Source organism: Cricetulus griseus, chromosome 5, assembly GCF_003668045.3.
Source record: "Cricetulus griseus strain 17A/GY chromosome 5, alternate assembly CriGri-PICRH-1.0, whole genome shotgun sequence".
Taxonomy (NCBI): Eukaryota; Metazoa; Chordata; class Mammalia; order Rodentia; family Cricetidae; genus Cricetulus; species Cricetulus griseus.
The window spans coordinates 14,408,235-14,515,396 of record NC_048598.1 but is presented as its reverse complement, the minus strand read 5'-3'; the positions used below and the strand labels follow the sequence as shown (position 1 = coordinate 14,515,396).

The following is a 107,162-nucleotide window of genomic DNA, read 5'->3' as shown; positions in this document are numbered from 1 at the left end:
AAATGCTAAGGAGAACATTTCCTCTCCTAATAATTACATGACATACATATACTCAAAGACTGGGGATGACAGCTGGGTAGTTGTGGCTCATGCTTTTAATCCCAGCACTCAGGAGCAGAGGCAGGCACATCTGAGTTCAAGGCCAGCCTGGTCTACAGATTAAGTTCCAGGACAGCCAAGGCTACCAAAGAAACCCTGTCTTGAAAAACCAAAAAAAAAAAAAAAAAAAAAAAAAAAAACCAACTAGGATATCTGTGAATTCAAGACTAGCCTAGTCTACAGAGTAAGTTCCAGGATAGCCAGGGCTACATAATTAGACCCTGTCTCAAGAAGAAGAAAAAAAAAAAAGATGCATTTAAACACATGTACACGCCGGCGTTGGTGGTGCACGCCTTTAATCCCAGCACTTGGGAGGCAGAGTCAAGTGGATCTCTGTGAGTTCGGGGCCAGCCTGGTCTCCAGAGCGAGTGCCAGGATAGGCTCCAAAGCTACACAGAGAAACCCTGTTGCGGAAAAACCAAAGTAAATAAATAAATAAATAAATAAAAATACATGTGCACATTATAGAATAAACAAAAGTAATAGCGTCCATCACCTCAGACTTACAATTTGTCATGAGAAGTCACTGTTAACTGGTCAGTTAGCCTGAGACAGAGCACACAGACTTACTCTTTGTAATATGTACCATTGATGAAGGACTACTTTTCCAGTTCACCACCACCTCAAGCTCCTGGCAGATACCATCCCACAGTCAGTTCTGTCAGGTATTTTTTGTAGATAAGAGATTATATAATAATTCTTTCTATATATTTTGATTATTCATTTACCACAATGTCCTCTAGGCTTATCTGTGTTGTCACAAATGAGAGTTTCCTGCTTTTAAAGAAAATGTGTATTTGTTCTTTGAACTTTCATTCATGTACATAACACTCTGGCTTCTCTCACACACCCCCATTCATCCCCTTTTAACCTGTCAACCCTACCAGTGGCTTCCCCACATTCACACCTTTTTTGTTCTGTAACCCACTGAGTTTAACCACCATGGCCTTCTGGGTACCCATGGTTTTGGAGCTATCCATTGGAGCCCAGTGGGTTTATCAGGGAGTACACAACTGAAGACAGTGACTGGGCTCCAGTTCTGTCAGTAGTCAGTAGTTCGGCAGGGAGTGGCAGGGGGGCCTAACAAGCCCCTACCCAATCTGTGATTGATAGCTGACAGGCCCAGTGCAGGCAGCCACACCTATTGTGGTCATGGTTGCAATGTCATTTGCATAAAGGTGTAAATATGAATATTTAGAAAGTAGTTCTTAAGTTGGAGGAGCACTCATATATATATATGCACCATATTTAAAAGTCTGGCCATGCATTGATGGACACTTGAGCCCTATCTCAGCTTGAGAATAATGCTGCAGTGAACATGGAGTGTGGCTAGCTTTCAACATGCTGATTTCAGTTATGTTGAGTATATAATGGGATTGCTTGATCTGTTTTTTTGAGGAACCTTCATGGAAGTACTGCATACATTAAGTGATAAAATTATTGTGAGAATTGAGTTAAGTTAACAAATGTTTAGAATTATGATTAGAGTCTGGCACCTGGTGTGTGTGCTAAGGCTCACTATTATTTTTTAAACTTTTTAAAAATATGTTCATTGTTTTTTTTTGCCTGCATATATATCTGTTAGATAGAGCCGCTATTTCAGACAGAGTTACAGATCCTTGAGTTACAGACAGTTGTGAGCTGCCATGTAGGTGCTGAGAATTGAACCTAGGTCTTTTGGAAGAGCAACCAGTGTTCTAAACCTCTGAGCCACCTCTCCAGCCCCAAGGTTCACTATTCTTGTTATTAGGTTTCCCTGGCCCGGAAAGGTTTCCTTGTAGACCCTTCCTAGAGTTCTCAGTGTCTCTCCATCTCTTAGGACTCACTAGCCACCCGTGGAATCAATGTCCCCTGCAGGATGAGCTGTCTACCGAAAGGAGTTTGCTAACAGTTAACTCTGCACCACGGGGATGCTATAGCACGGCACTGCTGCTGCTGAGCCAATTGAATGTATTTCAAATAAACACAGGCGTAGAAAACAAGTGGAGGCAGCTTGTGGATGGGTGAACTTGTTCAGAGCAGAGTACAGAATAAGAACTGTGAACTAACCATTGTCTATTTCTGACAACAAAAACAAAACTAATCAAATGGGCTTTATTTAAAGTGTGGAATGGAAAAGCCAGGGATGTCAGCTCCCATCTACAATAATAGTACTGGTATATGAAACAAAGGACCAGGGCAGCCTGGGTTAAGAGTGAGACCCTGTCTCAAAAAAAAAAGGGGGGGGCATGCTGGAGAAATGGCTTAGTGCTTAAAAGCATGTACTGGTCTCACAGAAGACCCAAGATCAGTGCCCAGCACCCAAAGTAGAGCTGACAGTAATTCTAGCTCCAGATGATCAACTCCCTTTTCTAGCCTAAAAAAGTACCACGCATGTGTATAGACATACATAGACACACATAATAAAATCTTTAAAAGAAAAAAAATGAACTATTTTTCAGGAAAGCACTGATGGTAAATGCTTACTGAGCATGCTGTCTGTCAGGAGGTTGGTAATCATCAACCATCCCAGATAACTGATGAGGAGAGAGAGGCTTAGGGAGAGTGAGTAAGTCACCCCATGTTGTACACAGTATATAAGTATGTATGGATTTAACCAGGATTGAACTGTGGGCAATCAAATCCAGAACTCCAGGTTCTGAACATTTACCACAGACATCTCTTCCCCCACCATCTGTATATATGTTTATTTTTATAGGATTTTTAAATCCAGTTAAGGGCCAGTGTGGTGGTACAGGTCTGTGATCCCCATATTGGGACTGGGGATACAGAGGCCAGATAAGGCCAATCTGGTTCCCATAGTAAGTCCTTATCAGAAAAAAGGCAAGTAGAGATGTCTTACCTAAAACAGGTAGATACCATTACATGAGTCAATGATGCTCATTAACTCAGTATGTTTGCAGTTTTTAGTTTGCTCATCCTCACTGTTGGATATGCAGTAGATACTCCTTCTTCTTCTTCACTATGAAAGCAACGTCATTTTTCAGCTTCTGTAAGCTGGATTCAAGCAGGTCCTCCAAATCCCTTAGCATCTGTGACTGTTGGTGCACAAATGGTCGAAGCATTTGATCGTCTTCCTAAAAAATAAATGAAAGAGAAAATTGACGACAGTAGACTTCATAGGACTAGAGTAAAATGCTTAGTGCGTGGGAATGACGTGTCCAGTAAGTGCTCCCATGTGGCTGCAGAGCCGCACGGGATCATTTTGAGCAGTCAGTGGGGACCTAGAGCAGGGACTTCAGGAAGGCCGTTTGAATCTACCAAGAGTAGATGAAATAGATAGTTCACAATTTCACATTGGAATGCTGTGTTGTTTCAGTACTATAGACATTCTGAAAGTCCCAGATGTAGGCATTTGCTGATGTCTCCCCTGCCCTGTGGAAGCAAGTACCCCTGAGGTTTCCCAGAGTCCAGGGAGCATCAGCAGTGGGGAGGGTGGGGCAGACGGGTGACGTAGCACTGGGCTCCAGTTTGTTTCCTGGATTGTCAATAGATTCCTGCCCCTTTGGATCCTTTGGCCATTATTTCCCCAATGGTTTTTTCATGTTTGTTCTTCCTGTTTCAAAGCTTATCATTTATATATTCCGAACATTAATACTTGATGATATTTATGGGTTAGCAGTCAAGAAGTTTCAGATTTTAGAGCATTTTGGTTTTTTTGAGTGAGAGATGTTCATCCAGTTAAAGTACATGAAAATATCCCCAAATCAAAACAAACCCTGAAACATTTTATATCAGGGTAATTGACCTAGGATACAAATTGGTTTGTACTTATTTTTGTATGGAGAGTAAGAAGGAGGGTGTGCATGCAGGAGCCTGGGGTCAGTCTCGGTTGTTCATAAGGAACAGTCCTCCTTGGCTTTTTGAGGTGGATCTGTTGTGAAGCCCACTGAACAGGCTAGGCTGACTGGCCAGTGAGCTCCAAGGATCCTCCACCTGTCTCTTCCCTGGGACTGGAATTTTACACACTCACTGCCATGTGTGGCTTTTTATATGTGGTTCTTGGGTTAAACACAGGTCCTGATGCTCATGCTGTAGGCATTCTACCAGCTAAGCCACCTTCCCAGCCCCCCCCCATGCTTATTCTCAGCTTTATTTATGGGGCCTGTCTGAGTTAGGATTTCTATTGCTTTCCCCATCAAAATCCAAACAATTCTCAAGAGACCTTGAAAGAACAATACTCAGGCTTCATATAGGAAAATAAAAAAAAACACAGTATAGCTAAAACAATCCTGTACTATAAAGGAACTTCCAGAGGTATCACCATCCCTCACTTCAAGCTCTACTATAGATCTATAGTAATAAAAACAACTTGGTATTGGCACAAAAACAGATACATGGATCAGTGGAATTGAATTGAATACCCTGACATAAATCCACACACCTATGAGCACCTGGTCTTTGACAAAGAAGCCAAAATTACACAATGGAAAACAGAAAGCATCTTCAACAAACCGTGTTGGCATAACTGGATGTCAACATGTAGAAGAATGCAAATAGATCCATATTTATCACCCTGCACAAAACTCAAGTCCAAGTGGATCAAAGACCTCAACATAAATCCAGTTACACTGAACCTGATAGAAGAGAAAATGGGAAGTAGTCTTGAACACATTGGCACAGGAGACCACTTCCTGGCTTAGGAGACCACTTCCTGAATATAACACCAGTAGCACAGACACTGAGCTCAACAATAAATGGGACCTCCTGAAACTGAGAAGCTTCTGCAAAGCAAAGGACACAGTAAGACAAAATGGCAGCCTACAGAAAGGGAAAAAGATCTTCAACCCCACATCTGACAGAGGACTGATCTCCAAAATATATAAAGAACTCAAGAACTAGACATCAAAATGCCAAATAATCCAATAAAAAGTGGGGTACCGATCCAAACAGAATTCTCAACAGAAGAATCTCAAATGGCCAAAAGACACTTAAGGAATTGCCCAGCATCCTTAGTCATCAGAGAAATACAAATCAAAATGACTCAGATACCATCTTACACCTGTCATAATGGCTAAAATCAAAAACACTGATGATCGCTTATGCTGGAGAGGATGTGAAGTAAAAGGAGCACTCCTCCACTGCTGGTGGGAGTGCAAACCTGTCCAGCCACTCTGGAAATCAGAATGGCAGTTTCTCAGAAAATTGGGAATCAATCTACCTCAAGAACCAGTTATACCAACCTTGGGCATATACCTAAAGGATGCTCAATCATACCACAAGGACATTCGCTCAACTATGTTCATAGCATCATCATTCATAATAGCCAGAAACAACCTAGAAACAACCTAGATGCCCCTCAACCAAAGAATGATAAGGAAAATGTGGTACATTTACACACACACACACATAAAAAAAAAACAAAACAATGACCTCATGAAATTTGCAGGCAAATGGATGTAACTAGAAAAAATTATTGTGAGTGAGGTAACCCAGACCCAGAAATACAAATATGGTATGTACTCACTCATACCTGGAATTAGCTGTAAAGTATAATCAGCCTAGCTAGATAACAAGGAGGGCCCAAAGAGGGCAGCATGGATTTCGCTGGGAGGGGGAAAGTGGGGGCAGGGGAGAGAAGATAGAGGAATGGGAACTTGAGGTTACAGGTTGGGTGGGCTGGGTGCAGGAGGTGGGCTGGAGGCAGGACTGAGGGGGAGAGTAACAAAAGAGATGTTTTGATGGGGAGAAACCTGGCACCAGGGAAACTTCCAGGAATCTACAAGAATAACCCCAGCTAAGCTTCCTAGTGATAGTGGGGAGGGTGCCTGAACTGGCCATCTCCTGTAATCAGATTTGTGACTACCCCTGTTTGTCTTCAGAGATACCCTATTCCAGTAACTGATGGAAGCAGATGCAGAGATCCACAGCCAACTATCAGGCTGAGCTCCAGGAGTCTTGCTGAAGAAAGGGAGGAGGGATTATATGAGCCGGGAGGTCATGATGGGGAACCCCCCCTCCCCTTCCCCCCCCCCCCCCGCCCCGAGATAGCAGACTTGACTTGAGCTCATGGTTGCTCATGGATTCTGGACCTACAGTTAGGGAGCCACCATGGGACTGACCTAGGCCCTCTGCATGTATGTAAAAGTTGTGTAGCTTGGTCTCTTTGTAAGGCTCCTAGCAGTGAGATCAGGACCTGTCCCTGGTGATTGGCTGGCTTTTGGGAGCCGGTTCCCCATGCTGGATTACCTCACCCAGCCTTGATGCAGGGGAAGGAGCTCAGTCTTGCCTCAACTTGATGTGCCATGTTTCTTTCTATGTTCAAGCCCATGGGAGACCTGCCCCTTTCTGAATGGAGGCGGAGGAGTGGAAGGGGACAGAGATTGACGGGAAATGAGGGGGAAGAGGGTGACTGGGAAGAGAGGGAGAAGGGGAAATTACAGTGTGTAAAATAAATGAAAAAAAAGTTATTTAAATAAATTAAAAGAGTATTCTCAGTGCTGAGCAAGCTAGCCTGCTCTCAGCTGGCCTCTGATGACAAGAACTTATGTTTACCAAGGTCTTCCTGCATGCTGAAGAAAAAATAAAATGTTAAAACCTGAAAGTGCAGGAGTGGATTAGCCAGAACCCTAGGCTTTTCCTTGTTTGAAAGGAATGCTGTCAATTGTTAGTCACGGGGCCCTCCATCTGCCTAATATTTCCCTGATGAGAATGAGGACTTTCCATTTGATTTCTAGTTCACCAAGAATTTCGTTGTTGTGTTTTGAGACAGGGTTTCCCTGTATAGCCGTGGCTGACCTGGAACTCACTCTATAGACCAGGCTGGCCTCAAACTCAAAGATCCGCCTGCCTCTGCCTCCACTTGCTGGGATTAAAGGCATGAGCCACCACCGCCGCCCAGCTAGAACCCACACTTTTAAGGCACCAGTGTGCTCATCCGCTCACACACACACCTCCCTCCACTGTGCAGTCACATCTGTAGGTTTAAGGGAGTGCTCTTTGAGTGCTGCAGTGCTGCAGGGGCCTGGGTACTCACAGGAGGTCTGCACTGCCTCAGTCTGAGGAGCTGTCCTCTGGCCATGCTCATGCCTCGGTAGAACACCTTCAGAGCTCTGGCCAGCTGTGCATCGCAGCTGGCTTGCTGAGCACACATTTGCTTAGCCTCAACTCTCTCTGGATTATCTGGCCTCCAGGCTAGGGCACAAAAAAAAAGTATTTTTCATCTGTATTCAAGTATTTCTGTGCCTATTTTTGCTTTGCCTTTTTTTTTTTTTTTTTTGAGACATGTCTTCTCTGTGTGGCTCTAGCTGTCCTGACACTCACTCTGCACACCATATTGGCATCATACTTAGAGATCCACCTGCCTCTGCCTCCTGTGTGCTAGGATTAAAGGTGTATGTCACCATGCCCAGTTTTGGTGACATTTTATGTCTTATCAGAATATTTCTTTGACCCACTCAAATCTTAAGGGCAACAGAAAAAGGGTTCTGGTCTTTTGTTTATGGTCTAAGATATAAATTATTAACTCATTAAGATTTCCTATTCTTCTGGAGCTGGAGGCATGGCTCAACAGATAAGAGCACTGGCTGCTCTTCCAGAGGACCTAGGTTCAATTCCAAGTGCCCACACGGTGGCTCACAACCATCTGTAGCTCCAGTCCTATGGGATTCATCTGACAACCTCTGCTGGCTTCTGTGGACACACAAGTTTTTTTTAAACTAATTCCTATTCTAGACAAATGGCACATCCCAAACATGGGAGTAGGGAATGAGATGAACCACTCAAGTGGTACCGTTTCTCACCAGGTTGAGCAGAACCAGTTTTTTCCAGTGAGGCCTTGAGAAACACGTTTTCTTCTCTGAGGGATCGGTTAACATCTCTGAGCAGCTCTGTCTCCTGCTCTAACTTCAGCAGCTTCTGATAAATTTCTGGCACCTGGTTTGACATGACCTACAGAAGATAGGTCAGCTCAGCTTCTGTGGAGTTACCTGCATAGCCTTCCAGGCTAGTGCTTCATAAACAAGGATGGGATGGAGAGGCAGGGAGAGGTTCCAATCCCTCAGTACACACAAAGGCACAAAACCCACTTTCATTGAAGGGATGACTCTTCAGAGGCTATCACCAAGCTTGTTCAGCCCCTTGTGATCTGACATGTGTACACACCTGGTTCGCAGTCTTCACACTGGAAAATTTCTTGGTATCTACCATGATGTGGCCCTCGCCTGGGAGCAGGCTGTCCAGCTGAGAGAAGCCTAGCTCGGCACAGCCTTCTGCAGTGTGGGAGATAAACTAGAAAGAGTCTGAGCTGCCGAGACCCCAGTGAGCTGAGGTGAACATCTAAGATGGCACCCACTGCTCCACAGACACCCCTCCCCCAGCATCGATCTGGTTGAACAGCACACTGCAGGAAAGAATGAGTAAAAAGGTACCTTGGAGGCCCCACAAATCAACAATAAGGGCATTTGTCAGTAAGTAATCCAGAAACTCTCGAGATGCACTCAAGGCTACAACATGGAGAGTCTCTTCAGTTTGGGGGTTCACACTTTTCCACACGGGCTTGGTGTACACAGCATTTGGGAGATCATAAATTTTGTACCTGAGGCAAGAATATAAAACATAATTGAATACCAGAAGGGGCCTATCTGTGAAGAAAACAGTCAGATGAGCCAGCTAGATGAGAAGCTGCCCTGTGTGCAGTCTTGTGGTTTCTGCCTCCAACCCTGTTACTCAGCATGAGTATCATTTCCATAGAGCTGGTAAGTCCAACAGGGAGGAAGGGTTTAATCAATGTTTAGATTTGATGTGGATGCTCTACCGTGCCAAGTATCCTTGGGAGGTGTTCTGATGGGATGTACTTCTGTGTATGTTCATCTTATTGATTGTTGAATAAAATACTGTTTGGCCAATGAGGCAGCAAGTTAGGTGGGACTAGGAGTCAAAGAGGATTCCGGGAAATGTAGTGAAGAAGTGGTGATCCAGGCAGGAAGTGGCATAGCAGGGAGACTCATACATAAACAAGGGAAGAAGGAAGTGGCCCTTCTCTCTTCCTCCAGAGTCACCATGTGATCCACCGGCAAGAGAGGGTGCCAGCGGAAGGCGTCCAATAAGTCTTATAAAATATATAGATTTATGATAATTAAGATTGAGCTAACAGATGAGAAATCCTAGTCATTGGCCAAGCAGCATTTGTAGCTAATAGAAGTCTCTGTGTATTATTTGGGGCTCTAACTCAGCAGGCAGAACTCGGACGGCTGGCAGAGACTGACCACATGGTGGTAGAGCTCTGGCGGCTTTTGGCGGAAAGATTTATCGTAACAGTGTTCAGTTTTTTACTTTTACTTGTTTGAGACAGGGGTTCTCTCTATAGCCCTTGCTGTCCAGAAACTCACTCTTTAGACCAGGCTGGCCTCGAACTCAGAGATCCGCCTGCCTCTGCCTCCCAAGTGCTGGGATTAAGAGCATGTACCACCAACTCCTGGCATTTTTCACTTAAGGAACCTTTTCTTTACCTTTCAATATCCTTTGAACCTAATGAATTTAACCCTTCCTGGTTGTGTCTGTACCATTATAATGCATTTTACTTAAACAACATAGCTTGGTGGATTTTTCTCTGTGACAATTAAAATGTCTGACCCTGCTGCTTGACTCACGGAAGAGACTCAGGAGCTCACTAGTAATGTGGAGAGCCATGTGGCTTCTCTACCTGATGAAGAAAGCAGCTGTTCTGCAGTTGCGCAAACAGAAAAACTGAAAAGAAATAAGGCTCCTCCCACCAGGAGCCACACAGGTGGTGTGTGCAGGTGATGTACCCCATCTGAATGCCCCGGGTTGCATCTTCCTTTAGCCACTTGACACCAAGGCACCCAACAATGTGAATCTGGAAGTCAATCCTCTTGCCCAGAAGCTCCAGAGGGTCAATGACCATGTCTTCCTCACCTCGCGCCCTACAGGCAAGAGTTGAACATCAGTCTCTGGATTAGGCTGAACCCAGGCTAGTTAGCACTCAAATGTGTCAGCAGTGAAAGAGTCCTTAAGAGACAGAGACAGACGACTGCCCTGAAGAAGGGTTGGGTGGTAGTGTCTGGAAAAGATATCGTCTCCAACAGCTCACAGCCCAGAGAAGAGTCCAAACATCATGCAACGAATATGTTTGGAGATGGGGCTAAACCCACACTGAAGACTGAGGTTGGTCCCACTGGGGAGGAGGAAAGGCCAGCGGCCTGCTCCCATACTGCAGCCTAATTTGTCATCTACCTTGGTAAGTGATCCCTAGTCCAGAGTCCACATCAACCTTCTATCCTCAGAAACCGATTGGGACAGCTTTCTAACTGAGGACCTCTCTTCTGTCAACCATGCTCAGAAAGTCTAAAACTTACACAGAAGAATGTCATGTTGTTCATTTTCAAGTGACCACTGGGCAGCTGAGGTAGCTAGTGTAGACAGGAGACTAGCCCATGACCTGAAGTCCGTGTAGACACTGAGGTCTTGGTCAGCTTAGCCTTTTGGACCCAGGACCCTGAGGCTCTCCTACTCCCTTCTCAAGTGGATTTCCTCAAGTCACACTGGATGTTTGTACCCAGCCCAGGACTCCTGCCATCTCTGTGCTTAGGATTGCTAAAATACTTTTTTATATAAACATTCTATGACATAAAACAAAAATAAATAGCCAGGCGTTGGTGGCGCATGCCTTTAATCCCAGCACTTGGGAGGCAGAGGCAGGCGGATTTATGTGAGTTTGAGGCCAGCCTGGTCTCCAGAGCGAGTACCAGGATAGGCTCCAAAGCTACACAGAGAAACCCTGTCTCAAAAAACCAAAATAAATAAATAAATAAATAAATAAATAAATAAATAAATAATAAAACAGGAGTTCAGGGGTAGCACAGACAGAGTCCAGACCCCTAACACTCCCCTCAAGCCAAGGAGCAAAGTTCTGGCCTCTGCCAAGAATGGAGATGGGACATCAAAAACCAACTTTCTGTTTCTGGCTCTGATGCCTGCCAAGTGTGCCAAGCATCCTGTGGAGTGGATGCCAGACTTCCAACATCCCAGAAGCAGGCTATGGGTAAGCATGTCCATAACGTAGGCTTCTTTCCCAGTGTCCCCTCATGGAAACCAAGCCATGGCTTTGGGTTCAGTGTTCCTCACTCCACCTTTGCTTTGTGTGATGTCCTCCTCATCCCTTGGTTCCCCAGAGCAGTGCTGAGCTGTCTCTGATGCTGAACATTCAGCAAGAATCCAATTCAATAAGGCCAAGTCATAAATGAGCTATCCACTTGTCTCATCAGTAACCCCTTAAGGGACCAAGTTGACTTCCCGCCCCTTCATGAGAACTCTGGCTCTTTCCGGACTTTCTGAGAGGAAGCGAGACTCACCATCCCTCGGGGGAGCAGGGGGTGATTCTGATGTGCAGCACCGCCTCGGCCAGTCCATCACAGTTGAGAAACTCCACCTGCTCCTCCAGCACCATGCAGTGAGCCAGCGACTGCAGCCAGACGTGTGCTGAGCCCAAGTGGACAACCTCTACAGGGTCCCAGAAAGGGTCGTCTTCCTGAGCCACCTGGCTGTCGTCACTCTCTAGGAAGCGCTGGTAAAGTTCCTCCATCAGGAATTTCCTATTGATAAACTTGGCTTTTGACCAAATCCATACCTAGGGATGCAAAGGGGGTCACCCAGCATCTTAGTTACTTTTCTATAAACTTGGCTTTTGTCCAAATCCATACCAGGGAATGCAGAAGGGTCACCCAGTGTCTTAATTACTTTCCTATTTCTGTGAAGAGACACTACAATCAAGGCAACTTGTAAAAAAACATACTCATCTGGGGGCTTGAGTTTTAGAGGGTTAGTCCATGATCGTCACAGAAGCTAGGATGGTGGCAGGTAGGTAGGCCTGGCCCTGGACCAGTAGCTGGACGCTTTACATCCTGATCTGGATACAGACAGAGACAGACTGGGCCTTCCATGAACTTCTAGTGACCTACCTCCTGGAATCTAAACATTCAAATGTAAAAGTCTATGGGTTCCATTATTATTCAAGTCACCAGGCCACACATTGTTTCATTTGCTGCTTAAACAACCCATCTCTCTTTTTTCCAATCTGCTGCTCCTAATGTGTGGAGTTTTGGGAAGACCACATACTGCTCTCATCAAGCAGCTTTTTGAGGCCCTTCCAGAATACCATATTTAATGTGATGGAAATGGAGCCAGAGAGATAATGTATGGCTCATTAAAGATAGAGAGGCCATGAGCCAAGGTGTATTGGTGGTATCTAGAAGTTGGAAAAAGCAAGGAAATAGATTTAACCACAGGTTTTCCCCAGAATAACATGACTCAGTAAGACCTGCATTGGACTGTCAGCCCACAGAGATAGAAGGTTATAACCTTGAGCCATTAGTGAGTGACAGTTTGTTGTAGACACTAGATGATATAAGTACAGAACAACTGGTTTACAGAAAAGCCAAGTGGCTCAATGGCAGATGTACAGCCCTGTGCTGGGGGGTGGGGAACAACCCCTTCTGCCTTCCTTGTAGCTAAGCACACAGGTACTTTAGTTCCTTCTCTCAGACGCCCACAAAGGGGTTCCATTCTTGTTCAGGAGTTCACCAGTGAGCAACAAGTCTAGGACAGGAGTTCCTGTCCTCTCACTGGGCAAGCATAAGGCCTCTGTGGATACCTGCTATGAAGAGAAACTCACGCTGCAATATACGGAAATCCAGTTGGAAATTTTCTTTACTGAAAATGTCCCATCAGAAGTAGTATGAGGTAAAACCAACAAGCCCTTCTCTGGGCAACTAGAATAAAAACAAAAGCCAATGGATAAGGCCTTGTCTCCATGAATGTCCCCCTCATTGGGACAGTTGCATGATAAAAACAGATTTTTCTGTCTCTCTGGCCTCCAGGAAGCACCATACAGAGAGTATGTTTCTGTCTCATGCACACAGAGGGACACGGTCATCTTTACCATCTGGTAAATTTCCGGGCCTTTTTTATCTTCCCAGACAAGGTCTCTCTCTCTCTGTATATTCCTGACTGTTCTGGAACTCACTATGTACACCAGGCTAGCCTCTGAGACCCACTTGCCTCTGCCTCCTGAGTACTGGGATTAAAGGTGTGCACCACCACCTTGGGTCTCTGAGTTAGAGGCCAGCCTGGTCTATAGGCAGAGATGTACAGATAAACCCTGCTTCAAAAAAAAAAAAAGAAAGAAAGAAAGAAAGGAAGGAAGGAAGAAAGAAAAAGAAGCGGGCTGTAGGCAGATCTGTAGAGCATTTCTTAATTTCTTAATTGATACAGGAGGACTGAGCACATGGTTCAGACCACCATGGGCTGGTGGTCCTGGGTTCTACAAGGAAGCAGACTGAGGAGCAAGCCAGCAAGCAGCACTCCTCCATGGCCTCCAGGTTCCTGCCCTGCTTGAGTTCCTGCCCTCACTTCTTTCAGTGACTGTTACATGGGAGTGTGAGTGGAATTAACCCTTTTCTCCCCAAGTTGCCTTTGGTTATGGTGTTTCATCACAGCAGTAGTAACCCCAACTAAGTACAATGTCACTAGAAAAGATCCTAGGAACTGGCACTATGAGAGAAGAACTAGGACACATGGCAAAGGGTCCCCAGACTCAGTTCCTACTCAAAGAACATCTGGGGTTTTGTCTAAGTCTCCAGGATGCAGCTGACAAAAAATCCCCTGTGTACTTTGGAAGCCTCCTGAGGAGATGCATGCCTCCCCACTGATGGGGTCCTACCTCGTGAGTCCTTGGTTTGGTCACCTTCACCATGACCTCTTTCTGGAGGTCGTAGCCCCTGGAATCTGACGACGCTAAATTCTTCACCTTCAATTCCATTTTCAGGCCCTGGTCAAGAGACATCTCACTAAACAACCCCCATTCATATTCCTTTTCAGCCTCTTCCGCATTCTTCTCAGCCCTGGGTTTGCTAAAGAACATGGCCTGGCTCTTGGAGTTCCTGCCTACCAAACAGCAGAGCATCAACATTTCCCAGTGGTGGCCGGGTGGTGGTGGCACATGCCTTTAATCCCAGCACTCGGGAGGCAGAAGCAGGCGGATCTCTGAGAGTTCGAGGCCAGCCTGGTCTCCAGAGCGAGTGCCAGGATAGGCTCCAAAGCCACAGAGAAACCCTGTTGCGAAAAACAAAAACAAAACGAAACAAAATTCCCAATGGTACCCTGGAACTAACATCTTGCTTCCCGGTTGGTTAATTCCCTCCCAAAGTTCTTGTGACAGGTGTCACATGTCACCAGGTCCCCTCTGTGGTGAATCAGCCATTGAGGTGCTAGAGAGGCACTGGGGATATTGGAGGCGTCCGCAGTAAATGTTGCTCTGGAATGCTGGTGGCTTTGATAAGTAGGGCAGGTGCTCAGCTGGCTGAGAAGGCCTGAGGGTTAGTCTTTTTCTGTCACTAGCTCTGAGTGCCATCTCGGAAAAGCTTCACCCTTCCCTAAGCCTTTTGGGACCTGATGTTGTGCCATCATCGGGGTGAAAGGTCACCTTCTCTAGCTCCTCACTCATCTGATTTGCTTCCACCACCATCGGCATGAGTTTGATGTAGTCCTGGAACACAGCCAAGACGCTGGGGTCAGCTCGGCCATCTCCGGGACTCATGGTATCTAGCAAGAGTCATGGAGAAAGCAAGTCTTTGTTGCTTGTTGTAGGATACGTTTCAGCTGTCACAAAGCACACACTCAGCTGTTATAGTTGTTCATTACTACCTAGCCATGAAATCCTAGCCATCCTTGTCTTTGATTTCAAGGCCCTCAGTCCAGTGGAGTTCTGGACTATCCAGGAAGGAGGGTTAAAGTAAGTAGAAGGCAGAGGGGCTCAATCCTTGGTAGCCCAACGAGTACTCTGTTCTTACTCCAGTAGTGTCTGGGTGCTATGGAGGAAGGGTCATGTGACTATGGGAGGCCCTGATACCCTTCCCAGACTTGGAGGAGTACTGCCTCGTGTTAGGACCTGTCTTCTCTTTAGAGACTCCCTGACCATGGGTCACATGGCATCAATGCCTCACAACTTCCCACTTGGCGCCTTGAGAGCCCTCCATCAAATGCTTCAACCCAGGGCCTGAGGTTTGATGAACTTCCTTGTCACCACCGTCCCCATTCTGGGAAGGCATTCTATACAGTTATGAAGAACTCAATGAAAAGGTGGGTTATTTGTGGGTAGTCTTGCTTGTGATTGGGTGTGCATGCATGTGTGTGTGTACAGGTGTGCATGCATGTATGTGTGTACAGGTGTGCATGCATGTGTGTGTACAGGTGTGCATGCAGAGAGCAAAGAAGGGTGTCAAGCATCCTGCATCACTTTCTACCTTATTTCCCTGAGACATGGTCATTTCTCCATGAACCTAGACAAGAAGCCACCAAGCCACATGGGCACCCCTCTTGTCTCTGTCCCGCATCAGACTACACCCAGCTCTTTACATGGATGACAGTATAAATGCATGACCTCATAGCTAGGAAGGTAGCATTCTCAGCCACTGAGCCGTCTTGCTAACCCTGGCCTTGGATTTATATGGAGAACTTCAGCAGAGTGTGGATGTGGTAACATACATCTGTAATCCCAATCCCCCCGCAGGCTGAGGCACGTTAACAAGTTGAATCAGCTTGGGCTACATAATGCGTTTCGAGTTAGCCTTGGGTACCTAGTGAGAGCTAGGTATGGGTGCTCATACCTGTAATTCCCACACCTCACTATCCCTCACCCGTGGCTTTATTAAGGCAAACAGTGTAGATGCCATCCCCAGAAACCGCCATGTCACAAAGACCTCAGGGGGGTCCAGTCAACCCTGTGCCTGTGACTTGAGGCCGGGGGAGGGGATGTGGGAAGGCATTAGGAGTCCCCACCTGAGGTGGACAGTCCCCACCTGAGGTGGACAGGCACAGGGTGGAGCTCTAGGACCCAGTGAGGAATCCTAGATAGTGCAGGGGTGGCGGGTAGGTGGAGGGGCAAAGGAGTATCTTCTACTCAGAAATCTAAAGCTGCAACTTCTTCCAGAGCAAGGCCTGAACCTTGCCCCTCACCATCTCTCCAGCCCAGAGCAGGCACAGCGCGCACGCTGTTCAGCCCTGCATTGCCTCAAGGCCTGCATCTAACCCACTCATCTCATCTCAGCATTCTTGCTGCATGTAACACTCGCCCATACCAAGCTTCACCCTCATCCCTAGGGAAGGCTTAGTGAGTCCAACACATCTTTGACAGGTATTCAGTTTTCTGTTTCTATGAAGACCAATTTTGGGGCTGAGGATGGGGCTCAGTGGAGTACCTGTCTAGCACACAAGAACACAGAGCCTTGGGTTTCATTGCCAGCATGCACAGAGGGGGATGGAGAGGAGAAGGGAGAAAGGAAGAGAGAGAGGGAGTGGCGGGCTCACATTCCAACTTCCTACATACTGTACTCTGACTCCATCTCCATGAATTCACAGGGAGGTGCCCAAAGGCGGCTCCAGGACCCTTACCAAGCATGTCCACACTCACGCCCTCAGCAGCTGCCCGTTCCAGCTGGAAAAAGTCATAGTCGAATCTGCTCAAATCTTCACCACCTCGCTCTGAGGGAAACCCGATGTAGAGGAAGGCACTGTTGGATCCCAAGATGATGCGGTCCTGGGGTGGGGAGAGCTTGGGAGGAAAGGCCTGGCCTGCTCTGGGGAGACCCAGACTTAGCCCTCTTCCGGGACGAGATCAGAGCCTCAGAAGAAAGCATAGGTCTGGAGTGCACTGGGTCCGACTCAGACTAGGACTACAGAAGACCCCTGAGAGGGCAGAAGATTTCAATGCAGACGTTATGTGGGGGCTTTTTGGTGAGGTAGACCACACTGCTGCTGGTCCACTAAAGAGAAGTCCTTGGGATGGGGCATGTGCTGGACAGTGAAGCTAGGAGGGCTCACCCAGTGCTTCTAAAAGGGTTGTGGCTGAACTACCTGCCCGTCTTAGACCCTTGCACCTTCTGTATATAGTGACTGGTGAAGGGAGAAGGCTTCGTGGCAGCCAGTACACCCACTGCGGTGATGGAGACTACAAGGAGGGTGGCAGAGCAAATCGGAACAAAGGCAATGATATAAGCAAGTAACTCATCACTCCCCAGCAGGCTCTTTTAAGCCTCAGATATCATCAATGTGAGCACTGAGAAGGGTCTTGAAAATATCCATTTCCACCCTCCTTGTGTTCCCAAGACACAGTGAGTTGGAAGGAGGTCTGTCACTCAGCCTATGCAGGCTGGCAGATGTAGGAAGCCCCAGGCCTGGCCAGTCCCTCTCAGTGTGACAGGAGACATTTCACAAGAGAGTCATGTCCCAGCCCCCCTCCCACCTCTGCCACCATCTTGAGGGTAGCACTGAGGTACGTTGTGGCTGGGCAAGCAACATACCAAATGCTGCAGCTTTGTCCTGTTGGTGACAGGTATCCCATTAACAACCACCTTGCTCTTGCTGTGTGGCGTGATTGTCACTTTACCATCCAAATTCATGAAGGAAGCATGTTTATCTGAAATTCTAAGCATACGAGAGTTTGTCTGGGTCATCCGGTAGGTTATGATTTCATGGCTGGCCCAGTTGCACAGTGTGATCAGTAGGAATCTCCCACTGTCCCTCACCCCACAGTGCTATGGTTCATGGGCTGTTGGAAGACAAGGAAAATACTATTCTATTCACAGAACAAACACTAGCTGAGGATCCACAGCTGCCAGGAACCAACAGCTACTGAGCCCATTGCAAGTCCTTGAAAGCTACGCGCTAGCAATGGAGAAATGAAAACAGGTTTCAGTAGCCAAGATATAGAATAAACCCATGTCCACCAAAAGGTAGTAAAGAGATGCACTGTATGTACACCAGGGGGAAACTATTGGGCCAGAAAGGAAGAAAGGATTCCCATGATGTCAGCAACATGGATGCAACTGGAGGGCATTGTGAAAGCCAAAAGGTACAGAGGACAGATAATCACATGTTCTCACCCACACGAGGAGGTCAGAACACTGGCATCAAAGAGATAAAGAACAGAGTGGTTACCATAGCCGGGGTGGGGAGGTAGAGAGTGAAGTGGGGGCAGGGAATTGCTAATGGCCACAGGGTGGAGCTTGACAGGAAGAGAGCATCTGGTGTTCTACAGTATAAGCTTAGGGTGCTCTAAGTCATTAGTTGAATGTTTCAAAGTCCCTAGACCATCTGATCACTACCATTGCATGTGTGGTCTGAAAATCACATTACAGAGAACAAATACATCTAACTATGGTGCCAATTAAAACATACACATGTAGTTTTAAAATTAATTAGAAAAGCTGCTTCAGTCAGGGCTTCAAACAGCTGAGGATACAGCCACCTGAAGGTACAGTCATGAAAGACATTCCACAATGTGCTTGGCCTTTTGTCTCCCCTAGTTTTTTGCAAGGTCTCCTTTCTTCTGCTTGTGGGATTTCTGTCTTACAGGCTTTAGCCTTTTCTCCCAAGATGAGCAGAAGGAAACAGGAGGCGTGCACCACACACTGGACTTCAGCAGGCACTCTTCATGAGCATAGGAGGAGTTGCTGAGGGAGAACTGGGAACTTTTATTGCCCTTCCAGCAGGACTTAACAGCTTGGCTTACCTATGACTTACCGGATGACCTTCCAGAATCTTCTCCAGTGAAGCATGTTACATACAAGCCTGACAGTCTCGTACTCAGAGAAGGTGGCAAGAGGAAAACCTGACAGCCCAGTACTTAGAGGAGGCGGCAGAGGGATTCCGTGTTTGAGGCCAACCTGGACTACACAGTGAGATCCTGTCTCAAAACATCTATAACATAACAAGACAGATCTCTGGTCTGGGACCAGTGCTGTTCTTACCCCAGGCCTTGAAGACAGATAGTATTTGTAGCAGCTCGACCAACGTCACAGGAGCCTGGAAAGAGTTGGGAAAGTTTATCTTCAAATCGTCAGCATTTGACCTTGATGAAGTAATGTGTTTGATAATTTGAAAGTGGCATTTTTTTTCCTTGAAGGTAAGAGTATGCTAAGAGGCTTTGTTTCGTTTTTTTCCAATTGGAGCTGCCAATCATAACATCACCTGGGCATGAGCTTGCTTTATGGATAATTGTTTTACTTTCTGCTCTCCTTGTCTTGGAATCCCCAACTTGGTGAAAATGCCACTTTCTTCATGGGCCTTAGTTCTCCGTGACCCACTGCTGCTGGCAGCAAAGGCTCTTAGAAGCTCTGTTTCTGGTGGCTGGCCCCTCGGGAGCACTGTATCCCGAGCTCCTGGCTGTCCTCCTGCCACCATCCTGCACATGGCTTGCCACTAGGCAAATGTGATGTGGTCACACGTGGGTAATGGATAAAAACCATGCAGCATAGGTATCTGATAGGGACCATTTACTTTAGCAAGGAAAGAAATGCCAAACCATGCTACACCTTGAATGAGCTAATGATACTCAGTGAAATGAGACAGACAAAGACAAGGGTAGTGTGAGCCTGGTGCTATGAGGCTATGAGGCATGCAGAAATCCAGATACAAAAAGGAGAATGGCGTCGCCCCAGGCTCCGGGAGGGGAGTGGGGAGGTGGCTTGTAATGGGTACAGAGTTTCAGTTTGAGGGCAGGTGGAGAGTTCTGGAAATAGATGTGGTGATGGTTTAGAGAATCTGCACTGTGCTCAACAGTGGTTGAAGAGGGGAGCTTCATGTTATAGGGTTTTAATGCAAAATTTAAAATATCACAAAAAAGAAAGGAAGAGGGAAGGAGGAAGGGAGGGGGAGTGGAAGGGGAGAGGGAGAAGGGGAGGAAGAGAGGGAGGAAGAGAGGGAGGAAGAGAGGGAGGAAGAGAGGGAGGAAGAGAGGGAGGAAGGAAAGGGAATTGGAGCTGGCCTGGGGGTCGGTAAGGGAAGCAGCAGGATCCAGTACCATTGTGAATGAAATACTTGAGGACCCCTGTGAGCTGCGGGTCCTCATTGACATTGAGAAGGTATGGGACAACCTTCACCATCTGCTGCTCCTGAAAAGACAGAAGAAGCCTGTAAATGCCCGAGCCTGCCCCAGGGACCTGAGGAGGGGAGCTGTCCGGGCAGGCCTTTCCAAGGCCCGGGGCCTCCCCTCCTTTCTTCTCCCCAGCCATCTTCTATTGCCCCTCCCCCCTTCATTCTGCCTCACAGGTTTTCTTCAGGCCCCTGGCATCCTCCAGCCCCCTGCTCCCCACTCCCTCCTCACCCCCATGGCCTCCTGCCTGGGTCTCTTAACTTGCTGCTAGCTGACTAAGTAATGGCACACTGCCTTCTCCCCCAGTGATGCCCAAGTGCGTTCCCGTCTTCCGCACAGGGTAGGACCCTATTGTGCTCATGGAGGATAGACAAACAGAACTCGAGCAAACACCTTGGCTTAGGGCGATTTTTAAATCCTGGAGTTCCTTCTGATTAAGAGTAGAGAATATGAAAGTCCTGGCGATGGTTGTTCCCTGCGATAGTTTTGTAGACCTGTATCCTGAATCCCACTTAGACCCAGAGTCACACAGCCTCCCCCGCCCCTCCCCCACAGGATGCTGTTTAATGGGACTTTATTGGCACCAAGTTTTGCCTAGATATCATAATCTTCATAATCCTTGACCTCTAACTTGATCTGGCTGTTGACACCACAGACCACACCCTTCTCTACTTCCACCACCTGGAATTCATTCCGAGCTTCATGAGCCTTCCTGAATTCAAGTTGGGTTCTCCCCTCTCTCCCAGGAGTTCCAGGTCTGGTCCAAGACTCGGGTGAGGCAGGGAGGGAATGCGTCCTCCTCACCCATGGATGACATTCAAGGCCTGGCTCAGAAGCTGGGGTGTGACTCAGTGCTGCACAGAGGCCTGCCTAGTATTCGAAAAGCCCTGAATTTCACCCAGCACCCAAAATAATAATGATTTTTGAGCTCACAACATGGCCTGTTAGGATCTGCCAGTAAAGTGAATGCTAGCCAGGAGGGATGCAATAGCTCAGGCCAATCTATACTGTCCCCAGAGGACGGACACGCACACACCAACAGCCCCAACATCTGTCTTCACTCATCAGTATGACATGATCTTGATCCCTTCAGGCCCTAACTCTGTCCTCACCACAGTCTGGAGCCTGACTGCAGAACATGCTGTCAGCTGTGTGGAGGGAAGCGTGGACAGCATGAGCCTCACCTTCGAAAGAGCTGCATACTGTTCCTCCCACTCCTTCTGTGCCTCAGCCAGCAGGTGGGCCCAGGTCCCCCTAGTCCCCAGCTGCCATTCTGCCAGGAAACAAGCTGAGTGCTCTAGAGGGAAGGAGGGCCTTTATGTGGCATCAAAAGTGAGATGTAGGGTGAACAGCAGTGGGGAACGAGCTGCTTCTGTGTGAAGACTCATGGGCTCATTTGCTCCAAGTAGTACCCTGGGGTAACTCAGGCAACAAAACACAAAGGATGGTTTGCTGGGAAGCATGGAGCTCACAGGTCCCCTTTCTCCTTTTCATGTGTGCAGGCATGTGACCATTTCTTCAGGGAATTCCCATCCGACCAGAGGTTCAGAGAGAATGACAGATTTGTCATTTTTTTGTTTTTTTCATGTTTCATGTCTGGGTTTATAAATAGTGGGAATTAGATGCTTCATGTGTGTGGACACCCAGAACCACGTGACCAGTAGAGCCAGGTGTGAACCACCTTATGTGTCTGTTCTAACTGAGGCAGCGGCTTTGTTACAGTGGATGCCTGACTTCAGCAGGCCAGCATACAAAGCCTGGACATGTATCCTCGTAGGTGTGCCTGCCCTGTGTGTGAGCAGTGTGGGAAAGCACAAGGCTGTTGTTTCATGTCAATGGTAAATGAGACCACACTGGGCCAGGCATTGGTGGCGCACACCTTTAATCCCAGCTCTCGGGAGGAAGAAGCAGGCAGATCTCTGTGAGTTTAAGGCCAGCCTTAAACTCTGGTCTCCAGAGCGAGTGCCAGAATAGGCTCCAAAGCTACACAGAGAAACCCTGTCTAAAAAAAAAAAAAAAAAAAAAGACCACACTGATGTCAAAGCTGGAATGTTTCAAGGTTGAACCAGAAGATCCTTAACAGAGTGTGTGCCCTCCCTCCCCCGCCCAGCTGCTGAGCAGACCACCCTCAGTCCTTCCAATTGGCCTCTGGGTGTCAGGTGTGGCTGAGCATAGCCTGCTAACTTGATTTACCTGCCTCTCCGGTGCCCCCGAATCCGAGCAGCAGCTTGTTCTCGGCCCTGGCCGCTCTCACCAGTGTGCAGGTGTTGATTGTAGCTCTGTTCTGAACCTTTTTAGCCCTGTCATGCAATGACAAACACTGTCTCGGGCCCCTTTGCAGTCAGGCCTGTACCACCAGCCCTGGGGTAGCAAGGGACAAGCTCAGATCCCAGGCAGAACCATGTTGGTTTTCACTACCAGGAGGGTCCAACCTTTTTCCCTGTGTCATCTTCAGGTTTCTTGGGCCACATTCATAGCTAGTATAGGATGTGTTGTAGGCCCATGGGCCACAGGCTAGACATGTCTGCAGCCATTAGGAACAAAACTGATCTAAGTAACCTACATGGTTCATACAAACTCCCAAAGCTCAGCTGAGTCCCATGCTAGGTCTCTGAATGTCCTGGGTCCTGACCACACTTGGCTAAACAAAGAATGTGGTTCATCAACAATCAAAACCCTGGAAAAGGCTGCTGCCCAGCTCCCAAGTAAATACACAGAGGCTTCTTACTCAGGAACACCAGCTTTAGTTTGTCTTGTTTCTTGCCCGCTTTTCTTAACTTAATTATCCCATTTATCTTTTGCCTCTGGGCTTTTACCTGTCTCTATTTCTGTATACCTTTCTTTACTTCTTTCTCTATGGCTGCCTGATGGCTTCTTCTCCTTTTCTTGCTCTTTGATCTTCTCGTCCCAGATTTCTCCTATTTATTCTCTCTGCCTGCCAGCCCTGCCTACCCTTTCTCTTGCCTTGCTATTGGCCGTTCAGCTCTTTATTAGATCAATCAGGTATTTTGGACAGCTTAACACAGCTTCCCAGAGTTAAACAAATGCAACATAAAAGAATGCAATACGGGGCTAGAGAGATGGTTAAGTGCACTGGCTGCTCTTCCAGAGGTCCTGAGTTCAATTCCCAGCACCCACATGGTGGCTGACAGCCATCTGTAATGAGATCTGGTGCCCTCTTCTGGCCTGCAGGAATATATGAGGGCAGAATGTTGAATACATAATAAATAAATCTTTAAAAAAGAATGCAACACATGTTTGTATCATTGTACAAATGTTCCACAGCATAAACAAATGTAACACAAATTAAAATAATATTCTACAACAGCAGGCTACCGTCAACTCAGAGGTTTCTGTGCCTGGTCCTATCCCCACAGAAAGCTCAGGCATATTGTAACATGACTTATTCTCTGTCTGAAATTCAAATTTAACGGGTATCCTATGCTATTTTTACCTTGGCGTCTGGGATTAAATGCTAGGGCTTTACCCACAGGTGTTTTATGCTTTACCCTTTCATTTCACAAGAGAAATTTAAAGATTCCATTGAGCCTCGCTCCAAGCACAAAGTCGGAAACAGAGTGTAGGAAACGCAGTGCCGCTTTGTGCATCCTGCCCAGAGATCCACTGTCAGCAGGATGGCACGGATAGGCAGGAGAAAAGGAACATTCCAGACACGGCTGAAGTCAAGTCCTACCCGCAGACGTGAGCTTCCACAGCAGAGCCGGGAGAGAGTGCTATGGCAGGCAGCAGTGTCTGAGTACTGAGAAATGGGGGGGGACAGGATTCACTCACAGGAAAGGGCTCCCTGGCTGAGAAGAGTCTGGAGGGCAGGTCAGGAGAGGCTGTTCGCTGGAGGCACAGTTTTCTTGACACAGGCTCTCACCTGGCTGCAGCTCTTGATCTTACAGGGGTCCACCTGCATGTGCCTCCCAGGTGCTGCGCCGGGAGTGAAGGCGGCCCCACCACACTAAGGCCCAGAGTAGCTTCCGAGCATTCCTGAGAGAGCCAGCGAGCAGGCACAGAGAACGTCTTGCTGCTGAGCTTTCTCTCCAGCCCTTCCTACTCCCATTTGTTTTGTCTTTCCATTCCCCTCTCACTAGTCACTTAACTCTCCTTCTCCTGGACTCCCACCCCAAACACGAAGCAATCTACCAGCAGAGTGCTGAAAGGAGTTGTGACTCAGGACACAGGACACGTGACTGGTTGCAGCTCACAAACCACTTACCTCTCAGCGTATCTCAGTGTCGACAGGGTTTCCTCATAACAGGTATCGGCTGGGCTTATGGCTGCAATCTGGAATCATCCCGTGCAGACTGTTGTCATCCAAGGGTGTATTACCATGGAAGCTATTAAAATAGCTGCTATTCGGGTTGGGGGGATGACACTGACAATCGAGCACTTGCTTTGCAAGCAAGAAGAACTGAGTTTGATACCATAGCCGACAAAAATGCCATGCATGCTGGCACCCACTTGTAATCCCAGCACTGGGAGGCTGAGACAGGAGGATCCATGGGGCTCATCAGCTAGTGATCTAGTCTAATTTGTGAGCTCCAGGCCAATGAGAGACCCGGTCTCAAAGGAAGCAGGTGGCATTCCTGAGGATGACACTCAATGTTGTGGTGTGTCTGGCCTACACACACACACACACACACACACACAGACACACACACACACACACACAGACACACACACACACACAGACACACACACACACACACACAGACACACACACAGACACACACACACACACACACACACAGACACACACACACACACACACACACACACACACAGACACACACACACACACACACACAGACACACACACACACAGACACACTCACACACACATACACTCACACAGACACACACACTCACACACACACAGACACACACACACACAGACACAGACACACACACACTCACACACACACAGACACACACACACACACACACACAGAGACATATTTGCGCTCCGACTATACACATACATGCACCTCATGCATAGGCTAATAAGAATAAAGTTTATAGCCGGGAGTTGGTGGCTCACGCCTTTAATCCCAGCACTCGGGAGGCGGATCTCTGTGAGTTCGAGGCCAGCCTGGTCTCTAGAGCGAGTGCCAGGACAGCCTCAAAAGCCACAGAGAAACCCTGTCTCGAAAAATCAATAATAATAATAATAATGTTTACAAAACAGCTTGTGTATCATTTAGTTTTCAGTACTATTTGAACTTCAAATGATTTATTTTTTAATGACTTATTTTATGTGCATTGGTGTTTTACCTACATGTATGTCTATGTGAGGGTATCGGATGCCCTAGAATTGGAGTTACAGATGATTGTGAGCTGCCATGTAGGTGCTGGGATTGAACCCGGATCCTCTGGAAGAGCAGACAGTGCTCCTAACCTCTGAGCCGTCTCTCCAGGCCCCTCGTTTACGTTTTTAGATTTATTTAATTATTTGATGTGTATGGATGTTTTGCCTGCGCGTGTATGCATGTGTACCATGTGTGTGTCACAAGTAGGCATCAGATTCCCTGGGACTGGAGTTACAAGTGTTTGTGCGCCACCAGGTGGGAGCTGGGAATCAAACCTGGGTTCTCTGAAAGAGCAACAAGTGTTCTTTACCTCTTAGCCAACCCTCCATGCTTCTGAACTTTAAATTTTCAAAAAATAAATTTATTTTTACATTTGTGTGTGCGTGTGTGTGTGTGCGTGTGTGCGTGCGTGCGTGCGTGCGTGCGTGCGTGCGTGTGTGTGTGTGTGTGTGTGTGTATACACATGCTCAAGCACCACAGTGTGTGTATATGTGGCAGTCAGAGGACAACTTGCAAGCATTGGTTTTCTCTCCTTCTACTCTGTCGGTTCTGGGAATAGAACTCAGCAAGTACCTTTCCCTGCTGAGCCATTTCTACTCTATTTAAAGTTTAGAAGCCAGAAAACTCTGCTTAGAGAATAGTAATAAAGTCAAGGTCACCCAGACGATAACCGGCCAGAACTGGAATTTGAGCTGGCCATTGGCTAACTCTGAAATCTGTCGCTGTCCTGATGACTGCCCCAGGCTCTGTGTGCTTGATCCTCAGCAGTGTCCTCAGGAGACTGAGCGATTGCTGAATGTTCTCAGGGTACAGAGAAAAAAGTTTTGCTCATTCCAGGTCCTGTCAAGAGCATAGCGACTAATCCTGTGTGAGCGAAAGCGCCCGACAAAACCAACCACAAGAAGGATATTTCTGGGCTCAGACATCCCGGCAGGAAGTGATTGTGGGCCTGAGAGAAAGCCTGTACTGTGGGCTTCTTTCCTCTTTTTTTTTTTTCAATGTGTGATTATTTATTTGTCATCCTTAAAGACTTATTTTTGACTGGACTCAGACTCAGAAGTAGAAGCTCTCAGCGAAGACAGCCTACGTCTCTTGGCGATCTGTTCCTGGCGCTTTTCTTTGGCTTCCTTCATTCTCTTGGCCAAAAGTTTAGCATATTCTGCTGCCTCCTCCTTGTTTTTCTTTGTTCGTTGTTTCTTCAGAGCAAACGACGACGTTTGTGTTGTAGAACACCGTGGTGTAACCAGTCGCTGGATCTTGGGTGCTTTGGTCCTGGGCTTCTTACCCTCTTTTGCTTAAGACTTTCTCACAACTTATTGGCGGACATCATCTTCTTTAGAGAGATTAAAAAGCTTTCGAATTCTGCTAGCTCTTTTAGGTCCCAAACGACGAGGAACAGTAGTATCTGTCAGCCCAGGAATGTCCTTCTCTCCTTTTTTTACAATAACCAAGTTGAGAACACTCAGATTGGCATCCACGATGCATCCTCGAACAGACTTGCGCTTCCTCTCTCCAGTTCTCCTTGGTCTATAGCAAGAACGCCCCTTACTCAACAGCAGGCGCACTCTGCCGCTGCCGCGGGTCAAAACGCCTTGCTTCATGGGAAAACCTTGTTTGTCATTCCCGCCCCTGATTGGGACCACATGACCCTTCCACTCTTCACCCAGAGCATCGCAGCTACTTCTGTGGGCACGCGCTTTTCACAGAACGTACGAAGCTTGCGCTCATCGCCCACTTCGATGAGTTTCTGGCAGCCGGTGGCCGGGAAGGAGATACTCAGCTTCATCTTGACACAGCCCACAGCCTAGGAGGCGCCACGAAAAAGAGCGGCTTCTTTCCTCTTTCTCCCTCTTACCCACCCCAGCCTGCAGCTGCAGGAATGCTACCGCCCACATCAGGGCAGGTGCTTCTTCTTTGTGGAACCCTCTGTGGAAACACTCTCACAGACTCGGGCTGAGGTAAGCTTCAGTAAACCCCCAGCTGTGGTAAACAATGTTGGGAAGCCTCTCTCACATTCTAAGAGAATGAACTTCAGCTGCGCCTTGCAGCCAGAGTTAGTAACACACCTTGAGGTCATTAAGACTTAAGACTGCTGTCCTGCTGTGTGCTCGGCCCGTTTGTTTAACCTTCCTTCAAGGGAACAGTGCAACAACCAACCTTATTAGCCTTGGATTTCCCGTGTAACCAACATTTACAACCTAAGATAACTTAGCGTGGCTGTGAACTCAGGTTGTGGACTCTTTATGCTCCTGACTCAGAACAATGCACGCATATCATTCGCTGAAAGAGGCAAATACAGAATCTGAAGGCAGCTTCCTAACATCTACCCTAAAGTTTGAAAGCGGTTATGGATATTGGCTGATTAACAATGATGTCTGGAGTACTGCCTGCTGTCCGGGTCAGTTGGAGCCAGTGACTAATCCCTTTTAAGAGAATGTTTTGTTGATATCCATGGGAAGCCTACTGTTTTTTTCTGAACAGAAAGGGAAGGAGGAGTGGATGGGGGAGGGAACAGAGGAGGGGAAGTGGGAGGAGAAGAGGGAGGGAAAACTTGTCAGGATGGAAAATAAATAAATAAATTGAATTAAAATTTTTTTAAAAGAGGGCTGGAGCGATGGGTCAGCAGTTAAGAGCACTGCCTGCTCTTTCAGAGTACCTGGGTTCAATTCCCAGCAACCATGGTGGCTCACAACCATCTATAATGGGATCTGGTGCCCTCTGCTGGCCTGCAGGTGTACATGCAAGGCAGAACACTCATACCAAAAAAAGAGAGATTTTTGCTGAAATCGGGACAGGTGGCACAGAGCTTGGAGGAGGTGGGCTGTGGCCATTCTGTGTTTTATTTGAGTCTTGGAACACTCGATATTCATCTCCTACCTCCTTTTCTCCAATAATCCCAGATTTGGGAGGCAGAGGCAGGCAGATCTCAAGTGAGTTCGAGGCCAACCTGGTCTACAAAATGAGTTCCAGGACATCCAAGATTGTTACACAGAGAAACCCTGTCTGTGTAAAAAAAAAAAAACCTAAAAACCCCACTACAACAGGGGCTAGGGGCTGCCTAGAATAAATTCCTAGACTAGTACCCTTCTGTATTTCCAGCACTTGAGAGGCTGAGGCAGGACTGTGATTTTGAGGCCAGCCTAAGCTATATAGTGAGACCATGTCTCAAAACCCATGAATTTTGCAGATCTGCAAGGTGTCCTCGCCTCACTGTCTCAGGTGACCATACTCACTGTCTCAGGTGACTATACTCACTGTCTGAGGTGACTATACTCCTGAGAGATTGCTGGATTTCAATCTGCAGTTGGACACTCAGAAGGTGTCTTGGGTGGTTTTGCTTCTGTTTTTCCAGTGCCAGGAATGGAACCCAGAATCTAAAACATGGTAGTGCTGTACCCCAAGCTGTGTCTCCAGCTCAGAGGAGTGTTGTTCTAGTCCAAGGGCTTGGTGAATGCATGACTGAGATCCACAAATAACCGATACCCAGAAAGACTTTAAAGTGAAGTACTTAGGCAAGTGTTTAGGTAAGGCTGTGTTTTACTGTGAGTTTGGAGAGAGGTGGCATTTAGCCTGTTTTGTCCCATTCTGCAATTGGAGAGGGAGGGCCCTGGCTTAGCATAGGCCCTGCACCCACATAGCTGAGTCAGTGAAACTCAGTCACCCTGAAGATTGCACATCTGCCTGGCAACTAACTGCCTTATCATAGAATGTGGTAGTATTATTGTTAATTCTGTTCTTATAGCAAAAGTAATTATATACAAGTCAGGCAGTATGGCACACACCTTTAATCCCAACATTCGGGAGGCAGAGGCAGGCAGATCTCTGTGAGTTCAAGGCCAGCCTGGACTCCAGAGCAAGTGCCAGGATAGGCTACACAGAGAAACCCTGTCTTGAAAAGCAAAAACAATAAAAAAGTAATTATATATAATATTCCAGGCTGGTGGCAAGGCTTGGTGGTAGAGGGCTTGTCTGGTGTGTGCCAGGTCCTGGTTTCCATCTCATCACAAAACAGAGCTCAAATGGAAAGCAATATATATTCCAGGAGCAACCCGAAAGCTGCAGCAAAGAGTAAAATTTTTAATGTCGTGGAAGCCTTGTTACACACTGCAGCGGACAGGCATCAGGACTGAGAGATGATGCAGAGGGTGAGCGCTGAGTCCTGGTGTGTTGAGGGTGATTTCAGCCACAGAACTCTAAAGCTGAGCCAGTGTTACCTGTTCTACAAAGAGGTCTATCTTACCAGTGTGGTCCGGCTGTTCCCGCCCAGTGACGACTGGAGCAGTTTGGTGAGAACAGAATCTCTGTAGGGGATGTGCAGGACTTTCTTCCCCAGGGCTGAGTCAGCCAGAGCACTGTGTATGGAGAAAACATAAAACAATGGAGGGGATAAGAAAGAAACTGCCTCTCCAGGGGTAACTAGAGATGGCTCACACATCCCTGCGGTGGCCATGTGTTGGGGTTTGAAGGTCAACTTTGTGGGTAAGCCACTGTTTATTTCTGCCTCCAAGAAGCCGCATGCTTTCCTCACTCAAACCATGAGCCAAGATAAATCCTTCCTCCTTGAAGTGGCTTCAGGTCAGAGAAGTGACTATCCACTCGGTAAAGTGACAATAATAAACACAGACACCTGTGCAAAGGTGCCCAAGCAAGACAGGACACAAGCTAGAGACCTAAGCTCAGTTACACAAAGGACAGGGACTGGAGAGATGGCACTGAGCTTAAGAGCATGTACCACTCAAGCAGAGAACAGAGTTTGACTTTCACACCCACAGTAGGCTGTTCACAGTCGGCTGTTCACAGTCACCTGTAACTCCAGCTCCAGGGGATCTGACGCCCTCTTCTGGCCTCCCCGGGCTCCTGCACTGACGAGCACCTACCCATACTCGAAGGAAAAGTAGGACATACAGAATGAAAGAAAGGTACAAAGCTTCGAGGCAAAACTTAGATGAATAGAAATGGGGTAAATTAAGTTAGAGCTAGTGAGACAAGCATAAGCTAAAGGCTGAGTTTTCATAATTAATAAGAAGTCTCTGTGTCATGATTTGAGGTATGGTGGCCCAAGAAAGCCTGATATAGGCCCCCTCAGGCTCAGATGTTTGAATTCTTGATCCTCAGTTGGTGGAACTCTATGGAAAGGATGCGGAGGTGTGGCCATGCTGGAGGCCGTGTCACTGGGGGTGGGCTTTGAGGTCTCAAAAGCCCACAGCATTCCAGTCAGCTCTTTGCGCCCCCTGCTTCTGGATCAAGATGTGAGCTCTCAGCTACTGGTCCAATGCCATGTCTGCCTGCCTGCGACCATGTTCCCCACTGTGAAGAGCGTGGACTGTGACCCTCCGAAACTGTGAGCCCCCAAAAACTATTTCTTCTATAAGTTCCCTTGGTCATGGTGTCTCTTCAGAGAAATAGAAAAGTGTAGTAATATCTTGCTTATACTCTAACAAATAAAGCTTCCCTGAAGATCAGAGGGCAAGACCCCCTCTAGTTAGCCATGGGGGTCTGGAGGAACTGTGCTCCAGAAAAGTAACTAAGACGCATGGATATCTGTGTGCTGGTCACATACCTGATGACATTTCCTAAACTGGTTAGGCTTAAATTGACCCTGGATCCTTCCCTCAGCCGGTCCCCTTCAGACCCTGATGACTTCTGCCTCTCACTTCCTGCCAAGTCCACCATGTTGATACTGGATTGTTTGGTGAGGGCCATGTCCAGGAAAACCTGTAGAGACAGACACACCTCAGGCTGTTAGATTAATGCCTCATTGACAGACTGTCTCATGAGCTTCCATGGCTCTTCAAGGTAAATCACCGACTCCAAATATATTAAAGCAGTGATGACAGCCGTCTCTGTGCAGTGACAGTTGACAGTGACAATACCATGTCCCTGGGCTCAAGTGTCCTGCTTGCCTCTCTCTAGTTCTGCAAAGCTCTTTTGAGGGACGATAGATAGCAGTCATTACAGGCATTTCAGTAAACTTTTAGCACATCAAATGCTGTGAAACCACAAGGTTTACTGAACTTCTTTTTTTAACATTTTAATTTTCTCACTTAAAAAAAAAGAGGGGGCTGGAGCAATGGCTTAGTGGTTAAGAGTGCTGACTGCTCTTCCAGAGGACCTGGGTTTGATTCCCAGCACTGACATGGCAGCTCACAACTGTCTGTAATTTCAGCTCCAAGGGACCCAACACCCATGGCAAAACACCAATGCACATAAAATAAAAATAAATAATTAAAACAAGAGTTTCCATTTATTTACCTTCATCCAATTTCCCCTCTTGCTCCTAGATAAGAAGTTCAAATAGCAGGGTGAACCACATATACAGTATATGAATTTGACTAACACGGTAAAATTCATCCAGGGAACAGCCCTTACAGTGTACAAAACTCTCTGGTGTGGGATATTTGTTTACACTGTGGGAAGATGTGTCAATAAAAAGTTCATCTCCTCAAAGTCTTAGCACTGGTACCTGAGAGTCACTTCTGTGTCCGCTGTTTCTGGTGTGAACATGTTGGGTTCCCACCATTACGGATTCCACACTGAGAAGACGGGGGTTGTGTAATCAGAGCTGGCTATGGCATTCACCCAGGGCTCCGGAGCAACTGTTTCTAGAACAAACTGGGGATGCTGCTCAGAGACGTCCTCTCTGGTTTATCAAAGGCTGCAGTTAGTGGACGCTACAAGATTCCCAGGACTGCTCAGGCTTCATCTCAGAAAGGTGTATGAGCACCTGGATGTGCCCTTGGCTCATGGCTGAGCCTCTCAGATGGTAACCATGGGCCTGCTAGTCTTAATTTTCCATGCTAGACCACAGTCACTGTTTTCACCAAGGACTCCTTTATTAATTTGGCCTCAAATTCATTCCTCAGAGTGTAGAATTTAGTTGAGGAAAACAGCCAGCCATGTCCTGTGGGCACTCCGAGAATGGGTTGACAGTAAGACGATTCTGCCATAAGGAAGGAGCTGCTTGGTTGGGGATGGGCAGGGGGAGCAAGGCCCTCCGCTCTTCCCGTCCGGGACCCTCTGTGGCTGGAAGCAGTTACCTTAGCCCACTGGCCCACTTTGAACAGATTCTTTGGCACCACCCCAACTCTGTCACTGGGATCCTGTCCCACAGATGAGGACCCTACCTGCTTCAGCTGGATGGTGATGACCATGTGGGACCGGCTACTGCTGGCATTCATGTTGGTCGAAGCTGTCATTCTGATTTTGGACCCCTGCTCCATCAGCTTTTCAATTTGTGTGTAATTCTCACAAGGCACCCACTTCAGACCTTCCACAAAAAAACCCAGCTGTTGGTCTTCCCTGACTTTTAACCCTCCCGGAGTCTTGGTTCTGGACAGCAAATCTCTTATCTGTAGGAGGAAAGAGAAGAATTGGTATACAGTTTATTTCCTTCCTTATCACTGTAATCTCCAAATAAACCTTTCCTTCTATAAATTGCCTTGCTGTGGCATTTTATCACAGCAAAGGAAAAGTGACTAAGACAGCTGCTGTGTGGTTAGAGCATAGAGTGTGAGTGTGAATGAGGGGACTCTAGCCAGCCGGGGCCGGGTGTGGATGGCTCATGCAGGCCTTCCCTTCTCCCCAGCCCCTCTGCCTTGCCACAAACCATTAGATCACATTCCTAAAGCCAGCCACCGAGGTCTAGTCCCTTATTTGTCCACATCCTTCTCCTGACTACCAAGGTCAGTATCAAAGTATTAAAGTCCAACAATCAAAAGCCCCCGTTGGCTGCCCTAATTAACATGCCCAATGAAAATGAAACTCCTCATCCTAACGCGGGGTTTCCCCTCGTACCTTTATAAACTGCCATTTGCCTGTGGAACACGTCCGGCTCCTCTCTATCCAGAGGCAGTCAGTCCTTTGCCCTCCAGAACAAATACTCCTTTCCCCTCTCCCTTGTTCCCTTCCCCTTCTCCCTCATCCTCTATTTCTTGTCTTTGTCTCTTGTTCTCTGCCCTTTGTCACTCTGGGGCAAATAAATTTCCTTGTGCTGAGAACTTGGTCTTGGGGTATCTTGAGCCGACTCTGAGGTTCTTTACAGTGAAGAACAAAGGGTTTGAGATGGTGCTGGAGAGGCAGGTGAGCTACATTTAACACAGAGTGACCAGTGACCAGAGCCCTTGGTGCTAGTAACCCATGGAGCCGCTCAGGCATGTATGTTGTTAGCACAGGCTCTCGGGATGGCTGGGGCTCAGTGATGGCGCCTGGGTTTAGGGTGTGCTGGGACCTGGGTTTGATTCTCAGCAGAAAGAGAGCGAGAAGGAGAGAGACAGACAGACACACAGATACAGAGACAGGCAGGCATGCAGAGAGAGGCAGACACACGGGGAGAGAGAAAGAGAGAGAGAGAGAGAGAGAGAGAGAGAGAGAGAGAGAGAGAGAGAGAGAGAGGCAGACAGACACACAGAGACAGAAAGAGACAGGGATCGAGATAGACACAGAGAGAATGTTACCTGTTCATTGTAGATTTCCAGCATGCTAAACATGACCTGTAGAGAGAGCAGTGTGTCAAGGTTGTTGTCCTGAGTTCAGGAGTGATGTAGCAAGGACTTAAATATTCAACAAAGGAAAAGACTAACTAACATTAACTGTGATAAACTGTTTCAAACTGCCTGGTTCTCAAGGATTTTATGGCAATGGAAATTCTTTCAATATAAATTTTAAGAAGACACAGAACAGGCTGGGATCTCCTCAGTGGGTAAGAACCCTGGCTGCTCAGGCAAGAGGACCCGAGTTTGGATCCCCAGCACCCACACACAAAGCCAGGTGTGACTGTGTTCATTTATTACCGTAGGGGTGCAGACAAGAGGAACTCTGGGCTCTCTGTCTGCCAGTCTACCTAAAAAAACATCAAACTCCGGGTTCAGTAGAGACCTTTTCTCAAGGGGACAAAGTGGAGAGTGATGTAAGGGACACCCAAAGTCCTCCCCCCGGCTCCACACATGTGCAGGGAAGCATGTATGTCTACTGTATAGACACGCATTCATGTACACACACACACACACACACACACACACACACACACACACACAATGAAAAAGAAAAACACACAAAACAGGGATTGTGGGAAGGGCCTGCAATTCAGCTCTCAGGAGGTTAAAGCAGGAAGACTAATTAGACCAAGGACGGGAAGGGAAGAGGTGGCTTCTGCCATTCGGTGCTGTTGGAGAGTTTTAGGATGGGCTTTATGGAAATGACCGGTGAAAGGTTCAGGCTTTAATTCTGATCGGCAATATCTCCTTAAGAGACAGACCCCGCCCTCTGACAACAATCAGGGCACGCACAGGGACGTGCCATCACCACGTAACCCACCACGCATTTACAGCCTGCGTGAGGACTCTGGGCATGCACGGAACCTCAGTGTGCATGCACAGTGTTCCCTTTAAAAGTTCCAACTTCCTTGCTTCACTCTCTCTCTGCTTCTGCTCCGCTCTCTCTTCTCCCACCTACACACACACTCTCTGCCTCTCTATGGATCTTTGTGAGTTCAAGGCCAGCCTGGTCACAGATCAAATTCCAGGACAGGCTCCAAAGTCACAGAAAAACCCTGCCTCAGAAAGAAGTTAAGTTTAAGCAAACAGCTAAAATGTGTACATGTAGCTACTGTTTAAGGACTATAAGGTAACTCTATGCAGTCTTAAATTCAGCTGTGCTAAGTTTCAAATATTTTACTAAGTTGAAACCAGTTACAGTCGGGCTGAAAATTAATTACAGAAATAAGACCTTACCTAGCCACCTGTATGCTTCTTGTGTGCTCAAGGCAAGTAACTAAAACAGACAAACAGACCTCTAATGCTTCAGAGATCTTCAAAATATGGCATTTAAATTGTTATCTTTAAAGTTTATAATATCAGACAGACTGCCAGATCCTGACAGTGGCCCAAAGAAGATTATGAGGCAACCCAGTTCCTGCACCTGGACCAGTGAGCGAGATGCTCAGATGTGATACCTGCCGCCTGCCAGAACCTGGCCGAGACTGTGGACAAAGCTGCTGGACACTGGAAAATTGATTGCACCCCCTTTGCCTAGACAAAACAAGGTCAGTCTTTTCCATGTCCCTCTTCCACAGAGAGGGAAAAAAATCTCTCACCTTATAGGCCTGGCAAAGATTGCTGGTCTTTGAGACACCTGCCTCCAGCGGGAATGGAGAAACTTAGGTATGGCTAACTGTATATGGACTGGCTTCTGTCACTTTTTAGTAGATTCAGATAAAATATACCCTTCTCAGATCTCTGAAATATTAATGGTTGTCAACTTGGCAGCATTAGACAGTCAGATCCACTGTAGACTATCATGTTACTGATATCAGCATGTTAGCTGATAAAGTAATGACTACCGTTCAGTTACAAGTTTAAGGTTTTTAAGTTTATTTTGGTTGTCATCTAAGTACAAACTTAAAGGGCTTTTCATCAGGCCAAAGGCACCTCTGTCCAATCCATACCTGGCTCTCTGGACAGAAGAAAAATGTACATGCTTATAGCCCAAATCTGTAGTTTTTGCTTTGCCAGGACTCAAAGTTATAAATATGTTCCTGCTGTTTGAACAGATATCCAGATATCTGCTTTTTCTGCACTGTGGGCTTCAGTAAATAAGTTTTAACCTCTGTTCCTAGTTTAAACATGTCTTAAACAGGTTTCTGCTTCTGGCAGACATCTGAGTATCAGTTGCTGACTACAGGCTGTTCTAAGTAGACTTCGAGCCCTGGACTTGCTATGGATGTGAACCAGTCCAGCTGATGTGGACACCCCCTGTCTCTGCAACAGAGTCTGCTAACCAGAAGCTCCTGATGGATTCCCCATTGCCTAAATTCCTTTTTTGCTTTTGACTAGCATTTCAACCTTCTGGGGTCCCTAACTTCCTCCCAAAGTCAGCAGGAAGTAGCTTGGGAAAGAATTCGCCGCCCATTTTCCCTGGTTAAAATGCAAGGGAGGGACTCCCTTGCATGGGGATGCCAATATCTCTCACTCCCTGATGGGGGCGCTAGAGAGACAGCAATTCCATGATTGGAATTTCCAAAAAAGAAAATGGGGGAATGAAGGGACCAGCTCCCCTTTCGGCAGCCATAACAGCCGAACACGTGCTTGCCATAACCTTGCCTTGGTCACTTAGAGGTCAGATGCCTGCCTCATGGCAAGGAACCAATCAGAAGTTAGCTGGTGGTGCTATGCTTTATGGCTCTGGGTGTGCTTTACTGACGCACAAAGCATAGCAACCACCCTGGGAGGGCCTATGGGCCATAACAACCAGTTGCTCAATCAACACAGGGCAAGCCCTCCAAGGCTGGAGGCACACCAATCCTGAGCCTGTGCATACCCCTAGACACTCCCCTTACGCTGCCCTATAAAGATCTGTACGCAGTGGGTTCGAGCTGTCTTTGCTAGCCATCTGCCATGGCGGGTGGGTGAAAGACCTGAGCTAACATGGGGTTAGCTCATTAAATTACAATAAAGCCTCATGCAGTTTGCAGCAAGCTCTCGAATCTGCCTGGTGATTGGGGTGACCGAAGATGTGGCCTGGGACCCCAGTACCTGAGTTTTCCGGGGGTCTAACACTCCTATCACCATACATGACAAGTATGTACCTATTTTAGGACACACCTGTAGTTGGTATTTTTCTTTTCTTTCTTAAGCACCTACACACACTGTAACTTGTTTAAGAGTTTTTACAGTCTGCACCTGTCTTACTGTGCACCTGTAGCGTTCTCTGACCCTATTAGCCAAACCTTAAACTGCTAAGCAGAAGCTAGGCCCTCCACCACGTGGCCCTGGCAGTTGACTCCACTCACTCCCTCCTGTCAGTGAGAGCCAAGCCTTAACCCCTGGGCCTGACCAAGAGCTGCGTTTTCCTGGGACTGTGTTTAACTGAGATCAGCATTTAACCACATCAGCTCTAGGAAGTTGATTCCCACACTGTGGCAGGCAATTTTTACTTACCTTGTTGTTTCTACTTAGTGTGCACAGCAGCGCCTTTTAAAGGAACGGTATCCCCACTCCCCATCCCCACCCAATCCGGGTCAGCTTTTGCAGGCCCTATGTGGAAATCTGGGCTCAACACTGGACGACAAATGGTGTTTTAACTTCAGCCTTAACCTACTGCTATCTCAGCCTGGAATTGTAGCTCAGTAGTTAAAAGCCTGTTTAATTAGCAGTGGCCTGGCCACTCAGGCAGCAGCCTGGTGAGAATTCTGCTCCCACGGGCACCACCCTGTCACTGCCACTAAAGGTAGCTTTAACTAAATCTCTGTCATTCAATTAGGAATAAGACTTGAGATAAAGGTTGGGGTGAAAACCTGAGACCGCAGAGAGACTGAGTAGCAACTAGTTAACCCTCTCTTCTTACCGGTAGAGGCAGAAGACCCATGCTTCCGCTTTGACAAACAGAAAAACCTGTGCTACTCCAAACCCTACCCTACTATTTCCTGTGTCTCTCTATCTTGGAAGCCCTCTGAGGCTCTATGATTACTTTCTGTCAACTAGTTGCTAACTCAGCCTCCTGACCCAAGGTTAATTTTATTTAATTAACATAAATGAAAACTCAGGATTCACAGTGTGATGGAATATCCCCCAACACACACACACACACACACACACACACACACACACACACACACACACCTGAAAACACAGACGCTGGTGCCTTCCACTTGTGGAAATGAAAAGGTGCAGTTCCCAAGAAAAAGGATTCTAGAATATGGATGCATACCTGGGGTTCTATGTTTTTCTTCTGTGTCTTCATAGCTTGGAAGAGCTCTTCACACACCCTTGGAATAATACCCTTGTTTGTGCCAAAGCCAATCATGGAGTAGCTTTTTCCAGAGCCAGTCTGGCCATAGGCCAGGAGAGTAGCATTGTAACCTCTCCAGGCACTGTCTAGAATTCCCCTTCCGATGTCATGGAACACATGGATCTAGAAAGGAAATTGTAAGCGTCACCAGTCATCGTGGCTCTAAAGCATTTCGTCAACACACATATGAATGTGTGCACACACTCTCACAACACAGACCCCCCTCCACAGAACTGTCGTTTGTATCCAGGGTGCCACCCAAAGGTTCATGTGTCAAAGCATTAGCCCCGAGGCGGGTAGCACTGGGAGGCTGTGGAAACACCCCAGTCTCTTTCTGTCTTCATGTCCTGCATGAGATCTGGAGTTTTGCCTCTCGCTCCCCCAGCACTGCCTGCTGTAATCATTACTTCACCACAGGCTGAAAAAGGGATGGGCTAGTACCCACAGAATGAACCGAGGAAGCCTGGGCTCTTCAAAGTGCATTATCGCAGGTAGTTTTTTTATACCAGCAGAAAGTTGCCTAGTGCATACACCCTTAAACCTCGGGAGGCAGAGTCAGGCAGATCTCTGTGAGTTCGAGGCCAGCCTGGTCTACAGAGCAAGTTCCAGGACAGCCAGGACTACACAGAGAAACCCTGTTTCTAAACAGAAAACAAAAAATACTATTTGTTTCTCATAGAAAAGAATAAAAACTGCACGCCTTTAATCCCAGCACTCAGGAGGCACAGACAGGAGGGTCTCTGTGAGTTTGAGGCCAGCTTGGTCTATACAAGAAGTTCCAGGCTAGCCAGGGCTGCATAGAGAGACACTGTATCAAAAAAACAAAACAAAACAAAAAAACAGCAATAAAGAGTTATTGTATTCTAGGGTTGTGTGGTCTCTAGGATCAATGGAATTTGACCTATAGATTTCAGGAACACCTTGTCTGTATTTTTACTCAAAGCATATCTGAATGAAGTTATCTGCAGCTCTTTTGTCCACAGGTTTATTTTTTTTTTACGTGTGTGTGTGTGTGTGTGTGTGTGTGTGTGTGTGTGTGTGTGTGTATGCAGGTGCCCTTGGAGGCCAGGGTGGGGTGTTGGATGCCCTGGAGCTGGAGTTATAGGTGATTGTGAATCATTCAACACAGGGCCTGGCAAACAATCTCAGGTCCTCTGCAAGGGCAGCCAGTGCACTACCCACTGAGCATCTATTCAGCCTGCTACTGGGTAAACCTCAGGAGTGATCACCAAGCTTAGTCATTTTGCATCCTTCCTACTTGACACTATTCGAATCTTTCTTCCTTTCTTTCTTTCTTTCTTTCTTTCTTTCTTTCTTTCTTTCTTTCTTTCTTTCTTTCTTCCTTTCTTCCTTTTTTTGAGGCAGGGTTTCTCTGTGGCTTTGGAGGCTGTCCTGGAACTAGCTCTTGTAAACCAGGCTGGTCTCACAGAGATCAGTCTGCCTCTGCCTCCTGATTGCTGCCATTAAATGCGTGAGCCACCACTGCCCAGCCACTATTGGAATCTTAGGGATTTTTGCTGTTGTTTTTGTTCTTAGTTACAATTTTTTAAATTACATTTTATTTATTTTGTGTGCATGTGTGCATTTGTGTATTGGAAGGATGTGTGTGCTTGCCACAGTTCATGTGTGGAGGAGTTGCTTTTCTCTTTCCACCATGTTGGTCTCAGGGACTGAATTCAGGTCATCATACATGGTGCTGGTGGCAAGTCACCGACCCTTGTCCTTCATTTTTATAAACTGAGAGTTTTTACTGGCGTCGTCTTGCACTGGGATAGAGTGTGAATATATTATCTGCATGCTAAAAAGTCTCGTGTATCTTGGAATGACATTTCCAGTGCTTCCCACCCATCCCTGTATGACCAGAGGGAAGACTTCCCTTCGTTTGACTTCATTGCTAGTCAGCTTTCCATTGCTGTAATACCTGAGGTAATCAGTTTATAGAGAGAAGATTGGTTTGGGCTCATAGGTTCAATGCTCAGCAGGCCCCATTGCTATGGGTCTGTGGTGGGACAATGTATCACGGCAGGAGACTCGTCGCCCGAAGCTAGAAAGCAGAGTAAGGTAGGAAGGGCAGGGGGTCCCCACATTCCCTTCAAGGACATGCCAGTACCCAGAGTTCCTCCAGCAGGTCTTGCCTCTCACAAGCACCAAGGCTGAGGAGCGAGTCTCGGCATTCACACGCCTTCTGAGGATCCGAACTCAGGTCCTCACGCTGCCGCAGCAAGTGCGTAGCCAACTGAGCCATCTCCCTGCTCTGGCCTGGACAATACTGAAGTGTTTATAGTGCGTCAGAAAAGAAAACACAAAACACAATCTACCATTGACATTTCTAAGCGACTTACCTGGCCTGCGAATTTACTGGTTGGATTAGATGGAATAAGGACGCCATCTTCGTCCTTTTGAAATCCGTCATGAGACCAATACGCCAGGTCAAAGGTGAAGGTCTTCAAATGTCCTCTGTTCTTAGGGTCTCGGATGGTGGTGCTTTGGGAATGCATGGAAATCACACATTGGCTTCCAGAGTTCTTCTCTCTCTATAGTCAGGTTATAAATTCAGAATCACAGTACATTCTGGCTAGGAGTCACTTGTCCCAAACACTTGTGTTGGTTTGAATGAGAATGACCCCAGTGGGCTCATATTTGAATGTCTGTTTTCCGGATGCTGTGGCAGGGTCTTTGAAACCTCAAGGCCCACCAGAAGCAACAACACCTCCTTCAACACAGCCACACCCTCTCCACTTTCCGTTTCTCTGCCTCTGACTTGCTGATCTGATGTAAACTCTCGATGGGCGTTGGTGGCGCACGCCTTTAATCCCAGCACTCGGGAGGCAGAGGCAGGTGGATCTCTGTGAGTTTGAGGCCAGCCTGGTCTCCAGCGTGAGTGCCAGGACAGCCAGGGCTGTTAAGAGAAATCCTGTATTGAATCCTGCCTCCCATCATCCACCAAAAGAATGTAAGCTCTCAGCTACTTTCCCGGGGCCATGTCTGTATGACTGCAGCCGTCTTCCCTGACATGATGGTCATGGACTCAACCCTCTGAAACTAGAAGCAGCCCCCAATTAGATACTTTTTGTTATGTGTTGCTTGGGCCATGGTGTCTCTTCACAGCAACAGAATGGTGAGAAAGCCTGATTTATAAGCCCTTTTCTCTGAGCAGAACTGCAGGAGCTGCCCAGGCCCATGCTTCTGCCTGTAAGGCTCACTCTGCAGCCCCAATCCCTACTGCTTCCTTTGTCTCATGGCAACACATGGCTAGTTCCAACATATTGAGACTGGATTTTTTTCTAGAACAATTGGCAAGTCAACCAGAAAACTGAGGAACTGGACAAGAGAACGGAAGCTTGAGCGAGAGGGCACACAGAGAAGAATATAATATATATGAGAAGGAGGTCTGTATGGAAGATGCTTGTGACTGTCCCAGTGAGTACAAATGTACCCCAAAGGCATTGCTAGGTTTTGAAGAGCTATTTGCCAAATGTCAATTGCACTGCTGTCCAAAGGAAGGGCAGTGTCTTTCTACTGTAGTGGGGTTGTTTCTGTGAACTGGATGGCCACCAAAGTCCAGATGGCTATGGCAACAGAGCTAAAAATTCACCAGAGTTACAGCCTGTGCCATGCAGGGGAAGAATCCCAGCGACCAGCTTTGTGCCGGAGGTAAACAAGGGGGAGGAATCCGGGAACTGCCACCTCAAACGCATTGAAGGAAATGAGGACTGAGACCCCTCCTTCTCCTGACCCCCACTTTTCTGTGACTATTAACACAAAGGTGTACCAATGGAGACAGAAATCGGGACTGTTCAAGATGGCACTGTGGCAGGATTCCTAGACAGCTAGCAAAATCTTTTTGTTTTGGTTCTTCGAGACAGGGTTTCTCTGTGTAGCCCTGGCTGCCCTGGAACTCTCTCTGTAGACCAGGCTGGCCTCCAACTCACAGAGATCTGCCTGCCTCTGCCTTCTAAGTGTTGGGACTAAAGACAGACGCCAACATCGCCTGGCTAACAAAATCCTTTCAACAAGTATTCCTGAGAACCTTACCAGTGTGAGTACACTCTGAATGTGGGAATGGCATTTCTGTGAGAGGAGCAATATTACCCATCATCTGGCCTGAGAAGGAGCATCCAGACTGCCTGCCAGATCCAAGGAACTCGGTCCACAGTAGAACTGATCGATATGACCATAAAAGAAACCTGGCCAAATAAGAGGGGTGTGCCAGGGTGGGCAGCTGAGGGCAAGCATGGAGGAAGTCTTGGGTATTTTGTGAGCACTGTGTGTGGATGAGAGAAGCCACTTATGCCCAGGAGATTCCAGGGCCTGGGAAATCCATTTTTATTGTATTTCGTTTTATTATTAGTGTATGTATGGTGGGCGTGTGTGTGTGTGCACACATGCATGCATCAGAGAACAACTTTTGGGAGTCATTTCTCTCCTTCCACTGTGGGTTCTAGGGATCAAACATGTCATTAGGCTTGTGCACAAGAGCTTTTACCCACCGAGCTATCTCACCAGCCCAAGAAAGCCATTTTTATGGATAGAATGAAAAACAGACTTACCAACTACCTCCTGAGAACAGAGAACCCATATCCGTCCCCCATCCTCTGTTCTCGTGATAATTTTAAAGGAGAATGGCCCCTACAGGCTCATGTTTGCATGCTTAGTCCCCAGTTAGTTGACCTGCTTGGGATTAAGAGCTGTCACTCAGATGGGCTTGGAGGTTTTAAAAGCCCCCATAATTCCAATTGGCACTCACTCTGCCTGTGGTTGTCTTCACATGTCTCTCAGCTACTATTCCAGTGCCATGCCCGCCTGCCTGCCTGCCTGCTGCCACGCTCCTTGCCATGATGGTCATAGATGTTGCTAAATCCTGGAACCATGAGTCCCCAAATTGAATGCTTCTTTTTATATGTTGCCTCGGTCATGGTGTTTTGTCATGGTAAGAAAACTAACTAACCCCCTTTATGATGGGGACAAGGCTTTGAGAAACTGTGCACACATTTTTAGTTATAATTGTCATAACACCTGGTGAGAGAAAGAACAGGCAAAAATGAAAGGGAAAGGGGGGTGTGGCACTTGGGTTAGAAAACAGGAATGGTGTGGTGTGGTTTGCTCCATTCCTGCTCCACTCCCAGCGTGATCTTGGTAGCCTGGCAGATGGGAAGTAAGGCCCAAGCCACAGTTCTCACCTTTCCCCTCTGCTGCCCCACTCTTGTAGGGCAGAGGAATGGGTCCCTCAAGTCCATGTTACAAGAGGTAGACCAGGATTCTATCTCAGAATAAGATTTAGAGGGTGACACAGTCCTCCCAGGGAACTCACTATGTCACTGGGCCTACAAAGACAAGGAGACCATTGCTCTGGTAGATACAGGCGCTGCAGGCACATGGGCTCATGGCAACTGACGGTGCTTTCCAGGGCCTTGTACAGTAAACAGGTGGTAAAGGGGCTAAGACCATCAGAGAAAAACAAGTGTTCTTTCTGTGCCTGGGAATTAGGAGAACATTTTGTTCTATTCTATTTTGTACTAATATCCCTGGTCCCTGAGAATATTCTGGGGGTTAGATACTCTATTAGGAGAGACATTACAGAGGTGGGAAAAGGAACAATTCAAAACTCAGGTTGTAAAGGCAGTAATTGAAGGTGCAATGGGACCCTTGGCCTCCTCACCCAGAAGTAGTTACTTTTCTCATGCCCATGACGAAGTACTTGAGCAAAGTGATTTAAGGAAGGGCTTGTTTGGGCTGTGTCAGGGCTAGGCACGATGGTGGGGACGGCTGGGGGGACTGGTGACAGGAGCTTGTGGCAGTTTGTTCGTAGTTTAGCAGATCAGGATGCAATGATGGAATTCTAAGCAAGCTCAAGCTGAAGGTCTTGGTAGCTTTCTTAGGCCCACGAGGCCCTGCCCCAAAGGCGGCTCCAGGATTTCCCAACACTGTCCCTGGCTGGGAAGCAAGCATTCTGACATGCAGGGTGGGGGGCATTTCCATGTTCAAAGCACTCAATGTACCATGGGGAGGGGGGGCATTCACAGTAAAGGCAGGTAACATAAGCTGCCAATGAACCTGATGGGATTGGAAAGACTGTGGAAGAGGGTAGATTTGTGGGGGGCTCAGTAAGACACCTCCCATCCTGACTATACACAGATGCTGGAGGAAACTACCTTCTCTTGGTCCTGTGCATGCTGCCCTGATATTAGGGGATAGCATTTTGAGCATCCCTTATAATTAGATCCATAGAATTGGACATTTTAGGCCCTGCCCAGGAGTAGCTACACAGGCCAGCTATCACAAAGAGGACTGGTTGGGAACCTGGTACTTTTTCTTGCTGGTAAGACCTGGGTCTACTATAGTGATACTGTGCCAATCAGTAAAGATTATAGCCCTTTAGAGGACACAGTAGGACCCTGGATATCTGAGACACTCTTAGGGGTGACTGGTGAATAAAATCCGTTTGTGACTTGGGGCGCATGTTTGTGTGTAGGTGTGTGTGGATGAGTGGTGGTGGTGTATAGGGTGCACACTCCTCTATCTCCTGTATGGAAAAGATGTACAGGGTTTACAGAACTAGAAAGTTCTCCTTCCTCATATAGTGTGAGGCCTATGCCCACAGTATGAGCTAATGAAAACAGGAGCCACACAGGGCATTTAAAAAGGCACACTGTGACATTCTAGGCTCCAGGAGGTAACCTCTTATCAGGGGTGCCAGTCAAGTTAGCTGCTATTTGTAGATTCATGAGCTGGGCTCCTAGGCAAGAACAGAAAAGTACCTCTATGTTTTTGGTCCTAGCTTAGGAAAGATGCAGAAAATCAACTGGATACTTAGCCTTTAGATTTTTGTGTGTTTTGCCTGCATGTACTATGTGCAAGCCCGGTGCCTGTGGAGGTTGGAAGAGGGCATCAGCTGCCCAGGAACTGGAGTCATAGGTGCTTAGAATTAACACTTCCTGGCAGTGTATAGCAACAAAACTTCACTGGTCACAGTGAGCAAAGACAAGTCTAGCATTACGAAAAGGGTGGAAGGCAGGTTCCAGAAGTAACAATGGGTACAGTGCACCTCTCTACCTGGCAAGCCCATTACAACACAGTATCCTCTCCAAGTTCCCAAGTAGGATGGGGCACAGCCAAAGGGAAGGGGGTCTTGTGCACATGAGATCAGGAGCAGCAGTGTTTCCATAAAAGGCTATAGATTTGCAGGAAACCCATTAACATTAAGTGTGGCTGGGCATGGTCTCATTCTGTGACTTAGGTCTCTTGTTGATTCTCCTACCTCAGCATTCTGTGTTGAGATCACTGATGTATGTCCACACATGGCAAGACCTACTTTTTTTGTTTTTGTTTTTGTAGACAGGGTTTCTCTGTGACTTTGGAGGCTGTCCTAGAACTCGCTCTTGTAAACCAGGCTGGTCTCGAACTCACAGAGATCCAACTGCCTCTGCCTCCTGAGTGCTGGGATTAAAGGCAAGCAAGACCTACTTTTAAGAAGACAAACTGTTTTTGAGACAGGGTTCCATGTAGCCTGTGTAGATGCACAACACAGCCAAGGACAGCTTAGTCTGCTGCCTCTCCCTCCTCAGGCTGGATCTCCACATCACCACACCAGTTTTACATAGTGCTGGTGAGCCACCCTTGGGATTCATTTATGGTAGGTGAACACTGTGAACTGAGCTACACCTCTGCCCCCGTACATGCATTAAAAGCAGATAGCACACATTTTTATGTAAAAAACTGCACTGGTTTAAATAATTATTGACAGTATTTCTCGTGTCAGTATTTTATTGTGCTACTTGTACCAAGGAATGAAATTGTTTACTAAATTATGTTTAGATCTTTGTTATTCATTTGACAAATTCATTTAAATAAGTTTAATATTTCATAAATGACAAGCAGCTTAAATACAAATTCAGAAACTATTATTAAAAAAGGAATAAAATCAGGCAGTAATTGTCAACAAGGCAATGAACATGGACTGACCTGGCTGAAAGGCCGTACCCGCACCGCCACTGTCACACGGTCCGTGCTCGGCACAGGCATTTTCCCCATTTTCTCATTATCCATAATGCTATTTGGTAGAAAAATAACAAAGCACACTGCTACACTTCACACGAAAACATCCAAAGCTTAGCTGACAAAGGTAGTCTGTTTCTAGGTATCAATTATTAAGGGTCCATTCATTACACACTATCAATTACCTGCCATAAATTATTTGACAACACTTATTTATTCATGAATTTCATAGCCTCCATTGTGCACACTCATACTGCAGAACAGGGCATTTTGTTCTCCTTTCCACGGCTACTCCACATTCTTCCATTCTGGATAATCTGTGCCTGAGGTCCTGTGGTAATTGCAGTTTTAACCTGAATACTAAGAGGCTTCTGTGATTCAGTAGCTTTCGCAGCATGGGTAGTCAGTCTAATATTGGTCCGGACCCCTCTTCTCAACATCAGGCACACACCAGGTGTACTGAGTTATCTGGAGCAGATTTATTCACATCTCCTTCTCAAATCCTTCCATGAGGTTGCTAAGAAGCAGTGAACCGGTCAATCTAACCTGGATAATTAGTCTCTGAACTGAGAGACAAGATAGTCTTTAAGTTACTGAACAAGAAATGCCAGCATTATAGTTAACCAAAGCAGTACTGGAAAATTACTCTTTTGAGGTAGATTATACAAAATTTGTAAAACTACAAAAAGGCAATCACATGCCCACAATCCAAATTCAACACACTATCAGGCAAAGTCCAAGGAAAGTACATGTAATGATTAGAAATCTGAGTAACACTCAAAGTGCATAAATTATAAAACAGCAACTTTAAAAAAGAATCAGTCTCCCACCCTCATTGTAAGACTGACTCTAGTATCAATGAGAAAGAAAATGGACAAATGTCTAGTAGCATATAAAATCACGACTAAGACAGAAATCCCCTCAAAAATCTAACAGACACACAGTATATACTTTACAGTAGTTTATTTAACATCCTAATAATAAGCCATATTTACATATTATATAAACGTATGAAGTTTTATAAAACGCCTGAACTAGAAGAACCCCACTCCATATGGAGTTACTTTACTTATTTACTTGTTTACAAAATTGTACAATTTATATAAATTATTTCCTTTCAAATCAGGTGACTTTTAATAATTCACACAAATACTGATGACTTTACAAACGGTACATGTTAAAATCTTGGGCTAAAAATTACAGCATTTTCCTGCGTAAAATTTGCTTTGGAAAGGAAGACAGCTTCTTTTTGCCTCTTCCAAGAGTTTTTCCTGCTGCTTCTGTAGTTTTTCTTGGTTTGTTGACCTTTACTGCATCAACTGGGCTTGCCAAGGGAGAAATCAGCTTAATTTCTACAGGAGGAGGTGACCAAGAACTTCCTTTTCCTGTGTTTCTGAAAGAGAGATACACTCAAGTAGGAGCAGCACAGTGTCAAGTGCTTCCTTCTGCAGACAGGCGAAGGCAGCCAAAGTACAGCTGTGGGCCAGTGGCAGGCAGGGTTAAAGTGCCAGCCCCCACCCATGCCCATGTGCGCTGACATACTTAGCTACATAGACGCATGAACACTGCTGCGTTACAAGCATGGCCCAAATACCTATGGCACATGCCTCTAATCCCAGCACTGGGTGTGTGTGTGTGTGTGTGTGTGTGTGTGTGTCTCAAAAGGAGGCAGAGGCAGGTGGAGTTTGAGACCTGTGTGTGTGTGTGTGTGTGTGTGTGTGTGTGTGTGTGTCTCAAAAGGAGGCAGAGGCAGGTGGAGTTTGAGACGTGTGTGTGTTGTGTGTGTGTGTGTGTGTGTGTGTGTGTGTGTGTGTGTGTCTCAAAAGGAGGCAGAGGCAGGTGGAGTTTGAGACCTGTGTGTGTGTGTGTGTGTGTGTGTGTGTGTGTGTGTGTGTGGTGTGTGTGTGTGTGTGTGTGTGTGTGTGTTGTGTGTGTGTCTCAAAAGGAGGCAGAGGCAGGTGGAGTTTGAGACCAGCCTGGTCTAGAGCTGAGTGACAGGGCAGCCTCCAAAGCCACACAGAGAAACCCTGTCTCAACAAAACAAAACAAAAAAGTTCCAATTCCGATGTTAGGTGTGATGGCTAAGAAAATTCCAGTACTCAGTTAAGAGAGGCAGGAGGATAGCTGTTGAGTTTGAGGTTGGCCTGGTTTACTTAGCAAGTTCCAGTATAGCAAAGACTACATGTTCTAAAGACCTACTCTAAGAATAAAAAAAAAAAAGGGGGGAGGCAATTCAGGGTTCAGCTTTAGGTGTGCCACAAAAGGGGGGGGGTAATACTCAAAAAGAGTAGCAACTGGTAAGTATGTATATCATAAACACATTGACAATTTACGTATGAGTAGTGTCATTAGTCAACTGCATCGTGTTTATTAATTTGTATGTTTACTAAAAATAGCCATGCCTAAGTACAGCATGAACAGAATACTGTGAAACAAAACTATCTCAAATGGACTAATTTTACCGCAGATACAGTGATATTGCCACTAATGAAACAACAAACTATCTTCTCTCCCAGTCCCACACAGTGGACAATGAACTACTTAGGCTACCCGTCTCCACTCTGTGGAGAATGCTAGTTACTGTCAACACTGGGCTGTCTACCAATGTAAGGAGCCAGTGCTAGGCACGTCTGAGAAGCCCCCTTTCCTAGGGGCTCCAGATAAAGGCTTACCTGCTTGCTTTTGTCTTCACAGTCCTGCTTCTTGTTTTCTGTTCTTCTATGATTTCTAGTGGTTTAGGGTCACTCTCCTACGGATTAAAAATTAGAAAATATAAATTGCCTAAGCAATTAAAAATTTTCTGTTTTTGATTTTAAGACAGAATTTCTCTGTTGGCTTCTCCTTCTCTGGCTGTCTTGGAACTTGCTCTGTAGACCAGGCTGGCCTCAAACTCAGAGATGTCTGTCTCCCAAGTGCCAGGATTAAAGATGTACACCACCTAAAGTCTGATTTTAAAAGTATCCTGCTGGGCTGGATAGTGGTGTCCCACGCCTTTAATCCCAGCTCTTGGGAGGCAGAGGCAGACGAATCACTTAGTTTGAGGCCAGCCTGGTCTACAGAGTGAGTTCAAGGACAGCCAGGGCTGCAGAGAAACCCTGTCTCAAAACCGCCCCCAAAAAAGTATCCTGCTCAGTTAAGGAGTCAAACATCACTAAAAACCCCAGGTCCTAGACAGGCCCCTCTAGCTCTTTAGTAGAAAATGTGATAATCTAGAAAAGAACTGTTCTTTTCCCGACTTCCACAAGGTGCCCATTCTCCAAGTCTTGTGCTTCCAGTGTCCACTGCCCTGAGTTAACACAATTTGAGCTGCATGTAAGTCCAGGTTCTCGTCATCTTGAAGGCACCGGGTCACCAGAGATGGGTTTCCTCCTTCCCAGAATACTTTCCACAGAAACTATCTGAAACCTACACGTCTACTCGGTAGCACTGCCCTGCCATGCTTATGAATTCCTGAAGCTGTTGCTTTTCTGACAGAAAGTTCACCCCTATCCCTATATATACAGAGGTTCGGGGCTGAAAGACTTTATTCAAACTAATTACTCATTTCTGTCAATTAAAATGCATTTTAAAGATTGATTTATTATGTGTTCTGCCTGCAAATGCCTACAAATGGTTGTGAGCTACCATATGGTTGCTGAGAATTGAACTCAGGACCTCTAGAAGAGCAGCTGGTGCTCTTATCCTCTGAGCCATCTCTCCAGCCCTAACCGGCATTTTATCCAACTGCCAGTTGAATTGTTTTTTGTAGAATATTTTAGGATGTGTTACATTTGTTTATGTTCTGGAACATTTGTCTAACGATGTAAAGATGTGTTACTTTAGTTTTTGCTGCATTTGTTTAACTCTGTGATTCTTTGCCTGTCTAAAACACCTGATGGTCTATTAAAGAGCAGAACAGTCAATATCGAGGCAGGAGAAAGTACAGGTGGGACTGGCAGGCAGAGAATATAAATAGAAAGAACAAGAAGGAGGGGAGGACATCAGGGTCCTACCACCCAGCAAAACACAGAGTAAGAGTGAAAGTAAGGAAAGGTAAAAGTCCAGAGGCAAAAGGCAGATAGGTTAATTTAAAAAAAGCTGGCTAAGCTAAGGTTGGGTTTTTATAAGTAATAATAGGTCTTTCCATGTGTGTGATTTATTTGGGAGCTGGGCAGCTGACCCTCAACGAGTAAACAGGAAAAAGAATAAACAATAACAACAACATTTTGGCACCCGATAGGGGGCTAGAGTAAAAGAAAATCCAACTACATTTTGGCGTATTAATGTGGGGCTGTATTTCCATATAGGGTCCGATCTGAGGTTTTTTTTTTTTTTTTTTTTTTTTGGGGGGGGGGTATGGCTCCTTTTAGAATTTCTGCCAGATCTGAAAAGTTTTTGACATCAGACATGGAGATGCAGAGTTTGGAGTTAGCCCTGGTCCAGTATTTCCTTGCTATGCCATTAATCACGTGTGATTTTTATGTATCTATATAAAATCTAAACACCACACATGAAACAAGGTTTCTCCATTTGGGACTGTCTTAAATTTTGCTTTTGTGATCATCTACATTCTCCTGCAAGTGGCATAATCTCCTCCTCCATGTCTGAAAGGCACCGCATTGTAGGTATGCACCACACTTTCTCTATTCACTCCTGTGCTGCTAAGACAGTCAGGTTGGTTCCTTACTTTGGTATTATGACCAACACTGCAGTAACATTGATATGCTTGTATTTTTAGTTATGATAAAGTCATTAATCGTAATAGAAGGGAGACATTCTGTTCATTTTCTTAAAAGCATAATGTAAAATAAAACAGCTTTATATTAATCTTTTTTCCCCCCAAGATAAGGTCTTACTAAGTAACTCTGGCTGTCCTAGAACTCACTCTGTAGACTAGGCTGGCCTTCAATTCAGAGTTCTGCCTGCCCCTGCCTCCTGAATGCTGGGTTTAAAGGTATGTGCTACTACACCTGACTAAAAATAAACAAACAACAACAACAAAGGTTTTTTGCCTGCTGGTGAGCCCTTAAGCAGACTTAGGAACACATACACACACAAAAGAAGTAAAAATGCCTGTGGCATTCTAGAGGATGGCTGAATGCAGTCTTGATCACCTACCCTCAACCGAGCCTGGGCTTTAGGCTTTGCTCTCATGAACTGAGCAGCTGGCAGATTGAGCTGTGGGAGCATGCGGAGGATTCATGTGAGCTTAACTGTCTTAAAAAAAAAAAAAAAAAAAAAAAAGCTAAAAGATATTGAAGCAAAAGAGGTCTGTACAGACTGGAAAAAAAAAAAAAAACTGTAAATAGGTTCCAGGCTTAAGAAAGAAAAAGTATGTACAGTCATAGAAATAGTTTAAAAATAATAAAGTCTTTAAAGAGAGAGTAAAAGTAATATAAAAAAGCCACATAAGATGGGAAATACACAAGGAGTCTGGATCCTGTATGCTATTGTGTTGATTTTTTTGAATGCGGATGGGCAAAAGACATCTGCTAAGTGACATGGGATTGTATACAGGACCGCAAAACTGAACCAACCTAGATACTTTCGGGCTACCTTAAAATTTAAAAAGTCAAAAAAATGTACTTGTCAAATGAAAATCAAAAATGGTTTGGAGAAGCAATTTTGCTTTTGTTCCCACAGGAAACAAGAGGCTGTGGACTCGTTCCAGGCTGATATGCATCTGGTTTCATCAGGGAGACCTACTAACAGGTGATAGCCATCGACAAAGGTGACGGAACACTCGTCTTCCCAGGACTTGATCATTATCTCAAATTTCCTCAGGGGACCCTGAGGATGCTTTGCCCACATTAAGCAGGAAGTGGTCTAGAGAAAATGATGCCCACACTCCCAAGAGTTGGGTGTGTGTGTGGGGAGGTCTTTGGTTAACTAGTGGGTCATGGATGTTCGTTATATTTAGGGGAATACAGGAATGATAAGATAAAGGGTAGATTATTGAATCCACTTTAAACTAAAAAACAACTATTATTCTCAAATATTTTGTGTTGGTATGGACTTTTGTATACTGATACAAATTTAAGGTCTTTTTTGTTACAACATACTGTATGTATGTTTCTACTCTTGTTTAAGTATTGTACTTATGCAGTTCATTTAAAAATGTAAGGTAAAATTATAGGTTTTGAAAGTGATTACAATGAACTACTTAGGAAACACAAGTCAGCGGTTATTCTTCTATAACAATCAAATTTGTAGATATGTTAGGGATGTGCTCAAGATCACATAGAGGTATACTTTAGATAGAGAAATGCTTTTCAAACACTTCAAAAAAAAATACAGAATATGGCATTTAAAATGTTTTGTTAACTTAGGGCTTTTCAAGACAATGAGACACATCTGCTCCTGGAAGCACCAGTTTACTTCATAAAAGGATGATGGCCATCAAGAAATTCCATTGGAGTTTATTTCACTGTGGCAAGATTTGGGCAAGAAACTGCTTTTGCCTTAACTGCTTGCGTATGTGCTGTGCAGACTGGGCATTCAGAGCCCACAGGAAAGGGAGTGATGAACTTTGCCAATACAAGGTAGGCCAGTCCTTCAAATTTCCTGCCTCACTGAAAAGTCTGCCAGACACCCTAGGCCTGTAGGGTGAAGATGGATAACCCAATGTTGCAGAGGAATTTTGGGTGACTGTCTAGGCAGCCAAATGTCTCTGTTGTTAGGTAATATTACATCCTTCTGGGCCTTCTTTGATGGAGTTGAAGACTAGATATAGTTGCATTTTCCCTTAGTCATGATAGAAAGTAAATTAGTTACAAAACTTTGGATTCACTAAGACAGGATAGATTTAATCTATGAAAAATGTCCATCTTAAGGCTGTGTACAAGAGACTGTGAACTCAATTCTGAAACTTTTTCTAGGAAGCTCTTTGAATGACACACCAGTATCTTACATAAACACCCAGATAATTTTGATGGGGTCTCACTATGCATCCCTGGCTGGCTTAGGACTCAGCATGTAGAGCAGGCTGGTGATGATTTACAGAGCTGCCTACCTCTACCTTGAGCCCTGGGATTAGGGATGCATGTCACCATACCTGGCAACCACTTTAATTTTAAAACTGTCATCCAAACAGGTTAACTAGAAAACTGCTGCTGTTATAAGTAACACACACAGATCTGTCTTGAAGGTAGTAGACAGTTTTGTACTTTTAATATAAATGCAATGCAAATTATCCCTCCCCCCCCTCATTCATCACCACCAGGAGCAAATTACCTTAAAAAATACTACTATTATTTTGTGTGTCATTTTGCCTACATGTGTACCATATTCAGAAGAGAGCGTTGGATCCCCTAGAACTAGAGTTAGAAGTTGTGAGCTGGGAACTGAGCCTGAGTCCCCTGCAAGGACAGCTAGGCTGGCTCACATGTTATCTTTAATTATTTTTCAACAAATTTACTTAGGAGAAATTCACTTAAAAATCTTTATAATTTCAGCACAGAGGAACCAGAGGTAAGATCACAACTTCAAGACAATCCTGGGGTATAAAGAGTCTATCTCAGAAAAATAATATGCACCGAGGATGTTTAAATGAATATATATAATTCATACATTCCTTACCAGTTCATCTAGTAGCTTGGAGGCGCTGGATACATTTTTCCTCCTGGTTCTCAAAGCAGGAGGGGAAACAACAAACTGAGATGATAAATCTGATACCAACTCTTTCAGCTGGGCAGTGGCCTCCATTTTTTCAGCTAAAGACAAATGGGAAACAAAACACTCAGCTCTAACTATGCGTGGTTTAAAAAAAAAAACAAACACATAAAGACAATTATATATACTGCACCAAAAAGCTTGGAATAAATGAAACACACTAGAAAGACAAAAATATCCCCAGTCAAGGAATACAGCATATAAATTACCCATGTCAGGAGACGGAAATTATGTGTGTGTGTGGGGGGATGTCATTATCATTTAAGTAAACCAAATGACTGCTACCACATCAAGACTGACTCTAGAAAGTACAACTATCACTCATTAGTTTGATCCTCAGGGTTCCTCAGCCCCTCTCAGGAAAGCATGAATCCCAGAAGACGGTGTGTCTCAATTTTTAGATGAGACTCATATTACACAGTGAATTTTATTTGCAAAGAAGAGACTCACTTTAAAACCTTTCCAGCTACATTATTCCGAGCAGATGGGCAACAGAAAAGTTCAAGTCATAAAAGCAAAAACTTAAGCTGAAAAATAGGAGGCTGTAACTCGGAGGTTTAAGAATTGATTTGGGAAGGGGCTCAACGGCACCTACCCCTCCCTGAGGTTTTAAATGGTTAAGTTGATGGGAGAGGTGGAGATGATTTTTTACCCAATGGAATAATCACTGATAAGGTAGGCATGCTCCTGTAAACCACGCCATAATTGAATCACACAAAATAATAAAAAAAAGAAGTAAAACTAATGGGAACCAGTTGAGGAGAGGAAGGGGAAGAAAGGGCAAGTGAGGTGGGCTGGATATGATCAAAATACAGTATGTACATATACGAAAATGTGATAATGAAATACATATGTATAACTAATGCATTCCAATGAAGACATTTTAAAAAGAAGTTGATACAAAACATACAATTAAAAGTATGTACCATATAGACCCTGAACCTTTTAAATAAGGTCTCTGTAACAAGGACATTGTGATTATGGCAGCAACAGTGTTGTGTGCCAGAGATTACATGCCAGAGTTTGGGCTTTAACTGTGTCTCAGCTAATAGAAAATAGGATACAGATGTCAACTGTTTCAGAACAACCGTTCTGTGATGAGCAGAATAATCTGACTCATATAACAATGTCTGCAGGATAGGCATGCACACAGAGACACAGACAGAGAGACATACACGAACAAACTGGCTGACCAACATCAGATGTCAAATCCTGCTATTATGACTGTGGCTGACATGAAGGTCCATACCTATAGTTTCAGCAGGAGGTAGAGGCAAGAAAGAAACAAGTTTGGGGACCAGATAGCCTCAAACAAAGCAAACGCCACCACTATCCACCAAACCAACAACAAAACCAAATCCCAACTCTCTGTGCACTCAGGTGGGGAAGTAGGTATGCATCCATGGACATCAGAGGACAGTCTGTGTGTACACTCTTGTGTATATGCCGGTGTGCATTTATGCATGTCTTGGGTGCTGGTCCTCAGATGTCTTTCACCTTTTGGTTGACGAAGGTCTCTCACTGAACTTTACCACAACTAGACCAGGTTAGCTGGCACATGAGCATCTCACCATTGTTGTGTACTATACCAGCTTTTCACATGGATCTTGGGTGAGAGCCAAGTGCTTTACTGCCTGAGCCAACTCCCAGCCCACAAAAGTCATGGCTCTTAATAAAAAAAGAAAAGCACTGGCAGCTTCCAGCTTTTAAGAGGCAGAAATTACACTTCATGCCACTGAAGTGGTCAGATACCCTTCCTCCTACTGTTAAAAATACAAATCTGCCTGTATTCCTAACACTCTTTCTAGGCTACCTGGAACAACAACTTTACTTTCCTCAGAGCACCTCATAGTCCACTTAAGCTTCCCCATTTACTTCTAGGAACTAGAACCTATGTTTTATTATCTAAGTTTCTATAGTAGATGTGTACTATTTTAAACAAAAAACCAGCTATCAAGAAAATTTTGTTAAGATGACAAAGAATAACTAAGATGTTTGTTATACTATTCTAAGCATAACAAAAATGTTGTTACCTATACTTTAAGCTCTAAAGAAAATACAAATATTAACAATATTTTACCAATTTCAGTTTTTCATTTTAAAACTTTCTCTAACATAGCAGCTTAAAACTTTTACACATTTTTCTATCTCATTTTTCTCCATGCAAAGTGTAAATAAAAAGCAAGCAATCAGAAAGGAAATTGGTGCTATCATAACCAAAGATCTCCTGCAGGAACCCAGTGCTGAGTTTAAAGGCATGCATCACTATGCCCAGCTAGATGGAAGATTTTTGTTTGTTTCTTTTTTGTTTTGTGCCTTTTCAAGACAGGGTTTTCTCTGTGTAGCCCTGGCTGTCCTGGAACTCACTTTGTAGGTTAGTTCTTGAACTCAGAGATCCACCTGCTTCTGCCTCCCAAGTGCTGGGATTAAAGGAGTGTTCCACTATCACCAACAAGGGAGTTGCCTTATTCAGTATTATAGTTCTTAAATGAATAAAGCTATCAACTGCTTTTCTGAAATTCAAATTTTAAACTGTAATGTCAGTAATTACTGACACTAACTTTACGAAGTGTTTCTGTAATGATACAGGTCAGCTGCACTGATCTGAACATCATCACACCCCTTCTGGACATTTTTGCAGCACTTCTCCCACTGAGATTCTAACACCACAGATACCCTATATTCCTATCTGTTACTTGATGCACATATGCACACCACATAAACACAAGCTTTATTCTCTCAAAGGGAGAGCATCACATGGTTTATCATTAGCTTTATCAACCATGTGACATACTCATCAAAGACAATGAGAGATTATGCATGAGACACGGCAACACTGAGTATAGACTTATTTCTGTTGACCCAGGCCATAAAATGTTGATTAGCTGCCCATAAAACAGTTTGGATTTATGGGTGTCACTGGGACACAAGCCAAAAGCTATGGTACTCCAATTAAACAAAACAAAACAATGATTCTAGGCCACACAGGTGGCACATACCTGCAATTTTATCACTTGGGAAGTAAAGAAAGGAGGACCAGAAATTCTAAGTAATTCTCAGTTACACAGTGAGTTCAAGGCCAGTCTGGGCTACAAAAGGCCTTTTTCTTGGTTTACTTTTTCTACACAGAGACACCCTGTGTCTCTGTGTAGTCTTGGCTGTCCTGGAACTTGCTCTGTAAACCAGACTGGCCTTCAAGTCATGGAGACTGGCTGGGATTAAAGCACGTGTCACTATCATCCAGCTCAAAAAGAGTTGTATTTGAAGGGAAACAATAAAACCTATGTCAAATAGACTGTGGCACATAGAAAGTCATACACAATCTCTGGATAATCTTGAACCTGAAAATCTACTAGTAAACAAACCTTTACCTGAGGGTTTGTTTTTGTGGGTAGGTGTGCTGTCTCTTAATTATAAACTTTTTTTTTTTTTTTTTTTTTAAGGAAAAACACTTAGTGCTTCAACTCAAATAATGAACTCAAAAGTGCTTTTTAACAACCAAATATTAGGCTGTGCATTCTAAATAAGATAAAAGTAAAGAATAAATACCTTTTGCTTTCTTTGGAGCCTTCACTGAAGGAGGAGAAAATAAAGGCTCAGTTTTGGGTTCTGAAAAGTCCGTCAACAACATGGTCTTTCTAGACCTAGTCCTTGTGCTCCAGGAAGATTTAGTCGAAGCTGCAGCAGCAAGCAATCTTTCCTCCTGGTTAGCTGGCTCTTTGTGGGTTGTTTCAGCCTTGAAGTCTGATATTGCTGGTAATGGACTTTTTTGGCTTTCGTTTGCAGACTTCTTTGTAGGTTTTTTATTAGAGGTCATCACTTTAGCAACTTCCTCATTTGGCACTAAAATGGATTTTTCTAGAGTACTCACATTTCTAGCTGGGGTGTTTCGAGTAGATCTTCGGACACTCAAAACTTCTCTCTTCTGGGGGCTTTTCTGTCCCTCAACAGCCCTGGAGCCACCATCTTCTAATGACACTACTTTCCTTGGTCTACCACATTTCCTAGGTGTGGCCGGCACATTCAATTCTGTTTGAGTTGGCAACTGGGCTGAATCAAGTGTAGGCTCTTCTATCACACTCGACACACTAACTTCTCTCTCTCTGACTCTTCTTCGTTTAAGAGGCCGTTGCTGGTCACTGGGTTCCTCCTGTTTATATTCTACATTTTGAGAATCTTCTGAATTAGTATTCCTCCTCTTTTTGTTGGTCCCGCTATGACTTGCTGCTGTACTGATGTTTAGATCTCTTACAATGTTAGGACTTTGCTCATTTTCTACAGATTTCTTATACCTTCTAGGAGTCCCTTTTCTAACAGATGAGAGCTTGTCTTCTGTTCTTGAAGGCATTTCCTCAGTGGCTGGCTCCAGCAATTGCGGTCTCAGCCTTTCTGGCGGATTCTGTGGCTCCTGCTTCACAGTGCCTGGGCTTGTTAGTGTGTCTTGGCTAACTTCCCTTTTCTTCCTTCCTCTCCTAGGAGTGAGAGAATTTTGAGGGGTTAGCTGTGTCTCAGATGCTATGCTTATTTTAAAATGGGTACTGTCAGAAGACCCAGGAAATTCTTTTACTTTTCTAGTTTTCTTCTTAGGAGTAGCAATTGCTGAGGACTCCTGTTGTTCTGGTGTGACATTCAGGTTTTGGGCATGCTGCCTTCTTGTGCGGGTTCTAGCAGAAACCATGTCATCACCGTGGTTGGTGTTTACAGTCTCAGCACTTGTTTCCTGAACAGTCTTCAGTGTAGACTTTGTTAACTTGGAGGAACGTGTAACCTTTGGGCTTATTAAGGCTACATCTTCATTAACAACCTGTACCACTGTGGCTGACGTTGCTTCTTTACTTCTTGTGTCTTTAATTACATCCAACAAATTTTCTGAAATTGCCACTTTAATTGGTTCAGGCACATATGGTAAAGTCTCTACTTTGGGGTTAACAGTTACATCAGATGGCAAATCTGTAACATGCTCTTGGTTATCAGGTTCCACTTGGGACACAGGTTTCTCCTTGGTTGCTAAGTTAGTTGCTTTTGATGACATATTCGTTGCTGTAGAGTCACTTGCCTCAACTTCTCCTTCTTCACCTTCCAATATCAAGGTAAAGTTGCTCTGTGCCACAAAAAGTTCCCCGTCGACTTCGGCGATGTCACATTCAGCAGAGTCTTTATCATCAGGCGAGTCACAAAACTGCTGCTCAATGGTATCAAAATTATACTGAAGTTTAAGTGTTCCTGATGGATACAACTCATTAAAGGAAAGAGGCTTGGCTTCCTTTTCTGAATTTTGAACTTCAAGTTTTTCATGTTCAATCAGCTAAAATAAAGATAAGAAACAAGTTAATGAACTATAAAAAATACATTTTAACTTAAAGCATACAGGATTTTAATGACCATCTCACTCTTTGTGTGTCCATTTTACAATACAAACTATACTTATGGCATATGCTAATGGGTTTACTTCATGAAATATTCACTTAAGAAACGAAACCTCAGTCAAAATAACTACACAGAAAAAGATATTGAGATTATGGTTGGAATTAAACTAGAAATTCCACATTTCCTTAGCTAAAAAGACAGTACTAATAAAATCTTGAAAATCATTATGCTAACAATTCTAAAATTAAAAACTTATTCACTTATCTAAGAAAAAACAACCAGAAAAAAGGAAATAACCCCAAACAATAATTCCCAAATTACCTAACTATTCACACTTTAGACAGCATGATCCCCATAAGGTTGAAGAACAATTCACCTACATAAGCTCCCTTGGGCTAGACTCAATCTTCTTCCCTTTGCTGGGGTTGCACAAACCATGAAATTCCTAAGGCTGTCAAGTTCAGTACCTCTCCTGCAAGGGTTTGGTGGAAGAAGGAATGGTCCTTGCATTTACCTTTTGGTAAGAGGGAAGGGGAGAAAAAGGAGGAGGTAGAAAGTAACAGAGAGATCTCCTGACCGAGAAGGAAGACATTATCACCAACCTACACAAAGACATTTTCCCACTCCCATAGTGAGCTGACAGGATGGACACAACCTAGAAATGAGGGGTCCCATTACACCACACCCACATTCTTGTTAGCCTCCAAACAGAGGAAATAGGAAATTCAATGCCATTTACTTCAGGGAGAGAATACTTAAGATGAATGTGGATGAATTTATAACCCCCCCAATTCCATACAATTAGATTTCTACAAGTAATTAGAATGATTAGAAGAGTTGGCTTTTAATCTCCAATTCATTTACTGAAAGTTCCCTTGACAATGAAGGGATTTGATAAGATTTTAGGAAAGCAGGAAGTCCATAGAGTACTAAAAGAACCCTTTTCTCTAATGTCTTCTCCCACAGAAATAAAGGGAGACCCTGTTTCACTATACTCACTTACCACAGATGGAGTCTACATGTCAAGTAGTCACTATGTCTACTGATAGCTAAGAAACTTGCATTTAAAGCAAATAAGCAAATTGCTAAATTTTGGCTTATAATTTGTTTTTTCATAAGAATCAATCTATATCATCTTCTATTTTTGAGCAGATCTTTATATTGTCAAATGAATATACTAAGTTTAAATGATTATCTTTAAAGCCCAACTAAATGAAAACTTATAGAGCATTAAAAAAATTAATATTTTTACATGAATCTCTTGAGTATCAGGAGGACTGACAGAAATTTGAGGCTTTTCTTCTGGTAAGCCAACATGTACATCAGCTTCTATTTCATTATTTTCTTGGAGGTTTAATGTTAGTTTCTGGTCAAGGCTATGATCAGAGGTAACAGGGCACTTGGAGCTGGTGGGCCCAGAGCTTTCAACATCTTCAACCATGTTGGCCACAGCTGAAAAAAAAAAACAACAAAACAAAAAACAAAAACATTTAGTAACTTCTTACATTCCAAAACCCAAAACTTGATTCATAAAATTCTGAAAGCAACAGACTACCTAGCCTTAAGATTATCTGTCACAGGTTTGTGGTGGCTTCAAGAGAAAGACCTATCCAGGGCTTCCCGTTTTCTTGGATAGTATCAAGTTGAAACAATATGTACCCTCTCCCCACAAAGGCAAACATGGAAGATAACTTCACACTTGAAAGCCACATTGGCCTTCCCAAATTGGAATACAATCCTTGCCATTATTGTGAAAGTTTACTATGATAGTATGTACTCTAAGGGGACTCAGACTCTAGAAAAGCAGCCACCCTCATTGAGTCTTACAGAATTCCATGAGGTCTGCAACCTGGGCTTTGAGGTAGCATCCAAGTGAGTACAAATGTCTTCTTTGGCCCTTCCTAAGTTTATGGCCCACTTAAAAAGGAAATCCCTCTTTCTTTTTGTCTAAGCTTTGTGTTTTACTATGAGGCTTGGCATATGTGATTGACATAAAACACAATAACCTCAAAGGGGAAAACGATGTCTATATTTAGCGTAATTAAATAATCCTATACTTTTAACACAAAATGGTGTTTGTATACCTAGAATATAATTATTAGTACAAGGGGAAATGATTTACAGCCATGTTTGGCACCATAACCCCACCTCCCACTCTGAATACATGAAGTACTCCAACCTTTGATGGAAAAAAAAAAAAATTAGTCTCTGTGTGGTCTTTGACCCTCTAAGCCATGTCTACTGAAGAGAAATACAATACCCACAAGAAATAATGAATCAATAACTGATAATGCCAAACACTACTCTAAAAATTTTACATACATACAAAACATACCCTGGAATAACTCAGTCAGTACAGATCTGAGTTAGGAAACCCAAGGGGTCTCCATCAGATCTGCACATGGGGAAAAAACAACAACAAAGTTCAGGAAGAAGACAACTTAAATTGTTAACAACAGAGCCTGAAAGGAGTAATCTGGCTTTTACTTTACATGTTGGGATTTACTTTACATGTTTACAATAAACATACACTTCACATTCCTTTGTTGTTGCTGTCTGTTTTAGAGACAGGGTCTCTATATGAAACAATCCTGGCTGTGTTGGAGTTGCCATGTAGACCAGGATGGCCCACAATTTAGAGTACTAGGATTAAAGACATGAGTCACCATGCCTAGTGCATTTCATATTCTTAATCTTGGGGCAAAATTCTCAAGCTTGTCCTGGACACTACCCACACTATGATAGGCCAAACGGTGTGATAGCAGAGGGTTTGTGCTCTAGGCGTGGATAACACCATCAAAGCACAGTGTTAGGAAGATTAAACAAATTAGTTCGTTTGAGATGGGTCAGGAGAAGATATTTCATATATCCACTTTCCCTTGATCTAACTGGAACCCAGAGTAAAAATATCACCTTCAGCCGGGTGGTGATGGTGCACGCCTTTAATCCCAGCACTTGGGAGGCAGAGAGGCAGGCATATTTCTGTGAGTTCAAGACCAGCCTGGTCTACAACAGCTAGTTCCAGGATAGGTTCCAAACTACACAGAGAAACCCTGTCTCAAAAAACACTACCTTTTCATTTGTATAAAACTAACATATCAAAATTTTGAAGTATTTAATATATATATTTATGGATTTCCCTGAAGAACTGGTAATTTATTTTGCTAGTCCATCCTGTCCAAAGGAAAGTATGTCCACAAAATTTACTGAGATTCCTATTCCTTTTTGAGACAGGGTTTCTCTGTGTAACAGTTGTGGCCTTGAACTCACAGAGATCCGCCTGCCTCTGCCTTCACTGTGCTGGGATTAAAGGCGTGCGGACACCAATGCCTGGCTGAGATTCCTATTCTTAAAGTCTCTTGATATCCTTAAAATGCTTTTACGCCAGAGAAGCTTGCCAGAGGAGAATTCAGAATAGAAAAATATAGAAATATTCTTTTAAGTACATGATTCAAAACACTAAATGATACATACATTCATTGTGGTCTGCCCTGATTGTGGAGGCTTGGCTTTCAACAGACAGTATTCCATCCAAAACTGCTGCCTTGGATCTTGAGGTGGGGGTGTTCCTTGAGAAACAAGAGATGCACACTTGATTGTATGAGATCCATTTGTCCCAACCTCTCCTCTCTACTTGCTACTTAGTTATGAAAAACCAACACAGAAACCACTACCAAGCAGGTTTCAGTTTTATAAAATTTACAAGAAAATTACTGTTGCATTTGTTTTCCCTACTTCTTTTTACTTTTTTGTAACAATGGTATAGCCTTAAAAGTTCAAATAAAATGATTTCTGAGCGTCTATCATGATATAAATTACATTTCAAGCATTTAAAAATAATCAGTAGCTATATTTTCCAAATTAAGTGTATACAGGATTTCCTCTGATTTGGTAGACTCAGTATCAGCACTTTAATGCTATCTGGAAATATTAAGGCAAATAACTAAGAATGGATAACCAATTGCAAAATGTCCTGGCAGTGGCTTTTCCCTAAGTCACAACTAAAGCCTGCTGAGTTTTAAAGATAGGACAGACAATATATTTCCAAGAGAGCAGTTTGAAGTACATCATCATTCATAGATGTTTGTGAGATTATCTTGATAACAATATTTATAGCAATGATGACTAATACACAACAATTAAATCTCCACAACCTTCCTGGTAAGTTTGCTTCAAAGAAACTGGCTTGCCAAAATATTGATATTCACCTAGATTCTCACTGAAACTAACTTTTCTGATATGAGTGATAATCTTCATCTGCCCATCAAACCTACTGAAATAAGTAACATTCATTTTTATTAAAATGAAGAATCACAAAATAAGCAATTAAAAAAAAATCAAGAAACTCCTTTATTTCTCCTACCTTTCTTTTTAAAAAAAAGTTATAAAGTCCTGGAAGATACCAGTTACTGAATTTTTATTCTCAGCAGAAAATGTGACTGAGTTTGATAAAGGTGACAATCCAAGTTTTGTGAACAGCTCATAATGTTATACCCATTGCTTGCTCATAAAGTAACGAACTATTTATTTATTCATTTCTTTATTTTGCCTTTTAAGACAGAGTTTCTCTGTAGCTTTGGAGGCTGTCCTGGAAATTGCTTTGTAGACCAGGCTGGCCTCGAACTCACAGAGATCCACCTGCCTCTTGCCTCTTGCTGGGATTAAAGGCGTGCGCTAGCAACATCTGGTTGTGGGCTAGTTTTATTAAATTTATCTTATTATTTCTAAAGAATTAAAGCTGTCACTGTTTTATATCCCTTACAACAGTGCTACTCCAAGTGTTGAACTCAAACAAAGGTGATGATACCAATGATTATACCAGTGATCATACCAATCGATTAGGTCATCTGACTCTCAATAATGGTTGTGAGCCTAGCCTTTAACAGCTGAGCCATCTCTCCAGCCCAGACTCTCAATAATGGAAGCAGTGGATTGGTATGTATTTTAATGTAACCTTACAACTGACTATAATCTAGGAACTAGAACTAATTTGCTAGACTGGGTTTTCTTCCCCACTAATGAAGACAGACCCCCTGTAATAACCCAGACTGACCTGGAACTCATGTTCCTCCTCCCTCAGCCTCCCAAGTGCTGACAGAGTTGTGAGCCACCAATACCTAACTACACCATGTTTCAGATAGCAAGTGCTGACACACATCTTCTAGTACATCTTGGCTTTGCTGGCACTTGAAGCATAATATTTTCAAATGACCTCCAGAACAACTTTTTTGGCAACTACTCAGCCACTGCAACTCCATCGCTACCAGCAGTGCCTAGACAGCAAGAGCTGAAAGTCTGAAGAAATTCTGTTCCCTCAGGCACTCTTTCAAAGCTACTAAGAAAACTTAATTAAATCTCTCTCTGCTAAAGAACTTAAGATTCAAAGGTTGAGGTAGAATCCTGCTTCCCAGAGAGGCAGCTTTCCTCTTCGAAACCCCCAAGAAGTCCTCGTCGTTTTTCTCCTCACTCCTTATAAACCCTTCTCCACCTGGCTCCTCCCTACAACTTCCTGTCAGCTAGTTGCTGAAGCAGTCTCCAGACTGCAGGTGAATTTTATTTAATCAAACACATCTTTGCATCATTAAACAAATGTTCCAGAGCATACGCAAAATTAACAACCCTTAAAATAATGCTCTGCAGCAGTTTGGTCTTTTGCTTTTTGACACAGGGGTCTCATTATGTGGCTCTATCACACTCAAAAAAGGAATAAAACGTGACACACAGACTGGGAGGGGCTGTCTCAATCACCTTCTTTATGTTCCTTTTTGGTAGTGTGTGTGTGTGTGTACACGTGTGTATAGCTGCACATGGAGCTGGAATTACTGGCAGTTTTGTGCTATCCAATGCAAGTGCTTGGAAACTGAAGTTGGGTCCTTGGAAGAGCAGTACACACTCTTAACCCACAAGCTATTATCTCAAACACTCATTTCCATAAACTCACCCTTCACAGACGGATGACACACACAGAGAAGCTTCAACTCTTTCAACAGGGCTTGAGTGACTACATTCTGAAAATGCCTCCACTGCAGCTTCTACAGTGCCTGTAAGTCATACAGACAAAGCCATGTTAAATGTCTTATCATCACTTTAAAGAAACAAGTTGTCCTACTTCTTTTGTTCTAATTTGTTTCAACTCCTTGGCATCACACTGTTAGCATTTCCTTCTCCTTTAGGCCTACCTCAAGAGCCCCCGCTTAACTTCCTACCGCTCATTTTTGGTGTAAGGGTAGTTTCCCTAATATAATTCAATCCTCAATATCCAAAGAAATAGTTAAAACAAAACAAAACAAAACCCAAAGCATAAAGCTACATGCATGCTTAGCTCAGATCACAAACCATGTTTAGAATCTGGGCTAAGCTTCAAACTTAACCTACTACACTCCAGGGTTTATGTTATTTTCTATCACTTCAAAAAGAGAATGCTTAGTAGAAATAATTTAAGTATTTTTAATGGAATATAGCATGCGTGTCAAAAAATAAAGCAGTGGTGGCTCACGCCTTTAATCCCAGTCAGGAGGCAGAGGCAGGCGGATCTCTGTGAGTTCAAGACCAGCCTGGTCTACAAGAGCTAGTTTCAGGACAGCCTCCAAACCAACAGAGAAACCCTGTCTCAAAAAACCAAAATAAATAAATAAAAAAAATAAAATAAAGCAGCATGACATTCATTTTCTATTTATAAGCCAAATTCTAAAGGTCTTAGAATAATTAATATCTATGTTTGCTAAAGACACCACAATCTAAATAGACTTACCTGTTACAAAACCTTCATTCTGTCTAGGCTAAAAACATTAAATAAAATCTATTTATGACACAGATTTTTTTTTTAAAGGAGGTAAAACTTCATAGATCCCAGGCTAGTTTCATAATACTATGTAGGCAAGGAGGGCCTGGAACTTGGTTTTCCTGCTCTACCTCCTCTTGAGTGGGATTACAGTTCTACTATGCCTGCTTGACTTGGTGCTAGGCATCAACTGAGCTCCATCCAAATGACAGATTTTTATTACATGCATTTACTTTTATAGATCTAAAGAAATACCTTTCATAAAGTTGCTCAAAAATGTAATGTTGTAAAACAGGCATTTGATCCACCAATTCTAAGCCAAGTCTCCTGTTCTGATGTTCACTTGGCCCCATAGCCCAAGACAGCATTAAACAAGTTGCACTAAGTGTCTGCCAATACAGTCCACTACAGACTACACAGTGTACAGGCAAGTAGTGTATCCAGAGCACTCACTACTGACAGTCAACAACAGCCAGAACATACTGTGGGGTGGAGAAGGTCATTGTCTACTAGAGCACACACTTTAGGGGCAACAACAACAACAACAACAAAAACTTCAAATAAAAAACCAGTAACTCCCATCACCAAAAACCAAAAAACTTTTCAGTAGACAAATGATTAAGGCAATAGAAACCTGGGCCTGAGCACATTTATTACCTTCCTGTCCCTATTTCAGAGGTGAGGGCAGACAGCAGAATCAAATTCCTGGTTTCTAGCAAACAGGCTGCTAGAAAAGTCTAAAATTACAGTATTCACCCAGCCTATAAAGTTGGCACTATTACTTCTCATAGTTACTGGAAAACCTTCAAGGCATACTACAGCGTGTTAGGTCTCTTCCTTAAACACTACCATTGCTGTTTTCCAAATGTCGTGTTGAAATAAATAAAAAGGTAGCACATACAAGTTCTCTTGTCATCAAATGTCTTACCTACTTATGAAAGAACACATTTTTCCTAAACTGAAATAAGATTTACTTTGTCTAGGACCTAGTACACTGTGAGAAAAAAAAAATGTTTATTTAGCCTTGACACTTTACTATAGTCAAAATATCCTATTATGAACTTGAGTATATACAAAGAGTTCCTACCTATTTGTTTCTCTACAGCTGAAGGAGTACCCTCTGATTTAAACAAATCTTTATCATTCTCCTTCTCAGTTGGTAGAGCTAAGTTAGCAGTTAGTTCAGTGGAAGCACTTGCTGGCTTGGGAGACACAAAAATACCATCTTCCAAGTCCTCTGGTGATGGTGCATCATGGTATTCTAAGGAAGTCTGGTCTGATCTGGTTGAAGCAATGCTGTCTTCCTTGCTCACATCCAGTTTCTCCAGACTTCGTGAGTGGGTGTCCAGCGACCCAGCAACCACTTTCTGATGACCCTTTGCAGGGATATCCAAAGGAAAATATACATTTTTATCACTAGTCTTCATCCACTCAGTTTCTTCTGGGAGTCCACATTTATGGAATGATGTACTAACAAACACTTCTGCATTACGGTCATCTGTAGCCTGGGATTTGTGAAAAGAAAATGAAAGCATCAGAGCCCTAGCTATCCAACATAATCACATCCACCAACCCTTTCCACATTTCATATTTTTGAAACTTTCTTAATTATAGTTTATTTGTTTCAGATCAATTTTTTCAGTTGCATAACTAAAAGTGAACTGCTATTAACATTTCTCTATCTGTAATTTATCACTGACTAAAACAAAATACAATGTACACAACAGACAAAAAATTATCAAGTAGGTAGATTTCTATTAATGTTAACTAAAGTGGACTCCACAGATATTCTTACTATGTATAAACCAATTAGGCAAGAAAAGCAACAAGATACTGGATGAAAACCAAACCATCAGGAGGCATATATATCCTACTGTTATTTCTGTCACCAAAGATGCAGCTTCTCAGTCCCTTTAATAGCATAATAGTGTAAAACACACACACACACACACACACACACACACACACACACACACACACACACACACACACCTATTTTATTTTACCAGTAGAAAATAGATTGGCTTAGTCCACTTTCTAAAGTTTTTTTGCAGGACTATTTCAAGACAAGTTTCAAGACAAGATTGTATACAAAAACAAACAAACAAAAAACAAAAAAAAACTGTGATGTTAATCAAAACTTACTCTATCTCTATCAGTCCAGTGTGTGTTCATGCCTTCTTCCATGAATGAAATCCTGGTTTCTTTAAGTCTGAAAGGTGGAGTGAGAGATCTTCCAGGTGATAGAGAGGGAGATGCTAAAGGTGTTGTTCGAAGACCAGACCTAAGGATGGATGGAGGAGTAAACTCGGCAAATCCAGAAGAAGTAGCTGACATAGCCAAAGATTTAGCTTTCTAAGGTGAAGAGCAAAGAGAATCACCATTAGTGTTTGCAAGTAATTTATACAAGGGCAGAGAATAATTTCAAAGCATATACATTTTTTTTTTTTTTTGGTTCTTTTGGTTCTTTGAGACAGGGTTTCTCTGTGTAGCTTTGGAGCCTATCCTGGCACTTGCTCTGGAGACCAGGCTGGCCTCAGACTCAGAGATCTGCCTGCCTCTGCTTCCTGAGTGCTGGGATTAAAGGCATGTGCCCAATGCCCGGCCAAGCATATACATTTTTATCTTAAATAAGTAAGTTTCAGATTAGTGGGAAAATACAAACTTCAATTAGAACTTTATGTTCAGTTTACAAGCCAAAATTATTTTTACACTCTTTCTAAAGGCCCTGACCTTTTCCTCTCTAACTAATAAAAAAAAAATCATATGCAAAAATACTTGGAAAAATGAAAAATGTGTATGCCCATTACTACCAGTCATCACAAGTTTGGATTTGTTCTCCTCTTAGTAATTTATCAAGAATGGTTGAAGAGAAACCTTTGAAAGATCATCTGATAAATATTAATATACTATATAATATATAGTTCAAAATAAAACAAATAAAAATAAGCCTAAAATCAAAGTATTTGGAAGAAAAAAAACTACAAATATGATTATCAGCAATAAAGTGGTATCACTGAAAAGTCTGAAAGCACTTTATTAGGAACATTTTATGATTCTCATATACAGATATATATTATCCTCTATATAGTGCTTTGAAAATATAAGCATAGCTAGGCATTGGTGGTGGCACACACCTTGAATCCCAGCACTCGGGAGGCAGAGGCAGACAAATCTCTGAGTTCCAGGCCAGCCTGTTCTAGAGATCGAGTTCAATCACAGCCAGGGTTACACAGAGAAACAATACCTCAAAAACAAAAAACAAACAAAAAAATAAAATAATAATAAATAAGAAAGAACTAAAAGTAAAGCATTTAACTACCCATAGTTATGCCATAAACAGCTTAATTTCTTTGTGCTACTTGAAACATGCTAATTCCCCAGGACATCAGATAAGTAATACTAACCTTAACTACAGGAGGAGTTTCAAGTAAAAGTAATTCTGAAGGCCTGGAGGTATTTTGATGTGGCCTTTTTAATTGTGAATTTAATGGCAATGAACTGGATAGAAGACACAAAGGAGATCTTGTGGGACTTCGCTGAATAAACTCCAAACCCTGAGAAGGCTGGGGGATAGGATGAACCACCAAATCCAGTAATCTGCAATTAAATAGAAAAAACTTATACAAAGATTCATATTTGTGTGCTTACTACTAAACACTACTATGCATGTAAACAATTTTAGGCAAGTATACTAATGAAATAAAAATGCCAGCATTAGTTTAAAAAGTCTCAAGTTCTTTCAAAAGCAAAAGGGAATTACGAATTCTAGATAACAGTTTCAAAACAAGAACTTCAGTTACTCACCCTCCCTTTACATGTAATTTTAACCTCCAGGAAACATCTTCAGGTCACAGTATCTGGTGAACCACTTGTAGAGGTGGTTCTTCTCGATGTTTTAAGAGAGTGTGTGTGTGTGTGTGTATAGTCAAGGATGGCCTTCAACCCTCCCAAGTGTCGAGATTATAGGTATATACCATCACTCCCAGCTTATGGTTAAAGTATTTAGTGATAAAACCAGCACCATCGCCAAGCAGTGGTGACGCACACCTTTATTCCCAGCACTCAGGAGGTAGAGGCAGGTGGATCTTTGCGAGTTCAAGGCCAGCTTAGTCTACTTGGAGAAAGCCAGTCTAGAAAACACACAGAGACACACCCCAAAACAAACAAACATCATCATGTACTTCCTCCAAAATGCAAGGGTGACCTCAGCTGACAACGAAGGAAAGTGAGACCTGCTTTGCTGCTGCCAGAAATAAGAAACCTGTACGATGTGTTTTCCTTGGAATCCCAGTCTTTTGATTCAACTTCTCACTATTAGAAGGGCATCAAACTGTTTATTCAATGGGGAAATATTAGCAGAAGCCATTCCCATGCCCAACTCTCACACAGAGGACTAAAATTGTACTGTAGGTCTTGGGATTTCCCAAGTTTTTTGGTGTGATCCAAGTAAGAATGGACTTTCTAGTATATACAAAACAATAGAAAACAGAAGGTAACCCTTAGGAAAATCCCAGAGTTGACGGATAGTACCTATTGGACTCTACTTCTTCAAAAGGTGACTCATTTCCTGTGCAATAATGTACATCAATATAAAACTACACAACTGGGGAATGCATTAATTTTTCTGAGAAGGCATACAGTCACAGTTAATAGGATATCTGATCTGACTTAATATCAGCTTCTCATTACACTTGATCACCGAAGCCTTTTGGCTGGGTCTTCACGAGGGTCTTACTGCCTTCCCTACACTCTATGCTGCTAAGTTAAAAAGGGACCAAGACAGTGATTTGTTGGGGATAATTACAACTAATAAAAAAGAGAAATCAGTTACAATTTCATTTATATCAGCTAACTATCATGAGGTAATGGAAACCATCTAACTAGCTTTAGTCTAAAAAGTAGGTCCTTTCCAACTTTCTTTTTCTTTTTTTGGTTTTTCGAGACAGGGATGTAGGATTGTCTCCTGGATCATGCAATACAGGATTTCTCTGTGTAGCTTTGGAGCCTATCCTGGCACTCCCTCTGGAGACCAGGCTGGCCTCGAACTCACAGAGATCCACCTGCCTCTGCCTCCCGAGTGCTGGGATTAAAGGCGTGCACCACCAACACCCGGTTCTTTTCCATCTTTCAAACTATGTCCAATTACGAAAGTGACAAACATCTTTGGTTTCAACTATTTGTTACAAATTTATGGCAAGTAACTTACTGTTAGTATAAAAAAATTCAACTTATTTTGAATAAAATAAGTGTAATTTTTGACAACACAACTAAAAATTTAAAATACTGAGGTATTACTCAGAATAAAAAGTATTTTGTTAGTAATGTCTATGAATACTTTTCAGCTATCCAATGTCTTAAATATACACTTAATCACAATTTCATTTTTTTTTTTACTTTAGTAATTATTTAGGTAAGATCAAAGTATTACTGAAACTAAGCAACAAAAGATACTTCAATAAAACCCAGGAGAAATCTTTACCAAGTCAACCAAGATTTAGTAATTAATTAACAGAAACAACATTCTTTTAGAGATCAACAAAACCTAAGTTTGACAGATTATGCTCCTAAAGGTTTTCATATGGTTTGCTTATTTTCACTAAGCCGCATGAGTTAACAGAAATGTTAAGTACACTAATAGCTGATATATAATTTCCTAAAATTACTCTACTCTTAGCCAAATTATAATAGAAAGTATAATTGAAATTTTTACCTAAGAATTTAAAACAGTACCTGTTAAAACTCAAGACAATTAGTTTTTTCAATACAACCCAAGAAAGTCTCACCTAGAGATTCTCTGGGATGTTTTTGAAATTGGTGTTCCAACAAATGCCTCAGGGAGCTCCGGGTGTGAGAAGGGGTGCACTGCAGGGGACGGCGGATCTGCTTTAGGGCTAAGAGAGACAAAACTCAAATGAAGCTAACACCACAAAAATGCTGAGACTGGAGGGAAGGTAGAGAAAGGACTGCCATTTTTCACTGGGAAACAAGGCCAGAAAGAAGGTCCAGCAGGTAAACATGTCCTAGTGACTGAATTCAATCTCCAGAACCCACATGGTGGAGAACTGAGTAGCACAAGTTGTCCTCTGATCTACTCACACACGCACGCACTCACACTTAATGACACAACAATCCTTTAGTGAGTAGCTAACTTACAGAAGCTTCAATTTTTATATTCTATATTATAATAACTTTGTTAACATTGAGGTGCCTTGATGATGAACACAGATGCTGTTCTGCAAAGAGTACATGGAGCAAGACCTGCCTGATACCCCAAGCTTGATCCCCAGAACCAATACAGTGGAAGGAAAAAACAACTCTTGTAAATAGTCCTCTGGCCTCCACACAGACTCTGTGAGCTACAAGCCTTATCCCTCCACCACACACATAAAGTAATATTTAAAGGTAATTAAAAACAATACCTATTGTAAAGTGAGATGCCATTTCTAGGTTCATGACTTGCCCACACCTCTCCAATTTTAGATAATACATTATTGATGAACGTAGATCTTGTTAACACTGTTCCAGTTACAGCTTTCTTTGGAAATGCCGATAATGGTTTGGGTCTAGAAACTGAAAAAGAATACAGGACTCAGTTGCATCTCTAACAAGGTTTTTATAACAGAAAAAAGGTAACATAACTGTACAACTCAAGAAAATGGTGGTAGTGACTCCAGGAAGAGAATCACTTGATATCTTTTGTAGCCTGAGTATAAATAAGCATTCTGCAATGACATTAGTTACCTTCACGAAAAACTGATGTTGTTGATAGATGATAAGGCTTAGCTCGCTCAATGGCTAATTTTCTCTGGACTCTAGGTAGGATTTTCCCATATTGGTCCAATATAGAATTTCGAGCCACTGATCTCTCCCGCAAACGTGGATCACGATCACTCTATTAAACACATTAATCACTCTATTAACAAAAATTTAATCTTTGATAGGTGTCACTATATATTTATCACTGAAATTATGAATATGGTATTTTCTTCTATCTACCTTTTTCCAGCTCAGCTTTCATATACTTCCTTAAAATTGTGTACACATCTACACAGTCCAAATATCCACTACCAAGGCTTGGTCCTTCACAAGGAATACAAACAATGTAACACCAATGTAATACTCCTTCACATGTATGTAGCTTCATGTATGGGGAGCAGAGGAAGCCCTGTGTTAAGTTCTGAGTGAATGTGTGTTGTTGACATGGCCATGGGCATGTCAAGAGCCAAAAGCCTCAGGTGCATGGGAAGAGAGGACCCCCCCTCTCACACACACACACACATAGAAGCAAAGGCTTCCTCTGGTTCATATGTGAACGTTAACAGTGTATACAGAAAACGTAGCTTCCTTCTACTGGATATTTGTGGCCTGAAGACCACTTCTATTAGATTAAATAACCTGGTCTCCTTGATCCAGCTGTGTACCATAAACTCTACCTTCTCCTTATTTATCTGTATATAAACAGGTAATTCCTTATTTATCTGTATAGAATACAGGTACTTCCTTGTTCAGCTACATTCAATAACCCACCTCCCTGTATATAATAAACAAGCTGAAGTCCCAAGGTGCTGATGTTTTCTAAGAGCCCAATCCACCCGATCCCAGCATTTGTGTCTGTGTTTATACTCCTTCACACTTTCAATGCTCCAGTCAGGTCTATCCCTGCAGCCATGCTGGATATGACACCCAGGCAAACAAACTCCCAAATACTGTCATTTAAGTGATCAAGAAACCAAGGCTTGGGCTGGCGAGATGACTGCTCTTCCAGAGGTACTGAGTTCAATTCCCAGCAACCACATGGTGGCTCATAACCATCTGTTATGAGATCTGGTGCCCTCTTCTGGTGTGCAGATGTACATGGAAGCAGAATGTTGTATACATAATAAATAAAATCTTAAAAGAAAGAAAGAAAGAAAGAAAGAAAGAAAGAAAGAAAGAAACCAAGGCTCAAAGGGTGTCCTATGTGCACATAACACGCTAAGAGTCAGTGTGACTTCTGAAGTTCCATGTTTTTCGCACTACACAACTACTCTCGAGGAATCCTCCTTTTGTTCCCTCTATCAGAATACAGCGGCACATGCAGAATTCTATCCGTAGTAACACCAGTCACAATGATAACCGCACCAATGAGGGTTCTCCAAGCTCAAGACAACGTAAAGCAAATGGTCATCAAACTGTACGTTCTTTTAAAGTAGTTAAAAAAAAAAGTCTCAGTTTTCTTGTTCTTTCATACAATGGGACAACTTTAATCATACCGTGAGATTATTCTTCAGCGTCTGGTTTAGTTTCAAGGCAGAAATGTAATTGGCACGTTGCAAATGGTGAACTAGAAGGAATTCGTGATTCTGAACACTGGTACTGGATTGCAAAAATTTCACTAAACATTCCTAGGGAGAACAAGGGAGATTTGTAAACTATCAATTTACCCTAAATTTCTTTTAAGTCTACACTGATTACTGATTAATTACCTGCTCAGTGTCTGTAAATGGTAGCTTCAGTAAATCCTCCATTAAGCCCATCTCCTGACAAACTTCATAAGCATGCTTTAATAGTTCCTCTATATTCATTCTGTTTGAGTTGTGTCGAAGTAAGTTCCAGGCCTCAACCATGCACCTGAAATCAGTACCAAATGTTCAAAAAGCCACATATCACATAGAAAACATACATTTTGGGGGCATGGAGAGATGGCTCAGAGGTTAAGAGTGCTGGCTGCTCTTCCAGAGGTCCTGAGTTCAATTCCCAGCAACCACATGGCGGCTCACATCACAACTGTTATGAGATCTGGTGCCCTCATCTGGTGTGCAGATATACATGGAAGCCGAATGTTGTATACATAATAAATACCCAGCTACAACTAGGCACCTCAATTTTATGCAGCTCTCCAATATTTAAGCATTATGTCATAGAAAATAAAGCTGACTGACAAGGTGGCCTGGAAAGAACTGAGGTTTGTGTGGTGTGACAGAGAAAAGTCAGGGTACTGTGGTAGTGATGCTTAGCATGAGCACAACAGGGGAAGGAAAATGTGAAGACCTCTAGTAGGTGATCTTGGCTAGTCTACAACAAGGTCAAATCAGAAAACTTGGATCAACTAGAAACGTCACGTGGAAGCTCTGAACTGTTTTCCTGTGAGCAGTAACACCATGTCAATGAAGCACTGCTTCTTACAGAAGAGTCTAACACCAGTCTGGGATTCTGTGCACTTGGGGGGTTAAAAACAAATCTTATGTTAGTGGTGATTGGAGTAAGAATGTCTCCCATAGGCTCGGGCATTAGTACTCTGGTCACGAACTGGTGACACTCTGGGGGGTAGGTCTAGAAGGTGCAGCCTAGCTGGAGGAAGTAGGTTTGATGTTTAAAAGCTCTGAGCTGCCATTCTCAGTGCCCACTCTCTACTTCATGCTTAGGGTAAAGGATGCCAACTCTCAGCATTACTCCCCAGCCATGGTGACTCTCTGGAAACCAAGTCCAAATGAACTTTCTTCTAAAAGTTCCCTTGGTCATGGTGTTTTACCACAGCAACAGAAAAGTAACTTAATACTGTGTTAAACTCAGGTCCAACTGACAGACTCACCTTAGAGGTTACTTTTTTACTCAATGTACTTGTTATTTACCATTCTCGGTGAAAGCCACCATGTATTTCTTATAAGGATATTAGGTAATGTGACCAATGTAAAATTATGTATTTTTATTTTCTTGAGATGGGGTCTCATGTATCTATCTAGGGCTGGTCAAGAATACATAATTCTCCATTTTCTGAGTATTGGGATTATAGATAGAAGCTATCTCACTATATTTCATTTATTAACAAATTCCACTTACTAAAATGTGACTTAAGAATTTCTTTTTTTTTTTCCCAGACAGGGTTTCTCTGTGGCTTTGGAGGCTGTCTTGGAACTAGTTCTTGTAGACCAGGCTGGTTTCGATCTGCCTGCCTCTGCCTCCTGAGTGCTGGGATTAAAGGCATGAGACACTAATGCCCGGCTCAAGAATTTCTATTTTTAAAATGTACTTACCTATTAAAGAGCAGAACAGTGAGGTGAAGGATGACATCACTGCTACTGGACACTGTTGGCTTCATTGTTTGAAGATACCGGAGAGCCTGTTTGTGTTCTCCCTGACCCATAAAGGCTTCAATTATCTTTGAATGCTGCCACGACGTAGGTTTTGCAGTAACTGGGTGAAACAGAAGGTCTAAACCATTCTGAAAAATGATGAAATCTTAAATATAAATAGTTCTTTGTATTTGGACAAAGCAGCTGTCCCTTAAAAGGACAAGTAGAATTAAAAATAAAATCACAGAAGTCAAAATTAAGTAAGTTTAATGTAAGATCAAAGGAGCTAATCTATGGTAGAGTTCAAAGAACAAAAGTGCCATACCTTTGAAGCCTCATATAAAGTCTTCCTATACCAATTTCATGCCTCATTAACATATCTTCTTTGACTTATGCCAAAACCCAAACATATCTCACACAACAGTCAGAGCCTCATAATTTCCAACCATCCACCTGTATGACCCCTTCTTTAAACAGCAAGTAACCTGAGATTATCAAATGAAATTCCTGCTGCATGGGTGAGAGCTAACTTACAAAAGCTTGTATTACACATGAAATACTCACCTCATAGTCATTATGATCTAGAAGCCAAAATCCTTGAACTAACTTAACTTGGCCCCAAGATATAGCAAAGGCAGTTGGAAAAGATTCGATGGGAGTATCCATTTTGTTTGGAAAGGAATACATAATATCAAGTAGCAAATAAATAGTCTTTTTAAAAAAAGGGTTAAGGACAATAAACTTAAAGATAAAATCCTACATACATACTTAGAATAGGGAATAGAAGGTAGAATTAAGAGGTTTTTAAAAACTTATGTTTACAGGGCCATTAGGGATATCCAGCTATGGATATAGTCCATTAAACATAGACAAAAGAAGTCCCATGTCAACCTCATTCTCTGTATTTTAGTGCTACAACAAAAGACTGAACAAAAAATATACCTCATTCATTAAAACAAACCATAAATCCAAGTAACTGGTTTAGTAAGTTTAAAAAGAGCTATAGATCAAACTCTTATTTGCCAAAAGCTGGTAGTTTAAACAAATCCATCAAATATGTTATAAATTATCAACAAGCAGTAGATTAAGCTAAAATGACATTAGGATAAAACATTGCCACAAAAAAAGCATAAGGTCCAAATAATGCCTAAGGAGGTAGGAAGCTAACTTTAAAAAATTGTTTATGTGTGGGTACACGGTGTGTGGGATATGCACCCACATGCTTACGGATGTTTTCAGGGACACTTGGAGGCCAGAAGTCAGACACAGAGGGATAACTCGCCAGATATTGCTCACACCTTATTTTCATTTTTATGAGAAACTCTCTCTCACACTGGACCTGGATCTTATCACTTGACTCAACTGGCTGGCTAGCAAGGCCTTAAAATCCATTGTCTCTGCTTCCTTCACGCTGGGACTGCAGGTACACACCTTTCCCTGGCTTTTATGTGGTACTGGGGACATGAACTCAGGTTTTCATGCGTAGCTAACAAGCACTTCACCTAAACACTGAGCCTTATCTCCAGCCCTGTGAGTGAGCTCTCAGTGTAGTCATCTTCAATACATAAATTAACTCTACTTAGAATGCAATGGCAGCTCGGACACTAGCAATATTAGTATCTTTGTTCTCCTTTAAGTGCTGGAGTTCAAGCCACAGCCTGACACATGCTACTGACTGCTCACCCCAACTGCCAATCTAAGACCATTATTTATATATACTTTTACATTTATCAACAACTGACTCTGAGATAAGAATACATACTTAGGTGGGGAAAGAAAATATTTCATGAGACTGGGTTAAATATTTGAGAGTACTGCTATGGGAATTGTATGATTTTTGGTAATATACAAATACTTATTAAAATTTTAAAGGATACAATAGCGTGTTTGCTTGTTTCAGTAATGTTGTCTAATAAATATATGTCAAGTAGAGCCTATAAAAGAAAAAGATAAAAATGTCAGTGCTTTTTAGTCTTTTCCTCATGTCCCACTTTCTCTAGCCTGTGTCAGGCATGAAAACTTCATTCGGTTTCAAATGCTCCTCTCTCCACTCAGACTCTTTAAATGATTCCATAATACTGTAACCTACATGGATGCTAGCAGGAGGGTATTTTCCTGTGCCTCCTTCATCCCGTTTCCACAACTTCTCAACTTGATCTCCTAGTTGAGAAACTAATCCATCAATCATCAAACAATCATGGTTCCACTTCCCTCTGCAATATGAGAAACATTAAAGATTATCTTCATTAATATTAAATATTGGTATCAAAACAGTAAGTATCAAATGCTCAAAAAACTATATAATTACCAGAAGACAGGTAATTGTCTGAGAGAAGGTAATACTGAGAGAAGTGGACTTCTCTCAGTATCATGGACTACAGAAATAAAGGGGCATTGGTCAGGAAAACCCCTAAGTTGCTTCAAGTTCAGTTATTACCAAGCCAGCCAGTGATTAGTAAATACTATGAAAGAATAGGGTTTAACCAGCAAAACAGCTTTCACCATTCTGAATTAATTATCAGCAGCCCCAGGTAGTAAAATATTTGCTCCAACTCAGAGCTGAATCCTGATTTATTCATTCAAAAGTGTATTACTGAACATGTCCAATGTGGTAAGCAGATTCCAGCCCTCCTCACTTATCAACAGCAGCAGCAGTTTTTTATTTATTGAAACTGTTATAACAGTCAGACATATACTAAGTGTACAATTGACTTTTCTATATTGCAGCTTACAAATAAAGCAAACCTTCCAAAGGACACACACTTACAAAATAATGGCTTTAAAACTTTAAAATATATACCTAGTCAGACCAGGAGTAGAGAACCACACTAGATTTTCTGAGGTTGGAAAATCAAGTTCAAAGTTACCCTCATCTACCTTTCCGTTCTACAAAGGAGTCACTGTCCAATTAATTCCCCAAGTTCACGTCCATTATCCTACTATCCTAGAACAGTTACACTAAAGGACTAGTTTCCAAATTTCACAGCACATTAGAATTTCAGCTCATTCCCAGGAGAATCTGACCCTAGAAATCCAGAATTATTACTTGCAAGCCATGCCCTAAATGCTACTTGGTCAAGCTGAGGAAGACTATCTAATGCCAGAAACAGAATTCAGGATTCAAATACTTCTTTGATCATCCCCCCTTTTTTTAATTACAAGGCAACTAACTAGGCTATTCTTTTTTTTTTTTTTAACTTTTTTGAGAGAACTACAAAAAATATGAAAAGGAAAAAAGATCCAAGTTTTGAAAACTGCTAAAATAACCAATTCATAATATAGTCATAGGTTTTCGATGAGTAGAAGATTCTAGTCTTTTTTCCAAATAAGAATTCCTGGAGGGTGGAAGAGTGACTCCACAAACTCCCATGACAAATCACTCTTGTATATCATTTTATTTAGGAAATAATGATAGGATGGATGCTCTAGTTTAAACTGAAGGCATCAGGTTGGATTCTATTTTTACTATATTAATCCTGCCAATCAACAAGCTTCCTTTCTAGCTTCTGAATCTTCAATTTCTTTCTACAATGTCTTACAAGATTTTATTATACAAATCTTTCTTTGATTGGAGTACGACAAGATATTTTTTGAGCTACTGTGAAAGGTACAGATTCCCTGATTTCTTTCTCAGTTCATTTGTCCTTTGTTCAAAGTAAGGCCACTGATTTCTGTGTATTAATTTTGCATCCTGCTACTCTGCTGAAGTGTTTATCAACTATTTTCTTGTTGGAATTTTAGGGTCACTATGTATACTATCGTATCATCTGCAAGGCCCCAAACTCTGAATACATACTTAGGAGCTGGGCACTGGTGGCACACGCCTTTAATCCCAGCACTCGGGAGGCAGAGACAGGCAGATCTCTGTGAGTTCAAGGCCAGCCTGGTCTACAGAGCAAGTGCCAGGACAGGCTTCAAAGCAATACAGACAACCCTGTTTCTCTGGTCGGGGGAAGAATACATTTCATGAGACTGGGCTGGATATTTGAGAGTGATAACTACTAGAATTTTATGATTTTGGTAATATACAACTAGTTGTATATTAACAGCAGGTAGATGTCTAACACAAAACAAACTCAATGGTATTTTGTTCCCATAATGCTTTGTACGGGCATTTTCTTCTTGCCCTATTATTGTTTACATATTATAGTTTCTGATTATGTGTTTTTAGGGATTTTTGTGCTGTTAATGTATGTTTCTTGTGATTTTTCTTTGGCTCTTTTTAAGTTTTTTGTTCATTTGTTTGTTTTGTCCGATCAGGCTTGCTTCCATCTTACTTATTTAATATTTTTAGATGCCTGTTTGCAAGAAAGAGTATAGATTTGGGTGGGTGGAAGGATCTGGAAGAAGTTGGGGGAGCCAGAATCATAATATATTGTATGAAAAAATTATTGTCAATAAAAAGGTATAGACATTAAGTTAAAGCAAACAATCCAACTAGCAGTGTCAGTTATGACAATACTTGACCAGGAAGTTCAACTAGTCATTTTACAGTATGAGCGTGAATACTGTAGTGAGGCTGCACTGTACCTGGGCGAGCGTTCACACTTCTGCCGACGACTGGTATAGAAGTTCTGAATAACAGGGTAGTTGTAGCGTACCCTTGATAGTTGCAGAGCATCATCTGGAGGTTATATTAAAGTTGGGGGAAAAGTTAGTAATATTGCCAAAATATCTCAAAATTTAGCTTATAACAACTGATTTTACTGATTGCATAATAAAGTTTCAGCCTTGCTATAATTAATTAATTAATTAATTAATTAATTAATTAATTATTTTTCAATACAGGATTTCTGTGTAACCCTGGCTGTCCTGGAATTCAGCTCTGTAGACCAGGGTGACCCTGAACTCACAGATCTGCCTGCCTCTGCCTCCTGAGTACTGGGATTAAAGGCATGTGCTACTACTGCCTGACCTAGTCTTGCTAAAATTTAATCAATAAAGTTGGGAGATAGTGGGGGAAATGGATCTGGGAAGAGTTTGAGAAAGAGCACAGTTAATCAAAATACATTCTATACATATATGAAATTCTTAAAGTATCAAGTGTTTATTTAAATACATCTAATAGACAAACAAACAAATGTGTAAGTAAGGAAATCAATCTTTCTTGAAGTTTGTTATAAGGATGCTGGATCAACAATTACACATACAGTGAGCACAGCAACTTTTAAAGTAGAATCCACTGCACTTCCTGGAAATATAAGTCTGGTCCTTGTTGTAAACAAACTCTATAGAAGCCAGTACTAAGAATCTCACAGAAGTCTCTAATTAATTAAAGTAACCATTTAATTGATGGCAAGTATTAATAAACATATTAATGCCAGCACAGGATATACACTTTTAATCCCAGTACTAAGAAGGCAGGGGCAGGAGTATCTCTGTGAGTTCAAGGCCAGCTTGGTGTACATACTGAGTTCTAGGACAGTAAGAGTGTCTAGGCAGCAGAAGCATGAAACTATGAAACTATGATTTTGACATTAGCCCCGTCTACATGAGTTTCAGGCCACACAGGAATATACAGTGAGACCCTTTCTCAAAACAGAACAAAACAACAACAAAAGAACTAAACAAGACATCAGTATATTAGGTTATAAAAGCCATAGTTCTGAGTGTTTAGGTGATATTTCAGAAGTCATGTTTTCTCAAATTTGCTTTTATTTTACATGCTAATCCAATGAACATACATGGAGCCTCTGTGAGGCAATGCAGATACAAAGTAAGGGAGAATGAAGACTAGAACATTATGGAGCTAGGATGTAACAATCAATATTCATATATTAAATACTTTACCTGAGCCTTCAGGTAAAAGCCCAGAATGAGAAAACCACAGAACCATTTGTGCATATTGACAGATAAGTTGGGTAACCATATGCTTATTGCTCAAGTCCACCAGTCCTATAAAAAAGAATTAACATTGGTTGTGTTAACTTTCAATTTATTGACCATAAATGACAATCCAAAATGTGTGTGTATATATACACACACACATATATATACATATATATATATATGTATATATATAAAACTTAGTTTGTATTTAGTATACAAATGAGCCAAAGTGAAGTTAAGCAAATCTCTAAAATGTTAAGATAACTCACTGATGCCGGGCAGTGGTGGCTCGAACCTTTAGTCCCAGCACTCAGGAGGCAGAGATAGGCGAATCTCTGTGAGTTTGAGACCAGCCTGGACTACAAGAGCTAGTTCCAGGACAGCCTCCAAAGCCACAGAGAAACCCTGTCTCAAAACAAACAAACAAACAAAACAAACAAAAAGATAACTCACTGACTAAAAAAAGGTATTTTTGTGCAATCTACAATTGTTTCATGCAAAATGCAATTAAAATAGACTGTTCAAATTAGGCCTTTAAATGAAATTGTACTTTTTCCTTTGCTGAAATGGCAAAACAAAAACAAAACAAAAAGTCACCCTTTTTAATGTAAAAATACATATTAACCTCAAATTTTAAATTCTACTGGTAGTAAATTCTAAGGCTAGCAAGGTGGCTCAGTGAATAAAGACACCTGTCCAAAAAAAAAAAAAAAAAAAAAAAAAAAAAGCCAGAAGACCTGAATTCAATCCCTGGAACACACATAAAAGTAGCCAGACAGAGCCAGTCGGAGCTGTCTTGTGACAGCTGCACTATATGACATGTGTGTATGCGCAGCCACATATACCACACACATTACTGAAAAAAAATTTCATCTTGGAGAACTTTAGGAGAATTAAGTAAAATTTAATAACATACCCATTTGTATAAAGTACACACCTCTTTCGGTGATGCCCTGTGCCTCCATTGCAAAACAGCTTAAGACTGTATTAAGGTTGCTAAGAAGTAAATGGCACTGCTGGATAGACTGTATGGTTTGTGGGTCAATGAATCGACAGGAACCATCAAATAATGGTGCACCTTCCAAGGATAAAATACAAGATGAGAATCAATGTTCATTGTCTTGAAGTCCCACTACTATAAAGGATGATAGGCTTTAAAAATATAGGCCAAAATTGGCAAATATCAAGGAACTCACAAAGTGCTTTCAAATATAAAACCAGAGTCAAAGTAAGATTATAAATTTAATATAGGTCTAACACTTATCCTTCTAATGACTATGTGTCATAAAATATGGATTTACTTTAAAAAACCATCAATATTTAATGTGTGACTAATCTAAACAATAATTAGCCAGGCAGTGGTGGTGCACACCTTTAATCCCAGCATAGAAGAAGGTGAATCTGTGAGTTCAATGCCAGCCTGGTTTACAGATCAAGTTCCAGGACAGGCTCCAAAGCTATAGAGAAAACCCTGTCTTGAAAAACAAAAAACAAAACAAAACTCAAACAAAAAACCCCAAACAACAACAAAACTAAACAAACAAAAAACCCAACAACTATCTTAATTTCTCAGTCTCTTAAATCAAGTTCTAATTTTCTTCTAATAAATTTATAATACCATATCTGCATTTGAGTATCTTAAAAGTTTAAGGAAACAAACAACAAAAATTCACAATGTCTCCATTAACCAGCATAAAATTTAAAACTTCCACAACAGCTGAGTAACAGTCAGGTGTGGAGGCACACAACTATAATCCTAGTGCTTGGGAGGCATAAAGGCAGGATCATCTTTGGCCACATAGCTATAATATGCTAATATAGCTTAGTAATTAATGTACTGCCAGATTGTTATAGATTGTTTTAACCACTTTAATTAAATGTTTTCTTCCAATCTTAAGATTTTGTTTTGTTGTCTAAGACAGGGTTTCTCTGTGGCTTTGGAGCCTGTCCTGGAACTAGCTCTAAAGACCAGGCTGGTCTTGAACTCAGAGATTCGCCTGCCTCTGCCTCCCAAGTGCTGGGATTAAAGGCCAATCTTAAGATTTTTCATGACCCAAATATTACAACTACTACTGAGCTAGATGTGATGGCTCATGCATGTAATTCAAAGCACACGGAGGCTAGAGGGAGCCTCAGCCCAAGTTCAGTGCAAGCATGGACTATATATAGTGAGGGTCATGTCAGCCTACGTTACTGAGACCTTGTCTCAGACAAATGCCCTATCTGAAAATAAAACATCAACATTAGATTCAAACTATTGAAATTTGCCCTGAACCCAGACTTAATACTTACAAAGCCTGTCAAATTCTTCTTTTGTGAGAACCACCTTATTCCATGTCCATTCAAGAACAAAACGTAGATTAGCAGCAGAATTTGGTTGTTCTTATTTGTATTTATAAAAGAATAAAGATAAAAAGAATGGTTATTAACTCCAAAATGAAAACTAGTTCTTTGTAAGAGGAACCATGCAGGAGGCACCTTAACCAAGCTCACGTATTTAAGACCAACTTCTACCAAATTTATCTTGGTACACCTTATCGCAGGAACCATGCTGCCCAAGCTACAAAACCCAATGAAGTTGAGGAGAGGTAGCGAGTGGTTATGAGGAAGATCAATTATTAGAAACTAGAAAGCAATCTTAAACAAACAAGCAGGGTGGTGAAATGTTTAATCCCAGTCCAGGCAGAGCTAGACAGACCTCTGTGAGTTTCAGGATAGCCTAATCTACAGAACGAGTTCCAGTTCCAATACAGGCTGCAAAGCTACACAGAGAAACCCTATCTGGAAAAACCAGAACTAAAACCAACAAAACAAACCAAAACCAAAACCAAAAATCTGGCCTATAGTCTTTTAAATTTGACTTTAGAAATTTTGGAATATTAAAAGACTGAAAACTTATTTTAGGCACATGCCTTTAATTCCAGCACTCAGGAGGCAGACATATTCAAATCTCTGAGTTTGGGGTTAGCTTGGTCTATAAAGTGAGTTCCAGGACAGCCAGGACTACACAGAGAAACCTATCTAAAATAAACAAAATTGCCCAAACAACTCAAAAACACAAAAGATGCTGTATTCTGGAACACTGGTAAGTTCTCACTTGGTGTTGCCCTTCAGTTTGTAATCACGAAGTTTTTATAGGTGAGCATCATTTGTTTTCAGATAAAATAAAATTGAAATAAGTAAGAAGCAGAATGCTTTCTTTCAAATTGTTTACAACAAAACAATACAGGGGCAGGGCAGAGCGCACGTATGCATATATATAGATACATGTAAGGAGCAAGAGATACACAATGTATCTCCAGGGAATCTAGCTGAGTGGAAAGGTATGTAGAAGTTACACTCTGCTCGACTCAGTTCACGTTCATACAAGAAATGACACTGAGGCAGTCGAGGGCACATCAGTGCTCAGGCACCGGGCAGGAGGAGGCGGATATGGACGGCTATGCTCAGGATCTTGGATGTGATACTGCACAAGAGGTCACTCAGGGAAGAAAACTGCTATAAATCATATACAGATTCACTCTATTATGCTGTACAAGTTTATGTGAATTATAATTATCTCACAAAAAGTTTAACTAAAAAGTGAAACCATGAACTGTAATTTTAAAAATATATATTTCATTTTTAAAAAGTTAAACTGTTACCTTCTGTTATCCATGTTCTAATGTACCCAGTCAAAAGTCCCAGGGAACTTGTCTGAATTGCTGCTGACAATATAGCTTCTAATTGTTCTTCCTAAACCATGTTAAAGGAAAAAAAACAAAAAACAAACCACTATGAAATTACAAGCAGTGAAAGGCTGGAAAATAGTTATGACTCCCCAGTTTGGCTAACGGCAGAGAGACAATAAATAGCATGCCTAGAGTTCCAGCACTTGGAAGGTTAAGATGGGAGGATCACAAGTTTGAGGCAAACCTGGAAAACAGTGAGAAAAGCAAAGGATGGTAATAACCAGCATTGGTATGGAGGTGGGAAAATGGGAGACTCAGAAGACTTGGACAGCATGTTTGAGAGAACCAACTAGACAGCTAAGGGAATCACAAACTGTCTTTACATTTACCAGTGGTACTGAGGACTGAAACTGGAGCCCAGGGCATGCTAGGTAAGCACTCTATCCTCAGTCCTCTTATTTTTAAGACAGAGTCTTACTAAATTGTACAAGCAAGCATTGAATTCACTCTGTGGCCCAGCCCGACTTTAAACTTGTGATCTTGCTCCCTCAGTAACTAGAATTACATGCTTACATTGCCAGGCCCACCTCTATGTGTGACTTTTTTAAAGGTGTTTTTGCCTACATTTATGTAAGTGTACCATGCATATGTACACACAGTGCCTGCAGCAGTCAAAAGAGGGCATCAAGTCCCCTGGAACTAAAGTTACAGATGGTTTTAAGACACCATATGGATCCCAGGAACTGAACCTGGATCTCCTGCAAGTGCAACAATTGTTCTTAACTGCTAGCCATTTCTCTAGCTAAATTAGGTGACTTGGAAGCCAAATCCCAAGCATGATAAATAGCATGATATAGAATGAGCATGAAACACATTACCTACTTTTGCAAAAAATATGCTATAGAGTTATATTCATATTGCAATAGATAGTAACATGCAATTCAAAAGAAAGAAAAAATAGTTAGCTATCTCACTTGACTTAAACTGGAAGGCTGAATGTCAATAAGTCTTGGTGAGAGAAGACCAGCAACAAGACACCGATTGTAACTATCAGGAATGACTTCATTGAGAGATGGTCCTGATTTCTTTAAAAATGTCAAAGTCTGTAATAGAAAAATCAGTCCAAAATCAACCAATAACTCAAATCCAATTTAATAAATACTTTATATTTAAAATTTGAGTAAAACAAAAATAACTATAGAAATAATGGAAAACTGATTAAATTGCAGGATCAAGTTAAGGAGCTTACAGTTTCCTGAACTCAAGAAATGTTTATCATGAATGATATAGCACTAAGACAGCTAAGACACAGCAACTAATTACATGTGGCTGATTACCACATCTGCACATCACGTTACCCCAGAAAACTATTTTCCATCATCCCTATGTCAACTTTGTATTATTTCTGAGAAGAGCCAAGGCAAAGCCCTCCCCAGGCCACCACACAAAGGATGAGCCACAGCTGTGGTGCAGTCTTTAACCCCAGCACATAAAAGGCAGAGCAAACGGCGCTGCAGTTCTAGAACAATCATCTGAGAAACCCTGTCTTCCTAGCAACCACCCAGATGTGATTGGTGTTCAAGTAGATAACATCCACACTCCAATGTCTCTTCTAGCAAGCTATCATTAAAACTGAGGTAGCAAGATGCTAAACTCATAAACCTAGCAGAAACTACTATTTAAGATGAATTAGTTTACAAATACCATGAGAGTTTAAATCTGTGAAATTATTGTTAACATTCAACTTAAGCTCAATTACTGAACTCCAAGTGTTGTTACTCACACATACCTCCTTCTGAAATCCAGTGCAAGTTACATGGATAACTCCAGAGTTTAATAAACAAGTGGCGTCTTAAAAAGAAAAAGATTTTAAAATTCAAATTAAATGTTTACTGCAAGTAACCAAATTATATAGAATAAATCACCACCCTCTTAAAAAAATAAAACTATCACTAACATATTAACTGACATTCTAAAAGATTCAAAGTAGTATTTACACATCCTAAATTTCTCATGTACATTTAACTGTGTATTAACAAAGTTATCTAAGTTAAATGCCAGTAAGATATGAACAGATGACATATATAAACTGAATAAATATACAACTGACATACTACAAATTATTTTCCTCAAAATATTATGAAAATACATACCAAAATTAAAAGTACTTGGGTTAAAAAACTGCTCTGGAGGAGGATATGAAGGAGCAACTCCTCGATTTAAACTTCTCTCGTGAACCAGTATGTCCAAGATGTGATGTGGAGAAGTCCTACTGACAACTGAATCCAATGACCACAATGCAAAATAAGAGCAATTATGTAGAGACTCTCCTGACCTAAAAAAGATTTAAAAAGTACTAAGACACTGATCAGCTATGCATAACAGTATCTGACGGAAAAGGGGGTGAGAAAACACAGTAATCATACCTTAATGAATCTGGCATCTGAGCATGATACCAACGGTTAATGTCAAAAAGTCCTAAGTACACAGAGGGCTTTCCTTGTCCATATATATTCACTTGCCAGGTGAAGACAGAAACACTGGTATCAGGGGACAGAGCTGCAAACAAACAAAAAACAACTATTTTTCAAAAACAGAATAAAGAATCACAGTATCATTTCATTCTTATCCATCATTTGAGTTTCACTTATACTGCATGTCCCTCTTTAGCTACTGGGAAGTTCTCATCAGAAGGCTCTTTGTTTTCAGTTAATATTGTGACTATGACACACCAAAGTAAAAAATACAAAGTGACTCCAAAGACTATTCCCCCAAGGATGGTATACAGCTATCACAGAAGTTTATCCAATACCCAAAATGGGTGTCTCTAAGTACTGAGGGTCAGTTCTTCAGAGGCAAAACAAATACCTAGTCTGTGGCAGGAGCACAGGACCAGAAAGGGGGCCTCAGCAGAGAGAGAAAAGTAAAACCTCAGATACCACTTATGGTAACTTAAAAAGGAAGATGTGGACAAGAAATATGAAGATGGCAGGGTAAGTTTTTGACATGTTCATTTGGATGTGGACTCAAATGCAAAATGTCAAAGGCTACACCGGAAAATGGATCAATGCTGAATGCAAAGAAATCTACCCTAGGATCTTTACCCAGAAGAAGGAAATACTAAAGAAAATTGGAGGTCAAGATAAACACAGCATGGCTGAAAATAAATAACATACACCACGGCTAAAGATAAACAAATGACAAACAACAACAACAAAAAAACACAGATAAGAAACCATCCAAAGACAAGTTACACTAATTACAATGGAGACCCCACCTTTGTGTTGGAGTCAAACACAAGGATCACTCATTCTTCAGTTCTGAATAGTAATCCAGAAAGAAGAAAGAGCTAAAAGCCTAAATAAACAACATAACCAGGGTCTTAATTTTCAACTGTCAGAAATATTAGTTCTAGAAACCTGTCATAAATCTTAAGTTATCACAACACAAAATAGTTAGGAGTATTTAACCAACCTTCTCTCATACTTTCTTCCCTGTCACCATGAGATGGGAATCTCTCTATACTCTGGCATCCCAATAATTTAGTATTACTAGTCTGTCCTCTTAAGGGTAACATGCCACCTGCTAGATCCAGTGTGTATCTTTCTTCGCAGTATTCTAATCCCTGCAAAATAAAATGAGCAAAAATTTTAACATTATCTAAGTAAAAGTTTTCTAAAATTATTTCCATGCTAAAAGTTTTCTACACAAAAGCTTTAAGAGAACTAATCACTCCAAAGGCTATAAATTATATACACATAACTATATTGCAATTATCAAGCTAGATTTACACTCTCAAAAAACAATCACCAACAACTGTTGTAAAGTTGTACAAAGCATGAGAGCATTATGCACTAGCAGTTGGAGTATGTAGTCAAAAACCCAGGCCAGCAAATCTATTTCTGTGTTTACATGTAAACTCTCAAAACTAGGATTAAGAATACAGATAAAATCATTTTTGTTTTTTTCCTTCATTTTGTTTTGAAACTAGGTCTCTCTACATAGCCCCTGGCTGCCTTTCCTCAAAAGACTAAATATTAATTCTTAATCAAAGGAGAAACTTTTGCTCAATGAACAAGAATAGTTTTTAACAACACCCCCTCCCCCCTTTTTGAGACAGGAGATCACTATGTAGCTCTGGCTGCCTTGGAACTTACTATGTAGACAAAGCTGGCCTCGAGGTCAGAGAGATCTGCCTGCCTCTGCCTGGTGCTGGGATTAAAGGCTTAGAATTCTTTCTTAATCATAGATTCCCTTAAGATCTAACAAAAGGCTGAGATGTTCCCCAGGAAAATTCATAATGGAAACTACAGTTCATAAATCCCCTAAAACCCATCCAGATAACTCAACACTAAGTTCTAAAAAACCTGCTATAGAGTTCAGAAAATGTAGCTATTAGTAATATTCCTCTAATTTTAGAAATCTGGTTAGAAAAATAAGCAGTCATCTGTCTGAGCATTCTGATGCATATGCCCTGACGTTTTCTCCATGGCGTACACTGCTTGATATGTTAGAACAAAGCTGGAAGCATTTCTCCTGGGTATTACAGTTAGGTCACACACATGAATCCAGTCCAGTCTCTCTATTATGGGGGAAATACCCAGAAAAATTTAGAGCACTGAAATGGCAAACAAGCGAAAACCAATAGAAAGCTTGTGCTCACTAGCCTAGTATCTATCCCACTAAGTGATAAACATAATTTTAATTTGAATAAGAATAACTTCAGTATGATAAAGCAAAGAATGTAAAACAAAAAACAAAAACCCCAAAATGGTAATATTCTAATTAACCACTTACCTCATATAAGATTTGGCCTGAAGCCAAGCATTTTCTATCACCAAATGCCAGCTGAAGCAGATGCAAACTCAAAACATCCCCTTCACTGAAAGAAAAGAGAAATTACTCAAGACCTAAAACATGGAGTTTACCTCTTACCTTCCCAATTTTTCACTAACACACTGACTGCATGTGACAAACTTCAGTTGTACAAAAGATTATTTTCTTGTTTGTACAAAATGTAATTAATGCAATATGTGACATATTCTACCATTTTCCCCCCCAATATTCTTTCTCAGATATTCCTCCTCTAATGAGCGGATTTTAGTTTTATATACATGGCTGCCTAAAAATATCAACTGCATTTCTCACCTTCCTTTGCACCACACTAAGTCCTGGCCAATAAGAGTATGAACAGAATCATCCCATGGTAGAGCATCCCTTCAGAGACATGCCCCCTTTCCCTCCACACTCTTTCCTAGGAAGATCAAGCCCTACACAAGAAAGGGGACTTCACGACAAGGACATGAAGCAAGGCGCCAAATCAATCATGTGCAAGGCATACACAGGATGAGGGGAGATGCCATCCCAACATCTGGCAGTGGTAATCCAATTCAAACTTTTCAAAAGAAACAAATTGTTCCACTTTGACTCCTTTACTGCTATATCCTCAGCCTTGATGACATGTGTTCTAAAAACCACAGGCATACTAACCTATCTTGTGTGGACTGAACAGCCCATAAGTAACAGCAATTACGAGGATCATTCTCAGGTTCTTGAAAAACAACCGCATAGACAGGAACCCTTCCACCTTCTAACTGTGTATAATACCTAAAACAAACAAAATAATACACTGCTTATTTTCAAGTTAAAATTTTATCTTTGGAGGTAAAAAAGTGCCTCCTGTAAAAATGCAAGTTAAGAAGACACTGTTTATACATATACTTATGTGATACCTAGTTTCTAAGAATCACACGAGTACACACCACACTGTATCATTCCTCAAAGAGTAAAAGAGACAGAAAAACTTGCTTCTTCAGAGAGTCTCATGACACCCAGGTTGCTCTCAGATTTGCTAGGTGGCTGATGCTACCAAACCCCCCATCCTTCTGTCTCCATCTCCTCAGTGCTAGAAGCGTGATGGCACTTACCCATGTCTAGCTGCTCTCTGGGTTTAAGTCAATTTTCTAGTATAAAAACAGTAAATGAGGGATTATGAGATGGCTTACCTATAAATCATATGCTACCAAGCCTGACAGCCTGAATTCAATCCCTGGGATCTACATGGTGTCCTAACAGTCCTATGCACACTATGGCACATGTACACACACACACACACACACACACACACACACACACACACACACACACACACTCTCTCTCTCACACACACACTCTCTCTCTTAAAAATTAGAGACAAAAAAAGGTGATGAGTAAGAAACTGGAGTTTGCATAAACAGCTTAAAAAGTATAATAAATCCAAAAATAAATGTTAGAGAAAACAATACTGTGAATGAAACATTTTCCAGATGCTGTTTTAGGAGCAACTCAAAAGCAGAGTTAATAAAAGGATAAAATAAAATAGAACAGAAAGGAAAAGCTTCTAAGATAAAATACCCAAGGAAATATAACAAAATACCTGGGGATAAAATTAAAAAAAAAAAAAAGATAAAGAAATAAACTGAAAATTTAAAATGTTAATTTTAGTTAACATACCTCTTAACTAAAAACTAAAATCTGGTGTTTTTTTAAATTATTATTATTATTATTATTTTGATTTTTCAAGGTAGGGTTTCTCTGTGTAGCTTTTGTAGACAAAGGCTGGCCTCAAACTCAGAGATCTGGCTGCCTCTGCCTCCTGAGTGCTGTGATTAAAGGTGTGTGCCACCAATGCTTGGCTTAAAATCTGGTGTTTAATTTGCTATCTCCTTCCGTATTATATGCTGTTTTTATCCCCATACAAGTTTCAATTAAATTATATTTAAGGGAAATTTTGACAGCATAAAAATTACCAAGTACACTTAAATTGGTGCTTTTAAAAAAATTACAGGCAGCCAGGGCCCACAGAGATTTCCTACTATACATCTATTTTATCCATACTTGAATGTCCCTTTCTCTTTCTTCTCTTTGAGCTAGGGCACACTATAAATCCAGGTCTGTTCACACTAGCCTCCAATCTTCATTCTCTGACAAACTATAAACCCCAAAAGAACCAACCTAAACTCACATGACAAGTTCCTTATCAAAGTATAAATTGATTCAATAAAACTTTTCTGTCATTTCTCATACTAGTTTTCAAATAATACATTATATTTTAAAAGAAATCAGTCATCAACTAAAAGAAAAAGAATTATACTTACTCTCTTTTCATGCTTTTCATATTCCAAAGTGCTAGGTAGCCATCAGAAAACCCCACAGCAAGCTGATTTGTCCTGCTAATGTAGCTGACAGTAGAAACGGCTGTCCCCGATGGGCTTACTAACTGGAGACACAGGTGGCGCCCTTCCCTCATCACCCTCTCTCGGATGTGCGGCACTTCCGAGGGGATACCAGTAATAACTTCAAGATCTAAAATAAAAAAGACAAGTAATGTTAAGAAACTAAGAGCAGGGTGGTGGTGCCACACACGCCTTTAATCCTAGCACTCGGGAGACAGAGGCAGGCGGATCTCTGAGTTCAAGGCCAGCCTGGTCTACAAACTGAGTTCCAGGACAGCCAGAACTACATAGAGAAACCCTGTCTCGAAGAATAAAAAAGAAAGAAAGAAACTATGTAAGGGCCAGAATAATTCAATTCCTAGACTCCATGTAAAGGTGTACACTGGGGCATGCCGAGATGGCTCACCTGATAAACGACAGCTGACACTAAGACTAATGACCTGAGTTCAATTCCTGGGACCCACAAGGTAGGAGAGAACCAACTCCTGAAAACAACTTAGATGCCCCTCAACCAAAGAATGGCTAAAGGAAATGAAATGTGGTACTTTCATACAATGGAGGACTACTCATCTTATCGGTAAGAAACAATGGCATCTTGAAAACTGAAGGCAAATGGACGGAACTAGGAAAAAACCATCCTGAGAGAGGTAACCCAGACCCAGAAAGACAAATATGGTATGTACTCACTCATAAGTGGATATTAGACATAAAGCAAAGGACAACCAGCCTACAGGCACAACCCCAGAGAACCTAGCTAACAAAGAGGACCCTAAGAGAGACATACATGGATCCACGGAGGAAGGAGAAATAGACAAGAACTCCAGAGTAAACTGGGAGTATGGGAACGAGGGAGAGAGGAGGGAAGTGAGGGACAGCATGAGGGAACAGGAAGGTCAAGTTGGGCGAAGGACAGATGGGGAGAACAAGGAAAGAAATATCTTGATAGAGTGAGCCATTATGGAATTATCAAGAAACCTGGCACTAGGGAAATGCCCAGGAATACACAAGGATGACCCCAGATAAAACTCCAAACAATAGTGGAGAGGGTGCCTGAACTGGCCTTCCCCTGTAATAAGATCCAGGACTAACTGTAACTGTTAGCACAGAACCTTCATCCAGTAACTGATAGAAGCAGATGCAGAGATACAACTAATCACTGGGCCAAGCTCCCAGAGTCCAATCCAAGAGAGAGAGGAGTGATAATATGAGCAAAGGGATCAAGACCACGCTGGAGAAACCCACAAACAGCTGACCTGAACCAGCAGAAAGAAGCTCACTGACTCTGGACAACAGCAGGGGAATTTTCACTGGACTGAACTAGATGCCCTGAATGCAGGGGACAGTGGATCGCTTGGACAGTTTGTGGGGTCACTGGCAGTGGCACCAGCATCTTTTATCCTCAGCACATGAAGGGGTTTTTTGGAGCCCATTCCCTATGGTGGAATACCTCGCTCACACCTAGGGGGAGCTTGGTCCTGCCTCCATTTGGTAATGGGACAGACTTTGCTGACTTCCCATGGGAGGCCTTACCATCTCTGAGGAGCGGATGGGAAGGGGTGGGGATGGGGATGGGGCCTGGGATTAGTATGTTTAAAAAAAAAAAAAAGTGATTGATCAAAACAAAACAAAAAACAACAATCTATAGCCAGGTCGTGAGGGTGAACACTTCTAATCCCAGCACTTAGGAGGCACAGAAAGGCAGATCTCTGAGCCTGGTCTACAGAGTGAGTTCCAGAACATCCAGGGTTACAAAAGAAAAACACTGCTCTGGAAAAACCAAAACCAAAAATACCATAACCCCAACACTGAAATGCTTGTTTTTGTTTCCCAGTGAAGAATAACTAAATTACCTGATGCTTCTACTTCGTTTTGACTGCATGACAAGTCATCTAAACATAAGTCAATAAGGAGGATCTGTCCAACGTCAGTTACCACGGCTGCCACTCCAAAAAGCCATCGCAGACTTGGATGTAAGTGCTGGGTGCTTGCGCTGGCTCCTCCATGATTAATTATAGGCTCAATAGCTGTTACCTAGGAACCAGGATATAAGATTAGCTTTCCTAAAGTGAGGAAATACAACCAACTGTACAACAAATAAGATTTGACATTAAGGCAGGTTAGTAACTTGCACCGACTGAAACATTATATAAAATCACAATTGCATGACTATATGAATCCAAGTAAAAGGTGAATACTCAGATATACTACAAAATTATGCTATTATTCCAACATAATAAAAAATGAAAATTAACTGATGTTTATTATCTATGCTAGTGATTTGCTATAACCTGGCTCATTTAATGTTTATATAATCTTTACACTAAACTATATGCAATTATCTGTTTAAAGATGAAATTGAAGCTTTGAACACAAACTTTAAGTCATAAAATTGTTAAGCATACAACTTAAACCTATAGTTTTATTTAAGAACTCTTAAGCAGCCACTTTAGAATTATCCAATATAAACTAATCGTTCCAGAAAATTTTAGTTTACACTTCTGTGGTGGTTTGAGTAAAAATGGCCCCCATAGACTCATCTATTTCAATGCTTAATCACCAGGGAATAGAACTGTTTGAAAGGATAAGAAGTTCTCTCTCTCTGCTTGTGGATCAGGATATATGTATCTAGTTGTTAGCTCAGATATTTCTCCACCATGCTCCCTGCCATGTTTATAATGGATTAAGCAAGCCCTCAATTAAATTAAATAGATTCTTTTCTAAGAGTTGCCTCAGTCATACTTCATAGCAATAGGACAGTAACTAAGACACCTTCCAAATAACATAACAGTAAAAGAGCCAATGTGCACACCTCCTCAGACAAGATGTTTGTTATATTTTCTACCAAAAGGGGTAAAAACAGGGCTGAAGAAATGGCCCAGTGATTAACAGCAACGGCTGCTCCTCCAGAGGTGCAAGGTTCAATTCCCAGTATCCAAATGATAACTAACAGCCATCTTTAACTTCAGGTTCAGCAGATTCAATGCCTTCTTATGGCCTCTATGGTTACTGCATGCACATAGTATACAGACATACATGTATGCAAAATACCTATAACACATTAAATTTCAAAATCTTTTAAATGACTTATAATCACCTTTTAAAAAATTGTTTTTTAAAGATAGGGTCTCACTGTGTAGCCCTAGCTTACCTGGAACTTACTACACAAATGAGACTTGCCAAAACCCACCTGTCTCTACCTCCCAAAGTAAGGATTAAATGTGTGTACCACCATGCCTCGTCATCTTAAATTAAATTTTCTGAAAGTGCGAGTAAAATGGCTCAGATAGTAAAGCTACTTGCTGCCCAGTGATACACGCCTGACAGCCTGAACCTGATGCCCGGAACCCTTCCATATAAAGGTACAAGGAGAGGGCGAGTCCCAGAAGTTGCCCTCTGACCTCCATATAAGCATGTGATACATGCATACACACATACAACCCTAAATAAAAATACACTTTGTACTTTATATTGAAGGTAATAATTACATGAAAACACATTAATTGTTAAGTGTACAATTCAATGAGTTTTTAAGGTAAACATATCTTGTAAGCTTTCAGCTTAAAAAAGCAAAACTATCAAGGTATCTTAAATAGTACATACCCTTCCAGGAAGAACAACAGCTTTGACTACTCTTGATATACCAAGGTCATAAAGACACAGGACGCTCCCGTCTGCTTCTTCCAATCCTACTAACAATCCAGTTCTCTTATGCCAAGAGAATTCTTTCACTGCAAGAACTACAGGAGGCTGTTCATTTACTCCGCTGAATCGATATGCAGACAACCGCTCTCCTGATAGAGAGTTTACCACTTCAAGTTGTGGTCCACAAGCTAAGCATGCTAGTCCATTTTTCCCTATTGAAGAAAAAAAAAAAATCAAAATCACTGCAACATAACAAATCTAGTAATCAGCTCTTTTATATATGAATACTTAATTCCTCATACAATTACAAATCACTCTTGAATTGAAAACAAAGCATTTATAGACTAGCAGAGCGATCCTCTATAAATAAATAAAATGAAGAGTAACTACAGCAGTAAAACTGCAGTAAAGAGACCATATGAAGGCAAAATTCATCCTTTTATTTACTTCTTACACAGCTCAGTAGAACATAAAATAACCTAAAGTTTAATGCACTTTAACTTATCTAAAATCACATAGTTACAAAGTGAACACCAGTATATTCAAGTAGATCCCAACACCAGGTATTGTGGCACACCTTGGAAAACCCAACACTTCAGTGTCAGTAAGAACTATAAGACTTGAGCTGTGGAGTTTATGAGCTTAGGAGATAAGATATAAGAATTTAACAACAAAAAGTATCAGAATCCCTGTCTCCCAATCCTGTTCAAATTGTACTCTTCTGTCTCTAGTCACTAGGCAGTCCAAAGCAGGTAAATAACAATCTAATTTGTTTAATGTTACTCAGCCACTAAGCAAAAGATGGACAAGAAAGCAGAGTAGACATAGTGAAAGATATTAGCAGGTGACTGTGAAAAGAATGGACTAAGAGTTTCATCATATAGAGAGAATAGGATTTGCTTATTGATGGGTAGATTATGAATAAAAAATAATTAAGAATAGACCCTAAACTGGACACATGAGGAGGAGGGCCAGGCAACAAATGCTTTACCACTGAGCTCTAACTCCCAGATTCATGCATCTTCAGCAAGGTTATTTACCTGCAGCAAACTTTCCACGAAGCACGGACTCTAATGTTATCTCATCTTCTCCAAGAGCTTCAATTGTCACTTCAGGGAAATGCAGGAGCTCACTCGTCACTTGAGCTGTTAAGTCTTGCATACTTCCACTGCAAATATTTTTAAAAATAAAATTAGTATGATTATCTGTTCTATTGAATAGTATACTTCACTATTTCTAGTCAGAGGAATGTGAGGGAAAGCAAGTCACATACAAAAGTAAATGAAGTAAAATAAGTTTGTACATATGGGTCTGACATATACTATTTCCTAAGAAAGTATTTCTTTCAAGCAGCCTTAGGGAATATTCAGGAAGCCAGAAGTCCTGAGGATACCTTTCACTCCCATATTCTGTGAAATGCTTTGTGTAATCATTGCCCAACCTTCAGAGAACAGCAGCAGACAGGTAAACAGGGCACAATCCTATTTTAGGAGTCACCTCTTTTCCACACTTCTTTCTTTTTCCTTTTTGTATGCTGGGAATTGAACCCAGTACTTCTGAACTAACATTTTCAACCCTGAAAAAGGTGACTTTTCAGAAGGAAAAAAAAAAAGGAGAAACTCTGTAATATACAGATTCCCCAGAAACTTCAAAACTTGAATGGGATACCTATCTTTTACTAGATAGAAAGGAAAAAAAATCTAAATTATTTTTAATTTCTTATAAGACCTAAAGTCCCTTCATGACTTCTGTTGTAAATAACCAAAAAGTAGGGCTGAGAGATGGCTCAGTGATTAAGAACACTTGTTGCTTTGTGGGGTGACATATAAGGTTGTCTCTCAATATCCACATGGTGGCTTACAGCCACCAAGATAAGTTCCAGGGAATCCAATGCCTTCTTCTGACTTCCACAGACACCAGGCATGTGACATATGTGTGGTTCACACATACACACACACACACGGGCAAAACGCCCATACACCTAAAATAAACCAAAAATTCTAGAATTCTGGTTAAATATAAAAGCATCCTTCTGAATGGTTGAGATGAAAAGCAGAAAGGGCAGGGGCAAGGGGGGATGAACAATAGGAGTTCTGAGAGTCACTCTGGCTCTGGTCTTGAATATTAACTATCAAATCTAGTCCTAGTGACTCTATCTTGTTTAATACACTCTGAGTTCCAAAGAGACAGCTAGACATAGTGTCACAGACCTATAATCTTGGTATTTCGGAGGTAAAGGGAGGAAGATAACCACAACTTCCAGGCCAGCCTGGCCTACATGGTAAGTTCTAGACCAGCTAGGGATGTATTACAAGACCTCAGCTAGAAATAAAGCTCAGAGCTAACAGACTTTAATGCAAGCCTATGCTGTCAGAATTACTATACAAGGTTATTGCTTCAGCAATAGCCTCAATGTTCAAAAGGTATAGAAGCAAAAAAAAAAAAAAAAAAAAAAAAAATCACTAGCAAGACTAAGTTAATACAGAGGGGGGTTAAGTACACCAGTTGGATACACAGTCAAGATTCATGAATTCCAAGACTCACAACAGGAAGTAATAAGAGAGGAAAAGACTGGGCAGGTTGGATTAAAATCCAACCTGAAGCAGCCTACTATGTATAATTAAACTAAAAGGGGAGAAAGAACTTGCTTTGTAAAACAAACTGGCCTCAAACTCTTTGACATCCTCCTGAGCACTGGGATTAAAGGTATGTACCATCACACACTTCCACAATAAATTTTAAGATGTAAAACCACTCAATTTTCAGCTTCTTTTACTTTTAAGTATCACCATTTTATTATGAAGAACAAATTTTATAAGGTTGCTGGGCAGTGGTGGCACACTCCTTTAATCCTAGCACTTGGGAAGCAGAGGCAGGCAGATCTCTGTGAGTCTACAGCTTCCTTTACAGAATGAGTTCCAGGACAGCTAGGACTGTTACACTGAGAAACCTTGTCTTGAACCACCCCGCCCCCCAAACCCCCAAAAAATCTAAGAAATTTAAAATACCATAAACCAGTTTTTGAAGTAAAATATCTACATTCCCGAAATAACTGAAGTCCACCACCAAAGACAGAACTCCAAACCTAGCTATCCAATAACTATCTGATCTAAAAACAAGTGGGCCAATTCTTTCAGTTTCAACCCAAATAAATGATACACTGCTTTACTTTTTGTTTAGTTTTTGTTTTCAGACAGGATTTCATGAAGCCCAGGCTGGTCTTGAACTCCCTAAGTTTTGTGCCTCCATTTTCCAAGTGCTATGATTACAGGCATGTACCACCATTCCTAGCTATCTACTTTTAAAACACTGTGCTGGGAAAGTAGAATCCAAGGACAGAGATGTACACTCTGACCTCCAGAAGTTTATATTCTAGAAGAGCACATTCATAATCACACTATCAGACACAAGAATAAACACTACAATAGAGATACATATGCTGTGAAAGTAACAGATTTAAAAAAAAAAAAGCACAAAGGGTAGTACTAGGGATTTGAAATTTAAGAATTTAAAAAATCTGGCATGCCAAACTGAAGATGAGCCTGGAAATGTCAAACACCTTTTTTCACCAATGTGAGCCCAGAACTGGTGCTGATTCTGTATGGCCGAAACAGAAAATCTGTGAGGTAAGGCTTGATGGAACAGACAGATCTTTAGGCTAACCTGAAGGAGAGAACACTTCATTCTTGGAGTCACTGTAAAGTTATGAAGTTAGGATCTAAAAAGGCAATGTTTTATTTAAGTGAAGATCTATGCCCCACTTTAAATGTTTACAAAATAATTAGGTTGCCTTACAAATTGGTAACATTTAAATACTAAGTTACTATGTGCCTCACCACTGTAATCCCAACTATTTCTCGGGCTGAGGCCAGGGGAGTGCAAATTCAAGAACTGCCTGGGCTACATAGTGCTTTAACTGTCTCTAAAAAGGGAAAAAAGTAAAGAGAGTAGTTCAATGGTAGTTCCCTCGCCTAACAGTGTGAGGCTCTAGACCTAACCACCAAAAATACAAAATAAGTCACAGAATATAGTCTTCACATAGCATTTGTCATCACCACACGAAGTAAGTAAACTTACCCCAACAACTTCTGTCTTCCATGAAGCTGACAGTTAAAGCTCACCAAAGACAGTTCTTAAAGCCCACGGATTCTTTGAGCTATCAAGAACCAAACTGTGTTTTGTTCTAAAGAACCCACGTTCTTTGAAATACGTCTCCAACTATCTATTTAAAAAGAAAAAAAAAAAAAAAAACCAGCGGCTTGGAGTAGTGCTAGGTGGTGGAGCGCGTGCTCACCACGCGCGAGGTGGGGGCCTCGATCACTGGCATCAAAAATAAACAAAAAATAACAACGCTCACTTTCCTACAACAACACACCTCTCTCTAATGAAAACCGTTCGTTTCGAAAACCAAAAAGCAACCGATCCCATGCTGGGACACAGTGGTAGAGCGCTTGCCCGGAATGTGTGAAGAAGACCTGGATGCCATCCTCCACTGTACCAAGGGGGAACCGTTCCACAAAGTCGACAAAAACCATCTGTACTGTCTCAAACAGACCGCGTCTACCTGCCTATCAATTCCAAAATCAAATACAACAACAGACACCCCCCCCCGCAAAAAAAAAAGTCAACCAAAGGCGAAGGCCATCGCCCCAAACCTCTCAGAAGAGCTCTTGACACGGTCATCCTAAAGGCTCCGTCCGGGATCCATTCACTGCGGTGGCCCGCACGACCCGCCGCCGCGAGTCAAACTTTCTCCCCGCCCAGGACTGGCTCACTCACCCGGGCCAAGCACAGGACCATGTGGAGCACACGCCGACGTAGGAAAGACTCAGGGAGCCAGCGGCTGCCCGCGGGGAACGCCCCACCAGGGTCTCCATCGCTCCGCTACACCACGACGGGTCGGGGTCTCGAGTCAGGCCCGCCCCGGGGGGCCGAGACGCGGCCCGCGGGCGCGGGCGATGAGCGCGGAGGAGCGCCTCTGCCGCCATGTGCCTGCGCCCGCCGCCGGGGTTATGTAACTAACGCCCGAGCGCTGGAACGAGCCGCACCGGTCGCCGCAGCTCGCGGACGCCGCTTCCCCGCGCGGCGGAGCGCCCGGCCTAGGCCACGGGCCTCGCCGCCCGCCCCGCCCCGCCCTCGGCGCGCGGGCCGGCGGCTCCCCACGCTACCTGAGCCCGCGGCCAGGCCGCCGGAGCCGCGGCGCCTGCTGCTGCTGCTGCTGCTGCGGCTGCTGCTGCTCCTGCTGCTGCTGCGGTTGCTTCCGTGCCGACGGTCCGTCACAGCATCTCCCGGGAGACCCGGCTCGGCCCGGCGCGGCGCGGGCGGCGCGCGCCCCCGCCCGCGGAAGCCGCTCCTCGCTCAGCCACTCGCCGGTCCCCTCAGGCCCCGGGGGCGCCTTCGCCCGGACGCCCAATCCCGGCTTCGAACTCGGCCGCTGCCCGCGCCGCGTCCTCCCCGCGGGCGACTCGACTTACTGGGCTGGCACTGCGCGGGCCGCGCTCTGCGCACTACCCCGGGCGCGCTGCCCGAGCCCCACACACAGCCTTTCCGCCGAGGGAAGGATCGCGGCCAGGGCGGGGAGCCGAGCGCAGATCGCGCTTGCGGGGCTCGAACTTCTCGCGAGGGTTCCGGCCTCGGGCGCCGACTCCGCGGGAATTTTCAAACTTTCCCTAGTAGGCCTGGCGGAAAGGGAGACTAGGGACACTGCTTTGGGAAGGAAGAAAGGTTCTGGTACGTACAGCAGGCTCTCCCCGCCTCCTAAGCGCCGATTGGGAGAGAGACTACCAGTCCCACGGTGCTTTGCGCGCTGGGCGTGGCGCGGGGAGGGGCAGGCTTCGCCAAGCTCAGGGCCGGGGTATTCTGGGGGCGGTTCCTTCTGGCCGTCAAGCGATAATCTTTCCTCTTTGCCTGCTATGCTCGCCTCTGTGTTTTCTGTTCTGTGCTCTGGCTTTTCAAGGAAAAAGCGTGTCCCAGACTTGAGAAGCGTTTAAGTGTGCTCACGCCGCCTAGCTTAAATCTTTTGTCATCTGAACCTGGGTGTTTTCTCTGCTGACAGAGCACGTGCTTGGCATGCGCGAAGCTCTGGGTACCATTACGCCAAGCCCATGTTACCTTTTTGATTTGCTAGTGTTGAGAGACCAGGAATTAGACAAACTCCCTGGCAGGCACACAGATAGGGAGAAGGACTGTAGCGAATTTCCAAGATAGCCAGCTTCTTCCTGAGCCGCCTGACTTGAGACAAAAGCCTGGCAGCTTTGTCTCCCACCAGCAGGCCCCCTGCTGATGGATTGGTTCAATAAGTTCAAGGCCTGGTCAGGACACGTCCCCAATAGTGTGGGGTCAGTCAACCATCATGTCTGTCTTTAAACTGATCAGCCCTAGGGAGGAAGACTCAATAGAGGCTTTAAACCCCCAGGCATCAAGAAGAGACTGGATTTTTTTCAGCTTCCCTAGTCCCAACTCTGCTTCGCACTTTACCTTTTAATTCTCTCTCTTCTTTCTTTTTTAACTAATTGTATATGTATTTATTTTCCGTGACAGGGTTTCTCTCTGTAACAGCACTGACAGTCTTGGAACTCTCTTGGGCTGTTCTCAAACTCAGAGATCTGTCTGCCTCTGCCTCCCGAGTGCTGGGATTAAAAACCTTGTCACATTTTGATTCTTTAACTGACAGTGAAAACGAACTCAATCATTTCTAGGCTGTATCATTTTGGGGGCTCGTCTCAGGGATTTCTTCTGTAGATTATCAGTATCTCTCCTTGAGATACTCCTAGCACCAAATACTTTTCAAACAAGTATGCAACACATCTTTAATATTGAGTTGCAAATAGAGGAGTATAAGGAGGTAGAGAACTCAGACAATCAGGAAGATCTCAGTGTATTCAAGGTCAGTGTGCTCTATATAGCAAGCTCCAGGGTTACATGGAGAGACCCTATCTGAAACAAACAAACAAAAAAGAGAAATCAGGAAAGACAGAGGGAGAAGATATTAGTGAGCTGTTTTAATCAGTAAAACCCATCTTTCTAACTTTCTCCCTACATGCTTGAGATAAAGCTGCCTCTTTCAAATGTAATATTTTTTAATCTATGAATTTTCCTTATTCACAGCAAGCTACAAGGGCTTGGTGCTTGTTTGCACAAGGTAATATTCTAAATTGTGGCAGGACAAAGTTGAAGAGGATGACTTTTCACAGTAAGAACTGTGATCTGGTTTTGTTTTGCCGGTGATGAATGGGTTGTGTTAAGGCTCTCTCATGTATACCACTGGTCTTGATCCCCGTGCTGGGATTAAAGGTATGCACCCCATTCCCAGTTTTAGGGGGTTCTGAGATCAAATTCATGGCTTCATGAATACTAAACAAATACTCTACCAACTGAGCCACACACACCCCAGCCCTCTTTCTTATGAAGTGATTTTTTCATTTGGTGCTAGGGATTGAACTCAAGACGTCTACTCCCTCTGAGCCCCATTAAATAGACTCTTCAAACAGAAAACATCCCTTTGTCCTACATACATGTTAGTTTCTGTCCTTGCCATCTTCTACAGTCTACATTTCCATCCTTTGGAGCCAATTTCCTTGAGAGTTAGACTTCTCAATAGTAAGAAGACAAAGATTTTCAGCCCAGGAATTCTGCTAGTAAACTGTGTGACAGGGAAATCAGGTGACCTTTCTGGGCTTTAGCTGTCAAACTTCTGCAGAGCAAAGGGGACTTAAGTGAAGAACTGATTATTTATTTATTTATTGGTTTTTCAACACAGGATTTCTCTGCATAGCTTTGTAGACTAGGCTGGCCTTGAACTCACAGTGCTGGGGATAAAGGCATGCACCACCACCGCCCTGCTTTTGTTTGTTTGTTTTGTTTTGTTTTGTTGTTTTTCAGCACAGGATTTCTCTGTGGCTTTGGAGGCTTGTACTGGAACTAGCTATTGTAGACCAGGCTGGTCTCTTGAACTCAGAGAGACCCGCCTGCCTCTGCCTCCCGAGTGCTGGGATTAAAGGTGTGTGCCAACACCACCCATCGGTCTGACTGATTCTTTAGAGTGACATTTATTAACATTATCAAAAGTCCCCAGGGTAGGGGAAGTAGAGGACCAGAATTGGATTTCTAGCACCCACAGGGTGGCTCACGGTCTGTAATTCCAGTTCCAGGGATCCAACACTCTTTTCTGACTTCCACTGGCACCAGGCACCCATGTAGTACACATACATACATGCAGGCAAAAATACTTACACATATAAAAATTAAAATAGTTAAAATCCCTTTAGACTGTAAAATTCAAAACTGTGTCCCATCATATCTAATACCTGACCAATACACAGTCTTTCAGATCTTAGTCTTTTCTTCCATCATTACTCACAGACTGATTGTTTTTCCTTTGATTGACTAAGCAAATAGCTGAATCAACCATGTCTGTCCTATTTCCCTACAAACTTCCTGATAATAATTTCTTTGCTCTTTTCTCAAATGGGTTTTGCTTTGTGCATCCTTTTCCCTCCCCATTTTATTTTATTTTCTACCACTTAATTATATCCTACCTCATAGACTCTATCTCCTAATGTAGCCTGGGATGGCCTTAAGCTGCTCATCTCCCCGCCCCCACCTCCTGCAAACTGGAATTATTGGTGTTGAAAGATTTTAGTTTGCTGAGAGAAAAAATTTTAAAAGATTTTAGTTCACAGAGAGAAAAAGTTCCCCACAGGCCTTGGCCCATTACAAGGAAATGTGCCAACCCCGGGCACATCCCATGGTTTACACGGGGGCGATCGCCAAGACAACCCTCTTTGGGTCACACCTGGCTGGCCAACAATCAAGGACTTTCCAGGGTACGTTCTGTGGTTTTTTCCTTTGTAGAAAAGTAGGTCACACCTGGGTGACCACTCTAACATGAGATCATAGTTTGTAATCAATCACTTTGTGCCCCTTGCCTGTATGCTGATCTGCGGTTTTTTTCCTATATAAGGAGCTTGCACCCCATGCTGGGGTGTGCAGCTTCCCCGATATTGCTGACACCCGAATGCGCATTCATTCAATAAAACCTCTTGCTTTTGCAGCTCTTGGTCTGGTTTCTGAGTCTTGGGGGCTCCTCGGGACTCTGTGCCCCTTAGGGGTCTGGGGGGGTCTTTCAGTGTGTACCACTGCAGATATATATATATATATATTATATATATATATATATATATAACAATCTTATTTTACATGCCAATCCCAGTTTCCTCTCCCTCCCATCCTCTCATGCCCCCCTCCATGGAGGATCATCAAAGTCTGTCACATCATTTGGGGCAGGACTTAGGCCCTCCCCCATGTGTCTAGGCTGAGAGAGTAGCCCTCCATAGGAAATGGGCTCCCAAAATCCATTCCTGCACTAAGGATAAATACTGGTTCCACTGCCAGCAGCCCCATAGACTGCCCAGGTCTCCCAACTGACACCCACATTCAGGGGGCCTGGTTTGGTCCTATGTTGGTTCCCCAGCTGTCTGGAATCTGTGAGCTCCCACTTGCTCAGGTCAGCTGTTTCTGTGGGTTTCCTCAGCATGGTCTTGATCCCTTTGTTCATCACTCCTCCCTCTCTACAGCTGGATTCCAGGATTTTTGCCTCAGTGCTTGGCTGTGGATCTCTGCTTCTGCTTCCATCAGCTACTGGATGAAAGCTCTAGAATGGCATTTAAGGTAGTCACCAATCTCATTATAGGGAAGGGCATTTAAGGTAGCCTCTACACTATTGCTTAGATCTGCAGGTTTTATGTGCTGCTAGGGATTGAACTCAGGGCTTCGAAAATGCTAGACAAACACCGGACTACACCCTTGTTTGTTTTTTGAGACATTCTTGCTAATTGTCCAGACTGATCTTGAGCTTAGGATCCTCCTGGCCTCTGTCCACTTACTACAGGAATATGTCACCATCGCACCTAGCCTTGCATCTGAACTTGAATATCCCTGTTTGGCCAGCTCAAGTTTTCCTTCCCATGGCGAATCCTGTCATTTCAACCCACGTAACTAAAAACTTGCATTGGAAATGTGCTGCATTATTTCATGCCTGTTTCCCTTTTTGCCTCTGACTCTCTCCACCCACCCACCAACCCCTTCCCCCAGCTACCCCAGGAGCACAGACTGTATCTTTTGAAAATGCTTCCTTGCTACTTTTTTAACCATAATTACTTTATATACTTTGTAACCTTAATTTCCAATGTAAAGCTCTCCAGCTTTTTCTTGGTCTTTCATTCATTTAAGCAAATACCAGATTATTTTAATTAGTTTCCAAAGACAGTAGTAAATGTCAAGTGTAAAGAGAAAAACATAGGCTCAGTAGTTAACATCGACTGTAGAAAAGCTGATTAAATAAATTAAGCATTTCTTTTACATAACACCTCACTGTCTTTGACATGCCTGGCATTTATCAAAATTATTTGACTGTGATGTCCATTTATACTTCGGGTAGACCTTGTCTCATTGGTGGGTCACAGAATAGGTTTGGGGTAAATACAGCTACAAAGTGTTCTCCTTTTGGAAGTAAGAACATGAACCCTGGGCCTGTTGACATTTGTCTGTAGTTCCAGCCTCTCAGGAGGCTGAGGCAGTACGATATCAAATTAGAGTTGTATGTGAGCTATGAGTGAGTTCCAGTCTAGCTTGGACAATTTAGTGAGCATGATCTTAAAAACTCAAAAGTTCAAAAAAGGCTTGGAAGCCAGAAGTAATGGCTTATGTCTAGAGCCCCAGCAAATGGGAGTCTGAGGCAGGAGGATTGCCATTGGTTTGAGGTCATCCTAGGTTCCAGGATGGCCTGAAGTACAGTTGAGACCCTGTCTAAAGAAACAAATAGAGCCGGGCATTGGTGGTGCACACCTTTAATCCCAACACTCGGGAGGCA

General features: G+C 42.8%; 2 protein-coding genes and 1 pseudogene across 3 annotated transcripts; all 3 read right to left on the bottom strand.

Annotated features, from left to right (window-relative positions):
- Window positions 1-2,986: 2,986 nt before the first annotated feature.
- LOC103161207 (kinesin-like protein KIF28P) lies at window positions 2,987-46,143 on the bottom strand. Its single transcript, XM_027418857.2, has 23 exons — window positions 46,051-46,143; window positions 40,431-40,622; window positions 38,008-38,211; window positions 33,759-33,794; window positions 32,430-32,654; window positions 30,866-31,020; window positions 29,546-29,657; window positions 24,213-24,280; window positions 22,181-22,287; window positions 21,172-21,284; window positions 19,916-20,006; window positions 18,864-18,918; window positions 17,415-17,538; window positions 16,507-16,651; window positions 14,540-14,658; window positions 13,778-13,885; window positions 11,412-11,686; window positions 9,849-9,983; window positions 8,469-8,635; window positions 8,203-8,309; window positions 7,842-7,989; window positions 7,076-7,233; window positions 2,987-3,176 (listed from the first exon to the last, which is right to left on the bottom strand). Exons 1-23 carry the CDS (start codon window positions 46,132-46,134, stop codon window positions 3,021-3,023), a joined length of 3,084 nt encoding a protein of 1,027 aa, XP_027274658.1. The 5' UTR covers window positions 46,135-46,143; the 3' UTR covers window positions 2,987-3,020.
- On the bottom strand, window positions 26,314-27,091 carry LOC107978805 (annotated as a pseudogene).
- An 886-nt stretch (window positions 46,144-47,029) lies between the features above and the next one.
- Ahctf1 (AT-hook containing transcription factor 1) lies at window positions 47,030-101,597 on the bottom strand. 2 transcript variants are annotated; one of them, XM_027418856.2, is made up of 36 exons: window positions 101,461-101,597; window positions 97,333-97,460; window positions 96,251-96,504; window positions 94,501-94,681; window positions 92,573-92,780; window positions 90,927-91,043; window positions 90,234-90,318; window positions 88,911-89,061; window positions 87,863-87,995; window positions 87,590-87,771; window positions 87,226-87,287; window positions 86,411-86,539; window positions 85,410-85,500; window positions 84,058-84,147; window positions 82,703-82,843; window positions 81,727-81,831; window positions 80,467-80,560; window positions 78,026-78,149; window positions 77,814-77,870; window positions 76,501-76,647; window positions 75,898-76,085; window positions 74,350-74,494; window positions 74,137-74,268; window positions 72,626-72,776; window positions 72,304-72,454; window positions 71,668-71,775; window positions 69,289-69,481; window positions 68,027-68,236; window positions 66,969-67,386; window positions 65,042-65,141; window positions 62,575-62,669; window positions 60,353-60,552; window positions 57,283-59,038; window positions 53,641-53,774; window positions 48,756-48,832; window positions 47,030-47,476 (listed from the first exon to the last, which is right to left on the bottom strand). In XM_027418856.2, exons 2-36 carry the CDS (start codon window positions 97,451-97,453, stop codon window positions 47,281-47,283), a joined length of 6,726 nt encoding a protein of 2,241 aa, XP_027274657.1. In that variant the 5' UTR covers window positions 97,454-97,460; window positions 101,461-101,597; the 3' UTR covers window positions 47,030-47,280. The 2 variants fall into 2 exon arrangements, with proteins under 2 accessions (XP_027274657.1, XP_027274656.1); XM_027418855.1 differs by lacking the exon at window positions 101,461-101,597 and having other exon boundaries at window positions 60,383-60,552.
- Between the last annotated feature and the right edge of the window lie 5,565 nt (window positions 101,598-107,162).

Excerpts from the sequence above, each read along its gene's own strand:
- LOC103161207 (XM_027418857.2), bottom strand. The coding sequence starts at position 46,134 with ATGGATAATGAGAAAATGGGGAAAATGCCTGTGCCGAGCACGGACCGT. Across the intron at positions 40,623-46,050 it reads GGGTACGGCCTTTCAGCCAG|AGAGAGAAGAACTCTGGAAG; the intron begins GTCAGTCCATGT and ends ACCTGACTATAG. Across the intron at positions 29,658-30,865 it reads AGTTTAGGAAATGTCATCAG|TGCTCTGGCTGACTCAGCCC; the intron begins GTATGTGACCAG and ends CTCCATACACAG.
- Ahctf1 (XM_027418856.2), bottom strand. The coding sequence starts at position 97,453 with ATGCAAGACTTAACAGCTCAAGTGACGAGTGAGCTCCTGCATTTCCCT. Across the intron at positions 92,781-94,500 it reads AAACGAAGTAGAAGCATCAG|ATCTTGAAGTTATTACTGGT; the intron begins GTAATTTAGTTA and ends TTTTTATTTTAG. Across the intron at positions 85,501-86,410 it reads AGCCTTCCAGTTTAAGTCAA|GAAGAACAATTAGAAGCTAT; the intron begins GTGAGATAGCTA and ends AACATGGTTTAG.